Consider the following 111,319-nt stretch of genomic DNA (forward strand, 5'->3'; position numbering starts at 1 on the left):
CTTAACGTAAATCCAGCTTAAAAGCCGGGAGGTGGGGGGAGCTGGAACTCGGACCTTCCCAACATGTGGATTGCGGCAGCGAGGCAGCCCCGAGCCTAAACAAGGCTGGAGTTAGCATTCAGAGCACACAGCCCAGCAGAGTATGGGAAAGGGATAGAGCAGCCCAAAGAGCTGGCGCCACGAACTGACGAGCAGAGCGCAAGTGATAAAGATTTACTGCGAGAGAGGAGGAAACAGTCCGCTGGCCCGATTAGAGCTGTGAATACCGAGTTGTTCAGGGAGGATTTTGCAGCTGACTGATCACAGGCTGTCGGAGCAGGCCTCGGACAACAGCTGCAAGGCTTGCTGGGCTGCAGAAACAAAAGGCGCCTAGCACGGTGCAAAGAAAGAGTTGACAGGTTGTTGTTAGCAGTGGCAAATGTGTGAGGTATGTCACTGTGTGTGAGACGGGCCGGGCTGGGGCGGTGGGGAGGAAGGAGGGCAAGAAGCACAGGCAGCACTCGGAGAAAGAGGGGAGTCGCGGGGGAGGGAGCAGGGACACAGGCTTGGGCAAAGCGTTTTCCTAAAATCGGGCCGGTGTTTGTAAGGAGGACAATCGCAAGGTCTGTTTACTGCTGCCAAGATGAATTAGCCCATCGTCTCATTTATAGGACGAATCCGGTGGCACAGACTATAAGGTGCATGGCATTAAAGGGACTAATTAGACGATTCTGGCAAATCTGAATTAAGACCCTTTCTTTCTTTGAAAGCTGGAAAGCATTTCTCAGGACTCCAGTCAGATGGCTTAGGTTTTGTTGGGCCTTTTCTTTCTCTTCTGAGAAGGGATATCTTGTGCAATTCCCTAAATCACAAGGGTCTGCTCTAAATTCTGCTCTGAGCTTCAGGAACAGTTGTTAGGAAGCTGCTGGCATTTACATCATATCTAAAAAGGTCCAAACGAAAATCCCGGATTCTGCAGGAATTCAGCTCCCAGTCCAGGGACAAACTTTACAGCTGGTCCCTCCTGTTAAGAGACGGCTAAACCAGAAGCCCACATGAGAACATACCTGAGCTAAGAGCCTGCAGCTGAATTCTCATTCACACACACAAAACAAGTGAGGTTTTTCAAAAGCTGGCTTCTAATCTGACACCCACCCCCTTCAAATCCAGTGCCTGCAGCCAAGTGCTTTTCCCAAGCAACTCTGAGCTTTCTGGAGCCATGGTTCACTAAGCGTGTGAGTGCTGGGCAGGAATGTATCAATGAAACTCCAGAGATGATCAAAGACAGGAGCTGGAGAACAGGAGACCTTACTTTCAGCTCCCTCTTTGGCAAGTTTTAGGATTCAGTTCTTGCAGTCTGGCAACATTTTACTCCAATTGTGACCAAAACAAAGTGTTCCAAACACCTCTGAAGCAGTGGTGCATGCTGTTTGCACACAACCACTATATTACAGTGGTCACTATTAAAATGTTTTACAAGCAGTTAAGGTTACCATGGCATTCACAGCAAACTCATAGAAGGGAATACCATGAAAATCACAGAAACATCCAGCACTGCAAGCTGCAAATATCAGATGTTTCATAGTAATTAGTGACACTTTGTAAAGCATAGGTTTCTTGCATTTTAACGCACATATCTATCACCAACATATAGGGGACACTAAGAAAGTGCAGTGGCCTTTATAGTGTTCAATCAATTATACAAACAAACCTTATTTTGATTTTTCTCTTCTAAATGGTCTCTGGGACCCAGTTAGTCTAGTCCCAACAGGCAGTACTTGATACACTGTAAAGGGAATTCAGAACAAGAGGCATTTCAAGGCTTCTAACACAGCTCCATTCTCCCAATATATATATAAAAAACCAACCCAGTGTGCAGAATACTCCATCTAGGGGCAGAAATGTGATTCAAAATTTCCTTAGCCTTTGCTTTGACATGTGTTAACCTCATTCTACCAGGTCTGAGTGCATGAGGAATAATCAGACATTTCACAGAGGTTCCAAATAGCTCTTCCTCAGTATGAGTCCATAGATTTTTACTTTTTATTATTTTAAATACAGAGCTTCCAGCTTGAGTTTCCGCTTAACAGTGATGAAGAACACAGGCATCATTTTTATACACCTACTAGCAACTGGACTATACTTTAAACTACAAATATTATCATAGGGACAATTTATAATTCATCATCCCTATATGCTCGAAGTTTTCAGCTGAATAAGGGTGGCCAGCGAGCTCAACTAAAGAGAATAATGAAATGCCTGAAGGACTGCTTGTGCAACTATATTTTTGTATGCAATTGTGCTTCTACTGGAGTCAAAGCAAAGTCTGAATTTGACTGCAATGGGAGCAGAAATAATTAGTGGCAGAAGTATATTTCTGAATCACAAATCTCTATGTAGCTGGATAATTCAATATCATTTGTGATTAATGAAATTTGTTCACCAAATGTATTTGAGAGCAATGTATACAGTAGACAGAAACAACAATTCACAGGCTCTGAGGAAACCCTGAAAATATAAAATAATCCCCTTTAAGAACCTTTTTCTTTTTAGGGAAAAAATTAGTTGCAGAAGTATATCAAGTCTTGCCTTCCAATGATGTTTTCTTTATACAAATCGCTTTCAGCTGACAAGTGCTCACTGATTTCCCATAGTCAGCAATGGGTTACGGCTTGTCCATAATGTCACAGCTTTCCACTGCACTGTGTCTTGCTCTTTGTCTCTCTGGTACAGAGAGGCTGCTTCTGAGGCTGCTGTAACACTTTGGAAAGTAATCAAATTACTTCCTACATTTGCTCTCCTTAAACACCTCTGCTTGATCCCCTCCACTCTTCCTGTTCAGCCTCTCAGTCGCAAACTTCATACTTCATAAACGCAGAGGTTAGAATTTTCTAGACACCACTTTAATTTTTCAAATAGCAATCCAATTACTGAGCAAATTGGCACATGTGCCTGGTTACATAGTGACTTGGCACTGCCTCCACTCGCTGCTGGCAGTGATGAATGTGTTCCCCCTCAGCCCTCCTCGTCTATCTGCCCCAGCCTCCGAGCCAACACCAGTGACCACATAAGGAGAGTGCCTGGCAGCTGCAAGCCTGAGGTGCCAAGAGGCAGATTGTGTTCTGTAGCAGCAGGATCTGGGTCTCTGACTGGCTTCCTGGCTAGTCTTTTGTAAGACCTTTTCCATGGCCTCTAGGTTGGCTCTAATGAAGCCTGTAGAAATGCCTGCAGGGAGCTGGTATAGAAGTGAGTTAAGTCAAAGGTTTAATTTAGTTTCTAAAGTGAAGTGAATGTATATTGGCCTTCTCTTTCCACCCTGCAATTATATTCCTGCCACATTTATGTGAAAATACAGTATTCAGTCAACAATAGGAGTGCATTCCTGGGTATGTCTGCACCACACATTGGGGCAAAGATCCCCAAGCCAGTCTCAATTAACTTTGCTGCAGAACCAGGAGCAATATAGCCGTGTTTGGTCGCTGTGACACCCGAGCTAATTAACTATGTATGGCAGTAACAGAGCTTTACTGTTTCTGGCACCAAGGCTGCTGTCCCTGTGTGGTAAACTGCTACAGACATGCCAGCTCACTTGGAGGTAACCAGAGGGCTCCCCAGCCCAGTGCTGCTTTGCACTGCCCAGATACGTTTAGGAATACTCCAGGAACTGGCAGGAATTTGTTGGCCATCACGTGAGAGTGGCGAGGCTACAGATGTGGTTACAGTAAATGTGGACTGTTCCACTTCCATCCCAGTCACATTCTTTTATTACTTGCAACATGATGGTCACAGTGCATCTTTAAGTAATGTGCTGAGCATCTTGAGCAGCATCTGTCACATGTGCTGCTTTCTAAATATCTCACTTCCTCCTCCAGGGGCAAAAAGCTGGACAAAGACATTTTAAAGTATTTCTCACATTTTCTTTTTTCTTTTTTTTTTTTTTTCTTCCCCCCCAAGAAATTTGGGTCTTAGTTATAAGTGAACTTCTTTAGACTATTTAAAAAGCCCTGTCCAATTATTGAAATGAAGCAGATAAGAACTTTCCCAGCACAGGATAGCTTCTCCCCATCTGGCTTTTTTATGATCCCCAAGAAATTAACTTTCTTAAAATAAATGAGTGCAGGTTCCAAAGACCAGAGATGCACTATGATCCCTGTAATTCAAACAGGCTTTGGTGAAGGTAAAAACAAAACACAACTTGCCAGCTATTCCTCTTTTGGAATTCCACCTCAGGCATACCAAGAAGCTACTGGAGAGAATCAGAGTTATTTGTCCAGCAAATTTCTGATGCAGATGGTAGTCTGGAAAATATCTGAGTGGACTCTGAACTGCACAGACAAGAATATTTCACTAAGTTTGCTTGCTTGGACTTTACTGTATGAGTTGCACTTTATGGGTACAGTTGTTTGTTGCTGATAGAACTTTTCCTTTCCCTTTATATTTTTTCCCCTAAATCAAGTATTTTGACAGAGGTATTCAATGAGTGGTTGGATTATATTTAATTAAATCATCTGCATTTATAATTCAAGAGCCTTTACCAGTGTTCATCTGTGGGTAGATAAGAAGCTCAAGATCTTCTGTTGGCTTCCTAAACAAGCCATGTTGTAATTCCAAGAACCACCATAAGTATACAAGGACTTTCTCTTCAAACCTAATTAATTACCCCAGCTCTCAAGACTGACTTTTCACAAGGCATCAAACACAGTGATAAATTTTAACACATGCACCCCTTGAGCTATCCCTCTGTACAAACACCCACAACCGTGGATTTTAATTAACTGTATGATATCTGAGCATGACATTTCTTCTCTGTGTTCTCAGTCTTTGTCGCAGTTTTGCACGAGTTACTTGGAGTCACTTTAAACAAACACCACTAAATTCTGCACAGGCACCAGGCAAGGTGAAGTTGCACACATTGCTGGTAGGCTTCATACCATTTCTCAGGAGTCTGTACCTCTGCATTCCAGTGATGTCCGAGAGAAGGATAAAAGCTCCAGAGCTGTAGATGAAGTGCAACCCTATTGCCATCTTCAATACCTTCTATGGGAACTGGACACTGGACCCACACTGCTGGCCACAGGCCTGTAGGACACAAGGAAGAGTTAGTTATCCAGGAGGGCACACGAGCATGTGCCTCTCACCAGGCATGTGAATGCCCCGAACATGCCAAAGCTAGCAGCATTGCTGTAGCCAAGCTGTGCTGGAGCTAAGCATGCACTTAAGAGCTTTGCTGGAAGGCAGCCATTTACAGATGTACAATCAGTACAGAGACATGGAGGCAGAGACTTCCTTTAATGGGTCCCCTGAATTCTCTTCCTGAAGACACATACTTGGTTATTTCAATTAACATTTTTAGAAAACCAAATACTCTTCTTCTGATTACATCTCAGACACTGACATATGTATCATTTTCCCTGGAGTCCTTAATTTACCACACTTCTTAAAGATTCAGGGCCAGACAAAGAACTGAGAATCAAATACAGAAAATAGATGGATTCTGGTAAGACAGAACTCTCCTAGCCCCTGTTTGCCTCTTGCTTTATCCTTGATTTGTTTGAAGATGCTGGTGGGTGCTTGCCTGCATGTAATGACAACTATTAACAGCAGCTTGATGAATAAGAGAAGAGAAGAGAAAGTGGAAAAGAAAACAATGGGAAAGGCATTAAGGGCACTAAGTCATTCTTTCTGGGATGGGCATTAGGCATATGTTCACTACTCCAGTCTCAGGGCAATCAAAGCTGTCCTGTGCCACTGCCAAAAACTGTAACAGGTGCCAGAAGATTACAGCATTGGTTAAATCCACTCTTAAGGCACCCGCTCAGGGACTGATCCAAATCCCAGGAGCCAATGAACATCTTCCCCCAGATGTCAACTGTTTTCAAATAGTTCCCCTGTTATTTCCAGTGTGATGCTGGGGAGGGGCAGAGGGATAAATAAATTTGGCTGCCAGGAGGCAATCCTCTGATTTCACCACAGCCAGTCTGGACAGGTGCCAAAGTCATGTACAGCCACTCAAACACATTTGTAAGGTAATTAATATTTTATATTCACTACAATAAGAGAGCTTCATTCACACGGAACTATTAAGACAGTTTCTGGTTCCATTCTTCCCAGCACATTACAACAACAACTCCATGCCAGCAGCAGCCACATGGCCTAAAGGTGCCAAGCTGGCAAGGATACTCTCTCTCAGCATTTGGCATCTAAAGCCCTTGGCAAAGCCCTCAGCAGTTGTGCTTGGCTGCCTGTGGATCCGTCATGTGGTCAGGCTGCTGATAGCACGGGAGGTGCTGCGTCCTCTGGGCACCATTTCACTTTAACACCTGTCTGATTCGCAGGAATGCGCGCACATGCAGAGCAAGATCCCTGCACAAATCCTCCCGGACACCCACAGCACATGCTCCATTTGTTACTGGAAGGGGTCGTTTCCTCAGAACCACTGTGCTGCCTTTTTCTTTTTTCCCTCCCCTCTCTCCCCCTCCTCTTCCCCTTCACATATCTGCATACAGCCCTTAGAGGGTCCTACATCCTGCCGTGCATTCCACATGTGTTGGAGGTTTCCTCTGTGAACAAGGAATACAAAACATAGCCTTTTTGTATATAATGAAATCTCATATTTTACTGTGCTCATATAAAACCATTTCTTTGTGACTAAGACTCTTTTTATTTGTGACATTTTAATGATCTACAAATGTTTGGTATAGATGAAAGGAAATTATTATTTCCAGGTCACCTTGCAGTAATACTTTTTGATAGGCACCATAATTCCAATTAAATTGAGTAATAAGGGAGGGGGAAACTCTTCAAACATTTAAAGTGCCACTGAAGCAGAAATATTTTTAGGGGAAAACATAAAAACAAGCATACATCTTTTACCACAAGCTACAAAATATCAGAGGAGCATAGATAAGAAAATTCAAAGCCCTTTTTCCTCTGGGGACCATTCAAACAAACGCAGACCATAAGAATGCGACTCTGTGCCCCACCATTTTTATGTCACAGAATTGGGGCTGACTTGGGCACAAATTTATTGAAATACTCCCAAGTCTGATCCCTCAGATTACAAAAGAACAGCTACCACCCCAAGCCTGGCAGAGGCAGCTCCCTGGGAGAAACGCATTGAGATGTTGCAGAACACCTCCCCAAATCCCCGCCTGTCCCAAAGCACTGCCCCCACGAGCCTGCTCTGGTTCTTCTGGTACATTCTGACACCTTTGAGCACGGTTATCTTTGGGTCAGACACCCTGAAGCCTGTGAGATACACGCAAGCCTTGGGTTGCTAAGCTCACATCACAAAATAGCTGCTATCGCTCGCTCTGGAGGGAAGGCTCCCATCCCACCCCATCCAAACACCAGCCACGACTCCCGTGTTCCCCCTCAAGCCGTACCCTCTGCCTGTCACCTTGAACTGTGGTTTTTGGTTTGTATCAAGCTCAGGGCCCACAGACACCAGCCAAGGCCTCCCTGTTCTAGAACACAAACCCTGCTTGCTGCACGTAGTATGTATTTATCAGGACTCCTGTGTTTACCCACATGAGCTATGTGCTTTTTTAAATAAAGGGTTTTTTATTGTTTTGAGGGAACTGATTTTTGCTGGTTTGCTGGGCTTCTTTTACTTTTAACAGTTCTTCACTATTCAATCAGGAAAAAACTTATCTTCCCCCCTCCTCTGATGCACATGTTTTCTTCAGAATACTAGGGCAATATATAGGATGGACCCTGGGACCATGACAAATTTAATATCCAGCATCTTGGAGGCTTTCCTGGCTAGAAGTCAAACCTTTCTGGAATGGAGAAAAGCTTTTAATAAGGCATTTTCAGTAAGAAATTCACTATTTAACCCTGGGGAGGTAAGAAAATACTCCAACTTAAAATTATTATTCAGTTGCATATAGAAATGTTATTTTAGATCATTTTTAGGACTTGCTGTAATTGCGTTATTTTCCTTTTATTTTTTTATCTGTGACCTGGGCAGTGGATTTCATTGTGATTAAAGCACCTGGCTTTTTGAGCAAAGGAGACGAAAAATAAGTACCAAATAAACATATAAAACTCTCAAGCAACATTCCTGGAATAGCTCTTCTGTAAAGTGCATGGCATGTTCAGAACACATGATTTCCTAGTACAAAGATTTTATTGGCTTCACTGCTCAGTGTGGTCATCTCAGATTCATGCCAAATAAACCTTCCACACCATATTGACATTTTATTTTTCATTTCTGGCAACACCTACTCTTTCTAAAAAGCAAGTTCCAAACTCCTGCAGGAATTCCCAAGCTGAATGCATGTTTTATTATCTTCCCTTGAAAACGAAAACCTGGAAGACAGCGCTGCATGTTACTCTTAGCAACCGAAGTGGAGAGGAGTACGTATAGGATTTCAGAAGATGCAACAAAAGAACAAGAGCCAGGGAGGAGGATTGGCCTCCATCAGGTTCCTGGCACCTTGTTCTGGCAGCATCCCAGTGCCAGGTACCAGGAGCAGACTTGTTCTCACACGAGTGCCAGTCGGAGTGAGCCCTGGAATGAGTGCACCCTACAGCATGGCTTGTATACAAGTCACGTGGAAGACCAAGGAAAGGGAAAAATTTGATGTCAGAAAAGCCTCCAGTTTCAATTACATACATGTAAACCTACATGGACAGACCTTGCCAGGTGTTTCCTTCTCATAATACACTTCCCCTTGTTAATGTGACTAAATAAATAAAACTTACCCAAACCAAATCCTGACCATTTCCCCATTTTAAACTTAATGAACTTTCTCAGGTTTATGCACTTTTTCAGCATGCAATGGAAAGTCAAGAGCTTCTTCATGAGAACGTGCCTGACAGGGAAATTTATTTTTTTCGAACAGTTACTGTGCCATGACACAAGGGTAGAACACTGCTTTAAAGGGCTGCTGACTCTGGACAATTTATATGCTAATTTCAGAAATGATTCCTCCTACATTAAAAAAGGAGCTGAGGAATGTTCCAAAGGTCTAGACAGACCATGCCATTAACAGATTGGGTAAATCAACATTAATACTGCCCACAGCATATTACACCGTGTGAACTTTCTTCACTGCCCGCTCTTGACTAATTTTAGTTCCACGTGGTTCCTCAGCTGACTGGCCAAAATATAAACTACATCAGCTCCCTAAAGCCTCTCTGTGCCCATCTTGACCTTGGACTTGCCTTTAATATTAAACTTGAGGAAAAAATCCTGAATGGTCACACTTTTTATTCAGGGTACGTTTACAAAGGGTTAATAACGATTAATAGGTTATGAAAATGTTAAAGAGGTATGGACAACTACACACACTAAGAATAGCTGTTTGGCACCTAATACTAACTGACCAGCCATCTAGAACATACATTCTAGCCCAAACTCCATCAGTGTGAAGGCCAAGTCTGGCAAATAATTCAAATATCTTCAAGCCTATTTGAGCATTGACAAGTTCTCCACCATTCTGTGATTATTATTATTAAAGTACAATTCAAATCTGTCTCTGAAATTAGACTTTGAATGAGCAAGCTGTTTATTCAAACTAACAGACTAATTTTTGACTTTGACTAACAGAAAAACTTCCAGGTTTTATTTTACTTTCAACAATCTTTACACAATTTCTCATATGGCATATGTAATGCTAATAACATAAACTTGAAAAACCAAAATGCATTAAGCATCACTAGATGGATCATAAAGTACTAAGATCAATTGAATTTTTTAAATTCCTTCTGTTTTTGCTTAGCTTAATAGCCACACTGCTAAAACAAGGCACTGATGCAAAGCATGATGGCAAGTCCAAGTGCTTAGTTGTCACAGAAAAAAATGAATTAAATCCGACTTGGGATAGAATTTGGGGTTTTAAAATAAATCAGCATGCTAAATAATTTACAGCATTTTGTGTATTATCAGGACGTGATGAGTCCTTGCAGTGTCACTTATTGATAAACCTTAAAGCACTAAATACTGTGAGGTACTGTCACATGACAAAAATCTGATTCCTTTACAGCTGAAGAGCTACAGATAGGCTTTTCTTTTTTCCACCCTTACCTCCCTCCTTTTTTTTTTCCTTTTTACTAAACTGAGGATTTTACCAAATCTATGTGACTGACATAATCTCACAACTTTCTTAACAGACATTGCAACATTTTGGGGGCACAGAACTGAATATTAAGTCAGAAAAGCACTGAGCAGGCACCTCCTCTCACTGAATTCAATAGCTGAACTTCCACAGAGTGCCAAGGGATTGAATTAGGTCTGTTTATAGTGTGGGTGCCAGCAAACTCTTTGTGCTTCATCTCACACACACCCCTAACCAATCATTGCACTATGACTTAATTATTTAATAGAAGCCACCTCTTCATACCTCTTACAGCCAGGTATGAAGTGAAAAAACCTTCCAAAAATCAGTGCAAGCAGGACCCCAAGACCTGATACAGGTAATAAATACATCACACACAGCAAGAACATGCTTTGCTATACCTGAGACACCTCAGCCAAATGGCTCCTGATAATGATCAATGATGGCAAATTGGCAGCTGGGCTACTGGAAAAATTCCAAGCTTCACCTTCCAGCTACGGGAATGAAGAGGATATATGTGAATGTGATCTTTGGCAGGGAAAGGTACATTGTTTAATTGCTGTGGGAAAAATGCTTAATGCTCAAACATTTCCTTAAAATAAGAATGAAACATTAGAGGTAGCATTATTAATAATAATCAACTTTCCTGGGTAAATGAAAAAAATAAAACACAAAAACCTTCTCCAAACCCATCTCCAAGCTGCAAGACAGAAGAAAAGAAGTCTAGGTTTCACCCCTCGCTTTTTTTCTGAGCACTTCAGCAGAGATGCTACTGCAAAGCAAATAGGCCTTTGTGTGCTTTGGGTTTTAAAAATCAAGGCAGTTCTGAACTTTCCTGTTCTTTTTCCCCATCAATGAATGAGTGAGAAGGAGATTAATCAAAATTTTGGGGTTAGATGATAACATTTGATATACTGAAAACAAGAACTCTCATACACCTCAAATTAATTTCTGAATGATGAACCTCGTGCAGGAAATAGCTTGTGTATGAAAAGAGACACAAAATGCATACAGCTTCAAAAAGGATTTGGGGATCTCAGAATCCAGAGCTGTTGCTATGCTCCATGGAACAGAGAAAACCTGAACGGGCTTTATAACCTTTGCATCAAAACCTAGTGATAAGAATATTGCTAAATATTCCAACAGGTATTCTTCCTGAGAAACCACGAGTGAAGCTCATGCAGATATCTGCTCTTGAGTACACAAATGTATGTGTAAAACATCCCATGCTTCTCAATAGGAAGGAAATCATTCCTGAGTCAGGGCTCATCACTGTCCATCCAGTTTAGAGCCACCTTTCTCCCCTCCTTTCTTAGTTTTTTACCTTGGATTCCTTCCAACATCCTTTACCTCCTGTGAAGATTCAGCCAGATCCTTTTCTCCACCAATTCCCTTAGCTTCTCCCAGAAGACACCTTATCTCAACAGGGAAAACCACTGGAATTAATGTTGTTTTATTTTATCTTTACTTCTCTGTATGCCCCTCTCCTTATGCTGCCTCTTTAGGTTAAAGTTTCATTATGACAGAGATTATTTACTGTTCTGTGTACTCAGACAACACAGGCTGGATCTTAACCAGCCTTAAGGCACTCCCATAAGAAATTGAGAATAAAAAGAGAGTGCCTTTGCCTTAAGTAAATGCTGTCCAGAGTGATATTGTACTTATCTATCTTTGCAAAAGGAACCCCAGAAAGCACATAACAAACATGCCAAACATTATAGAACCTAAATCACCATTCTTTTGAAAAATATGTATTTTAAACAATTTCTATAGCATGAAATGGAATCAGGGCTCAGCAAGGTTTGCAGCCCATAACAGATTCAGATAGCACAGAGTGACAAACCCTGGTTTGTGGCAGGAACAGAATAGTTTGAGTACTTTAGCTGTGAATTCAAGCTAAATTAAATAGGTGATCAATCCATAAGCCCTCTGCTAGTGAATTGAGGGAAACAGACAAAATGATTGAAACACTATTTTATGGATAATACATGATCATTTCCTTTTATATAGGACCACATGAAATCCCAGAAGTCTGTGGTACACTGGAAAAGACAATAAACCCCTGATTTGTAACAATTTGCCTCAAAAATGCATTAATGTTTTGATGATTTCAGGTGCCCTCTTTCACAACAGCAGTACCTTCTTTCATCCTTGTTTACCCAAGAATTTGTGTAGGGTCTTTCCTAATTGCACATTCTGAAGCTTTCTAGCTAAAACCAGCTTTCATTAAAATGGACAAGTCATTGAGCCCAAACTTCACCCTTTTAAACATGAGAGGTTTGGATGCACTTTTGCCAAATCCACAGCAGATCCAAAGGAACCTTCAGAAATTCCTGCTACCATTACTAGTAGGAATGGCCTTTGGCTGCAGTCACTGAGGATGTAAGGGTTCTACAGTCAGTGCTGATCTTACAAATCCTCATGCTATTTTGTTAACATGATGGTTTTATGCCTCTTGGAGTTTTTCCCTAAGATACATCCTTTGGAACAGGTACACATGGAATTATCAGCCTGCAAACTGTCCTTCTCCACCCACTGGAAACAATCAAGTATCTTTGACACAGGGAAGCTGAATTGGGAGGAAAGGGTTATCCTCTGAAGTAACCCCTAGAGAAGATGAGGATGTCATTGCAAACTTGTGGGAAAAAGCAAATTTTCCCATTGTCAGCATGCAAAATAGGCACAGGACAATAGGCACCATGATTTTTCTGCAGTCAGGTTGGCAAATCCTTGAATGTGAAGAAAATGAAAGCCAAAGGCAGCATGTTCCAAAGAGCTATTAATTAACTAAGGGTTATAAAGCTGAGATTTAGAGAGCTGACCCCTCAGAGAGACAGAAGCAGCACAGAGTCTTGAAAAGAACATGAAACTTCAGTATTACAACAGGTATAATAGATTCTTCTAATAAAAGAAGTTTTTCCAATACCAGCCTCTTTCCTCAAGCAGTCTCTTTGTCTAAAAGAAACTAAGATAATTCTGCTATATGTACTACAAATGAAAAAATGAGAACATTCCCATTAGTCACCACCATCTTCCTCCACCATAATCCCAAAATGGCTTCTAATCAATTCCCTACAGATAAAAAGCTCAGATGTTGTTCCTACTGTCGTATTCTCACTGATGACTGCATTCCTTGGTTAGACATTAGTGGCAAAGTGGGGTATCCTAAGAGTTTGTACATTTGACCTACCACAATTCCTGTCATTTCCAGTCTACCACCTTAATGTTCTGCAAAAGGTACACAAAGCATGGAAGCAAATAATGAAACACTGCATAAGGGGACATTTCACCTGTGTATAGGCAAATAAAGATAATTCCAGAGCTATGTGGGTGAAACAAGTAACAAGGGGATTACTTAAACTATTAAGAGAAAAATACAGGAATGAAGTCAATTCACTGTAGTTAAATCACTGCAGATAGAACAAAGATGATTTAATGTAATAACCTCATGACATCCAGTCCAAACACAAGGAGCCTTCCTATGACTGAACAGGTTTCTTTTCTCACATTGATTCTTGCCTAATTTTCCAAGCTTTTCAAGACAAGGGACATCTGACATCTTAGTTACTAGAAGTTGAGACATCAGTTGAGAATCTCTTGCAGTAATTTGTACAAACAAAATAGCAATATAGTTTTAGAGACACCTTTCTTCAGAGAGTTCCAGTACTCACATGTGGTATAAAAATAGGCTTTATTAAGCTCTGGGAGACAAAAGCCTTTATTCCTTGAAGAGGCCATATGCCACCAGCAAACAAGGGTTTAGGGCTCCCAGGGAGCTGGGATCCAGAAAATGCTGCTCTTATTCATGCATCATAACTTTTGGAGAGATAGCAGCAAGCACTGAATCCTGAGCTCAGTGAGAGCCTCAAAACAGGGCAGCTCTTGTTCAGAGCTTGTTCTTGTTTCTGTGGACTATGGGCCTTGGGCTTGAACCAAACAGAAATCTGTGTAGTTCAGAAAAACCTCAGCATTACTAAGGCAAGATCTTCAGGCCAGACTATAATGATTGGTACCTGACATTCAGTGCTCAGTAGGAGCAGTGAACCACAGAGGTCCCTCCCTACTTCAGAAAAACAATTCCCAAAGCCAGCCTGTCCCTGATGCCTGAAGGAAGTCCATGGGGACAGTTTTAACTTTCTTATTCGCAGGTAAAGCAGCAAGAGAAAGATGTTAAATTCCTTCCAGTCACTGAGTTTCCACATTGGCAGGGACATTGCCCATAAAGTAGGAGATTGATGGCATTTCCATGGCGGTGACAGCAGAATGGGTAGTTGGAAGGTAAGAGATTTACTTACAGTAGCAGCCAAAAAAAGCCAGCAAACGAAGATGTAACTCCACATAAAGGAAACAGGCACGTTTGTTTGTATGCCTGCTGCACTTGTGTTCTCCTTAAGGCCATGACAGCTCCAGCTCCTTTGTGTGAGCTACACGGTGAAGTTTTAAAGGAAATCTCAAAACAAAGAAAACCAAATGCTCTCTCTTCACCAAAATGAACATACCCAAAACACACTTAGCTCCAGTTCCAAATATAGAACAGATTTTTGAAGTCTTTCAAGCACTGTCTACATTATCTAAAAAGGCCAAATACTCATGCTGTAGAATAAATATGGAGACATTAACTTCTTCCTAAAAGGATAACAAATACTGTCCTGCTTGTCATATTTTTACTACAGAAAACCATAAAGTTTTTATTAAAACTATCACTTTTTCTGGCTACATTCACAGACCCACTTGATTCTTTCCAGTAGAAAAATTAATTTAGAACTTTTACATGCTTTTATTTGCACCAGCACCAAGACGTATCTCTTGGGAACAAGGTTGGTCTGCCAGGGATATGGGATCTAATTTGGGAGCTAGTGGTTGCAGTCATCACATTAAAGCTCCTCACTATCACTGAGCAAACCTCACCTGCAGAGACATAGCTTTTATGTTTACATGCACATACATGTTTATATATAAATATATATTTTTACATATATACACAGACACATACACACATGCAAACGCATTTTTGGAGAGAAATCTCGTGTCTCGAACACAAAAGGCTGTCACACCATAAACACGATTCTGAGATCTCATCTGCAGTTACCTATATCACAAACAAGCAGAACTGCAGTTCTTTCTGGCTTTATTTTGCTGGGATGCCATGGCAAGTGGTAAATGCTCTGCTGCCACCCAATGACGTTTCCTGGGATTGTCCATTTCCCAAGACCTTTTTCTCCTACTCTACAACCAGGCTAAAAAAAAAAAAAAAAAATTAAATTAAAGGCAGCACTTAGAGGTGAAGCACTTTGCATACCTGCGGTGCCTTGGCCTCTGGGGAACACAGGACATCACCTGTATGCAAATGGCCCCAGTCCTTTTCATCATTCCGCCAACAGCGGCAAAACTTTATCTGAATTCCCAGTCACAAAACCATCATTGTGCTGTGGCAGTTAATTTTTACTGGTTTACAATGTACTTTCCTCTGCACAAGAGATAATGCCAGCTAAGCACAGCAAACCTTTCACACAGCTGTTATTATGCTTTATAGGCCATCAAAGTGTTGATTTCGCAGCACTGTGTCAGTGCCAGACACGCCGACTCCCCACACGGTTTTCACTGCTCAGTTCCTTTCTTCGCTCTCTTGACAAAGCACAATTTGTTTTAGTCCTTACTACTGCGTCTAAATTTAGTTTGCAATGCTGTATAAACACAAGTGGTAGCCCATCAGGTTTAACTGAAAAAGGGGAAATGCTGTAACGTGGGTCTTGAGGCTCACCCCACCTATAATTAAGTCCTCAAAAGCTTGAACATTTCAGTTTTCCTTGCAGTATAAATAGACATTTGTATAGTGCCAGTTTAAGGAAATCCGAGAAACTCACCAACTTATTTCTGTCAATACATATTTGCACACAAGAACAAGCTGCTCAGTACTAAAGAATCTGTCCAGAATTCTAGGGCAACAACATGTGCATCTGCTCAAATTTGTGTAATTTAACATTTGTCAGCCCAGATTATACAATGAATTACTTTAAAATGTGGTTTACATTTTTAGTTATCAGCTTGAGCTGGTATAAAAGACCCTGACTGCTCAGGGGTGAATGCTCAGTTGAGAGTTTATTGTCACAGAGGAACCACAATTACAGGTTTAAAGGAAGCCCAGCAGTGCTTGATTTATTTTCACCTATTTCATTACTATTCTTGTTTTGAAACACAAGATGTAGCAGGATGTTCCTCTCACCAGAACATACAGGTTGTAGAATAATACACTAAAAACCTGAAGGAAGAACTAGCTTCTTTCCCAATAACCATCTACAAGAAAATTTGATCACTGGATTAAAAGACAGAAGTTACTTCCAAGACATTCCGTCCACTGCTGCCCTCTGAGGTTCTCAAAGATTAGAGATTCTTCTGAAACTCATTAACTGTTAATGGTATTTAACTATGAGACAAAAAAACCCCTGGATTTGGCACTTTATAAGAATTGCCACTTTCATACCCTTAACATTTTCATACTCCAAGCACAGTGCATAAGTGTTACAGATACAAACATCTTGGTACAAACAAATGTGTATTACTGATAATTCACTGCCTCAAAACATACCTTTTTATGTTTTGCCATTAAAAACAAAACCTGATTGTATTCCAACCCCCTTGATTCAGGCCCCAGCACTTAACTATGCTGAGAATGTTCCATTAAGTGCATCCAGAAGTGCTGATCACACAGCCCAGCCTGAACAGTCAGTGTAAAATGGGGGCTTGAACTCCCTCTGCTGGCTAAAAACACAGCTAAAGAGTTTTAAAAAAACCCTCTCATGTCCAAAAAAAGAAAAAAAATAGTACATAAAAACTTCTTTAAAAAAATAAAATAAAGATAATCTTTATCTCTTCTTTAAAGATTTTCATCTTTTTACTTGTTGGCATCTCAAAGCGATTTTGCAGTACCTGAAAGGAGAACTCCTGACCTCTCCTGTTTGTTACTCCCATGAAACACTGGTCTGTATCTGGGAAGTTGTGCAGATGAGTCCTGTACAATTTCCTTCTTAAGCCCAGCCAACAGATCACAAAGAGGACAGTAACTGTGATGAAACACCAACCAGTCTGTACAAAAACAGATGAGAGAACTGCTGGGAAAAAATACTCCATCAGAATAGCAACTTAAGATGTATTTGACAAGGACCAAAATTACAACTTTAGGTCAAATTTACTGAGGAGAAAGGTCTACTAAAGGTAACAGAGTGGCAAATGAGGTGCAGTCCCCAATCCTAAGAGAATTTTCTGTGCTCCAAGTCATTTTGCCCGAGTTTCTTCCCTGGAAAGTGTTCCTTCTCTTCCTCTATCCCAAATTCCAGAGAGAGGATTTGTGCCCCAAGGAGCCTACAGAGCAGATTCTGTGCCTTCTGTGATAGGTCAGATAATCCAGTTTTTTATACTTATTCCAAAATTATTTTGCGAGCATTGTATCTGACCTACCACTACATTGCACGAGAGTATTCATTCCTACACAACAATTAAGCAGCCAAGAAGATATTGCACAGTCAGAAGGACTGTGACAGCAACCCTGTAAAATGACCTGAAGCATAAATGGCAAAGTTGCCTTTGCTGGTCAGAGAGCTCTGTCCCATTAAGCCTGCTGATAAGTCCAGCTTTGCAGGGACATAATTCAAATGGCAATGTTTTACACGTATTCTACTTAAGCCTGAACACCACCACAAGTGGGATTCAGACATGCACGGATGGGTCACAAACCTTTTAATCCAAATCATCATCTTCTCTGTGTGGGATTGGGATTTAATTCAGCTCTTCCTCATTTAATGAACTAGACGTGCTCCTCCCAAAATACCTGTTCATGAGTGTCTGGTGAAAAGCCAGGTAACACCTCTCTGCAGATCAGAAATGAGCCACATGAAAATTTGGTGCAAAACTGCATAAGAGGTACTTCAGACCTACCTTTCACAAGGTCCACCTATACAATGCATGTGAGCCTTAGAATATTTAAGCCTGAACCCAAACTCTTCTCATACCTCACCTTCCAATGTCTACACAATTAGGAAGTGGAGGATTCTGCTTTACAGATCTCTGGAGGACTGCATCAGAGTCACTCAGGAGATGAGAAGAGAACCAAGGGCTTTGGAAAACGTCAGAGGCAAAAGTTAATAGTCACTGTGGAGGGTCTCAAATAAGCAGATGTTTCAAACATGTGCCTAATTTTTAAGTGCTGAGTTTGATGGCAGTAGATATTACAGTGGGCACCAACCCAAGACAGAGCTAAGGAGGAAAGGCTAGTGGACAAAACAGGAAGAAAAGCAGAGCATGAAAAACATTTTTTCACATGTTCTCTTAGTCTGCGTAATCTACCCTAGAGAGGCCTCAGCAACCAAGTTAACTTCAGACCTCAATTACAACACATGGGCAACTTTATTGCCCAACAAAAATACATTAGACATTTATAATCTCATTTTATTAAATTTCCTACTCATGACATTTACTATTGGGTGTGTATGTGTCTGAGGTTAATACAAAAATCTATATTATATTTGTGTATTAACAAGATTAAAAGCTCACCTGCATGGCAGGTGTTGCTGTGGGCACATGCTTGGATTATGGATTAACCAACTCCTATCAAAAACTGGGGTCTATCACCAAATCTAAAGGAAGGGAAGGCAGGTGCTTTTCCTGCTGATCATCTAGCTGAGGGCTCAGATTGAATTACATCAGGAAAGAATAGCTTTGCTTCCTTCATGAAATCTGATTACAGAAAGAGAGAGACACCTCACACAAGGTGGTGAAGCTTAAAGGACAACCTGTTCCTCTATGGCCCCTTCTGCTGGCTACTTTGATCTAAATTTTATTGTCTGGGTATCTTAACACCTTCACCTTTGATTTCACAGGGAATTTCTTTGGAGGCATTTTGCTATAGCAATTGTCCAAGTCTTTTCAGAGAAACCACCAATTATCCAGGATGCTGGGAACTAAACACTTGTAGTTTTGGTGAAATATAAGATTACTCGCACTGGTATTAAACAGGTATGGGAAGACACATTAGAGACTCAAGTTTTACTTTCTAAGATCAGTACTTATTTTAAAAAGAAAAAAAAACCAGCATTGTCAGCAGCTCAGCACATCATGTGAGGAGCCAATTCATTCCTAAAGGCAAGGAGGCTAACATAATAACACAGTGCAGGCCAGACTGGCTTGCCAGCTCGCCTCAGAAGGATGCTCATTGTACAAGGACATTGTTACACCACCACCCAGTTTAATGCTATAGTGTTACATTTTTGCAGCAGACACAAAACAGCAGTTCCTTCCTGGGAGCTAACAAATCCAGTCTGCTTTTAGTCAGAATCTCACACAATAACCCTAATTTTAAGCATAAAAATCAAAGTCCCTTCTGGTCTTACCTAATGTGACAAGCTGTGTAACACAATCCTTACAATTCAATTCTAATTTCTGCATCCAGCCCACCGACCTGTGGTTGTATTAGAGGTCGTATTTCACATTACATAGACACACACACCTGCTACACGGCAGAACTCAGTCTTAAAAATGCACTCAATCTTCTATTTTGACATGAATCTCCATCCTCTCAAACACTGATGATCCTTTGCCAGTGACACTGTGCAGGGCAAGTGGCCTCCTGGGCAGTTTTCCAAATTCAGTATGATGGTGCAAGCACTCAACAGCTCTGAAAAGTCAGACTGCTCACTCACCTCCAAGAACAAAATACAAGAAGTACAAAGGAGCATGAGGCTAAAAGCATTTTTGAAGTGTGTTTCAGGTCCAACAGAAGGCTGGAGCTGTTGTTTAGGAAGGTCACCTTGTATTTTTCCTTTAGTTTTTACAGCTGAAGTAGTGACTTAATAACCAGAATCTATCAGTTTACTTACACTTACCAAACTTCCAGCACATGTGCCAGCCTCAGTTCATCCCTACTAAATATTTATAAATAAGATGGCAAATCAGCAACAGTCCTTCCTCCTCTTTTGACAAGACAGGAAATAAGTAAAGTTAGAAGTTTAGAGGTTCCAGGATTTTTTTTTAATTTTTAAACAAAATAAAAAAAGTTATATACAAGAAGAGGCAGCAACAAAATTATAAACCAATAGATGTGAAAATGTCAACATCATCTTCTAAACATGCAATTGAAGCTCACAGCTGGTGAAAAAAAAAAAAAAAAAAAAAAAAAAAAGAAGCCAGTATTGTGTGTTAGCAAAGGCAGTGAGCAGGGACTGCAGGTTTTATTCTTAACTCTCCCACGGATTTCAAGCTTGGCTGTGGGCAGATCACCAAATATCTCAGCTGATCATCTACAAAATAAGGATAGCAATATTTTCCTATCCCAGCAGGATGTTTTTAGAAGAGTGCTTGGGAGGCACTCACTGCAGTGATGGGGTCTATGAAAGTCTCTGCCCAGAACAAAGACAACACCTGCTCCACTGGTTAATGGGAAAAAGATGACTGAGACTGTTACAAGGGATTTCTAGCATTAAAGGACAAGCTGCAAATGCCTCTGGCTTCCATTTAAGAAATACAGCATCAGTGTTATACAATTTATACAATTACTCTGGAACAAAAAAAAAGTATAGGACTAGATAAGAAAATAACACAAATAAACTACATCAATGGATGGAATACCATATCAAAGGTGACATTTAGGTTTTCCCTTACAGTGGGTAGCTCATGACAAGATATCCTTTTGCTTCCTTTGGCAAACAACTGCATAGATGGTGGAGGTAAATGCACAGCACCGTTTTTCCTCCAGGATTGCAATAATTTTAGTTAACTAAGACACTTTTGAAAAGCATTTATTAGGCCTTGTGACTCCATTTTATACAGTGATGAAGTTCTTCTCATATTCTCTGTGGGAGATAATGACAGTTGCCTCTTCCAGTAGTTTGCTGGACATATCCCCATGTACTTAGTATTTGAAAAATGCCAGCTCAGCCTTGAGGGGTTTTGTTTTTTTCTGACCATCTTCATTCACTTTATGGTGGGAAAATTGTAGCTCTACAAATATAGAAGAGGTTTTGAGTTCATATGGAAACATGAACTTTGGGATTAAGGAAGTCTGATGATCTGGTGATTATTCCTGAATTAGCAACAGACTTCCCGTGACCTTAACTTCATCATTTAGATACTTCATGATCTATTTTATCTTTTAAAAAAGAGATTGTATGTCTGGAGGGTGCAGAAAAGAAATCAAGAAAGGTTTCAGATTCTACTCTGCCTTGGATCCAGGGAAACATCAGACCTATTTCAATTAACAAAACTAATTTTGTTAACCACTTTATCATTGCCTTTGGTAAGGTAAGGTTTTGTAAAATTAAGATTAATTACTACATCTTTGCTTTTTGAAGGGTTTTCTAATCGTTCCTAGGATTTATGCAGCATCAGTCCCCTGGTAATAACTTTTGAATTAATTCACCAAATTAAGTTTGAAAGAAGAGCTGAAGTGTGAGAGGTACGAGTGTCATGCATTTGGTGACATCTGGCAGCAGTCAGAGCAGAGTGCCCGAACTAAGTGTCCTCATCAAGGGAAAAATCAAGTTATCCGACCTACTTGGCTTGTCAGTGAGCCAACACAAACTGAGAGAAGGGCAACACATGCCCTCTTCTTGCCCAAAAAGCTAAGGGATTTAGAAATGAGATTAAAAGGAACCCAGCAGAGTGAACTGCTAGAGAACTACAGGGAGCTAGAGCAAGGTCAAGTATCAGCAACACAGCACACACAACTCAGGCTCATCTTCCTGTGTATAATGGGAAGCTGAAGGAGCATAATTTTGTTTTTGCTATCCCTACTTGTACAACACTTGCACACTGTAAACATTTGTAAGCCATTAGCTAGATCCAGCAGAACTGTGGAATGCTGTAACAACAAAAGCTAGGTTTGTTACAGCCACGGGAATTCTTTCCAGCAAAACCACAGAGGTAGGCGGGACAGGATCTCAGGGAGCAGCTGAGCCATCACCATGAGGGGCAGGTTCACAAACATGCAGACAAAGCCATAGCAGGTGACTGTCAAATCCCTCCTAAAACAGCTCTCGAGCAAAGGCGAGTCTGCTCCCTCCCAGACACAGTGCTCTGAGCTAAGGAGCAGCCTCAAATCCAAACTACAGCTGCTCTACAACCAGCACAGTGATGACACAGCTTACAGATTACAACAGCTCACCCCCTCAACCATTTACAAAACACTACAAAACAATATTGGAATATTGTTTTTAAAAGTATTTGTCTGTCTCTTGTTGAGCTGAACAAATTATTTACCCTGAAGTTCTTCTAAACTCACACCTTTCACGTCTTAAGACCTCTGTTATTGTCCTGCAATGAACACCTTCCCCCAACTATTTACTTTAAAATGCAGGGCCCAAAACCGACAGAGAAAGATACAAAGGGAAGCACTATTACAAATTACAGCAAAGCAATTCTTTTTTATCTCTTTCAGATGCTGTTAGCTCATTCAATTTGCAGTACGCTATCAGCCCCATAATATTTATCTTCTAATACTGATTCTAATACTTCTTCCCTGCCCTGTACTGATGAATTGTAACAGTACATATTTATCTCTTAAGTTTTACTTCACTCATTTTGGCTATTTCCCCCTGTTTATCAAAGTCATTTTGAAACAGTGTCATATAGAGTATACTGCTAAGAGATGGACTACAAAGCCAATTTTACCCCTCCACCCTTGAACCCCAAATTATTCCTACCTGGAATTCAGAAAACAAATGGCTCCGCATATTTATAAAGACTTCAGATTAAGTCAAACCCAGTTGATTTCTGGAAAACTCACAAGAGTTGTATACCCTTTTAATTAGACAAAAATCTAGTGAAAGAAAAAAAAAAACACCTACATGAACAATATAGACAAACACCTATTTTTATTTTGTTCTCAATAAAACCCCAAGACAGAGCACTGGAATGACTGGATCTGATGAAAGCACAATGTTAAACTGCAAGAGCTGTGGTAACACCCTGTACTAATCCCCTATTATACAGACAGGTGAAAAGATGAACCATCTAGCAAGGTAGAAACATGAGGTGAAGGTAACTTATCTATACCCTGCATCATTTTCCTATAGGCTCTCTTTTTTCTTCTAGCTTTACATGTCCTTTTTTTTTTTTTCTACACTTTAAGAAGTACTGCAGAGATGCAAAGCAATATCCCCCCAAATGTGTCAAGTTCATAGCTGAGTGTGCCTGTGAGGTTCAACACTGTAGTTCTGTATTTTTACTAAAAGAATCAAGAACACTTCATTTGAATCCTTCCTCTCCCTCCACTCCTAGATCTTCAAGCAGTAAAAATTCATAGCAAATCAGGAAGGAAAAAAAAAACAACTATGAGGAATCTCAAATCAACCTTAATTAAGTGATTAAGTCTTCCTTCAGAAGCTAGAAAAGTCTGATCCTGATTTAATAACACAAGGTGATCTCCTCTTTGCTTTGGCTTTCACATGCTGCACCCAGGCATCTGCAACAACCATTGACAGAGACATCACCTTGTTCCAAAATTGATTTTGTTCTGTCCTTAATAAAACCCCACCATCTTCTAAACCAGAACATACTACCAAAGAATATCATGGACTCTGCTAAATTACATGCAAAATCTGCCCCAGCTGGAATTCTATGAGAATGCCTTTCCACTGATCTCCTGGGGAAAAGAGAGATGAAGGAATACCTGGTTTGTAGAGATGGAAATGCAAATGAAAATCAACCTGCTCAAAACCATCAATGCCCGGTTCCAATGAGGTTCCACCTTAAAAACTGAGTGTGCCAAGTACCTACAGAGGATGCTACGTGTCTCTAGAATTGGAAAATAACAGAGCAGCATCCTTTAGGTCTGCTATTTTGAAAACAAGCACTTATATCCCACTTGCATGAAAGCTCCTCCATGGGCCTAGCCTTTAACTGGCAAAAACAATGGGAACAGATGTCCAGCACTGCAGAAATCAGTAGCAAGGGAAAGGCAAAAACAAACCACAAGAATCATTTCCACACCCCAATTATTTTCATGGTTTAAGAAGAAAAACTTTTTTTAATAATGCAAATCTCAAATTTTACCTAATGACATACATTCATTTTCATGGTTTATACAATTATTGCATAAGATTCGTGGTCATTTACATCTTCCAGTTCAAGTGACATAAGGTAGCACAATTTTGTACTAAATTCTAGTTACAATTTCAGTCAATTACACAAATGTGAAACAAGAACAAGAAAGACTATTCCCTTCAGAATGCCTTCTCCACATTTGTCGAGATGGAAAGATGGCATAATGGAGACAGTTGTGATGTTTATGGTAATCCCACACCAATTTGTGTTGCTTTGGTAGATTGTAGTGTAATGTAACGGGGGAAAAAAAAAAAATCAACCACAAAACCCCAAAGAATCTTAAGAGGCCAAAAAAAAAAAAAAATCAAACTTGTAGGCTGGTAAGAACTGGACACTTTCTTTTTGGCAAGGCAAAGCTGCTTTAAGTATTCAGAAGAGTGGAAAACAAAAAAAAAATTTTTTTTTTTTTTGCAGTAAAAAGGTAAAACAAGAATGTTTAACCACTGTGTAATAAATTCCAATACATTGGTGGCAGTGATTATACATCATGCTAGAAGGAACAGAAACCATCCTGAACAGAACAAACTCAAAACTAGAAAAACCGTGTGCTAATGCCTTTATTGGCTTGCCATGATAAGTGTTTTAAGTGCATGACTGAAAATACACATGATGATGCCACTGAAACCAGTGCAAGTGAGTTACTGGGTGGCTTAATGTGGAACAGAGACAAGAGACTGCACACAGACAAGGGCATGGCTTAAGAGGCAGGATCACAGAAACAAAGAGACTGCAGGAGTAGCTCAGAACTCACATTTGTTCTACACATATGAAAGCTACAACGTATTTTTCTCCACAGCACAAAGAAAATACAAGCAAAAAGGAAAAGAAAGACAAGAATCATTAAGTAATTTCTGAACAGTGAGATGACAAGGCAAAAATATGGTTTTGACCTCAAACGCACCATCATCCTGGGTATTCTGCTCTCATTCGTGCAGGACAGAGAGAAACAGCACATTATGAAGAAAGACAAGGAAAGTACAGAGGATGACTGCTTGGCACTTTAAAAAAATGTTTTTTAACTAAAAAAAGAAACAAGGGACTTATAAAGAGTAGCTAATTAGCTCCCCCAAGCCTTTGTTGATACAGAGATGACCACAATAATGTCTATTTTGGTGGTAAGTGTCTCAATGAGAAGGTAGTGCCCCAAAGGGCAGTTTCATTTCTACATATAAAAACAGTAGTTGTGGTAGATTCTATTCTTCACAGCAGTTTACCAGTTATGTGACATAGATTCAAGCAAAAACACCTTTTTAAGGAACACCAAGGGATAACAAAAAGCATGTGGACACAGCTTACTGTGAATCCTCCACTTTGGATTTGTTGAGAAACTTATTTACTCAAAAAGTTTTACCCAGGTGAAAATTAGTGGTACACAGCATGTGGTCATTAAACCATAAAAGAATGTGATCCTGCAATACTGGTTGAGCACCTTCAATTCCCACAGGCTCAAATTAATTTTTCAACTGTTAAGCACTTTAAGAGGGAAAGGGAAAAAAAGGTTGTATGGGATAATCAAAGTGGGTGACTACAGCAATGATGGTACAACAACCCAGCCAAAGACTGTTCCCCTTAGCTTTTTCATGGAATACAACACAGTGTGCAACAGGACTTGAATAAAAGTAAAAGGAAGAGGTTTAGTAAAGAGCAACATGAGAATATTGACTCTGAAAGAGAGCTCAGTTTTACCACATTGAAAACCACAAGTGCAATTGCTCCAGTCCAGGTTCCAACTCTTCTCAGTGACCTGAATGGCAGAACCAGCACAAACCCCCCGTGGAAAGCAAAGCAAAACAGAGGATGTGCAAAGCAGGCAGTCCCTGTTACTAAGCTGGAATTGATTGTGTTCCGACATGATTAATTCCCGAAAATTTGGTAAGATATGCTGGTGTCACATTACAATAAAAATAGTGTTTCAGCTCTCACTACAAGAAGATTAAGGATTGTGTTCTGGTCCTGCCTAATCCATTCATGAATTGCAGGGCACAGCCCTTGCCACACTTGCCTGCCAGAAAAGGCAGCTCCATTTTCTTGTGCTGAAAAAGTAGCAGGCTTAGTGGTTATAAAGTTCATGTTTTAAAGTGCATTGTCATTTTAAAGAGACTTTCCCTATTAAAAAAAAGTAAATAAAACCTTCTGATATCAACACCCTGTAAAAATAACAGCTTCAATACTCCTTCTAAAATTGCAACTTAAAATCAAGTTAGCAGGATTCAAATCTTTTTCAAAAAAAGATATGAACCCAAAATAAAAAAAACTTTCTGCAGAGAATTCCCAAGCAAAACCTCACATAGTGTCCTACAAGCCCCTCTCCTAACAGCATCTCACAGAAAATCCATTCAGTATCTTCCAGCTGACAACCTCAAGAAAACAGAGGTCTAAATAAATCAGTCCTTCCCACCAGTCACCTACATAACTGCAGGTGTGGGTGCTGGTGCAGTTTTTCCATCAACTCCTCCTCTGTAGGTTCTTCCAAAACATCTCTACAAAGAAAAAGCATGAGTTGTTAGGGGCAGCAAAGGGAGCTTCCCAGCATTTGTTTTTGCAATGCACACACTGAGATGTAACGTGTGCTTGTTTCAGGAATGAAACAAGGAATTAAAATTACAATAAGCTGATGCTCCCTAAAGATGCATCTAGTTGCAAGTGATCCATCCTCTACAGATGTGTCATGGAAACCAGCAGCTGTTTTCCCATAAGAAGCAGGGAAGCAATTTCCTGCACACAGTACAATACAACTGAAGGTCAGTAGATTTGTTTTCCTGAAAAAACTCCCAAATGAGAACATGCTCCCAATGCTACTATTGAGTATCCAACAAGCACCACAAGTTCCACTAATGCACGATCATCAAGTATTAACTCACCACCCACAATTTCATAATCAGCCAAGAACATGCATCACTTCCCTCATCTTCCCTTTTCTTCTTTCCCTTGTTTTTTCCTCCCTCAGCAGTTGTTCCCCTCACCCCCAGCACCTCTTCTCCTGTCCTACTATGAGCACAAAGCATATAAAGATTAGGCTACCAAGACAAGCATACTTAACTAAAGCACTTGCTGGATTTCTCCAAACTAACAAATGAAACACTTTACTTTAGAGGAAGGAAGCAAATCTTGCAGCCAGCATACTTTCTTTAAAACAGATAAAGAAAAAATAAATACATTGGTTATTAAGCCCAACTCACCTGAACATGAGTTCAACTGTCCGCTGGTATTCAATATCTGAAAGAGACTCTCGCTGGCAGCGACGGTCCCACTTGTGAATAAAGTTCTGAAACGTAAAAAGAACAGCAAAAAACATAAAGGCTTCTACTGATGGCACCAGAAAAGAAGTTTTATCTGGTTACTATGTTTGCAGGTAAGGTTTGGGAGATGGGCGAGTTCTGTTCTCACATGGTGAACACTGATTTATTTAGGCATGAGCTTCTATACTTGCTGCAAGTCACTGCTTCACTCAGGCCTTTGTTGAGCAAGAAATAACTTTCTCATCACAAACTGAAAGAACAGCAGAGCAGAAGACAGCCCTGCTGCCTTCAGCTCCTAGCAAGGACTGCCTCCCCAAGACAGCCGTGTGAACTACCCACAAGACTTCACCTGATTTGAATGTTTTCCTCTTTAAAAACCCAACAATATATCAACATACTGCAAGTCCAGGTTTTGTCATGTTCCCTTACCCATTCTGAGCAACTCTGACAAATGAATACCTAGGGAGTAGGCACACAGCTCAGGGGGAGGAATGGAGAAAAACAGTGAGATCCTGCTCTCTGCTATGGAATCCTGCATCTTGGCTCTGACAGCAACCTTTGGCCACAGCCATGCTGAAACAAGCAGGTAGAAGCTGTCCTAGACTGAAAGTTTGCCATTTTTCCTACCGTAGTAAATTATAATTCTCAGTACAGTCAGCAATGTCAAGAACATCTCCAAAAGAAACTTTCACCGGGTTTGAGATGGGGTAAAGTGCCCTCTACAGGCTCTCAGCTCCCTCCACTACCTATAGGAGAAGTCTACAATGGTGAACCTGGAGGACATGGTTATGATTAGCATTCCCTTTTCCAGAAGAAATTAGGATTTGCAGGAAACTATGCAATGAGTAACTAGCAGAACCATATGTTCTTCATGGCATTGCTCAGGCAACTGCACTCCCACAGTTTCTCTGAAAAACTCTAGAATATGATCTCTTGAAAATAAGTAATCAGTTCCACTCCTCTAGCGTGGCACTGAACAGTGGTGGTAATTCAAACTAGAGTGGGAAGCAACACAGGAGAACCAAATAAAGTAAAAATTTTAAATTTAAATTGCTCACTTAATTTGCTGGCAAATTAAAATGCAAAAAGCCTGCAGCTTGAATAACTAATGCTGCATTTAAATGGTAATGTACAAGACACAAGCAATTTTATAACATTTTAAATATTTCTCATCTTGTAATAAACAGAGTGATACATTGAAATTGTACATACCCAATGAGACACAACCAGTTTTGTAACAAAATTGCAAATAAAACATACATAGTTCTCTAGAAAAAGAAAACAATTCCTCAGCTCCTCGGGCATAGGACAGCAAGGAGAAAGGTAAAGTAAGCACACACACAAATCCAACATAAAGTTGCCTGGGTTCTTTTCATTTCCTGCAGAAATTAGAACCCATTTTCAGGATCTCACACGAAATAAAAACACTTCCTTACCTCCAGAAGTAAAGCTACAAAGAGATTAACCCAGATGACAGAGGAGATCAACCACCAGGCTACAAAATAGATCTTTGCCCACCTGTAGATCAGATGAACAGACAATGCATAAAGGAGGCAGTAAATAACATCAGCCTGAAAGTGAGCAGAGCACCATGAAATCACATTTTTTTCCTTGAAATATAATACTACTACTTTCTTAATGGAAAAACGGGCCTGGATCAAAAAACTTAAAATAAAAAATGTTTGCTTTCCATTAAGTTAGCCAAACAGACTAACTCTCCTGGGTTAACCAGCCAAGGGTCACTGGAACAGTTCAACCCAGGCACAATCCAGTTCATTCAAACATTCCTCATGAAGTCATTAAATACAAGTGAATGGCAAGTCCAAGGTTTCAAGTCTACAAAAAATTGTTCACCCACAGAGAAAATACAAAAGCATTAGGTTTATTTCCTATATACCTGAATTAGTCCAAAAGAAAGGTAAGGAGCACCCCTCTGAGCAGATGGCAGGAACTGTGCTGTGCATATACTTCTTGTTCAGGTACATTATAAGCTGGATTTATATGGGATTTCTTCACTATTATTACAGCTACTTACGGACTTGCATATCTTGAAAATGCATCCAAAAAGACTTGCCAGTTGTTCACCACCATCACATCCCAGAGGGTCACCACTGCTGCCTAAATAACAGGAGCAGAACAGCATTTAAGTGGCTGTACTGCAGATTTAAGCCTCAAAAAATGAGGAGGAAAGACAAGCAGAAAGGGGAAGAAGGAGGGATTTGATCCATAATCAGACTCACAGCAAAGTCATCAAAGTTGTTGGGCCAATATTCCAGCTGTTCATAGGTCCCACACTGCAGAGTGCCATTGTCATGTGTTGTGTTGGCAGCACTGCAAGAGATTACAGGCTGATGTGAACACAGCTCCCTGTGAACTCTGCTTTAGAATTCTTCTGAGCCCCTTCTAGAAAGTTAGAGTATCTCATATGGGCAGAAAACACAGGACACAGTTCAAAAAAAAGCATCTCTGATAAAGCAGGGTAAAATTCCAAGCTACAGATAAGCATTCCTGCAATTTCAGTGCAGCAACAAGAAACAGAAGGAGTAACAGATAATGGAGCCTTGGGATTTAACATTAAAAGTAGGGTGGCTCCAAGAATGAGAGGGAAAAAAAAAACCAAAACCAACCACAAACAGCTCAGAGGTAAAAAGTTGCAAATGCTTTTGAAAAACAGATTCTTTCTGAGTGGAGATGTTTAGAATCTTACCTGGTATTTCCCAAGGGAACAACAGCACCTTTAAATAGCATTATACCAGTTATAGCAAATGCATAGAAAACCACCTGGAAAGAGCACAACCAACTATTAGCTTTGAATATTTCTGTCACAAAATAAGAAAGCAAAATACAATTAACAAGGAATTTACATTAGTACCACAGTTAAGGTAATTGCATTAAGAACAATGCCTGAAGCTTCTAAAATGAAAATCCTTCTCAAATGTTTGCTCTTACTTTTTAATATTCTACCTAATTTTCAGTTGTTAAAATGTATTAAATCATTTTATCATCTGTTTTACTTCTCTGTGTCTCAGAATGGTGATATTTAACTATAACCATTGCAGAATAGCAAGTTAAAACCAAAGCTCAGTACAAGTATTTACAAAGAAAAACCTAAATATCTGAGGAGTTTTTTCCTAGTGTCAGCTTTTAGTAAGCCTACCTGAAAGACAAAACTGTATCAGTATTTTATATTCCATCAGCAACTTCTTTAAAAGATGTTAATTAATCTAAAGTTTTCAATAACATAAAGGATTTGAGAACTTCTGTCTTTTAATTGTTAGAAATATAAACTTCTTTTTAAAGAGACACCTTTCAGTCTTTAGCAGTTGCCTAGGTGATATTGCAATTTTTATCCTAAAAAGACTGTTCTAGAAATAATCTACAGCTTTATCTCCCTGAGAAGGAGCCATTTATCCCAGGAAAGTTTGAAGTAAGCTGAGTCTTCAAACAAAAACAAAAAGTCCTTTAAGTCCTTTTGTCCTTTTTTTTTTTTTTTTTTGTATTTTGCAACAAAACAAACCCAAGAATGGCAAGTCCGGAAGGAAAAGAAGAGAACTGTCCTGGCCTATGAACTTTGAACACCACTGGAGTAAGCTGAAGCTGACATTTCACAGCCTGCCAGAAGATGGGGTATCTGGCCTGGCAACGAAATTTAATTTTATTCTTTGAAAAAAGATATATTTAAAACACTCACTGCCTGAGAAATTAGCTGATCAGTTACATTATTTTATCAGCATGGGTGTTCCAGGCTAACATTAGGAAAGATACTTTTTATCAGCTGGCAATGGAGTCAGATTTCACTGCAGGAGAAACTCAGTGAGATCTTCCACGTAGCCTCAAGTAAAAGCAAATTAAATTAATGGAAGGGACAAACACTTGTCTCAGTGCCACAGACAAGAGGCAGACTTGTCTCAGAAGTGTGACTTGTACAGTACAATGAGGTTTTTACCACCTTAGATTTGCCCGAACCAATATCTTTATTTCAAAGTGCAACATAAGCCAATTGAAGGCCTATCCTCTACAGATAAAAGAAGAGATTATTAATGACAAAAATAGATATTCTGGTTAAATTGCATACTAGGTATATAGACTAGAACAACAAATCATTGATCTTTAACCATTCAAATTAAGGTACCCTACAAAAACCCATGAACAACAGCAAAACCAAATCTACCCAGTCACTTCTTTGCCCTAACAGGCAGACATGGTTGCAAAGCCAGAAACTCAAGAGTAGAGAGAATTTATGTAATGGACATCATACATTGTGATCCACCCTTTAATCATGTTTGTTGAGTGTATGATCTACACAGACACACCTAAAACAGGATGGCATAGGCTCTTAAAAAATCATGTCCAAACATGCCACCTCAAGACCTTCTCAGCCAAAAATAATTTTTAAATTGTTTTGCTATTTAATTTAATATAAGCAAACCAGGGTAAGGAAAACTGGTCTACTTTTAGCATAGATTAATTTTTATTTGAATCCACACTACCCAAGCTAAGGCAAACGCTCAAGAGAAGCTTTAATCAATCTTTTAAAGATTCTCTTGCTAAAGGAGGCACTGCTACTGTGTGCTGGCCATCAAAAAAAGCAGTTTATTGTGGCTTTCCAAGACATGCCCACCCAGAAGAACCGGCTGGTTAAGGTGGAATGTTACTGCTCCTGGTGATTGTTAACTTTGTTGGTGATATTTCCTAATTATAATTGTAACAAAGGAAATTACAATCTTGCATCATGACTTACCAGAAGGATTCCTGCAAAGGCTCTTAAGTTTTTCACCAGATCCAGCAGTGTAGTAACAACCAAAGCCATGAACTAAAACAGAGCAGAGTTTTGTATGAATGACACCCATCACACGTACAAATCCATATCACTTTTTTACTAAAAGGACAAAGAATCACATTAAGAGAATTTGCCTGCTCCCTCACTAGAGCTCAGGACACAGTGATTTTGTGAGGGGCTGTGCAAAAATCAGGACAGTTAGAGCTGAGCTATTCCACTCGTGCAAGATAATTGCAACCCACACATTATTCTGAAAGGCTCTAATAAAATCTGTAGCTTGACCAACAAAGAAATCCGAGTTGTTGGGGGAAAAGCAATCACCTTCATGTTGGGGATAATCCGCAGGAACCTGAACACAATTAACATGTTCACCAGCCGTACCATATCCCACAGGGACAACAAGCCCATGAACTCAGGCCTCCTGGGAAAGGCAGAAGAGAGGAACACATCAGAGGAACAGCCCATGACAGGAGGACACAGTTAAATCCACTGGGCTACAGGTAATTGTAAATACATTGATTTATTTAGCAAGAGTCTCAGCTACAGTAAACTAGTAACTGATGAAGGAAGGAATCCCTTTAGCCTGGGGTCTTAAATATGTACAGAGAGCTCTTTAAAATGCATGTTTGTGCCTTCTGCTGGGCAGGGGGCACCAAAGAGAGTCCTTTCAGAAAACAAAGTGAATCAAAAGCAGGACTGCTGGAGGGAGATACTTCAGGAACTTGCACAAAGATGGGCATTAATCCCTCAGGGTGTGCCTGGCTGAAGAAGGGTTTTGAAAACAGCACTAGGTTAAAGGACTGTCTCGTCAACCTTCTGCTTCATGTGTTAACCTTCCATGGGAGATAGGCACACACCTCAAACCCCAGCCCCAAATTTTATCTTTTACAGGAGCATCCTGAATGCTCCTTGGCTGGAAAGGAGGGCAGGTGGTGGGGATCTAAAGCTGCTAATTACAAAGGCCCTTGGTAACACTGATGCTAAATCATGATTTCTACCTCTAATACATTCATCTCCAATAATGAAAGAAATTATTTAAGGTAACACTGCACAAAAGGTATATTCTAGATAACAGAAACATCATTGTCCTGCCCTGAAGGTGGTTGTTGCTTGGTCTGGGGATGTGGCAGCAGCACCCATTAGGACTCAAGAGTGACTCATCTGGGTGGTAATCTGTTTGCAGTGACTGACAACAAAGGCCTAACGAGAATTACTGGTGCTCCAAGATGACAGAGCAAACAATTGCCTACATTTAAGAATCAAAGGGCAGAATCAAACCCAAACATAATGATAACATCAATAATTAACATCATTTCTCTGCAGCAATGACTCTTCTGGCAACCATCACTTCTGGGTGATAGGAATACAAGTAATATTCAAATATAAACCCTTCTAAAACCATAAAGTCTGACTTGTCTAACTCTCTTCAGAGTTTCCAGTGTAAATTAACCGAACTTCTTGATGGCAACATAACAAATATCCTGAAAAATCAGGGAGTGCCAGGGTCTTAAGTGTGAGCTTACATGAAGATGCAAAGTAACAGAATGTGTTATGAATCACCCCTGAAGATCCAGGAAAACTTCCAGAATTCCTTTGCTTTCCTCTCTTCTTGTGGGGACAGCTTTCAAATTTTAAGATGAAGCAATGATTTTTATGTTTTTTACAACAAAAAAAGAAATCAGGATAGTTATCCAAAAGCCGTTTGAACTTAAGAAAATCAAAATACAACTGCTTGCTATTACAATATAGACAAATAGTCTAAGTCTATGGGAATTTTCTTACTACATTTTATAGCATGAACAAAACCTCAGCCTTCAATCTACATACAGGGTTGAAGAAATTTTATCAGCTGTTTGGGAGTTCATATAATCGGATTTATGGACAATCTCACACTGAAACATATTAAGATGTGTATGCTGTACCAAATTCCCACTCCTGCACCCCTGGTAAGCACAGACCTGCCAAGATATTATTTTAAATGAGATTACAATTAAAACAAATGCATGCTTCTCAGAAGAGCTATACAGAACTCTAAAACACTAGGAAAAAATAAAATTTTTTTCACTTATCCATATTGCATGGCCTCTAACGACTACAAGGATTCAAAATTCTATCAAATTTGGTAAATTGAAGATTTGCCTGACAATCACAGCATCATGATATTTGTATATATGACTGTGTGTGTTCCCCTGACCCTGAGCAAAGGGCAGCAGGTCACAGAGGTTACTCACCAGCCAGGGTGAGGAAATCCATACACAGCAAAAGTTGCAATCTCCAGAATCTTCAGTTAGGAAAGGAAAACAAAAAACAAAATCAAAACTCTACTTTGTAATTCTGAGTTCCAGACGTTATGTAAGCTTCTTGAAAGGAAACACTTTCAAGAGCTCTAAGCCACTAATTCTTCTCCCTTTAAAGTCCTGAACTGTCATATTTGCCCAGTTATTCTCCAAACTAACCAAACGTACATAGAGCATACAATAGTGACTCATAAAAGGATATACAGTGTTTAACATTAACCTCATCGACTCATCTGCCACAGGGGCATCAGGCTTTGACCAAATAATTATTACAATAGTCTAACCTTTATTTTTAAATTTAAAGAGCAAAGTGGTTTTAAACTATGAAATAGAATGCCGCATGCAATTATTCCAAGAGCAAATTTTTTCCAAATAAAATTTAAAAGGTTTCTAATCAGGAAAAGCACCTTTCCCATGGATTTAAATATGCCTATCTTCAGAACCTAAGAGAACCATGTACCACCATGTAAACATCCCACAACACTGGCTCACATTGCTCAGCTCAGTAGATTAGTGTTGAAAATAAAGTAATCCCACCAGCTCTTTTAATTCCCTAACCTCTCTAGCCAACAAACCCAAAAATGTGTAAGCTAACAAAGCACTTACCAGTAAAATTACAGTCAGAAGTCCATCGAATCTATTGCTTGGGTAAGATAAGTATCTTTTCAAGCCCATTGCTAAGATTTTCAGCAACATTTCCAGCAGATAGTACAAGATGAAGAAGCAGTTGATAGCCTTCATCCCCACAAAAGAAAAGCAACCATTAGAATTCCTGACATCTCAGGGAACAGCAATAACTGCATGGAATATTGTTGCATCTTACCCCCAGGAAGAAATCATCTCTTTCAGACAGTTGCTTATCTGCATCCATCACCAAAACCACCTTTAAAAAAATATTTTATTAATCTATTCCTCTATTGCTACATTAAACAGATGTTTAGGCACAAGAACAGTATTTCATGCTTTGCATAGGCCTTTTCAAGTGGCTCAAAGTACATTTTTAAATTCAAGTGTTCCCTTGTAACATTTTGCATGACTAAAGCATGCCAAAAACCCAACTGCTAGAAAAGTAGCAATTTAAAGAAAAATGGAAAAACAAAAGCAGAAATTATATTTGTAGCAGAGAAAAACCAAAAAAACATCACAAAAAAAAAAAAAAAAAAGAAAGAAAACCACCACCCCACAACAAAAAAAACCCTTTACTTACACAAATAGAAATAATGTTTGCCAGGGCTACCACATTCCCCAAGTAGCCAAAGTAGGGATGGCCAAAGGCAAACTGCATTTTCTGCATAAAACGGGATTGGTACTCTGGACTGGGAGGGTGCTGAAAAGTACACAAAAGATTTGCTGAGACACAAAGCATAAGCATTTTAAAAATAATAAAATCATTTTAAAAACACACCCCATCTCAGATTTTGAAAACCCCAGACAGCTTCAAAGCAAAACTTCAGGGCCACAGGCTAATTTTGACATTTCATCTGGAAAATGTTTTCCAGCTGTGGCTATTAGCAGCAAGAAACCATTCCTGATTATGGCACAAAACATGGTAATGGCAGAGAAGACAGATAATCCAACCTCTCCCCAATGCCCCAAGCAGAAAAACTAAACACCAAGCTACTATTTGTATACATCACTGCCCCATTTCCCAACACTTAATTCAGAACATTTCCTAACCCTCAAATACTTTTGTGATTTGTTTTTTCTCTTTCTCCAAGAGGAGAAAACTGTTTTCTGCCCATCTTCACCTAAACACTGAGAGAATCCACATTTTGTTCTTCATTCAGAGATCGGAGAAAAAAGACTGAGCTATTTTGCCTGACCAACACACTTTAAAATGCTGACAGAATAAATAAAGATGCATTTTGTACGTTTAACACCACCTAGCAATCCCAAACTAATGCTTAAAAGCCCTCAGAGCAATTTTGTTTGTGGCCATAAAAGCAACTCACAAAAAGCTTAAAAACCAATGCCATGTGATCACACCTTGTGTTCACATGTTGCAAAGTCTGTTTATACACTTTGTACTAGAGTACTCTTACTTATTTTTGCAAAAGACCAGAAAACTTCTGATGCTTTATAAATGATGATCACATACATACTTGCTTAATGGCATCTTTGTCTAATTCTTCAAAGAGCTTCTGGAACTGGGCAGCTGACAGTTGGTCACAGGAGCACATTTTGAGTGACTTCACATGAAAGAGAAACATTCAGATTAACATGTGCAATAGGAACATCTGCAAAGTTTGCCAAAACCCCTCAGACTACCTTGGAAATCTAGGAATAAAGATGTAATTCAAGCTGTTTGAGTAAAGTTCAATATTGCTCTGCTTTAACACAACACAGCCAAGTGACTGGAGGACATGTCTGGCCTTTTCTATTTTCCCTCTCTGGGACCACATACTCTTTAAACTAACTTAAATTTTTAGTCCCATGTAGTAGTGCCACTATTCTGTTATGGTCCAAGGAATGCTGCAACAGAGGGCTGATCTCTGGACTTGCCAGTGAGGATTGATAATCACCAACGTTAAGACTAAGAAAATCCAGTTCTTACTCTCATGATGGCTTGCTTGCAGCGAGAATCCATCTCAGCTTTCTGCAGCACCTGTAGTAAGGCCCCAACACTCACACAGCACCTATTTAAAAGAAAACAGAATGGGCCCTGCTACAGATAACTTTATAGATGGCAAAATGAGCTGTTCCAAATGTGCTCCTGACTCTTTGTTTTGAAAAGCAATTAAAACTAGAAGTAGGAAAAAAGGAAACAGACTCCATAAGAGTCACAAACAGTGTGTTATGAACATACAGTTACAGAAAAAATAAATAAATGAGATGAGCAACAAACTGCCATTTTCAAGAACGGATCCCCAGTAAATACATTAAAACAAAACAAGACTACCAAAAATCTACTGGGTTTTTTTCTTTTTTTTTTTTTTTTTGCTAGATAATCTACTGTTTCAAGATCCTTCACTTACTGTTGTGCACTAGCAGGAGTCTCTTTCAGGGAAGACAGCACCTCAAATGCAGCCCGGATTCCCAGCCGCCTCCTGAAGAGGGAGGACTGAACTGATTTCTGAGCAGTAAAAACACCACAGAGGAAACAATTTACTCACACTTCAGGTACTACTATGTCCTATGGCCAGATAATATACTGATCCTTGGGCACACATCCCAGATTTGTGATTCGAGATCAGAACAGGAGACTGCCCTAGTCCACACTCCCTCCAAGAACTCCATGTACAAGAAGGAAGGAAGCAAGTAAGCAAACAACTCCCTGGACTTGAAGTAAACATCCAGGTTATGGCTTATTTTCAGTTCTGGAGTGCATAGGCATACGCCTCTTCCAGAGACACTGGCAAAGGCAAAGCTCAAGCATTTACAGAAATTCATGCTGGTGTGCAGACAGAAGAGTTAGAGAGCTTGTCCTACTCCAGCTTCTGCAAAAGAAAAAAGTGCAAATCCAGAGCTATGGTTTTTCCTGCTTTTTTTAATCACTTTCAAGCTCAGTTACTTTATTAGTCAGATTACGTCATGCAGTCATGTAAGAAAGAAGAGAATTAAGAAAGAAGGGATGAAACAGAGGAGGAAAGGATTACCAAAAAAAATCTTTTCTGCACCTATTCTGTTTATACATTCCTCTGCCACAGAGGGTAGGGAGGCCATTCCTTCTAAGTAATATTGCCTTGGGCTTATTATTCAACAAACTTCACCTTCTCTCTGGAACTCTACCAGAACAGCTATGGGCCAGTCTGGGTAAGGCCTGGTCTAATGGGAGGTGTCCCTGTCCATGGCAGGGGGGTTGGGACTGAATGATCTCTAAGGTCCCTTTTAACCCCTTAATATTCTATGATCTGCAACAACAGCTATTTAAACAGCACAGTAGATTTCCTTCACACAGACCAAGTTTAAGTTACTCAGCAACTTGTCCTTGTTCAGTCATATAACAGTTCTTTTTTTTCCTCCCTATAATAGTCAAAATTGCAGATTCACAGCATACTTGGAAATATGCTAGCAGGTCATTTTGTCACAGGAGGGGATCAAGCTGTAATAGCATCTAAAGGGAGAAGTATCTGCATCAAAGAACTTTTAGTACCTTAAAACTGTATCTGCAACCAGAGTGGGAGGCCTCCTTTAATACACAGATGAAATTTAATTCTTCAAAGGTTCAAAGTTATGGAAGACCACAGAATTTAGGAATGCTTTACTCACCAGAAGGTACCCTCGAAACTGGTTGTATATTATTGCTGTAAGCAAATTCATCAAAAACAAGTTGCCTATTGAAGAAAAAGAGGCAGTAAAATTTACTGAAAAATATCTGTTTCTCAAAGAATTCTCAATGTATGCAGTAAATCAGATGTAAAACTTAGAGAGAGTTAGTTTAATTGTGTTTGATTTCCAAAACGTTTTTAGTGTTTGAATACACTGCAATGATCCATTCCTCTGCAACATGTTACCAAAAAACTCCAAACCATAAGTACCTTCCATGAAAATGATCTCACAGACACTACACAATAACTGGAAGAATCACAAAAATGGACAAATTGATTATTAAGCTTCCCTAGAAAAAATAAAACACTGTAGATGGCATGCACAAGTGTCAAAGTTGAAGTGCATGACATTACTGAAGGCAAGAGGTAACTTACCTAACACAGTGAAGAGGATGAAGAAGATTGAATATGCTCGATTCTTAGAATAAGCAGGTATCATCACTGTATCAAATTTAACAAAAAAAACAGGAAATAATATTTTAATGCTTGAGATGCACAGTAGAGACCTCTATGAACTTCTGGCAATTGGTAAAAGCTCTCATACAGCTGGACTTTAGACTGGCATATATAATTACACCACAGAAAGACAATAATCAAGTTACTAAAGGCATGAAAAACTTTTGCACAACCTTCCTCTGGCTGTACTAAGAACCACCAACTGAAAGAAAGGTTAAAGTAGTCTGAACAGAGCAATCTTACTCTGTTGCTCCTCAAAAGGAGAGACAAGAGCTATTTCTGAAAGACTGCTCACCATCAGGATTATTTGCAGTAGTCAGCAGGACCAGCAGTGAAGTCAGGGACTCTGGCAAATTCCGGAAATACACCACCCACTCCTTATCCTGCTGGTTATCCTAGACAAAGATGTGTTCATTGTTAAGAGAAATACCAAGGAATCACTGCCTTACCAAGGTAGTGGAAAGGGAAAATTGTATTTTTTTTAAATTAACATCACTCAACAATCAATTTCTTATGCAAGTAATCAAATCTACCCCGTGGGAAAAGCAAAAGCCAAACATAAAAATTAAAAGACTGTGTCTGAATACAGAGCAATTACATCACTTATTAACAGCAGTTTAAAAAAAACACAAGGAAGAACACAAGGGAGCGCCACATGGAAGTTATGTCCAGTTAGCACCTCAGACCCAGGAAGAACAATCATGTCACAAACTGACAGTATAGGACTCAGAACCTTCATCAAAAGCACACTTGGGAGGCTGATCTTAGATCCTTCATTTTTTTTTCCTGAGGTCAAGAAGAGACAGATAAAAAAAAAGATGCAGAGTGCAAACAACACAAAGATGAGACAGGCAGCACAGGCCAAAGAGCTCTGGAATCTGCTGCAAAGACTGGAATATGTAATCCTAGAGGACATACACAAGACAATGCAAAAATGCAGAGTCATGGATTTCATTAATAAACCTACTTTTAGAACTTGCCTGCAATATTTTGCTGTGTTAGATAAAATTAGTTTGTATGGATGTCAGAGTAGCACACCAAAATAGAATGTCCACACTCTAATCTGTTATTTTTTACCTCAATGTACACAAAAGTGACTGGTTTAGGTACACAAGTTATAAATACACATCTGCTGGGAGATCTCATAGCTGAAATTAGATGTGACAAACAGAGATAATACAAGTTGCCAGAAGGCAACTAACAGTGGGAAAACAGACATCTGCTTCTAATTCCAAAGATTCTGTAACATGGGAATTCAGGGAATTTGCTGATTGTAAGGAAGACTAGAAGCTGGCTCAAGTACAAATTACAGTAGAAATGAAAGTGTAAAACTGAGATAAAGGATGGGATCAAAATTACTGGGAGAAGTAAGCAAGAAATTTTTGTGTTCATAGTAACATATTTATGGGAGGCCTTAAAAAGTAAGAATTTTAAAAACCCCACATAATATGAGTGTAAGATACAGGAAGTCTAGAAGAGAAGGCACATACATACCAAGATTACTGGGACACAAAAATTATTTTAACCACAAAATTTCAATTTTGCTTTTCAGAAGCAGGAAGAGAAAAATGAGAGGAAAACCCAAATGGATCAGAAACTAAAACATGGCCAGGGATACTAGCATTGAAAGGTGAGAAAACACAGAAGAAACTAAAGTTAGCAAGAAGCTAGATAGGGAAGACAAAAAAATGAGTAATAATATAAATGAAAAAGTGATAAGAGCTTTGGAGACAGAAAGCACAGAGCGTTTCAACAAAAGCAGAGAAAGTAACTCAAGGGATCAAACTGGGTAAATGTACAAGGAAGTCTCCCATATACGTGAATACTATGCACATGTTAGAGCTCTCCAAATGGACTTCAAACTCATCTCAGCACGTCTGACAACGTGACCTTTCTCAGGGAAAAAGAGTTTCACTAGTTTGACTATAAAACTAGACAAGAAGCAGTTGTGCAAGTCCAGAAAAAAGGCACCCAGATCTACCAAAGCAGCAATAGAATTGATTACCTTTGTTCGAGCAAAGAGCAGCATGGCAAACATGGTGAAGAGAGACAGATGAACAGCCAGTAGTAGAACAACACTGTTGGGAAGAAAATATTCTTTAATCAAAGTATTAATAGTAACTTCTTATTAGTCTTAATATCCTCTGCTGAAAATGCAAAATGATACCATATAAAGAAAACCAGGGGTGTTTTTATGAAGTTACATAGAGGTAACAGGAGGAGATGCGAGTTTTGATATAAAATAAAAATCACACTTGTGTGCTCAGTTCTTCCCTTACAAAAGCAGAATCAAAACCTCCCACTCGACTAGCATTAAAAAAAATACGTCACATACACAGTCATGTCAAAGTCTAGAGCTCCTGTACAGACTAAGGGGAATCAAAAAGTTACCACAACCTTCACCCTCTGTCACCTGATCTCACGGAGCACTTAGCTACCCAATCCAGAGGGAAGCTGCTCAGATGGCCCACAGCAGAGCACCAAGGCTAACAGCCTGCCTGCTAACAACCACCCTGTGAAAGGCTGGTTTCTGTGCTGTACCCACCTCGCCATTTCAGGCAATGTGCTGTTGATGCTTTTTAACGTTTTCTTCATCATAGAAGAATTCTGGAGGAGAAAGAACGGGCGAAGGATTCTTCTTATTCTCACACTCTGCAAAAAACAACGGACCAGACACTGAGCTCCTGCAAGACTGGCAGCACAAATACTTTGAATGCAAGTTTGTGAAAAAGCACTTGACACACACATAGACAAAGCCAACAGTGGAACAGAAAAAGAAGTGAGATCTGCTCTTCTGAGCTCGCAAAACACCAAAAAAAAAATTCCATACCTCATTAAAATGAGGAGAGATTGCTTTAAAAACACGCATTGACATTTCAATAGTCTCATCAGGCCATTAACTAGAAACAATCTAACTTTACTGCTCAGTAGACATAACAATATGGCAAGAGATGGCGTTTTTGCATTTTCTGCCAAGGTCCATCTCAGGAAAGGGATTATTAGAGAGCTACTTTCAATAAAAATAAATACATATTCTAAAAATAAGTGTTTAATTTACATTTTCAGACTGTATTATAACTAAAGGGCCTGCTTATTACTTAGCAACTTCTGTCTCTGACAAGACTTAAGCTGTAATTGCTTTCACAATTTCAACACTACAGCAAATAATCTTTTTGATTCTTGCAGTCAAGACATTTGCAAGCCCTTCAAGTTATTCCTGTCACTCATTTGCTACTTCAAGTGTTTCAGCATCCTGCAGTCTTCCATGGGCCACACTTAGCAGCAAAAAAACCAAAAAATTCACTTTCTTTATTTCTATTCTCATGTTCATCCATCCCAGCAGTTCAACTGCTCCTTCTGCCACTGCTCTGTGTTGGGAGGCTCCTGTTCAAACCTCTCCACTATCACACCTCAAGATTTTACATTTTAAGATCATGTCTCTCTCATTCACTTCCCAGCATTTTTATTGCATTAGTATTTTCTTAACAAGGACTGCAAGTGCACAACGAGTAATTTAATGGAAATCTGTGGCAGACAATACCAACTGGGAGAGTGCAGTATTATATCAGGGAGGGAAATTCTAGAACCATTTCCAAACCTGATGTTCCTCTCAGGACACAAGTGTTTTGAATACAGCACAGCTTCAGGTTAGAAAGCAGCTGTTAAACTACATAATTATCTTTTTCTTATACTTCACTACAGAGGCTTTGCCATGCAGTCAAGTTTAGCATATAATTCTCCAATTACATGACAAAACTGGTGCCAGGCAACAAGTTTTCCCTGCACTCTTCCACTGCTTACAGACTAAAGCAATGAGAGCTATTTAATTTTACCAATAAACACAAAATTTATTTTAAGAATCAAACAGAATTCTTTGCTAAGCTACATTACACCAAACTTTTTCTGTATTTCAGTGCATTATCCAGCTGTGAAAGGCCAAAGAAAAGCTGTTCTTACCTCTTTGCAGAAAAAACTCAGTGACACAATCCAATCAGCAAGGGAAACAATTAATGTCAGTATATACGCCATTAGCCATTTATTTTTCCAAAATTCTTTCCATCCAATTAAGTAACTCTGGACAAGATAAAAAAAAGAACAATTTTTAACTATTTTAATAAAAAAATCCAATACCCTAATAAGTCACCACCATTTTTTTCCAAGTATTTGCAGTTTTACATTAGTTCTCTTAAAAAGCTCTCCAAAATCCAAACAAAAATACATTATTGAGAGATTTTTTTTCTACAAGAACTAAATAAAGGTCAGTAAAAGGTGCACATATGAGAGGGGCACATAGGCCTCGTTTGAATACAAAAAATTTTCCACTTAATAAACCTAAAAGGATATTTTCCAGAAATAAGTGCTCCAACATGACAACTTTTATTTTGTGCAAATGAACTCACACATATTTATTATATTCCTTGATTTTATAGCCTAAGACAGCTAAGTCAAAACACTTGCACTCTTAGCAATATTTCACAAAATTAGGAAAATTAGGGTAAAAAAAGGGGATAAACGTCTTAATTTAGTAAATATACACTTGCTAATTTTTCCTGAAATGAGGCTTTAATAAAGCATTTCATCCCGCAAACTCAAGATTTGAAAACCAATTCCACCACACACCTACTGTTTGATTCGAGAGCAGAGGAAGGAGGTGCTCACCTTCACAGAGACATCAAGCACGAACACGAGGAAGCAGAGCAGCTCAAGGCTCTCGGTGAGGCCGCAGGGAGGATTCCAGGCGGGAAGGCGGTACCGCACATCCGACGTGACAGTGAGTGAGGAAGGCTCTTCAATGAAAGCCAAAGCCAAGATTACAGTAATGGTTAAGCTCAAAATCCTGTTTGGACAGAGATGAAATTAAAAACAAAAACCAACAAAACCATAAAAAAGCGAACAACAACAAAAAAAAACCATCCTAAAACAAACCCCAGAAAACAGCCACCAAGTGAGTCAAAATAATAACAAAATACTTACAGTAAAGCAATTTTCTTTGAAGTAAACCAGCTTTATGATACCATATTTCACTCAAATGGGTTAGACCATAAGGCAGCACTTTACTAGCATGTTGTTGCCTGCACTGGAGATGTAATTGCTGACCACCAAATAACCTGAGGTGGTGTCCTTTGGAAACTAACAGCAGCAAACAATCTTGCCGGTATCCAACATGTTTAGAAATAGACACTTTGAAAACTCTTAAGGCACAGTGCTGTAAATCATGCTAATTAGTCCACTCATGCAACAGTCCTGTGGCTGCTCCCAAGAGCCATCTATGTCATCACACTTCCATAAAATTTGCAGCTTTCCACTTCTGTAATGTTCACACGTTGTCAATCCCCTTGCATCCCACAGTAAGTTCTTATAAATACAAAACCACAATGATCTGATTATCCAACAAGCAAGAAAGATGAAGAGTAGGTTTTCAGAAAGACTAACTCCTAAACAAAAAAGCAATGAGAATAACCAAGTTCTTACCACTGGCAAGTCTTGGAATAGTACCATCGATAAAGCCACAGGGATTTGGAGTCCACGCGGTGATTTATAGATCGATACTGAAGGCAGGAAGCAAAAAGGCTAATTCAAACATTACATTCAGTCTGTCTCCAAGACAAAGATCAAGTGATCAAAGCAAATCAAATTAGAACATGTTATTAAAGTATCAGGTCACCCATGACCACAGAGGTACTCTACGTGTGTGAAAAGGGAAGGGTTCCAAAGAAGTTCTGCTATCTAAAGACCACACAGCTGCTCAGATAATTAAACTGCACACCAGTCATCTCAAGCAAGCACTGTCATAATTTCAAATAATAGCATTTGTAATAATTCAATACATAGTCAATAATTTGTGACTATTCTATGTTCTCCCCACCCACCACTTAATTCCCCTCTCCAACATTCATTCCCCTTATGGATTTTGTTTTGTCTTTCTCTTCCAACAGGCTATAAGATGCAAACAAATTAATTCTGAATAGAAGAGATCTCAACCTATGTCTTTGAATATAACATGCTTTCAGATCACAAAGTGCCTGTGATTCTTCAGGAATGCCCAAAATCCATCCCTCTTCTGTGACAGCTCCTGGGCTGTTCTTACTCTGCCTCCAATGAGTAGATGTTTCCAGAAAGGTGGCCACACCTTAAATACATCTGCCCCCAGAAATCTCCCAGCCAAAAGCCTTCTAGATGTAGCAAGAGAGCTTAAGAACTGCCTTTCAGCATTCCCAGTGCCTGGGAGAAAACAGATCTAGGAACCTGCAGTAATGGCCAGTAAAGGAGAGACAAAGAGGGAATCAAGGCATCCAAAGGCACCAAGTTCAGCTGAGGTCCAGCTTCACACTTGAGACCAGCCTTAAAGTCTTAAACTTTTGCCAGCTCTTAAGATGTGCAAGCAGTCAGATTGAGAAGCAAATTACAGGGTTTGCTCAAATAGTTTCTCTTAGCAGTCGGTTAGTCACTATCAAAACACCAACAATCAAACCAACCCAAACAAATAAACAAACAAAAATCTACCATGAAAACCACTCCACAAAACCTGTCTTCTGAAACCCTTAAAGAGATTACTTCATTGTGGGAAAAAATATATTTCTCCGAGGCAGGAGTTCACTGAGACTTGGATACTACAGGAATTTGGAATTTTGATTTTGTTTTGTGAATTGAGATGGTGGTTTACAAACGTTGCCTGAACACAGAAAATCTTAAAAAACTGGCAGAATGTGTGACAAACATCCAGCGTGGGAAGCATAACAGCTAACAAAATAATTTTTACTTACTTGTATTGCATCTTCAATAAATACTATGGCTTGGTTTATATAAAGGTCACTATCAGCTCCAGCACCTATGAAGCCAAAAATAATTAAGAATCACTTGCTGTATTTTGGATAAACAAACTTTGGATAAAACAGCTTATCAGTTAACAGAAGGTGCACAGTCACGGTTCCCATGACAAAGGGCACTGTACACACACAGAAAAAAGAGAGAGTTCCTGCCATATTTGCTCTGTCAGCAGCACTGTGCATTACATTAATTAAGTAATAATATTACCAAACATCTTGCATCTTTCTGTGTTTAGTTAAATGGTTCTTTTTAGGTTTAAGTAGCCAGATTACACTGGTAGTTAAGTATCACAAAACTACACAGAGACAAGTCCTAACAGGCAAAATAATGGAGATTCAAATTGTTCTTTGACAGAGCGTACAGTCAAGTGAAGCCAGAAAAATCAGGTACTACTATTATAGCAATTTTTATTTTTGTTTATTAAAGATACTGCGGTTTAGAGTGATCTTGTTCCTCTAAAACCAACAGGAATCTCCAGTCATATGAGACCTAAATTAACTGCCTTTTAAATCTGCTCTGAGAGTTACTATTACCATTCCAAAGAGATCAGAGCTCAAGCCACTATAAGGGGTGAAAGAACACAAATTGAAATAAAATACCACTAAATTAGTTACTATGCCACTTTTTAAAACCCATTATTAAGAAGTCTGTGTGAAGATAGACACATTAAAAATAAAGGGCAGCCACTTGTGTTTACTTGAAGTAAGACCCTTCAGGAACTAACCAGGCAATTAAGGGAAAAAAGAGAAATAAACGCAGGTAAGATCAAAATAACGAAGGGAGGAAAAAAAATATATAAAAAGAGATAAACTGAGGGGGACTCAAGATATGAAAAACACATGCTAGTGTAACCTTCCCACAGAGGGGAAGAGTCCCAAAGAGCATCTGAGCATTTCATACCATCTCCTCCGAGGAGACAGCAATCACAGCCCAGCATACACCAGGAAGGAGTCCATCCCAGCAGTAGCACAATGCCCTCCTCCAGACACCAAGCAATGCCAGAAACACCACTGATCAGAGTCACAGACAATTGCATGTTCCACATGACTCAGTAGCATCAATTTCCTACAAAGACTGCAAACGGTTTTTAAATGTCACCCCTTATCTGAGCATCAGCAGCAAGAGTTTTGTACTGATCCTGATATGAACCACGACGCAAGAAAGATCTGAGCATAAGCAGGAGACAAGCCAAGCTCATGCAGTAAAGATATTATTTTTTTCATGACATCTCACACTAGTGAGATAAAAATAAGAGTTGCTTAAAGGAACCATTAGCTAAAAGATTGCAAGGACAGTAAAAGCTTTAGGTACTTGAAGGGCACAGCAAGCCACTAATGTTGACGCCAAGGATTTTGGAAGGGCAGAATTTAAGTGACTGTTCATAGTATAAAAATAAAACAGGGAAATTAGCCAAAAACGTTTACTTTAGCAATTTCTCCATGCAGTCTACCATGGATAGCCAACTTATTCTGCAACTCTTAGTCACAGCAAGTGACACTTAGTCACAATCGATGATTAAAGCACTGCTCGGTTTGGGCACACAGGATCCATCCGAGACCCCGCTGCACTTCTGGCACTGCACAAAAGAGCAATAAAAAGTGAAGGTTCCCTTACGCGATGCGATACCCTGAAAAGAGAGAACCTGAGGTCTCCAAAGGATTCCGCCCGGGGGTTATCGAGAGGTCAGACCTACGACAGTCACCGGTTTCGAGAAAAACTTGTCAGCACTTTAGAGGAAAACCCTAAAATTACATAAGGAACGAAAGAAGCCTGGGGCTGCAGCGCAGTGCCACGCTCGCACCTGAGCCCAGCGCTAGCGGCTCCCTCCTCAGAGCCGTCCCCGCCGGAGCTGCCGGCAGCAGCCGGGGCAGGGCGGCCGAGCCCCGCCGAGCCCCTCGGCAGCCCGGGGGGCTTCCTGCCCCTCCCGCTCCTGCCGCTCCCGGGAGCGCCCCAGCTCTGCGGGAAAGGCTCCGGCTCCGGGCACCGCCCGCCCCGGGCACTCACCGTCCTCGGTGGCCGAGCGGGCACGGCCGCGCTGCCGCCACAGCCCCCGGCCCGCCCGCCAGCGCCGCGGCGGCAGCAGCGGCTCCGCCTCAGCGCCGGCCTCCATCGGCACCACCGAGAGGGCTCCCGCCGCTGGGCTGCGATGGGGCAGGACGGGCACGGAGGGAAGGGCACCGGGGGCGGGACGGCAGCGGGGCTCGGCCCGCCCCGGGCGGCTCCGCCCGCCGCATGTGACCGGGGCCGGCGTTCGCCCCCTGGGCGCCATTTCCCGGCCAGCTGGGGAGGGAAGCGGGCGGGATGTGAGGAGAGAGGCGGTGGTGTGGGGTGGGAAAGTGTCGGGTTTTCACCTAAACTCCCCGGTGGGGATCCCACACGTCTTTTATGGATTAAAAAAAATCTATCCCTGATGAGGAGTTGCGTCTTTTTTTGCCTCACGCCACATGCAGGCTCCTGGTTGGGTGCCTCAGGGCAGCTGCGGGCTCGCTTCCCGCATATTTCACAGTGCTAAATAATAATTTACATCCCTGGTCGCAGAAAGTACTTAATTTGTATTCACCTAGGCATTCAATAAGCAACTGTGGGCTTCATTCATGTTGCTTTTACTGTTAAAAGATGCTTCATTTGTGCGACTCGCCCGCTTTTCTCACGGTCCCCTTCACACGCCCTTCCCCTGGTCAGTTTCATAAAGGTGCGATTTCAAAAGAGGCGTCAGGACAAGGTGACAACTCTATTGTGCCACATGCTGGGATCTATAACAGCATCATGATAAACATGAGAGTGTGTCAATCCCTCATTTTAGTATTCCAACCTGGGAAGTAGAAGTAAACCCATCCTTTGCTCTTTAATTGAAATTTACACATAGTTTATCAAACTAGGTGCTCTTTACTTCAGTGAATATTTTACCCATTTACTAGTCAGGACTGTTATAAGGTGACTCTTAATTGTAGGAACTAGTTGAATTACAAAAATATCATGGACCAGGGAGCAATGTTTACTGTGGACAATGGTGTTGCCATAGACCAGGTCTCTTTCAGGAGCTGGTGGGATAACAACAGGCTCATCGTCATGATGTCACATCATGACTGTGATGTGTCACAAATTGAGCCAAATGGCAAAAAATTGATTGGTCTCTATGGGCCACCTTTATTTAACTCCGAAAAGGAATATGTATAATTTTATGTATGTTTGAGAAATAGCAATGGGGTAGCTTTTGCTTTCATCTGCACTACAGTTTAGTCAAAAATGAGTTTAACACTCACTTCCAAATAAGTCATGGTAAGATCCAGCTGAAGATAAAAAAGAAAACTCTTCAATGTTATCTTTACAATAATGGTTGTGCAGTGGATTGACTTGAGCTGCTCCATCACTCCCCTCCTCAGCTGGACATGGAAAGAAAATATGAATTAGTGGCAGGGAGAGGTCACTCACTGAATACCATCACAAACAAAACAGAATCGACATAGCAAAATTATTCGAATTTATTACCAATCATATCAAAATAGGATAATGAGAAATAAAGCAAATCCTAAAAACAACGCAGCCCTCCCTCCTTCCTGGGCTTAAATTTATTCTTGATTCTCTACCCCTCTCCCTCAGTTGTGTAGTGAGACAGAGCACAGGATTATGGTCAGTTCTCATTGTTTCTCCCACTGCTTCCTCCTCAGGGCAATGAGTCCTTCCCCTCCTTCAGCGTGGGGGTTTCCCTCCAACAGAGAACAGTCCTCCACCAGCTCTTCCAACACGAGTCCTTCCCACGGGCTGCAGTTCTTCAGGTGTTCCACACTCAGGGCTCCCCACAGTGCCACAAATCCTGCCAGGACACTGCTCCAGCATGGGCTTCCCACAGGTTCACAGCCTCCTTTGGGCATGTCCCTGCTCTGGTGTGTGCCCCTCCATGGGCTGCAGGTGGATCTGTGCATCCCTGTGCCCTCCGTGTGCTGCAGGGACACAGCTGCCTCACCAGGGGCTGCAGGGCAATCTCAGCTCCAGTGCCTGGAGCACCTCCTGCCCTCCTTCTGCCCTGACCTGGCTCTCTGCAGGGCTGTTCCCCTCACATATTCTCACCCTGCTCTTCTCTGGCTGCAATTTCTTCTGCACAATACCTTTTTCTCCTTGTTAAATCTGTCATCAGAGGCATTACTCCCATCACTGGTTGGCTTGGCCTTGGCCAGCAGCAGGTCCATCCTGGAGCCAGCTGGGATTGACTCTGCCAGACACAGAGGAAACTTCCAGGAGCTTCTCAAAGAAGCCACTTCTGTAGCCTTCTCCCACGAAAATCTGGCCATACAAACCCAATAGAAGTTGTCTCTAGTAAAAAGTGAACATCAACAGCTACACATTAGAATTATTTCCCATTCTCAGTAGATAACTGATAACCTTGGAGTTAAGTGTTGATAATAGCTGAACTAGAGGCATCAGATGGAACAGACACAGTGAAAATTTCTGGATAGTGAAAGGAAAATAGGAGTGACCTGGTACAATCTGTAGTCAGCATTGGAAGGCAAAAAATAAAATGCAATTTGTACACAGGCTGTAAATGCCATTGCTAAGAAAGATAAGTGTCTGAAATAGTCAGGCTAGCAACACTAACACTAACTGTAACAACACAGGAGACGTGTATTGTATTTTTGTGCCATTATTTTTTATTTGAATGAAAGCAAATGTCTCCTCTTTCCTCTTCTGTGATTGTCCAGAAGGAGAAACCAGTAACTTCCGGAAGAAACAAAGAAAGAAGAAGTCTTCAAACATACAACAAATTCTTGAACTTCTCTTCAGAATTCATCCACTCCCTCTGGCTGGAATGGGAAGTGGAAGTACCCAGCTAACTGTGAAGGAAGGCAAATCACAGCTGGGCTCTTCCATTTTTCCTACCAGCAGCACCCATTAAGGGTAAGTTAGTTATGCATTTTAATTAATACTGTGTAACAAACAATGAACAATGCAGCATCTTTAACTCCAAGTGAATCAATTCCTGAGTTGTGGAAAACAAATGTGGAGAATGTGCCCTTTTCAGCAGAGGTGTTGCACTAGCACACTGTAAGACTATTTTAACAGAATAAGTCACTGGACCTAAGTTCTCCTGGTGCAGTTAACAATGGTAACAATGTTGTTTGCCCAGAACTGCAGAAATGCATTTCTAGTTTTCCTTATTAGAAGTGCACCTTTCAAATCAAGGTTTAAGAAAGAAATGGGAACAGGCAAACATTAAATGAAAAGGCCTCAGGCAAAGGAACAAGCTCATCCTTTTTTATTGCTTCATAGCACTGAACAAATTTAAAAGATCGGTTGAAGTCATGAAGTTAAAAATTAAGTTTTTGCAAGTAGGTGGGATGTGGATAACACTCTAATTGAGCTCAGAAGATATTTGTTTTATACTTCGTTCTGCAATACTCAAACAAAACAAGAAGCTGAACTCTAAACTCAATCCCATCAGCATGAAGATTACCCATCTGCTTCAAGATAGACATGCTTCCAATACTTTGCTGAGTTAGACCTTATGGCCACTAAAAACACTGGACCAGTCTCCAAAGCCAGTGCCAGGTAAATAAAAAACATGTAGAATAAGAACTCAGTCAATTAGCATGACAAAATTGTAAATTTATTGCAAAGTAAGGTGAGATTTTCCCCCTCAACAGCACATGCCAGAACTGTTAAAATTTTACACATTCAGCTGAGTGTTACTCAAAAGTCATATCCAAATTATCAGAACCAAACAAAAGACTACCCTGGGTTTATGATTATTCAAATGTTTTAAATTAAAGGCAATTAACTCAAGAAGTTGAAGAAAATCCTTAATAAATGATCCCTTAGCCAAACTACAGTTTAAGTGTATTGAGAGTAAAACAGGGATTCAGTAAAAAAAATTGATTACAATGATCAGCTCAAGAACTGTTAAGCAGGTCATCACTGCTCATTATTACAGTATAATCCAGTTTTGAACATTCTGTTTGGCAAATTAATTACCACAGTTAAACAAGACAGGAAGTCAGTCCACATCTTCAACTACAGAAATTCCTTCCTTTTTTTCTAGCTTGGATACCTGCAAGTAAAAAGGAAACCAATTCAGTAGCAAAAATAAGCTTGTTCTTCCATGAGCATCTGCTACTGTGGTTGTAAAAGAGACACACAAAGATCAGGCTTTTATGAAGTGGAGAAATCTTTTGGTTTGACCAAGTGCAGCTAATCTTGTGGTGTGACACTGGAAAAAGCAGAAGACAGCCTGCAGATATCTCGTCCTTGCAGGCAGATGTGCCAGCTGTCTTCTGAGCTGCATCATAGTTCCTTCACATTATGCCAGCAATTAAAATCCCAGTGAACATTTTGGCACCTGGAAGTGCTCTGACCACAAATCCTTTACTTCAGACACAGCTCCAAGGCAGAAGCTACACACAGCACTGCCAGAGTTCCTGGGGTTGCTCTAAATCCCCTTAGCCAGGTAGAACTGAATGACATAAAGACTCCAAGAGCAAATCTGGCAATACCCAGCAAATGCTGTGCTCCCAAATTCCTTTTACCCCTGTTTCTTCTGCAGCAAATACAAAGGGAATTTTGCACTAAAAATGAGTGCATAACTAAACTGGCTTGACTACATTACAGACATCCAAAGCAGAAAAGTACAATTCCAACAGATTTCTCTATCATTAGCACTCCAAGTTGTTTCCATTCACAAATGAGCTCCAGCTGTAACATGACTCTCTTACAGGAAAACCTGGCATGACCTAACTAAAGGTCGGTTTTATGTCAAGTTAATGCCATATTTTCACAGTCCTGTTACTATGCCAGAAAAATCTTAGGTGTAGATTGAGAACCAGGAGCAGAATCATCAGGGAGACACTGCCTAGAGAGTGATTCTCTTCAGAATTACAATTGTGCTGAACACAATAGAGGAAACTCTTCCTCTATTCCTTTTCTTGAATAGGACAGATTTGACTCAAACCACTGTGAGTTATTATTTTCCAGTCTTGAAAAGAGCTGCAGGAGTTATCAGTTCAGGTTACTCTTTGATTTTATACACAATAAAATCTTCCTCAAACTCATCTCCCAGTTTCCAGGAATAATTTGCAATTGCCCCTACCTTTGCAGAACACAACTGCTATTACATACAGATCTAGTTAGAGAGTGTAACAAAATCCTGCATCATTAAAAGATCTTAATCACATTTACTGTAAGCATAAAATAATTACATTTTGGTCCAGACCCTACAAAAACATTTTTCCTGACTTCCACAGAGGCCAAAAGAACTTTTGTCCTGGACTTCAGTGGGAAAAAGTCCAATATGATGTAAAAAAATCCCCCACCATACATACTTTACAATAAAGTACTCCACATGGTAGCTTTTATCCCAGGTTTCAAGGTAGTAAAATACTATTACAACATGTCTGGCATTTCACAGATGAAGGAATTAATATTTTATTACATGTATAAACATATTCTTAAAAGCAACTGGGGTCTAAAATCTCTGGCAGAAAAAACTTCAAGGTGCTAAAATTCTTCACCCCAGCACTTCTGCCATAAAAGAGGCATTAAAATAAGTTTGAAGGGGTGGCTAAAAACTATAAAAAGTTAAGCATGGTTCCAATAATCGCCTGAGCACCTCCCTATCTTAGCTCTCAAACTGAGCACGGTACCATTACTGCTGCTGTGTTTGAACAAAAGTGTATTTGTGAGTCAACTAACTTGAGATTCAAAAAAGGAATTGTTGCAGAATCAGGTGGGAGAAGCACTCACAGAGAATTGCTGCCTTTTACATTGGCTTTCTCCACGCTGATGTAGGTCATGTCTTAATTCTGCAATGAAGCAGATCCCTTCAGACAGGTCCTGAACTGAAACCAAAACAGAAAAGCTTGTTTCTCCCATTAGCACAGAACTACACGAGTCTGGGTACACCTATTACTTTCTGTCCTCAGTTCATGTATTCTTTTATTTTTAATTTTTCTTGTTTTCATAGCTGTATGACAAAAAAGAACCTGAACAGCCTACACTAAAATCTGAGGATTTAGCCTCACAGTTATGTGCAAAGAACAATCACAGTTATTTCTGCAATAACTGCTACCCTAAATGTTAGTTGTCTTTTGCTGGAGATTCACTGGAACCAGGCTTGACCCACTTGGAATAATTTACATACAAAATCATTCCAGAAGCAGAGGGCATTTACCTGCTGGTCTATACACCTGAACTGCCAGGACCATGAGGTGTTGTAGAGGAAAGGCCTCAGGTCAAACCGGTTGTCATCTGGACTGTAGTTTTCAGCATGGTAGGAAGGAGTGAGGGTGGTCATTTTGTGCCTGTTGACCGAATACATCCTGAAGAAATGCTTAACCTTGGATGCCACCTGGTGTACAAAGAATGTAGCTTTTAATCAGATGAAGTTTCTTAGTATTTTAATAAAAAAAATTTAGAGGAGCACAGTATTTTGGAGACTGTTTTCAACCTTTACAGAGTCTAGCTATTCTTTCAAACCAAGAGCCGTTTTTTTTCTCAGAACACATAGCCAAAGGCTTCAAGAGTAGTTGGTCATCTGTATTTCAGAGAACAATTTTCCCCCTGAGGTATAGTTCTGAAGCAATTGTTTTCAAATTACCCAATTAACCATTGTTTTAACAATTTGAAGCACAAGACAACAAACTCCATTTAGGAGATGCAGACCAGCTTTTCCAGCATATTCTGCTGCAGCTGTAGAATAATCTCTAAACACAAAATAATGAAACTATTCCTTTCAGTTAAAAGGAACCTGACCTTTCTCCAAACATACTCTATTTTGGCAAAAGCATTAAAACTATTAGATTTTTATTTTCTTTTTGGAATATTACCTCTCTTGGAGTACAAATTTCCTTCCACATATTAATCAGCTTACAGAACATACTGTATGGTCCAGCCTTTGCAATTTTCCTTAATTTCCCATAGATTGAAAGCTCTGCATATGTCATCCCCATATCTGCCTGAAAACACACACACACACAGAAAGTCACTGAAAATCTTAATTATGCAAATTTTAACGAATACTTTCATGGAGCAATTAAAATAACCTAGCTAAATCAAAGAAATACCAAAATTAAATCGTCAATGTCAAAAAGACACAGTAATATTATGAACAGAAATAAAAAAACCCACTGGAATCTCTCTGAATTGGGAGATTGGAGGCCACAGAAGTAGTAATTTTATCAGTCCTCTCCTTTCCAAAGGGATAGCAACGAGAAGGGTGTGGGGAGAGGAAGGCTTTGCCACCAGTCATTTGCTTAGCAGTAAGGCCATGACTTTCTTTTGATATTAAAAAAAACTTAAAACAAAATATTTACAATATCCATCCTTCTAAGCGTCTAAAAATCTAAAATAATTTAATAATGTTAATTTGCTGGTTTGGAAACTATTGTCAACACAGATAGGGCAGGTGTGGGAAACTAATGCCTTGCTGGCAGCTTTAAGACTGTTTATAACATGCTTGTCAATAAGCATGGTTACATACAAGAGTAAAAAACAAACAGTCATGGGACAAGCCCCAGATTTTTTGGTAAGGCTTACCAGAGCATTTTAAAGGCACTGCCCATTATTACCTCATCAGTTTGAGCCACTTGTCCATCCACCAGGGGCTCCAACTCTGCAGTGGGTGGAGCTGACATGATACTGTAAAGGAGAGGGAAAAGGAAAAACATGGATTCTATGCAGTCTGGTGAGTGTTGGTTTGTTAAAACAGCACTTCATCCCAAAAATGAAGTGCCTGGTTCAGACAGTTCCTCCAGCGAAATTAACAAACACAGTCATTGAACCACTGCTCACCTCCTGAGGGCCGTGAGCTGGAAGTTTTCAAGGCAGTACTGAATGAAGTTCTTCAAATCAGTTTTGCTGATGCCACCAATGGGGTTGATATCAGCACTGGAACAGTCATACTTGGTCAAGTAACCACGGAGACTGAGCAAAACAGGAAATTTTATACAGCAACAGTTAATAATAATGTAACTACAGCATAATGTATAATCCTTGACACTATAGAGAATTTATATGTAGCATGAAGAAAGGGAGAAACAGACTGCAGATTAGTAACATATTTATACCATAAGGGCAAACATGTTTAACTGCAACACGGCTATCCTACAGCCCTGAAATTTCCACAAGATGATACTTTAAACAATAGTAAAGCACTCCAAAACTGCCCATGCTGAGGCAATATGTGCAAAACCATTAAAATACTGTGCTGACCAATTAAAACAATAAATCTCAAAACACCCACAACCAGCACACAGTACTCTCACAGCTTTATAGGTCACCACAGTCTTACAGGGATTGCTTTAATTGTTGAATACTCAGCTCTAATAACAGTACTCCAAATTTTAAAGTCTGTTTCTTCAGATCAAAGTTCACATGTTAATACCTTATGCAGTAATTGAAAATTCAACAAATTGGGAAGTTAGCCTAGTGAATGCACAGGTAAGATCTACTGAAAACAGCATTTTATGGGAAAGCTATAGCAATACTTTGTTTAACCTCTGAAAAATACACAATTTCCCATTCAGGCTGATTTAACTATTTTCATTAATTTCACTGTTACCAGTGTATTCTTAGGTTGTTACCTAGAGTGGGATTTGGTAGAGTTGCAAGGAAATGACAGTGACCTGTTCGACCTGGGTTTGGATTCCTAATTTCCACCAACCTTTCATCCACATTGGCTGATCCCAGCACCAGCAGTCCCCCTGACATCCCACGAGCCCATAGTGTCAGCTGAGCAAACAAGTAGGCAAGGACCATTCTTATTCTAGCCTGCAAAGCAAAATAAAAAGGAAAGCAAAATTTACATAGCAGAGTGATTTCTCTCCAGCCACTTTTATTAATCAATTGTCTAAACAAACTCATGAAGAACAAAATGCAGGCAAGGTAAGCATGACTGCAAGAAGGATGGTCTTGTGGAGAAATTGCTGAACACACTCAGGAAGTCCAGGATCACTATCTGCTACTGCCACAGACTGAGGAAGTTTCTCCTGGCCAACCACAAATTGGGGAGCAGTTGCCATTTACTTCCTCTAATAGCATTAACAAGGATCCATGATGGATGAAGTATGCAGATAAACCATCCCCTTCTACAGAGTAAATAAATCCCTCTAGTCTAATAGAAAACATCTGTAAAAAGTTCACTTTGCTTTTGTCCCCATTCTGAAACTCAGCTTTTCCTAAGGATGGCAGTAATGCCAAACCAACCTGGGATCCAGCCCCAGCTCCAGCCACAATTTTTGCTTGGTGTTAAGCAAATCCCCACACTCCTCTGTGACTTAAGCCTCTCCTGTTGCCACAAAGCTGATAAAGGATTCAATGTTTGCTTCCAGAGCAAACAGCTGGATTTCTCCAGTAACAGAGAGAGAAAGATCAAGTCCTCAAATTACCAAAAAACTACCAAACACTTGGATAACCAACACTCGGAACTACAGCGGAATTGCTGGTTACGTTGGAAAACCAAAAACATCAAACCAAAACCCACAGAACCAAAAGAGTGTGACCTGATTCAGCCTGCAGGACACACACCTGCACATTCTGGAGTGCCAGGCTCTCTCTGCTGCTCCCTCCATAGACAGAAAACCGGGGAGTTCGACCTGTCACCACACTGAAGATCCCCACAACAGCTTTCACAGCCGCATCAATGTTCAGGTTGATGTGGTAGCTGAGAAGAATTTAAGCACAAGTGACTCAACCAGCACAATCTGACTATATAAAATAGAAAAAAAAAACAAACAAAAAATCCACCCATCAAATGAGGTTTTAAAGCTGCTAAAATCTCAGATCTGGTATGAAGAAACTTAGGAAAGAATAACACTTTTCAGAGTCTGTTTCCAAAATTCCTTGTCTTTGCCAAATGTTTCTAAGTTTACCTCAATTTAATACTTAAGTAATAATATCTGTAGCATTCCTACTTAATGCTACTTAACCCACCTCCTATTCCTCTCTTATTTTTTCCCATTTTCGAGCTTGAATGTTTTAGATGTAAGTCTTTGCCAGAACATGATGTATTTTCCCAGCACTTCTGAGCTTGTACCTGCCTATTTGCTCAGCCAGCAGTTTAGCCCTGTTGCAGGTATCCTGGGAGGAGTTCTCACTAGCCATGTAGCACGTGGTGAAGACACGCTTGCAGAATTCCCGAGGATCCTCAGGGATGTAGGTCTCATCATTCACAATCCTGCGTGCATCAGCCAGCACATCTGCATCTGAGGACAGAGCAAAAGAAACAGAACAAGAGTGGAAATTATTGTGCTCCTCCATTTGCAGGATATGCAAATATCTTGTGCATCCCTTGTATTCCAATTAAGCTTTATAGTGCCCATGATAAATGACTACATCTAACTCCCAAAAGATTTTTCACCTATCAAATAAAAGAATTACCGATTTTGCTCCTGATTTTGAGCACAGAAATATTAAATCTTTTTTATCTACTGAAGAATTTTCATAGAAAACATGATCTAGTATGTAAAAAGATTTAGCTAAAAGCACAAAGTCTGCTTAAAGCCAGTTTAAGAACTTAAACCATTCCTAACCATGCTTTGTAGTGCTGGTTTTAATAGAAGGGGAAAATTTTCAGAATAAACTGAAGACTACATCATCCAACATTTGAACAATAGTCTAGACAGAAACTAGTCTGAGTTCCACATCCAATTCTTAAGTCCAGAATGAAAACTATTATGCCAATTCAAAGAATCTGAATCTGGAGACATTTTAGCTGGAATTTCTGAAGAGATGCAAAGGACTCCATCAGAACAACAGGAAAAGGGTCTACCATTAACAAGCTAATGCAGCTACTGCACCCAGCTAATATTAACTTGTCCATAATCATTAGTAAACACAGCTGGCCAGACACACAGATCTACTTACTGCCATTCTTGACTGCCAGGCAAACCTGGTGGCACATGGAATACACTATGCAAGCTGTAGCAGAGCTGTCAATTCCACCACTCAGAGGTAGGAGAAATCCTGCCTTGAAAACAGAGCAAGGAGGAGATTCCACATAGCAAAATTAGAAAAAAATACGTATTGTACCACTCAGAAACACACTCTTATTGAAGAATGAAAGGTGCATTGTTCAAGGCTGTTTATATTCTAGTGGGGAAAACCCAGTAGCAAATCCTCTGAAACTCTCATCAACTGGATAATCAAAGTCAGTGTAAAACCCTTTGGCTAGAAAAAATTCCAATTGTCTTCACCCTCTAGGAAGACAGAAAAGCTAATAAAAAAAGATTACATTTCTCATATATATTTTACTGTTACACTGAATGACTAGTTCATGTCACTCTGTGCACTCAAGAAAGCACAATTCCTAAGGGAAAGGTGCACAGAGCATATTGAAATCACACTTGGAATACAATTTTTAAGTCAGAACAAGCTACCTCAAAACTCACTTTGTACTTTGGACTAACATCAGTTTGTACCAGCACCACAGGATAAGAATTTGGATTGTGCCTGTGGCACAAAAGAAGCTGTACATGCCAAGGGAAAAGCAAACTGAGTTGTTCTTACCTGTTTGCTGCGCCTTAAATAGTCCCAGAGCCAACATGCAGGTCCAAGGCTGAAATTACAGAACATCATAATTCTAAGAAGGTTAGGGAATAACACCTAAGCAACTCAACATATTTACTGTGGCCTTCCAATGAGAGACTTCCTTTACTTAAACATAAGATGTTGTTTAGATTTATCTCTGAGTTTTGTTGGGTTTTTTTTAATCAAAATAATTTTCAAGCAACAAATTCAGTGTTTGATTACCTGATCTCCTCCTCGGGACTGTGGTGTCTCCACTGGATTGGCATACAAGTAGGAACAGCTACATCATCAGGACACGACAGAGCAAAGTCCACTTTTACCCTGGGATAAGGATTCACTTTACTTGCCTAAGCAATAGTACAGAAGAATTCAGAAGACATCAATTTTAATGTAGCATATACCTATAAAACATCAGCTCTTTAAGATACAGTGAAAATTAGGACATGCAAATACTTTTTATATTCAATAGCTATTCAAACTTGGCACATTTTACAACCACAGAGAGTCCTTACTGCCAAGTTACGAGATGAAATCTCTGCTCTGTAACTTCGAACATCCTCCAGGTCCAGAGTGGCAACCAGCACCTCCTATGGAAAGGCTTTCAACATTAGATCACTCTACACAAGCAGATAAACAATGCTTGGCAAAAGATTCAGCATCAGCTGTGACAAAGAAAAAGGCAAGAAACATTACTGGGGAAAGAGATGGATCTGGCACATACTGTGAGGAAACCTAGATGACAAATCTACTTTTTTCTGAAATCAAAGTGAAACCTTGTGTCTACAAAACTGGGTCATAATTAAAACACTGCAGTCTTTGCCCTTTCTTCTTTTATATATGGGAATCTCAATTCACAGGATCTCTCCTCCTGATGGTGATTGCATACAAAATGTTTTCACGAAGTTCTTTCACTGTGACCTTTCTTCCTTCCTCACAAAAGCAGGAGAGCTACTGTAGGTAATCTGACTAGGAAAACACTTGGATCTAGTTGAATAGAATAATTAAAATACATCCTTTCTAGTCTAGAGATGTTGACCTAGAGTCTCAAATGTCTGGGAAGTGTTGAGCATAAGTGTCCTAGCAGCTATGGGGTGAATACATTACCACATCATCGAGTGAGAACTGGGATCCTTGTGCAACTGTTTCTCCATTCATGGAAATCATGGCACAGCCATCATAATACAGACGATCACCATCACAGCCTTTCTGGTTTGCTAAAATATATATTCCACCATTCTGCCAGGGAAACAAACATGCAGGGAAGGGAAAAAAAATTTTAAAAAAAAAGCTGTTCAAAATATAGCACATGACAGGATGTTAAAAATCAAAATGTTATTTCTCTGTTCCTGCCCTTCTAACAGACTTCCTCTCCCTTTACATTGTGAATGATTTATGTCTGGGATTCTCTCTTGACAAGAGTCTCTACTATGAGCAAGAGTCATTCCCTCAATCCAAACAGAGAGCTGCACTTCTAAATTGAAATTATGAGTTCAAATTGAGATTGGGAAAAGCAGGAAGGTGATGACAGAAGCTGTGTTTGGATATCAGAGGAGAGAACAGATACTGTTAAATATAAGCAAAGCATGTTAAATTACAATGACAAAGCAGCTTTTTCACAGTGTAATGTACACTCATTGCTTTATTTTTGTCCTCATCACTGTTAGATAGGATTACAGACCAAATACTTAATGTCTTCTCATTTTTAAAACAAACAGAACTTTCCAAGTAGACAAGTGCACACCTTTGCTGTGGCAGAATTCACCAGATCCACCCGGGCGTGAGCCTTCCGCAGCACATGGTGACTCCCTGAAGAGTTGGTGAAAATTTCCACACCATCAAGTCCCATCTCAATGTGAGGACTGTCAAAGCAAAAGCCACCAAAAAAAAAAAAAAAATCACTACTATGCTGTGAAAAATGCAAATATAATTAAAACTCACTGACAAACAGAAACATCTGTGTCACTGTTGGTTTTCTGCATGCCTTAGCTCAAACAAGGATAGGGCTTTCAAAAATATCTGTTTCCTTGCATTGCCTAATTCTTCTGTCAAAGACCAGCAGTGGCTGCAGAGGTCAGGAGGGCTTTTGCTCATTCTGCTCTAAATGAAATGCCTTCTCTCTCTAGAAGGCCAGGTCTCAAGGAAAGAGATACTAACACAATCTTGGTCTGAAAGGGAAACATAGATATACACTGCAAAGTCAGTAGTCCCATTCTCCTCGTCTCTTAATAAATCCAAAAACAGAGCTACAAGGAGAAGAAGTCTACTGACTTTTTTTTTCTGATGTCATAAGGAAGAAATACTAAAAAAAAAAAAATCACATCTTCAGCACACCACACCTTCTGCAGTTACAAGGAAATTAATGTAACAGAGATTTGGAAAAATATCAGTAACATGAGCACTAGAGCTACCTATCATTTATTTCCTTAGGTGACTCTCTTAATTCTGCTTCTTTTTGGTATTTCTCCCCTATCTTCTTGTTTCAAGTTGATTTAGTTTAACAAATCAACATTTCTTTGCCATCCTGCACCTAGCCTAATGAGGTCCTTCCCATGATGTATTTATGGCTCCTAATTATATTTTATCTTACTGGCACTTTCTGAAAGATAAATTACATCGAAGAATAATAAGCAGATCTTTTTGAACATTAATTTCAGGCAGCTCCAGGGTATGTTTTAGTTTACTTTTTATTTTCTCTTCTCCTTTACCTATTTGGTGCCCAGAGTTCTTCACATATCTCTGCCCCTAGGCAGGTATCTTTGGTTGCTAGCACTGCATCCCCAAAAGGAACAGTTTCCTGAGGAAAAACAAGAACATTCTTATATATATGCAGTAGAATAAGCTATTCAATTCAAAAACTTAACTACAAATCTTAAGAAAATAGAAAAATTGAATGCTCGCTTATATGAAATTAGTGACACAATATCAATCACATTATACCTTCTTTCATTTTATTCCAATCTGAGTAAAAAAAAAAAGTAAAATTCTGAAGTGCAAATTTCTGGACTGACTGAAATTTTGTGTTTTAATTTCAGTAGTATTCAGATCCAATGCTTAGCTTAAGGACAGGAATTAAACAATCTACACAATATAGACTGTTGCTAGGAATCACACTCATGCTTTAGTGGGAACTAACAGAAATTTTAGATCCTTCTGAACTAAGAAGATTTAAATTCTTTTTAATTTAATTGTTTTAACCTGAAAACACACACTCAATTCTAGTCTCAAGCACAGATAAATTCAGTACCAAAATTGTGCAAAATATGGCAATGTTCTCTAAGTACAAATAACTGAGGCAGATTTAAAATTTACTTGGTTTGCTGCCACATACTAACATAAATAATGTCAAATTATGCTGTCATTTAATGTAACTTAGAACCACCAGAACCACCACTGAAACATACGAATCTACAACATGAGTGGCTGCAGAATTTTGGGGACTACAGTTTTTAATTGCTGAATCTGAAAGATTTAAAAAAAAAAAAAAAACAGCTTACCTGTCCAGTCACTTCCTGAATTATCCTGGGTAGAAAATATTCCTCCACATGCCTAAATCAAGATTATAGATTGTGAATACATCATTACATAAATCACAGCATAAAAGCTGGTTCTCTCCTCACCTTCTAACGTTGGTTAAAGAAACCATATTGAGGTTGTACAGTTCTCTGTGTGTTTAAAAAAACGAAAAAATACCTTCATATTCTTTGTGGAATTAATTAGAAATGCTAACATTTTAGGACAGCAACACCTGTGCTTCAGAAAGGCATGGTAAGCAATGCCTCATCCTGGCTAGAATGCAGACCTAACAAAGGACACACCATACCAGACAAATGCCAGATAGAAGTTTCTCTTTTTGTAGGGTTACTACACGAGCAACACAGAACACAACTGGGGCTCAAGGAGGGACCAGAAGAGCTTTACTGAGACCCTCAGGTTGGGAACTTTCCCTGATTACAAGATGAGTGCACAGCATCAGATATGGGAGTTCTGCAGCATCAGCAGGCAGGCAGCTTTCATTCTCTGCAGTTGTTGCAGTTCTGACAGAGCCCATCCTTTTCAGCGTTTGCCAGTTCAGTACTGGGATGCAGCAATCCAGCAGATAAACACAGCCCCTCCCAGGCCTGAGCTGGGTGTTCTTAGAAAGCACACACCAGGAAAATGACACTTTACACTGGCTGTAGGATCAAGCAGCCCCACTTTTTCTTCCAGCTCAGCAACTCAGAGTTTGAGTGCTCAACAAGCTTACTAATCAAGCTGCAACCACGTAGCTTGGCTGACCCTGTCTTGCTGCTCTCCCTGTAGCAGCTAATGAGGATTTGCTGTAGATATTTCAACCCTGTTCCTGTGGCTGCAAACAGCAAGTTGTGTTTTCTAACACAATTCTAACAGCTGCCAGCATACCTTGCTTTGCTCCATGGGGTGAACCATCTAAGTTCCCTGTAGTTTCCTGCATTTGCCAGTGATATTTTTGGTCTGATCAGAAGAATCTTCCTTAAATCATAAATCAAAACAGAAAAGCTGAGTTAACACATGATGTACAGCCAAACAAGGCTATATACGAACACTGATTAATATCAACTCCTTTTTTTCTTTTATAATGTAACATTTTTAAAGTTTCTGTTTGCAGACTCAAGGGGATTTTCCGAACTCTTTCAGAAAGCAGTGGGAATTTAGTTTCCACAAATCAGAAAAGAAAAAATAGATCATAAAAACCTTAGTTGTCTCTCTCAAAATTTAGCAAATAGGAAGATAAATGTAGCACTGAAGAATCTTGCTTGTAGGACAAACTGATGTCTGAAAAGATAATGTGTTACCTCACAAAACACATCAAGAACTACTTACTTATTTAAAAAGATCACTCGACAATTGTAGCGAACATTTCTGTGCAGAATAGGCCTGTGAAAATAAGAAGCAAAATTAGCAGCGACTACACTCACTAACTAAATGAAAATATAAAAAGCTACAGAATCTACTGCATAAAAACTATTCATAAGACCTCACTAAAAGGAATCAAGCAAAACAATATATCAAGTTTTAGTTTCTGATTTTTTAGTTAAAGTAGGTGTTCGAAAAAAATCGGACTTACTGACTGTGCTGTCAATCTCAGACATATCAGCTACTACCTGAGCCTTAGGAACATGAGCAGACCAGAAGATTCCCCATGGCTGGGCCAGGTTATTTAATCAAATGTGACCTCCTGTGTTACTGCCAATCCAGTTCAAAAACAAACTAGCTTTACACATTTATATCAATACTGGACATGGTAATTAAAAGGCAAAAAATAGTGCAGTTCCTAGGATATGTTTGAAAGTTTGGTGCAGAACCCTCGCTATCCAGAGCATGGCACAAGCAGCATTCCCTAAGGACTCAGCCCTTTATCACAGGTAAAAACCCCCAAACTTACATCCCCACATCACATATAATATCTTGAGTAGCAGGAGACTCCAAGAGCTTTTCCAGAACTTGAAACGAATGCAAGAGTGTGTCTGATTCATAATAGTGATCTGAGCAGCCGTAACCACTGCGTATAGAAACAAGGAGAAAATAAAAAATTCAGCCAGATCAAAACCAGTGCCAAAGAAGCAAAACTACTTCACACAGAGAACACTTCACCCACACATAATCTATACAGAAAATTAAGAAGCAGTGCTGTCAACACCATCCCTATTTACAGCATTTAAAACTCTGCGGTGTTTTGTATCACCCCATGCTGCTCCTTCCAAGGACAGCAGCCTGGGCCCAAGCAGAAATCAAAGCCCTATAGTTTCCCTGAAGGAAAACTCACTGAAACAGGTCAAAAATTATCGCTACCAGTCAGGTTTCCAAGACAAGAGACCCAATCCTGTGCTCACAACTACAGCGCTTCCCTTTGCGCCGACAGCCGCATGCTGTGAGCAGCGCTTCGGGCACTGCAGCACCACGGGGCCGATGCTCTTCCCGACTGCTCTTCCACAGTTCACTGGACTCGCACCAAACCCAGCGCCAGCAAAGCGCCCTCACCAGATTTCGAGCTCTGGCCCAAGGCGGTACCGGGCTCCCTTGCTCTTGGCGATGTCGATACCTGCAAGAGTGTTGGGAGCGCAGTGCGTGAATCAGGCACGGGCTGCGCTGCGCTGCCCGCGGGAGGAGGGAAGGAAAGAGGGAGCGGGAGAGGCGTCCTGACGGCCGGGGGCAGCCAGCCATCATCGGCACTCACTTCTGAAAATCCTCTCCAGGTTGCCCTCAAAGTCCAGTGCCCACTGGTTGAGAGCGCAGGTGGCCACGGTCACTGCCCGACCCATGGCTGCCCCGCCGCCTTCCCCGCTGCTTCCGGGGCGGCGCCGCGCCGGGGCTGCGGGTCCCTCCTCCGGTGCCTCCCCCGGTGCCTCCCCCGGTCCCTCCTCCGGTGCCTCCTCCGGTCCCTCCCCCGGTGCCTCCCCCGGTCCCTCCCCCGGTGCCTCCCCCGGTCCCTCCTCCGGTCCCTCCTGCCGGCCCCTCCTCCGGTCCCTCCTCCGGTGCCTCCTCCGGTCCCTCCTCCGGTCCCAGCAGCTGCACCTGCTCCGTCAGCGCTTCGAGCACGGGCTCCATCCGCACCCGATGTCCCCATATGCTGTGCCTCCTGCGGCGCCGTGTGGTGCTGCACGCCCTAAGCGCTTTCCGCAGTTTTATCTCCCCAGAGCTCTGAATAACGGGAATGCAGCCTTAGCCCGTTTCTTAGCCCTGCAACTTCTTTTAAGAGGTGTCCCTCAAACCAGGTTCGGAGTGTGAGTGCTGAAAGTAACTGGAACAGGGTGCGACGTTCTGCGTGTTGTTCTCATTTCAGCACCATCCCGGCAGCTCTCAGGGTGCTGACCCCAGGGAGGGTGACTTCTTCCAAGTCCTATTTCCTCTCGTATGTCCCTCATCACATATTTGACTGCCGTGAGCACACAGGATTCTAACTTCTTTCTGTACTAGAATCAGAATACTTTAGGTTGGAAAAGACCTGCAAGATCAGAGTCCAACCACTAATCCAGCAGTGTCGAGCCCACCATTAAATCATGTCCCCAAGCGCCACATATACATGGCTTTTACCTCCAGCAATGGTGACTCCACCACCGCCCGGGGCAGTCCGTTCCAATGCCTGCCAAAACCATTTCTATGAAGAAACTCTTAAATATCCGATCTAAGCGAGCCTTAACACAACTTGAGACCGTTTCCTCTTCTGTCGCTTGCCACTTGAGAGAAAAGCCTATAGCCTCCCTTCAGGGAGTTGTAGAGTATAAGAAGATCTCCTCCTTCAGCCTCCTTTTCTCCAGGCTGAGATCTCCCTTCCCCTCTTCCTCATCCGTCTCCTCCCAGATCCTGCCCCAGATCCATTCCCTGGACACACTCCAGCAACTCAATGTCTTGGATTAAGGTGCCCAAAACTGACCCCACCATTCGAGGTGTGGCCTCAGCGGAGCCCAGAACAGGGGCACGGGCACTGCCCTGCTCCTGCTGGCCACACTATTGCTGACACAGGCAGGATCCTGTTCTTCTTGGCCACCTGGGCACACCTGGGCTTGTGTTCAGCAGCTCTTGGCCAGCACCCCCACGTCTTTTTCTGCGGGGCCATCGGAAATTGCACAGAAAGGTCAGTGGAATGCGGAGAGTCTAATAATGACTTGTTATAAATGAGAGACAAAAGTCTCTATATTCAGCAAAATTTAGATTGTTTTATTTGATATAGAAAGAGCAAGAAGCAGCGCGCTGTGGAACATGAGGGCTCACTGTCCACTCTACGCTCCATCGAATTTTGGTTTGTAGCCTCTTCTTATACTGTGGTTTCTCGTTGTAATCAATAATTTTTGGGTTTGGGTTTGTTGGTTTTTTTGGGTTTTTTTGGTGTCATAATTTTGCCAGGTAAGCAGTGGTAGTCGAATAGACATCCTTACACAAATTCACAAAGCCTCCGGGCGATAATCAGTCACAGATAGCCATCTGGCCTTTGTTCCAGAGAAGTTCTGGAAGTCTGGTCCTTGAGATAAGCAGCATTGATCAGACAAAGGCAGGAAGGGCTATTGGGAAGTCTGATTTTGTAAGCTGGTAGCCGATACAACTTATTTGGAAAATATAATATAACATAATATAATGTAACATAATACAACATAATATAACATAACAAGGTGATTTTAAACATAATGATTTTATCATATAATTTCCTTTATCTAGTGTCCATGCTTCACTTCAGAGCTTAGTATTTTGGTTTATACAAATGCCAATGCTCTTGTGATTAATTTTATCAATTATGGCAGATTCAAGGCGGCCCAGTGTCGGCACGGGGGGTTGCTGTGACCCGGGTGCAGGTGTAAGCTATTTCCCTGGACAGCGGTTCCCGTTCCCGAGAACGCGCGGGTTTATCCAGCGACCCGCGCGCTCCCGGCGCGGCGCGGAGCAGGGGGCGGAGCCTGCCCCCCGCGCGCTCCTCGGCCCATGGGACGAGCGCGCGCCACCAATGGGGAGCCGCGGAGCGGGCGGGGCGCGGCGGGGATTGGCTGGGGCGGTGGGGCGGGGGCGGGGCCCGGAGGGTCGGTGCCGGCTGAGGGGCCGCTAGCGAGGCAGAGCAGGAGCGGCGGTGGCCGGGGCGGGCTCCGGGAACGGTGCGAAGGTGATCCCTGTCACTGACCCCCGCACGTAGGTGAGTGCGTTCCTTCCTTATCGTGTGTGGGATCTGCCCTTGAACGGAGCCAACCGTGTGGGCAAAGGGGGGCGATGAGCTGCCTTCCCCTCAGATCGCTTCTGAGAAGAAACCTGCGGGGGGCAGGACTAAAGGAAATGGCCTTAAAGCGAGGTAGAGATTGGGATTAGATGAGAGAAAATTTTTTTTTCGTTGTTGGTGTGGTAGGCGTTGGAACAGGTTGTCAGGAGGCGGTGGGTGCCGGGGCTATGGGCGGGCTCAGTCAGTGTCCAGGTAATGCAGGCACATCGAGCCGCCACCTCAGTCCATAGGTCACATTATAGGATGATGATCTTTAACACGAGAAGCGTTGAATGAGACTGAAAGAAAACTACAGTGCATGTTCCACAGAGAGAATTAAGTGTTGCCGAGTAAGTCATTCTCCGTTCCCGCTGATTTTTCATTTAGATAGGATTATGTCTTGTTTTCTATGGTGTCAATGACATATATGGACCAAGGACTCTGGGCAAAGTATCCAATTCACAAGGTCCGCTACTGATAATGTTACAGCAGTAGCAATTTCTCAAATTAAGAAAGCGAGTTAAGTTACAGAGATTTATGAGAATGTGGTGAAACATCTTTTTTTTTTCCTTTTACATCTACATGAAAGTAATAAGCTATATACTATCTATGCATTTTAAAAGAAATTTCCAGTTAGCAAGAAGTTTAATGGGTTACTTTGATAAGAGTGTTTTGATTATGTTTTGCTGGATGTAATTGGTAAAAACTTTTTGCTTCCTCTCCTCCACCCCCAAATGTTATGTGGTCTGAAGTCTATAAAACAGATTTTAGTAACTTTTATTTGTCATTCTCTTGTAGAGACGGAAGGCTTACTGAGAACTAGCTGGAGTAATAGGATTCATATTTTCTTTCCCATAGGGTATCATGGCAACCCATCTCTCAAAGGAGAAAAAACCTGCTGAAGGAAGAAAACACCAAAACATGCAAAATGATACTAAAGTATCTCAAGGCCAGTGGGGAAGAGCATGGTGAGAGAAGCCCAAGTAGTCCTTGTATTTCCAATTACTTCATTCTTACTCTCAGAGATGCTGTATTCCTTTTAAACTTCCTCTGTTAATAATGGATTTTTGTTCTGCCCTGCTCTGTAAAGCTTATGGGTAATCTGCTGTAACAACAGGTGTTGAAGAAGAGTTCTTCAAGTTTTTTAAGGAAGAGAATTGGCCAGATGGTTTGGGTTAAATCACACTCCTTGCAAAAAAGAAAAGCAAATCATAAAAATTGGTCAAATTTCTGGTTCCTTCAAGAAAAGAAATATTTGCTGAGATTTGGAAAACAGGCATCCTGGTATCTGTGGCACTCCCAGCTGACAAGTCCTGCTGTAGCAATATTTATGACTCATGTCCCAGTTCCCAAAGAGATGGGCAGGTATTAGCAGGGCACTGTACTGCAGCTGGGAACAGCAACAGTGGCACAGCAAGTTCAAGGTATCGCTGTCCAAGGTCTTGGAGGGAAGATTTTATTTAATCTCTTGCTCTGATCAACTAGTGTAGTTTTAGAGAAGCTTCTGGCATAGTGTGTTCTGTGCTGAGTTTTTTATGGCTGTTTGTCCCTCAGATATGTCCATGCCTTGAACACGTTTTCAGTTTTCATCCAGTTAAGTCTAGAAGGTCCACTGAAAAACTGTCTGATGTAACTTATCTATCTGAAACCTGGGGAAACAAAATGCTTTGTTTTGGATTACAGGGAGGTGGACTGGTTTTCCTTGGCAAGCATCCTTTTCCTGCTCATGTTTGCACCACTGATTGTGTATTACTTCATCATGTCCTGTGCCCAGTACCAGTGCTCTCTGACTGATCCACTCCTGGACTTGCTGACGGGGAATAAGCATCTGTCTGACATCTGGAACAGCACTCCCACACTGACCTATAGGGCTGCTGTCATCTATTCCCTGTGGGTCACTTTCCAGGTACATTATTGAGTTATAATCTGGATGCAGAGTCTGGTTTTCCCCACAGTGTTGGATGAATCCTTTTGCACAGAGGATGGTGGAATCTTGCACTGGCATTCACTCTTAGATGTTTCACAATTTCCAAGGTGTTTTGGAATCCAAATTACTTAGAAAATAAGCATGTAGGGAATATGCACAAATATTCTTTGTGTGACATATTCCTTAATGAGGTTTTTAAGAAAAGGTAGCTATGTAACAACGGTACCCATTTGTTTTAAATTAACACACAAGAAATAGATGAAAATGAAAGGACGAGGACCTGAATGTAGTTACCAACAGTCCTGCCTCCCCACCAAAAAAGAATGACAGCCTTACATAAAATATATCTTTAGAGCTGTAGAAAAGCTTAGATATATTACTAGTCTAAAATCACAACAGCTAAATATTTCCATATTGGCTTACCCAACACTTAGTAGAAACTTAAGAGAAATGTTACATTTGGGATACGTATGTAAAGGATAGTGTTTTGAGGGGTTTTGTCTTGTCTGTGTTTACTGTGAATACATTCTCTCACTTTTAGGTGGTTTTGTACTTGTTCATTCCTGATTTCTGCCATAAATTTCTCCCTGGATATGTGGGAGGTGTACAAGAAGGTGCTATCACCCCTGCTGGTAAGGTCTTTCTTTGGAATTATAGTATTTCTGCTTCTTAGAGTCTTTAATAACCCATGTGTAATCAGAGGAAACATGGACGTAAATGGTCTCACCTTCCTCACATGTTCAGTTCAAGCAAAACTAGAAAGCAATCTGGGTCATCTTTTAGAATAAGTTATAGCATTTCTATCTCTTATAATTAGTAAAACTGTTGATCTGGTAGGCACCACACCAGCAATGGAAAAGTACTGGTTGACAATTTTGGCACTTAAAATTGTCAGTGGACTATTGCTGGTATTTGACAAGATAGTTTTATCTGCTCAAGCTCCATTAACCCAAGAGACTTGGACAAAATGTGTGATGTGAACTGTTACTGGTGGCTTGTTACTGTAGTCAGTTTTGGGGAAAGTCTAAATTCACTTTTGTGAGAAGAAAAGCTCAGCCTAACAAAGTCTAGTGGGTACAGCAGAGTCTAATGGAGCTTTCAGAAAAGTGCCTCAAGGTATTTAAGTGGGATGATGAGGAGAGAGGTCATTTCATGAGGACTTGATTGAGCTTCTGTGTATTCTGTGCATCCCCATATTAACCAAAAGCTTTATTAATGCAGGGTCACTAACATCCATTTTTTCTTCATACTTAGGTGTTGTGAATAAATATGAAATCAATGGACTTCAGGCCTGGATCATTACCCATGTGCTTTGGTTTGCAAATGCTTCTTGCTTCCACTTGTTCTCACCTACCATCATTTTTGACAACTGGATTCCTCTCCTGTGGTGTGCCAATATCTTGGGATATGCAGTGTCCACGTTTGCAATGATTAAAGGCTACTTTTTCCCTACCAATGCCAAAGACTGGTATGTGAATTTTAGTAATGAGAGAATACTAGGTATCAGAGATAAAAATTGTTAAACAAAAGTCGGATGTATAAATTGAATGATGGAGTATATTTCAGTGGCACAGAGAGCTAGGCCAATGTATGGCAGTGGTTCTTAACTTCACCAGCACTATCCCATGTGTTTCATGCTGCACACCATGGGACTGGCAGCCTCATAGTCACAGATGCACCCATCCTAAAAATGGTTATACTTAGACTGTTCAGAAGTGTTACCAAGAGAAAACCTGGGCACCTCTGAAATTCTACCATTTATGTCTATTAATGTAATACTTCAGTCGTGTCAGTTTGTGTTACCTTGCACAACGTTACATGGTTTTATGATTTTTATTATCACTACATCAAATTAATCTCAATTGTGTAGTCAGAGTAGAAATTATTTCTATTTGTATTTAACTCTGTCCATTTCTAATTTTTTTTTTTTTGCATTTTACAGCAAATTCACTGGAAACTTCTTTTATGACTACATGATGGGGATTGAATTTAACCCTCGAATAGGGAAGTGGTTTGATTTCAAGCTGTTCTTCAATGGGCGCCCTGGGATTGTGGCCTGGACTCTAATCAACCTTTCCTTTGCTGCCAAACAACAGGAGCTGTATGGTCAAGTGACAAACTCCATGATCCTTGTCAATGTCCTCCAGGTAAATTCCGAGGAGGAAATGAAGAAACCAGTTTGAAAATAATCTAGTATGAAAGTAGGAAAAAATCTCCTTCCATGGAAATCAAACTGAGGCATTTTTTCCTGGCCTGAAACAAGCTCATTCACTGATGGGTCTTTGGATTTATTCCCTGATCTGTGTAAATGGAAGCCTGCTCCTTAGAAGCTCTATCCCTCCTCTTTGTAACCCTGTGACTCTAAGCTGAAGAGAGATCAGGGTGGTCAGTTGTGAGTTCACTTCCCAAGTGTTTATCCCTGAGTTGTACACTTGCCTTAGTCATCCTACTAGTGCTTTATCTGTCTAGAGAGATAGATATTGTGTATCCAGATAGGTTGTATTTATGTGAGAGTTCTTCTTAACCATGTTCAGAAATGTCTGGTTTTTAAGTGCTAACATGAAAACACCAATGAATTTAAGAATACATCACAAGGCAGCACAGACATTAAGCTGATGCTGTTAAGCAGGGTAACTGGTGACAGTGCTATGTTATTAATGTAAAATTATTCTGTTGCAGGGTATTTATGTTCTGGACTTCTTTTGGAATGAAGCCTGGTACTTGAAAACCATTGATATCTGCCATGATCATTTTGGATGGTATTTGGGCTGGGGAGACTGTGTTTGGTTGCCTTACCTCTATACATTGCAGGTAAAAAAGTGTACACTGTGTTTTTGGGCTATCAGGGATGAAACTCTCCAGAAACTTTCTTTCTAGCTGTTTAATTTGTACCTTAAACGTTTCTATATTGTTAGACTGTTGAGAAATTATTGCAAAGTTCTTTGTAACAATTCTCTTGTAGGAAAGCTTCCTGTCCGTGCATGGATTTGACATCTTTTCCTCTCCTGCCCTTCTTTTGTGCCTCTTTCTGCCACTGTTGATTGTGTCTGCATACTTTTCTAAATCCTTTCAGATTCCTTTCTTTTTTCACTCCTGCTTGTTGAGGATCTTTTGGTTGGTGTGGTTTGTTGGGTTTTGTTCCTTGGGTTTTTCCTTCTGTCTGGTTTGCATCCTTGCAACTTCTCCCTTCTTGTTTCACAAAGAAGTGCAGTTTTGGAGAGAGAAAGAGAGAAGGAAACTCTAGGATGCAGAGTTTTCTGAAAGTTTTGTGCAGTTTTACTATTGCAGTACTTTTTTCTATGTGTTCTTCTGGTTTGTTGTGGGTCACTGTGATCAAGGAATTTGTGTGGTGTGCTAAGCCCTCTGTTGGAAGTCAATGGCTGATTGTTTTTGTGCTCCCCAGGGTCTGTATTTGGTTTACCATCCCGTCCAGCTGTGCACAGCTCATGCCATAGGGGTCTTGATGTTGGGCTTGCTGGGTTATTACATCTTCAGAATGACCAACCACCAGAAGGACCTCTTCCGTCGCACCAGTGGCAACTGCAGGATCTGGGGGAAGAAGCCTCAGTACATCGAGTGCTCCTACACGTCCGTGGATGGCACCAAGTACCACAGCAAGCTGATGACCTCCGGATTTTGGGGCTGGGCACGTCACTTCAACTACACAGGAGACCTGATGGGTTCGCTGGCCTATTGCCTGGCTTGTGGCTTTGAGCACCTCCTGCCTTACTTCTACATCATTTACATGACCATTCTGCTCACCCACCGCTGCCTGAGGGACGAGCACCGTTGTGGCAGCAAGTATGGGAAGGACTGGAAGCGCTACACTGCTGCAGTGCCCTACCGGCTCCTACCCGGGGTGTTTTAAGGCTAACACAGGAGGCAGGGGAAAGGAAAAAGAAGAAACATGCAGGCATGCCGTGCTAAGGGTAACTCAAGTATGGCACTGAACTGGCACATTTTTTTAGAAGACTCTTTTAATTGGAATACCCCTCTGAATCTCCCCATTTCCAAATTAACTTGGAGTTTAAGAAAAGATGCATGTATTTAGACACCTGAGAAATCCCAAAGCTGGAAGGTGGCCTTACCCTTGATAGTAGCAGGGTTCTGGAAGCAGTTTGCAGTGCTTCAGGAGAGAAGATAAAGAGTTCTGTCATCTCTTTAGGAAAGAAGTTTTCTGATGCAGTTGCTTATGACCATCAGAACCTACACTTGGGAAAAAGTGCAAAGGAGGCTTGATTGTTGGTTGCTTGTCAAGAAATGAACAGTGAAAATACTGAACTGGAGAAGCTGGTCTGAAATAACTGTTATAATCTAAAACAAAAGTGAAAACTGTTACAAATTAGTGCAATTTTCAGCACCTGACAATAGGGAACATGACCAACTGAGTTTTTATTTTGCTACTGAAACCAGACTTTGTGAAGCTACTGAGCTATGGTTGGGCTGGAATGGAGTTAATTTTTTTCATAGTAGCTGTTATGGGCATAGTTATGGATTTGAACTGAGACAGTGCTGATAACACAGGGATGTTTTCACTACTGCTGAGCAGTGTTTACACAGCATCAAGGCCTTTTCTGCATCCTCACCCCACATGCCAGGGAGTGGGCTGGGTGAGCACAAGGAGTTGGGAGGGGTCATGGGCAGGACAGCTGACCCCAATTGACCTAAGGAATATCCCAGGCCATGTGGCATCATGCTCAGCTCATAAAGCTGGAGGAAGAAGGAAGTGGGGGATGTCAGGAGTGATAGTATTTGCCGTTCTAAGTCACCATTACATGTGGTGGAGACCTGCTTTCATGGAGATGGCTGAACATCTGCCTGCAGGTGGCAAGTGAGGAGTAGATCCCTTATTTTGCTTTGTTTGTGTGCAGTTTTTTCCTTTACCTATTAAACTGTGTTTATCTCAAGCCGTGAGTTTTCTCCCTTTCCTGATTACCTTCCCCATCCCACTGTGGGGGAGTGAGCAAGCAGCTGTGTGGGGCTGAGTTGCCAGCTGGGGTTAAACCATGACAGTCCTTTTTGGTGCCTGACATGGAGCTCAAAGGGTTTGAGTTAACAGCATCTTTGGCTGGAATATGCTGGGTTGGATTTATAGTGTTGGTGCTGTTGGGTTATCAGGTTCCTGTGCTTGCCATGGGGCTTGTTAGGGGCTTGATTTTGAATTTGCTGCTGGCTGTAGTGCTCCTCCTCTCCCTGTGCTGTGCCTGGGGACACTTGGATGACAGCCATGGTGACACACTCGGGCTGGCAGGTGGCCAGGGCATCGCTGCTGTTTCTGTGCTGCTGGAACTCCAGTGTGAGCTCCAGTTGAGGGAACTGTGACCTGTGGATGAGTCCACATGGGAACAGGACACCTCAGACATCAGTGGCTGGGAGTAAGGCCATGGCAGAGCAGGAACCTCTCAGAGCATCAGTGCCTGTGGTCGTGTCTGTGCCCAAGAAGGAATTGTGGCCCAAGGATAAACCTGAAGCCCCTGTGGCTGTGGATAGGGCCATGCTCAGCAGGTGCCCCATGGAACATCAGTGTTTGTGCATGGGGTTGTGCTGGAGCACCCCAGAGCCATGGCCATGGATAAACCCCTGGCAAAGCAGTTACAGCCTTGGAGGTGCTGCAGCTGTGGGGAAGGCCACATCCACTTCTTCAGTGTGGGTGGAAAACTTCCTTCCCTATAATTTGTATAAAATCATGTTTGTAAAAATTTAAAGTTTTAAATTCTTAGATTCAGGACAAATAAAATACTGCTATTTTTCCTTCAGCTATTTCTTGTTACATGGTTATCTTTCAGAGTGACTGAAGGATACAAAAGGAGCTCTTTAAAATGTTTATTTTCAAGAGCTCCTTGGAATTCTCTTTTCCAAGGTGAACCAAATAAAAAGAATAGGGGTCATTGTATGAACTGTGCAGCTTGTAACAAGTTTGGTAGTTATGTTCAAGTTAAAAGTCTTTTTAAATTATTGCATATAAATATACTGTTGGTTTTTAAAGTAAGTAGGAAAGAAAGTATAAATTAATGTTTTGTAGAAGCAGCTGAATGCACTGATCTTCATGGCAGGTTTGGATGAGTTGTGGTGGTGATTGTGTGTTTTGGTTTTGTTGCAGTCATCCTGGAGAGGATGGTCTGGGCAGGAGAAAAAGGCTCTCTGCAAACCTAGAAAACAAGTGTATCTTGGAGCTGGGCTTTGTTTCAGAGATGGATCTACACACATCATTTTCTTATGTAGCCTTGGAAATTGCTCTGCCCCTTTGCTGTTAATGCCAAGGTTATTTAAATATTGCAACATAATCCGGACTCTTAAATCATGGTAGCCTTGCACAGCACAGTGTGGTCCCTTTTTTGTTCCCTGAGAAATCTTGGATGTTTTGTGGAAAAAATTGCCCCTTCAACACCTATTAAAAAAACACTTTAATCTATTCTGTAAACTTCATCCTGCTCCAAGCAGTGTCCCACTAATGTCACCCTTGAAAACTGCAATGTGAAGGACTATCAGCTTGCTCATATCCATGCCTGGGTCACTTTGTTGTATGCATGGCAAAGCTGTTAAATTTGTTTCTTCCCCAAAACAACAACAACAAATTTGGATTTTGAGGGGTATGTATTGGATTAACTTTTGTCTTAGTATTTCCTATTTATTGATATTCTGTGGTCAATATCATCTATCAAGCTTGAAGATCACCTATCCAATCTCTGTAGTATGCTGTGAATTTCAAATACAGAAGTGTCAATATTTGCAAAATGGTACTTATTTAGCTTGGGTTAAATAAAACATAATGGGAAAACACAGCAAAATCTTCCAGTAACTACTTGGAGCAGTAACCAAGTAGTTTGGTTGGATTGTTGTAGGAAGAAAAGTTACAAATGCTCACTTGAAGAGGACACAAGAGGCTGAGCAACTTCCACGTTGCTTTAGATCTACCTAAGGAACAAAATACATCCCAGTGTTGTAGAGTATAACTTCTATGGATTGTCAGTGTTCAATTTACAGATGGAATGGAGTGGGGAGAGGGGAACTTGCAATACCTGTGGGAGAGGAGGATACCTTCACATATGGAAAACCTCTGGCATTTCTGAGATCAGGGCTCCACCTTTGCAGCATAAGGGTGATCATGATGGAATGGGATTGCTCAGCTCCAGTTTTGCTCTGACAATGGAAATGACAGCAGGAGAATGTGCAGTTGCCTTGCAGTGGCAACCAAACTATTTTCTGTTCTTAATTAATTACCAGTCTAAGGTTCTGATCATGTGGTAACCTAGAGCTACACTGCCTAAATTGGTTCCCTTCAATAATGCAGTCTTCACTCGAGGTTAAAGTGATGTGCAGTTGAAGATAAAACTGTAATAGCATATTTTTTATACCTTCTTTTGTACAGGATGAAAAAGTCTAAATGTGTGTGTAAGAGCAAAAGCTTACTTTATTTTTAGATGACAAATACAGATCTACTTTATGGCTACCGGACATGTAATGAAACTGGGTTTTTTGATGATGCTATCCAAACATTTTGTAACATATTTTCCCTAAAAAATGTAAAAAAATTTTGCAGTCCAAGGTAATGTAAAATACATGTTTTATCATCCAGAGTATAAATCAAAACAACAAAAAAATATCTAATAAGTGTATTTTGCAACAGCTACATCTCTATGAAGTAGTATGGAATGATTGGAGAATCATTACAATAATAAATCATAGGAAAAGTCTTCTGAGAATGTGAAAACAGGAAACAGATGAGTTCAGAAGTAAAAATATAAAACAGAAAAAATGCCTATTTTTTTACAAAAATAAAAAATAGCGAATATGTGTGATTACATCTTGTAGCTAGAGGAAATTAAGAATTGTAATGTATATTTTAAAATTCTAGTCTAGACAAAGATGGTGAATAATCTAGGTTATGGACTAATAAGAGTTGCAAGAGTTACAAGGCACAGTCATAATAAAGATTTTGGGAAAGAGCTCAAACAAACTTTTTGTTGACTGTAAAAGAGTTAAAGAAGAGTTGATGTATTCAAAGCTGGCAGAAGAGCCAAGTTATAAAACTTTCTTGTTTAAGCAGGATATAGAAAAGGCCAACAGTAAGGAACTCCCAGAAGCCAGAGGACAACAGCGATTGTCCTGGAGCTGCCAGTTCCCACCCCATGGCTCCCAGGATGATGTGGTGGTGCCACACAGGATGGTGTGTTGCTGGACAAGATCCTGCAGCAGCAAAGTCAGACCTTCCCATCTCCAGGGAATTGTCTGGCAGCAGCAGTGCATGAGCAGGAAGATCTCCACAGTTTGGTTACTTGTGGCAAGAGTGTCTGTGAGAGCTGCCAGAGTGCAGATGGAAGAAGCCCTTTGGACAGGACTGCCTTTTCCCTCAGAGCCATGGGTATCAGCAGCACCTGCTCTTCCCCAGGGACGCAGCTGGCAGGAAAATCCAGAAAGAAAAAGTGGAGGCCAAGGCCACTGCAGAAAGTGTTTCCTGCAGCCAGGCACACAGCAGCCAGTTCCCAGTCCATGGCTCCGAGAATGATGAGGCAGTGCTACAGGAGAAGACCCTTGATGTGGTGCTGGATACAGATCCTCCAGGACCAAAGGCAGATCTTCCCTTCTCCAGGGCGCTCTCAGGCATCAGCAGTGGAGAAGAAGAATGAGAATGGATTCCCAACTTTGGATATTCCTGGCAGGAGACTTTAACCTACCTGGAGCCTCAGTGGGAGCCACCACACTGGAGAGGGAGGAAACTCTTTGGACAGGTGTGCCTGCTCCTTCAGAGCCGTGAGTATCAGCAAACCTGCTGATCCCCGAGAATGCAGATTGCTAGGAAATGCCTGGAAGTAAAAAGGGGCGCCTAGCCCTTTTCAAGAAGATGTTCCTAGAGGAAAGTGTCCCAGCAGCAAGCATCTTGGAGCCACGAGTTATCAGCCCGTGGCTCCCACAATGCTGTGACTGTTCCAGTGGGGAACACCCTGTGCTTGGCAGCAGAGATGATCCACATGAAACCAAGGAGGTTCCTCCATCTCCAAGAAGCTCTGCGGAGATTGCCTCCAACTACCAGGAATTTGTTTAAGGAGGGGGGTCAGATCTTAGGAGTACTAGTGTTAAATAAATCGGGATTTTCCCAGAGAACTCTCTGAGTGTTTCCACTGTTCTGGGTTTGACTGAGATTCTTTTCTTCCCAGAAACTGGCATAGTGCTGGGTTTGGATGCAGGATGGGAATGCTATGGATCACAGGTGGAGAGTTTGTTGCTACTAAGCAGGGCTTGCCCTCCTCAAGAATTCTGTAGGATCCTAGAAGCCACTCCATGTCCCATGCTCTGCCATCAAGGAGGTGACAAAGAGCCTGGAGGGAGCATGTCCAGGACAGCCAACCTGGAATGCACAGAGGGATATTGCAGACCATAGGATGTCCTGCTGAGTCTAACAACTGAGGAAGCTGGTCAGGAGAGGCTGATCCCTGGTGGGATTGACTGGGCATCAGGCAGAGGGTGCTGAACACTTCTTGGGCATTGCTTCTCAGTCCTGGGCTTTGGTCCTCTGCTCATTTCTCTCCTTCTTCCTCCTTGTTTGGAGGGAGTGTGTTGAGCTTTCCCTGGCCATCGTTAGTGGTTCCAGGCCCCCAGGAGCTCTTGTGTCATCCTTTTCCCCACCAATATCCCTCTGTCTCCTCCTTCCCGACATTTGCTGTGGTCACTTCATCCTCCCTGTCCGTGCAGCTCCTTCCTCTGCAGCGGGGGCCTCTTCAAGCTCTTTCCCTGCCCCAGTGCAGGAGGCTGAGCCCACCAGAGTGTGTCCAACTATCCTGGAGTCCCTTTCGGCATCTGCACATCCCTGCACAGCTCCTTCGGATGCTCCGTCCCCTGGGGAAGTGTCCTTGTCTATAACAATATCTGCAATAAAACCATAGAGATGATTTAAAAAATGGATATTTTAATGAAAGCATTGTCCTTATAGTTCTCATAGAGACTCAAAAAACCCCCAGTTTTCTTTCAGATACTTGGGGTTTTGATTTTTTTCAGGAAATTATATTAAATATATACACAATAAAAAATGAGCCTAGGGCAAAGCATTAATTTAGAATACAGTGGTTGTTCTACAGTAACTTCTCCTGTGAGCAGTCATCCAAACCTCTGACTCTGGCGAAAGACTGACAGTCCAGAAGAAAGCACTGATTTTTCCAATCATCACTTGGAAATGATGGGAGACTTCACAAGTGAAGAAGTTTTCCCAGAATAATTATTTCAGGTTATGTTTTCTCCAGACAAGCAGTGCTTTGCTCTCTGGATCACAGAAAACGCTACCACAGCTGTAAATACTGACAGATTTGCAGTTAGTGATTGCAAGCAGCATTACCTGATGGCCCAGTGCAGGGGCGTAGAATTCAAATCTCCACCGAGCTGATCCACTATCGCACCTTTGGAAATGTAATATCTGTGTAATAACAACACAATGAGGTCAGGAACAGACATAATAAAATAGCAAAACATTATACTAAAGGTAACATAAGTAAAGGAATAAATGACACATCACAATAAAAAATTCACTAGGGAAGCAAATAGACAAAAGTTTATTAAGGGATAAAAGAGACAATAACAGCGCTGCATGCATGGCTGCAGCAAGAGGCACACGGTTAACCATAACAACTCTTCTTTTTCCATTGCATTGGTCAAATACCTATTCATAAGGAGTATACATATTCACACATTTCTTTGAATTTGTTTACATATTCTTGGAATTCTTTAGCTTGGTTCGACCCGACCCATCTTTTTGTAGTACGTGAAGAAATCATGAATATCACTTCGTCACAAAGGCCTCCTGTTCCATGGTTTCAGCAGAGACAGCTATTGATATTTGAAGGCTTAAAGACCAGGGGCCCTCTTCATATCCATTCCTTAAATGTAACCTGACCATACAGACAGTTTTAGCTATTTCCATTAGTACTTTAAATCAACATTAGCTGTTTCACAAATATGAGTTATTCTCGTATTTAGAGTTAAATACAAAAGAATACCCCAAAAACATTAGTTATTGTTTCAAAACTACAGTTACTTATGAAAAAGTAAACCTTATAATGCACAAGACATAACATCAATTTTAATACTTTTTGAAAGCCAAAACTATAATATATGTTTATCACACTATTCACAAACTGTCATCCATAAATTACGTTCTAAGGGCGTTGGCCACAAAAGCTGACAAATAATATTGTATCAAAAGCAGTTTAAAGTGATTACAAACTGAACTACACAAAAATCATTGTGACTAATAATAATTTTAAAAGCCAATACATAACAGCCAAAGCCAACAACTTAGTTAACAACTTAACAGTTATAGTTATTTATAACAGGCTTCTTCCCCTTCACCCAGGCAACCACATAGAAAAAACTCTTTCCTTTTCACACAAGTTCCCCCGGGTCGTGGACAAGGACTCTTTTCTGCTGGCGAATTTTTTGGGGATTGTTTCTCAGCAGCTGGAAGTGATCCCTTAGTGAAGGCTCTGCAGAACAAGTCTGATGAGGAGAGGCTGAGGGAGCTGGGGGAGCTCAGCCTGCAGAAAAGGAGGCTCAGCGAGGACCTTCTGACTCTCCGCAATTCCCTGAAAGGAGCAGTGCCACCCTCTTGCTGGCATGGTTGCCACAGGAGTTCAAGGCCATTTGGGACTGTTTCCACCCCAAGCTGAGACCCAATGTCCCCTCATAACCACCAGCAGGGTGAGGGAGGAGCCACCGTTTAGGGCAAGCCCTAAGGGGCAACTGGTCGCCCCTCGAAGACATGGGGATGCAGGAAAATTAATCCACAAACACCAGAGGTTTCTGTCCAAAAAGGAGACAGAGGAGTCCTTTTTGCTTTATTCGAATAAAGGGAGAGGCCATGGGACATTCCCCTGGGAACTCTCAAATATTTGGAGGACGCAGCCTCCTTTTTATCCTATTTCGCGGCCGCATTTCCCTCTCTATTTCCCCATTGCCTGAGGTACTTGAGAGGCACAGACTTCCCGGAACGCCTGATACCAGAAATTCCCCACTAATGTACAACCCTCCCTTATAATTTTTAATTCTTATAGAAATCATAGTTTTCCCCCAGTTGCTTCTTTCATCTTTCGATACCCAATTTCGTTTAACAGCAGCCCTACAATTTGTTTGTAAAGGCAAATATCTTTTTCCATTCATCAATTAGTGGAAGCCATCCCATTGTTTCTTTTATCTCTCAGTGATAGCCTTATCTACAAGCAGATCCACAGCTCATTTATAAAGACAAATTCTACATTCCTCTCAGTATGTATGTAGTTATTTTATTTTTATTTTTCGGGTCCTGCGTGGGACGTGGGAACTGGCTGCTGTGGGGGCTCCGGTAAGGTGTCAGAAACGCCCGCCCCACACCCAAGGGTGCCAGAAGATCTGCTCCAGCTCTGGCCTGTCCGCGGGGTGCTTGGACAAACACCAGCGGATCAGATGTTCGCATTCTGGGGAGAGAAGGCAGAAAGCGCCGGTCACTTGCAGAAGGCTCCTGCCCAGCTGCCCCCGGCGCCCGCAGGAGCCGACCCACCCTGCCCCGTGCGGGAGAGCGGCACGGCGGGACACGGCCACCGCCTTCAGCCACGCGTGCCGCACGGAGCCCGTGGGCACGGGCCGCCTCCCGCGGCCGGCCCTTGAGGGCACAGCGACGGCCCGGCCGGCTGCGCCAGGGCCGCGCCGGGCTGCGCGCCGCCATCTGCCAAAGCCTGCCTTCTTCAGGCCGGATACCAACCTCGGGAGAGCTGGAGCTCGAAGAAGAGCCGCGCCGACACGATTTCGCGGTCGTTCCAGAATGGGAGGGTCCCGCACACCATTTCGTAAAGCAGCACACCCAGGGACCAGACGGTGGCTGAACGGCCCTGGTAGCAGCCGAGGCCGATCCACTCGGGTGGGCTGTACGCGCGTGTTCCTAGGGGAGAGAAGCGGCGCTGTCCAGGCGCAGGCCGCTGCCTTCCCGAGCCTGGCGCCGGCCTCCTGGCCCAGGCCCGGCAGGGAATGGGGCCGTGCGGTGCCTGGCACTGGCAGCAGGGCCTGGGCTGTGAGCTCACCGGCAAACCGTGTGTAGGCCCGCTCCTGGAGAAAGGTGCCGCAACCGAAGTCAATGAGCTTCAGCTCATAGCGCTCCGGGTCCACGAGGAGGTTCGCCGGCTTGATGTCACGGTGCAGGACGCCGCAGGCGGTGCAGTGCCACACGGCCTCCAGCACCTGGTAGAAGAGCCAGCGCGCCACCTCCTCGCTGAGGAACCCCTGCTCCCGCAGGAACTGCAGGAGATCCTGCGATGGCTCGGGACGCTCCATCACCAGCAGGAAGCTGTCAGGCAGCTCAAACCAGTCGAGCAGCTGGATGATGGAGCGGCAGCCAGAGCCCACCTTCTCCATTAACACGATTTCCATGGGAACACGGGTGCCGTCGGGCTGTGGGGAGGAGACAATGCCTGCAGCAGGCCTGATGCTGTCCTGTGGCTGCGCTGTCCCCTGGCTGGGATGCCCCAGTGCCCGCCCCGAGCAGCCTCCCTGGTGCTTGTGCTTCCAGCCAAGCCCCAGAGGATGCTTGGCCTTGCCCGGCCCCAGCACCGGTCTCTGGTATCCCCAGGCCCGCGATGCCCCGGCTCGCGTGCTGAGCCCGCCCCCGCCCCGCCCTGTCCCTCTGGCCCCGCTCACGCACCAGCTCGTCCCACTGCAGGATGCTCTCCCGGGCCACGCGTTTGATGGCCACCTGCAAGCCATCGAGAGAGGGGGGAATGAGCTCAAGCCCTGCCCCTCCCCACCCCTGCTTATGCTCTCACGCCCGGCCTTCGCGGCCACTCACCGGACTCCCGTCCGACAGGCGGATGCCCGCGAAAACGGTGCCGAAACCGCCGCGCCCCAGCTGTGGGCCCAGCTGGTACAGCTCCTGCAGCTGCTTCTTTTGCCCTGCGGCCAAGAGCGAGCCATCAGCCTCGAGCCCAGGGCCCCCTGTCCAAATGTCCGCCAGTCAGGCGGGCCGGGCCAGCGCGGGCCACGCTGCTCTCACCTGCTTCCTGCTGCGCGCCGGCCTGCGGCCACCGCGGGGCAACCGTTGGGCTGGCGAGCGGCACAGCCGGGGCAGGGCAGGGCACGGAGGTGGCTGCAGGAGCCGCGGTGCAGCGGGGCAGGGCGGCACCGTCCTTGTCCCCGGCGTCACGGGCTGCACTATGATGTTGACAACAGCCGGGGCTACCGCCCGAGACGTCACAGAGGGGAGACCCAGGAGCAGCTGCAAAGCAGACAGGGCTTTTTGAAACTTCTAAAGCCCTTGACGTCACAGCCACTGGAAGTAGCCGGTTACTAGGGTGTCCTCGGGGGCCCTGGCCCGGCCTGGGGATGCCCCTCAAGAGCCCCGGGGAAACCTCAGACAGCCCCTAGGCACATCTCACCTGCTTTTAGAGAGGCCTTCGTGGTGGTTGAGGTCTCTCTTGGGCCAGCTTCCTGGAGATGGAGCAACCCCCTTGGTGTCTCGAGGGTCGTCTCCACCTCCAGGCTCGGGCTGTTTCCGGCTGGCACAACCGGCACAGCGTCCTGGCAGCTGTGGGCCTGCAGCTGCTGGCTCCGGGACGCTGGCTGCTCCGTCAGCTGCTCCTGTGCAGGCTCCCCTGCTTCGGGCTGGGCTCCCACTGGGACTTCTGGGCTGGCCCTGGCCACGTCATCGGTCAGGGTTGCGCCCAGGTTCTTGACGCCCAGGGAGCTGGGAGACCTGTCCACGGGCCCTGCACCGTCCACACGCAGACAGGTCTCACTGTGCCTCTGCAAGGGATGGAGGCTGTCAGAGGCTGCAGAGGCTCCTGCCAGGATGGAGGCTCTCTGACAGCCTGAGGTCCCTGCAAGGATGGCGGGTGTACTCTGGGGTGCCGTCCTTACAGGGGTTGAGGCTCTCCCAGGCCTCTCCGGGGGATGGAGGCTTCCTGACGAGCCGGACGAGCCACAGCGAGGCAGGTGGCCTCGCTTCACCAGCTCCTCCAGCTCTTTCCACAGGGCCTGCCACATCCCTCCGTAGAGCGGCGCACGTGTCCCCTTGCCATCCCAGAGCAGCAGCATCAGGTCCTGCAGCTCGTGGGCCACGGCCACCAAGGGGCCGCAGCTGCAGGGGCTGCCCAGGGGGCTCACGGGAGCACGTGGCCGCTTGCGAGCGGTCGCCCGAGGCCTGGAGGACCCGAGAGCCACAAGGACTCCTGGGTGCCTCCGTGAGCCTCTGGGCCGGACCGCGGGGCGCTTGCTCCTCTTCCGTGTCCTTGCCTGCCGCCACCGTGGTTGCCAGTGGCCAACGGCCCAACAGACAGCCACAGTGGCCAGCAGCAGGACAAGTGCAGCCATCAGTCCGTCGCCGTCACCCATGGCTTCGGCACGTCCCATCGCGACTGCACTGGCAGCTGCGGCTGCTGGCCCCTCTTATATAGCGCCAGCGCGGTGATGTCACAGTGCTGTGGCCAGCACAACACAGCCCTGCCTCACGCCAGCTCTCAGCCCCTTTGTGCCGTCACAGCCCCACCCGCCGCAGGGATCCGCAGAGCGGCTCATGGCTGAAGATGCACGTGGCCAAAGAAAGCCTGGAAGTAAGAAGCCTGGAAGTAAGAACGGGAGCTCAGCCCGTTGCAATGAATCGTTCCCTGGAGCCCGTGGCACGTGAGGAGGAGTGCTGGTGCCAGCAGTGTCAAGCCCACGGCTCCCAGGATGCGGCAGCGTTCCCAACTGGAAACACCCACCACTCCGTGCTCAAGCAGATCCTCCAGAGACACAGGGAGTTGAAGTTCCTCTGTCTCTGGGGAGCTCTCCTGAACTGGCTGTCGAGGGCAGGAAGAGGATTTTGTTAGCAGCTCACTGACTTCTGCAGTGCCTCTGCTCTAAATAAATCAGGATGTGCCAAAGAGTGCTCGTGGTGCTCCCGGTGCTCTGGTTTTGACTGCCATACGGTTTCTTTCTTCCCAGTAGCTGGCACGTGTTGCGTTTGCATGGGAATGCTGTGGATCAAACACAGCGGGTGGTTTGCTTTCTGCTGAGCAGGGCTTGCCATCTTCAAGGACTTTGCAGGGTCCCTTGGTACGATGCAATGTTTTCCACTGGGAAGGCGATGCCTAGGAGAGGCTGCCGGGAGCAGAGGCTGGACAGTGTTAAGGGAGTCAAGGAGGTGTTTATTAAAAGGCCTTTGAAGGTTACACCTTGGGCACTGCAGGAGCCCGGCCGTGGCTCTACCCAGGATGGACACAAGATGACGAGCAGTCACAGGTTTTCACACTTTTCTAAGTTTAGGTCCATTTCCATTCTTGGGGTTTACTGTCCAATGACAGCTTCAGGTTATGAAGTTCCTTCCTCCCAGATCGCTTTCTTCAGTTCCCCGTTGCTTACACTTTGGGGCCTGAAGCTGCAACGGTGTCCTTGGTTCTCAGGCTGGAAAAGGATTGTTTTGTCTGACTAAACTGTGAAGAGAACTACATATGAATTTCAGAGTTACATACGAAGGCAGTAGAGAATTTGAAAAATACAAAAGCTAACACTTAAGGCATCAAAAGGAGGGATGAGTGTTGGCGACAGAGGCAAAGAACGCATGAAACAAAGGCAAAGAATGCCTTTGAAACACCTGTACCGTGTCTCTGTCCTTGCTTGTGAAGTGACCGTCCACATCCTGGAAGGGGGCGATGTTATTTCTACAGTGTTTTTTCCCATTAACGTGTTTGAAAAAACTCTTTTTATTGTGCCCCCCTCTTTTTATTTCAGGCCGCCTGCATCTCCAGTTGAACTTTCACCACACCAGATTTCTCCCTACAGTGACAAGAAGCATCTGTGTATTCTTCTCCTGACCTGGATTCCACAGGGCACACAGCTTCCTTTTCCATCCCAGAGAAGATGCCTGTTCAGGCAAGGCAGCCTGGTGCCTCGCCTGCTCGGCCTCTGACATCTGGGAATCGCCGGCTCCTGCTCCCATAGGAGGTGATGTTTCAAAAGTCACCAGCCCTGATGGACGCCAGCACCTTCCAATACATTTTCCCTGGGGCCCTTGCAGCCTGAAGTCAGCTCTCCTCGTGGCCCAGGCTGAGGTTTTGCTGGCCCTGTTCCTCTTGTCAGAGGTGTGACCCTCTCTGCATTGGCTGTGGCCGTGGCCAGGACGGGCCCCAATGCCCACTTGGCTCAGGGCCCGGGGGGCTCAGCCGGCGGCTCGGCTCTAGGGGCCCTGAGCTGGTGAGTCCTGGGCTGAGGGGAGCTCCCCCCTTACTGCGAGGAGGCTCCCTGGGGAGGAAGAAGGCTCTGCCACGAGCCACGAGGCCTGGCCTGCATTTGCGTGCTGCCGATTTGAGGGAAAGAAAGAGGGGAAGAGTTCATCAGGGCTCGAGGTGAAATGACGTTTTGGTGCTTCTGGTTCTTCTTCCAGCTTGGGAAGCAGAGCAACATCTTTGCCCCTGCCACCCGCTGGCCCTTGGAATGCACACAGAGCCCTCCCTTGTTTCACTTCAGGAGACGCCCAAGTGGGCGCCTGGGCTTGAAAGGACAGCTGTTGCTTCAGTGTTGCACTTCTTGGCTTGTTAAAGGCCCTCCTAGCTGTGCTCCAGCCTGTGCTGGAAGACACAAAGTTACCATGCTGAAGGAAAGGCGTGGAAAGCTTGAAGAAGGCTTAAGGGAGCACCTGAGGAATTACCCTTTTCCAAAGAGGTTTCTTTAGCCGAAGCTGCTGACAAGGATCAGACTTGACATCCACGCAATGGGTTTATTTGTTTGTAGTTATTTTATTTTTATTTTTCGGGTCCTGCGTGGGACGTGGGAACTGGCTGCTGTGGGGGCTCCGGTAAGGTGTCAGAAACGCCCGCCCCACACCCAAGGGTGCCAGAAGATCTGCTCCAGCTCTGGCCTGTCCGCGGGGTGCTTGGACAAACACCAGCGGATCAGATGTTCGCATTCTGGGGAGAGAAGGCAGAAAGCGCCGGTCACTTGCAGAAGGCTCCTGCCCAGCTGCCCCCGGCGCCCGCAGGAGCCGACCCACCCTGCCCCGTGCGGGAGAGCGGCACGGCGGGACACGGCCACCGCCTTCAGCCACGCGTGCCGCACGGAGCCCGTGGGCACGGGCCGCCTCCCGCGGCCGGCCCTTGAGGGCACAGCGACGGCCCGCCCAGCTGCGCCAGGGCCGCGCCGGGCTGCGCGCCGCCATCTGCCAAAGCCTGCCTTCTTCAGGCCGGATACCAACCTCGAGAGAGCTGGAGCTCGAAGAAGAGCCGCGCCGACACGATTTCGCGGTCGTTCCAGAATGGGAGGGTCCCGCACACCATTTCGTACAAAAGCACACCCAGGGACCAGACGGTGGCTGAACGGCCCTGGTAGCAGCCGAGGCCGATCCACTCGGGTGGGCTGTACGCGCGTGTTCCTAGGGGAGAGAAGCGGCGCTGTCCAGGCGCAGGCCGCTGCCTTCCCGAGCCTGGCGCCGGCCTCCTGGCCCAGGCCCGGCAGGGAATGGGGCCGTGCGGTGCCTGGCACTGGCAGCAGGGCCCGGGCTGTGAGCTCACCGGCAAACCGTGTGTAGGCCCGCTCCTGGAGAAAGGTGCCGCAACCGAAGTCAATGAGCTTCAGCTCATAGCGCTCCGGGTCCACGAGGAGGTTCGCCGGCTTGATGTCACGGTGCAGGACGCCGCAGGCGGTGCAGTGCCACACGGCCTCCAGCACCTGGTAGAAGAGCCAGCGCGCCACCTCCTCGCTGAGGAACCCCTGCTCCCGCAGGAACTGCAGGAGATCCTGCGATGGCTCGGGACGCTCCATCACCAGCAGGAAGCTGTCAGGCAGCTCAAACCAGTCGAGCAGCTGGATGATGGAGCGGCAGCCAGAGCCCACCTTCTCCATTAACACGATTTCCATGGGAACACGGGTGCCGTCGGGCTGTGGGGAGGAGACAATGCCTGCAGCAGGCCTGATGCTGTCCTGTGGCTGCGCTGTCCCCTGGCTGGGATGCCCCAGTGCCCGCCCCGAGCAGCCTCCCTGGTGCTTGTGCTTCCAGCCAAGCCCCAGAGGATGCTTGGCCTTGCCCGGCCCCAGCACCGGTCCCTGGTATCCCCAGGCCCGCGATGCCCCGGCTCGCGTGCTGAGCCCGCCCCCGCCCCGCCCTGTCCCTCTGGCCCCGCTCACGCACCAGCTCGTCCCACTGCAGGATGCTCTCCCGGGCCACGCGTTTGATGGCCACCTGCAAGCCATCGAGAGAGGGGGGATGAGCTCAAGCCCTGCCCCTCCCCACCCCTGCTTATGCTCTCACGCCCGGCCTTCGCGGCCACTCACCGGACTCCCGTCCGACAGGCGGATGCCCGCGAAAACGGTGCCGAAACCGCCGCGCCCCAGCTGTGGGCCCAGCTGGTACAGCTCCTGCAGCTGCTTCTTTTGCCCTGCGGCCAAGAGCGAGCCATCAGCCTCGAGCCCAGGGCCCCCTGTCCAAATGTCCGCCAGTCAGGCGGGCCGGGCCAGCGCGGGCCACGCTGCTCTCACCTGCTTCCTGCTGCGCGCCGGCCTGCGGCCACCGCGGGGCAACCGTTGGGCTGGCGAGCGGCACAGCCGGGGCAGGGCAGGGCACGGAGGTGGCTGCAGGAGCCGCGGTGCAGCGGGGCAGGGCGGCACCGTCCTTGTCCCCGGCGTCACGGGCTGCACTATGATGTTGACAACAGCCGGGGCTACCGCCCGAGACGTCACAGAGGGGAGACCCAGGAGCAGCTGCAAAGCAGACAGGGCTTTTTGAAACTTCTAAAGCCCTTGACGTCACAGCCACTGGAAGTAGCCGGTTACTAGGGTGTCCTCGGGGGCCCTGGCCCGGCCTGGGGATGCCCCTCAAGAGCCCCGGGGAAACCTCAGACAGCCCCTAGGCACATCTCACCTGCTTTTAGAGAGGCCTTCGTGGTGGTTGAGGTCTCTCTTGGGCCAGCTTCCTGGAGATGGAGCAACCCCCTTGGTGTCTCGAGGGTCGTCTCCACCTCCAGGCTCGGGCTGTTTCCGGCTGGCACAACCGGCACAGCGTCCTGGCAGCTGTGGGCCTGCAGCTGCTGGCTCCGGGACGCTGGCTGCTCCGTCAGCTGCTCCTGTGCAGGCTCCCCTGCTTCGGGCTGGGCTCCCACTGGGACTTCTGGGCTGGCCCTGGCCACGTCATCGGTCAGGGTTGCGCCCAGGTTCTTGACGCCCAGGGAGCTGGGAGACCTGTCCACGGGCCCTGCACCGTCCACACGCAGACAGGTCTCACTGTGCCTCTGCAAGGGATGGAGGCTGTCAGAGGCTGCAGAGGCTCCTGCCAGGATGGAGGCTCTCTGACAGCCTGAGGTCCCTGCAAGGATGGCGGGTGTACTCTGGGGTGCCGTCCTTACAGGGGTTGAGGCTCTCCCAGGCCTCTCCGGGGGATGGAGGCTTCCTGACGAGCCGGACGAGCCACAGCGAGGCAGGTGGCCTCGCTTCACCAGCTCCTCCAGCTCTTTCCACAGGGCCTGCCACATCCCTCCGTAGAGCGGCGCACGTGTCCCCTTGCCATCCCAGAGCAGCAGCATCAGGTCCTGCAGCTCGTGGGCCACGGCCACCAAGGGGCCGCAGCTGCAGGGGCTGCCCAGGGGGCTCACGGGAGCACGTGGCCGCTTGCGAGCGGTCGCCCGAGGCCTGGAGGACCCGAGAGCCACAAGGACTCCTGGGTGCCTCCGTGAGCCTCTGGGCCGGACCGCGGGGCGCTTGCTCCTCTTCCGTGTCCTTGCCTGCCGCCACCGTGGTTGCCAGTGGCCAACGGCCCAACAGACAGCCACAGTGGCCAGCAGCAGGACAAGTGCAGCCATCAGTCCGTCGCCGTCACCCATGGCTTCGGCACGTCCCATCGCGACTGCACTGGCAGCTGCGGCTGCTGGCCCCTCTTATATAGCGCCAGCGCGGTGATGTCACAGTGCTGTGGCCAGCACAACACAGCCCTGCCTCACGCCAGCTCTCAGCCCCTTTGTGCCGTCACAGCCCCACCCGCCGCAGGGATCCGCAGAGCGGCTCATGGCTGAAGATGCACGTGGCCAAAGAAAGCCTGGAAGTAAGAAGCCTGGAAGTAAGAACGGGAGCTCAGCCCGTTGCAATGAATCGTTCCCTGGAGCCCGTGGCACGTGAGGAGGAGTGCTGGTGCCAGCAGTGTCAAGCCCACGGCTCCCAGGATGCGGCAGCGTTCCCAACTGGAAACACCCACCACTCCGTGCTCAAGCAGATCCTCCAGAGACACAGGGAGTTGAAGTTCCTCTGTCTCTGGGGAGCTCTCCTGAACTGGCTGTCGAGGGCAGGAAGAGGATTTTGTTAGCAGCTCACTGACTTCTGCAGTGCCTCTGCTCTAAATAAATCAGGATGTGCCAAAGAGTGCTCGTGGTGCTCCCGGTGCTCTGGTTTTGACTGCCATACGGTTTCTTTCTTCCCAGTAGCTGGCACGTGTTGCGTTTGCATGGGAATGCTGTGGATCAAACACAGCGGGTGGTTTGCTTTCTGCTGAGCAGGGCTTGCCATCTTCAAGGACTTTGCAGGGTCCCTTGGTACGATGCAATGTTTTCCACTGGGAAGGCGATGCCTAGGAGAGGCTGCCGGGAGCAGAGGCTGGACAGTGTTAAGGGAGTCAAGGAGGTGTTTATTAAAAGGCCTTTGAAGGTTACACCTTGGGCACTGCAGGAGCCCGGCCGTGGCTCTACCCAGGATGGACACAAGATGACGAGCAGTCACAGGTTTTCACACTTTTCTAAGTTTAGGTCCATTTCCATTCTTGGGGTTTACTGTCCAATGACAGCTTCAGGTTATGAAGTTCCTTCCTCCCAGATCGCTTTCTTCAGTTCCCCGTTGCTTACACTTTGGGGCCTGAAGCTGCAACGGTGTCCTTGGTTCTCAGGCTGGAAAAGGATTGTTTTGTCTGACTAAACTGTGAAGAGAACTACATATGAATTTCAGAGTTACATACGAAGGCAGTAGAGAATTTGAAAAATACAAAAGCTAACACTTAAGGCATCAAAAGGAGGGATGAGTGTTGGCGACAGAGGCAAAGAACGCATGAAACAAAGGCAAAGAATGCCTTTGAAACACCTGTACCGTGTCTCTGTCCTTGCTTGTGAAGTGACCGTCCACATCCTGGAAGGGGGCGATGTTATTTCTACAGTGTTTTTTCCCATTAACGTGTTTGAAAAAACTCTTTTTATTGTGCCCCCCTCTTTTTATTTCAGGCCGCCTGCATCTCCAGTTGAACTTTCACCACACCAGATTTCTCCCTACAGTGACAAGAAGCATCTGTGTATTCTTCTCCTGACCTGGATTCCACAGGGCACACAGCTTCCTTTTCCATCCCAGAGAAGATGCCTGTTCAGGCAAGGCAGCCTGGTGCCTCGCCTGCTCGGCCTCTGACATCTGGGAATCGCCGGCTCCTGCTCCCATAGGAGGTGATGTTTCAAAAGTCACCAGCCCTGATGGACGCCAGCACCTTCCAATACATTTTCCCTGGGGCCCTTGCAGCCTGAAGTCAGCTCTCCTCGTGGCCCAGGCTGAGGTTTTGCTGGCCCTGTTCCTCTTGTCAGAGGTGTGACCCTCTCTGCATTGGCTGTGGCCGTGGCCAGGACGGGCCCCAATGCCCACTTGGCTCAGGGCCCGGGGGGCTCAGCCGGCGGCTCGGCTCTAGGGGCCCTGAGCTGGTGAGTCCTGGGCTGAGGGGAGCTCCCCCCTTACTGCGAGGAGGCTCCCTGGGGAGGAAGAAGGCTCTGCCACGAGCCACGAGGCCTGGCCTGCATTTGCGTGCTGCCGATTTGAGGGAAAGAAAGAGGGGAAGAGTTCATCAGGGCTCGAGGTGAAATGACGTTTTGGTGCTTCTGGTTCTTCTTCCAGCTTGGGAAGCAGAGCAACATCTTTGCCCCTGCCACCCGCTGGCCCTTGGAATGCACACAGAGCCCTCCCTTGTTTCACTTCAGGAGACGCCCAAGTGGGCGCCTGGGCTTGAAAGGACAGCTGTTGCTTCAGTGTTGCACTTCTTGGCTTGTTAAAGGCCCTCCTAGCTGTGCTCCAGCCTGTGCTGGAAGACACAAAGTTACCATGCTGAAGGAAAGGCGTGGAAAGCTTGAAGAAGGCTTAAGGGAGCACCTGAGGAATTACCCTTTTCCAAAGAGGTTTCTTTAGCCGAAGCTGCTGACAAGGATCAGACTTGACATCCACGCAATGGGTTTATTTGTTTGTAGTTATTTTATTTTTATTTTTCGGGTCCTGCGTGGGACGTGGGAACTGGCTGCTGTGGGGGCTCCGGTAAGGTGTCAGAAACGCCCGCCCCACACCCAAGGGTGCCAGAAGATCTGCTCCAGCTCTGGCCTGTCCGCGGGGTGCTTGGACAAACACCAGCGGATCAGATGTTCGCATTCTGGGGAGAGAAGGCAGAAAGCGCCGGTCACTTGCAGAAGGCTCCTGCCCAGCTGCCCCCGGCGCCCGCAGGAGCCGACCCACCCTGCCCCGTGCGGGAGAGCGGCACGGCGGGACACGGCCACCGCCTTCAGCCACGCGTGCCGCACGGAGCCCGTGGGCACGGGCCGCCTCCCGCGGCCGGCCCTTGAGGGCACAGCGACGGCCCGCCCAGCTGCGCCAGGGCCGCGCCGGGCTGCGCGCCGCCATCTGCCAAAGCCTGCCTTCTTCAGGCCGGATACCAACCTCGAGAGAGCTGGAGCTCGAAGAAGAGCCGCGCCGACACGATTTCGCGGTCGTTCCAGAATGGGAGGGTCCCGCACACCATTTCGTACAAAAGCACACCCAGGGACCAGACGGTGGCTGAACGGCCCTGGTAGCAGCCGAGGCCGATCCACTCGGGTGGGCTGTACGCGCGTGTTCCTAGGGGAGACAAAGAGGCGCTGTCCAGGCGCAGGCCGCTGCCTTCCCGAGCCTGGCGCCGGCCTCCTGGCCCAGGCCCGGCAGGGAATGGGGCCGTGCGGTGCCTGGCACTGGCAGCAGGGCCCGGGCTGTGAGCTCACCGGCAAACCGTGTGTAGGCCCGCTCCTGGAGAAAGGTGCCGCAACCGAAGTCAATGAGCTTCAGCTCATAGCGCTCCGGGTCCACGAGGAGGTTCGCCGGCTTGATGTCACGGTGCAGGACGCCGCAGGCGGTGCAGTGCCACACGGCCTCCAGCACCTGGTAGAAGAGCCAGCGCGCCACCTCCTCGCTGAGGAACCCCTGCTCCCGCAGGAACTGCAGGAGATCCTGCGATGGCTCGGGACGCTCCATCACCAGCAGGAAGCTGTCAGGCAGCTCAAACCAGTCGAGCAGCTGGATGATGGAGCGGCAGCCAGAGCCCACCTTCTCCATTAACACGATTTCCATGGGAACACGGGTGCCGTCGGGCTGTGGGGAGGAGACAATGCCTGCAGCAGGCCTGATGCTGTCCTGTGGCTGCGCTGTCCCCTGGCTGGGATGCCCCAGTGCCCGCCCCGAGCAGCCTCCCTGGTGCTTGTGCTTCCAGCCAAGCCCCAGAGGATGCTTGGCCTTGCCCGGCCCCAGCACCGGTCCCTGGTATCCCCAGGCCCGCGATGCCCCGGCTCGCGTGCTGAGCCCGCCCCCGCCCCGCCCTGTCCCTCTGGCCCCGCTCACGCACCAGCTCGTCCCACTGCAGGATGCTCTCCCGGGCCACGCGTTTGATGGCCACCTGCAAGCCATCGAGAGAGGGGGGATGAGCTCAAGCCCTGCCCCTCCCCACCCCTGCTTATGCTCTCACGCCCGGCCTTCGCGGCCACTCACCGGACTCCCGTCCGACAGGCGGATGCCCGCGAAAACGGTGCCGAAACCGCCGCGCCCCAGCTGTGGGCCCAGCTGGTACAGCTCCTGCAGCTGCTTCTTTTGCCCTGCGGCCAAGAGCGAGCCATCAGCCTCGAGCCCAGGGCCCCCTGTCCAAATGTCCGCCAGTCAGGCGGGCCGGGCCAGCGCGGGCCACGCTGCTCTCACCTGCTTCCTGCTGCGCGCCGGCCTGCGGCCACCGCGGGGCAACCGTTGGGCTGGCGAGCGGCACAGCCGGGGCAGGGCAGGGCACGGAGGTGGCTGCAGGAGCCGCGGTGCAGCGGGGCAGGGCGGCACCGTCCTTGTCCCCGGCGTCACGGGCTGCACTATGATGTTGACAACAGCCGGGGCTACCGCCCGAGACGTCACAGAGGGGAGACCCAGGAGCAGCTGCAAAGCAGACAGGGCTTTTTGAAACTTCTAAAGCCCTTGACGTCACAGCCACTGGAAGTAGCCGGTTACTAGGGTGTCCTCGGGGGCCCTGGCCCGGCCTGGGGATGCCCCTCAAGAGCCCCGGGGAAACCTCAGACAGCCCCTAGGCACATCTCACCTGCTTTTAGAGAGGCCTTCGTGGTGGTTGAGGTCTCTCTTGGGCCAGCTTCCTGGAGATGGAGCAACCCCCTTGGTGTCTCGAGGGTCGTCTCCACCTCCAGGCTCGGGCTGTTTCCGGCTGGCACAACCGGCACAGCGTCCTGGCAGCTGTGGGCCTGCAGCTGCTGGCTCCGGGACGCTGGCTGCTCCGTCAGCTGCTCCTGTGCAGGCTCCCCTGCTTCGGGCTGGGCTCCCACTGGGACTTCTGGGCTGGCCCTGGCCACGTCATCGGTCAGGGTTGCGCCCAGGTTCTTGACGCCCAGGGAGCTGGGAGACCTGTCCACGGGCCCTGCACCGTCCACACGCAGACAGGTCTCACTGTGCCTCTGCAAGGAATGGAGGCTGTCAGAGGCTGCAGAGGCTCCTGCCAGGATGGAGGCTCTCTGACAGCCTGAGGTCCCTGCAAGGATGGCGGGTGTACTCTGGGGTGCCGTCCTTACAGGGGTTGAGGCTCTCCCAGGCCTCTCCGGGGGATGGAGGCTTCCTGACGAGCCGGACGAGCCACAGTGAGGCAGGTGGCCTCGCTTCACCAGCTCCTCCAGCTCTTTCCACAGGGCCTGCCACATCCCTCCGTAGAGCGGCGCACGTGTCCCCTTGCCATCCCAGAGCAGCAGCATCAGGTCCTGCAGCTCGTGGGCCACGGCCACCAAGGGGCCGCAGCTGCAGGGGCTGCCCAGGGGGCTCACGGGAGCACGTGGCCGCTTGCGAGCGGTCGCCCGAGGCCTGGAGGACCCGAGAGCCACAAGGACTCCTGGGTGCCTCCGTGAGCCTCTGGGCCGGACCGCGGGGCGCTTGCTCCTCTTCCGTGTCCTTGCCTGCCGCCACCGTGGTTGCCAGTGGCCAACGGCCCAACAGACAGCCACAGTGGCCAGCAGCAGGACAAGTGCAGCCATCAGTCCGTCGCCGTCACCCATGGCTTCGGCACGTCCCATCGCGACTGCACTGGCAGCTGCGGCTGCTGGCCCCTCTTATATAGCGCCAGCGCGGTGATGTCACAGTGCTGTGGCCAGCACAACACAGCCCTGCCTCACGCCAGCTCTCAGCCCCTTTGTGCCGTCACAGCCCCACCCGCCGCAGGGATCCGCAGAGCGGCTCATGGCTGAAGATGCACGTGGCCAAAGAAAGCCTGGAAGTAAGAAGCCTGGAAGTAAGAACGGGAGCTCAGCCCGTTGCAATGAATCGTTCCCTGGAGCCCGTGGCACGTGAGGAGGAGTGCTGGTGCCAGCAGTGTCAAGCCCACGGCTCCCAGGATGCGGCAGCGTTCCCAACTGGAAACACCCACCACTCCGTGCTCAAGCAGATCCTCCAGAGACACAGGGAGTTGAAGTTCCTCTGTCTCTGGGGAGCTCTCCTGAACTGGCTGTCGAGGGCAGGAAGAGGATTTTGTTAGCAGCTCACTGACTTCTGCAGTGCCTCTGCTCTAAATAAATCAGGATGTGCCAAAGAGTGCTCGTGGTGCTCCCGGTGCTCTGGTTTTGACTGCCATACGGTTTCTTTCTTCCCAGTAGCTGGCACGTGTTGCGTTTGCATGGGAATGCTGTGGATCAAACACAGCGGGTGGTTTGCTTTCTGCTGAGCAGGGCTTGCCATCTTCAAGGACTTTGCAGGGTCCCTTGGTACGATGCAATGTTTTCCACTGGGAAGGCGATGCCTAGGAGAGGCTGCCGGGAGCAGAGGCTGGACAGTGTTAAGGGAGTCAAGGAGGTGTTTATTAAAAGGCCTTTGAAGGTTACACCTTGGGCACTGCAGGAGCCCGGCCGTGGCTCTACCCAGGATGGACACAAGATGACGAGCAGTCACAGGTTTTCACACTTTTCTAAGTTTAGGTCCATTTCCATTCTTGGGGTTTACTGTCCAATGACAGCTTCAGGTTATGAAGTTCCTTCCTCCCAGATCGCTTTCTTCAGTTCCCCATTGCTTACACTTTGGGGCCTGAAGCTGCAACGGTGTCCTTGGTTCTCAGGCTGGAAAAGGATTGTTTTGTCTGACTAAACTGTGAAGAGAACTACATATGAATTTCAGAGTTACATACGAAGGCAGTAGAGAATTTGAAAAATACAAAAGCTAACACTTAAGGCATCAAAAGGAGGGATGAGTGTTGGCGACAGAGGCAAAGAACGCATGAAACAAAGGCAAAGAATGCCTTTGAAACACCTGTACCGTGTCTCTGTCCTTGCTTGTGAAGTGACCGTCCACATCCTGGAAGGGGGCGATGTTATTTCTACAGTGTTTTTTCCCATTAACGTGTTTGAAAAAACTCTTTTTATTGTGCCCCCCTCTTTTTATTTCAGGCCGCCTGCATCTCCAGTTGAACTTTCACCACACCAGATTTCTCCCTACAGTGACAAGAAGCATCTGTGTATTCTTCTCCTGACCTGGATTCCACAGGGCACACAGCTTCCTTTTCCATCCCAGAGAAGATGCCTGTTCAGGCAAGGCAGCCTGGTGCCTCGCCTGCTCGGCCTCTGACATCTGGGAATCGCCGGCTCCTGCTCCCATAGGAGGTGATGTTTCAAAAGTCACCAGCCCTGATGGACGCCAGCACCTTCCAATACATTTTCCCTGGGGCCCTTGCAGCCTGAAGTCAGCTCTCCTCGTGGCCCAGGCTGAGGTTTTGCTGGCCCTGTTCCTCTTGTCAGAGGTGTGACCCTCTCTGCATTGGCTGTGGCCGTGGCCAGGACGGGCCCCAATGCCCACTTGGCTCAGGGCCCGGGGGGCTCAGCCGGCGGCTCGGCTCTAGGGGCCCTGAGCTGGTGAGTCCTGGGCTGAGGGGAGCTCCCCCCTTATTGCGAGGAGGCTCCCTGGGGAGGAAGAAGGCTCTGCTTCGAACCACGAGGTCCTAGCCAGCGGATTGCAGTCCCGGACGTGTTTGTAGCAGATGCTGTCTGCATGGAGCTGTTGGAAGGATTGTGCGTTGGGCTCTGCTCAGAGATGGTGTTCCCCTGTCCCATCAGGTAGAATACCGCTCGCACACAGCTGGAGTCATGTTTCGAGTCACCAGGAACGGTATGTCCCTTAGTAGTGCTCACAGCCCCCACACATAGGTTGGTTTGTTCATGCGTGCTGCCGCAAAGGAACAGACCTAATCACCTTAAATAGAGGGTCAACACCTAGGGCAAAGAAAGTGTATGGTGGAATGTGTGGGATGAGTGTGAGAGGGCCACCTCTATCCCTCCTCTCCTCCCCCAGGAAGCTGGGTACTTCCTGGTACTGATCTAGGAGGATATTCTGGAGTATCCTTGCCTGGGATAGGTAGGATTCTGGAGGCCAAGGAGGCCAAGAGGGATCAATGTCCAGCTCTGTGTCTTAGGACACCCTCTGCTCTGTTCCCCACAGCCCCACGTTTCAGGAAGGTGCCACAGGACCCTCCTTAGCATTGATGGATTCTTCCAAGAAATTGCTGTGGAGCTTGTTTTTATTTCTATCCTCTTTCTGACCTCCTGTAAACATGGCATGGAGTTGTAAGGGGTGGGGCAGTGGGGAGAACACTCAGCTGGGGAGCTCTTGAGAGCTTTTGTGTCTCTGGCACTTTGCTTTTCTCCTCTCCCTTTCGTGGAGGTGTTGACTGGGATGGAGCATCTTTCCTGGGGGGTCACGGTGCCCTGGATCCCTGCCCTGAATGGGGGCGGAAAAATTGGGCATCTTTGCCCTGCCCCACGCAGCCAGGGTGTCCCACAGAGCTCCTTCAAAGACCTGCTCTTGGCCACCAGGGGGTTAATTAGTGTGGCATGAAGGAGGGCGGAACCAGGGTCGTTAAGTATGGAGGCCGTCTCAGCTGTGGGCATGACCAGGGCTGAGGGCGTGGCCACGTTCTCAGCGGTGCTGTGGGGGCGCGATCAGGGGCGGGGCCAGCACTGAGGGGGAAAAGGGCGGGAAACGGCTCGGCTGTGCTGAGGGGAAACCTCGGGGAGGAGCGGAAACAGGGATATTGGTGGGGAAAAGGGAAACAAAAGAACTCTTGGGAGCCTGAAACCACTAACGATGGCCAGGGAAAGCTCACACTCCCCCCGCGTATCCATATGCCTTACAGGGAGAAGCCCTGGCTAAAATCTAGAAAAAACTGTGCTGTAGATGCAAGGAATCAGAAGCAGGATCTGTGTGGAGAGTGTCCCTGACGGGAGGCACAGGAATGGAACTGAGCGAGGCTGGGGCAAGGAGGGTCACACCGAGCAGAGAAGGGGGACCCTCTGTCCATGCCAAGGCCCAGGGCAGCCCTACCCTAGGAAGTGTGCAGGGAGTGGATCCTTGAGCTGCTGCACATTTGCACTGCCCTAGCTCAGCCGGGAACCTCCTCATTGCCCAGGGGGAGCTGGTGGCAGTGTGGAGTGGGAGAGGGAAAGACGCGGAACACAACTTTCTGTCCTACACCTCCATGGACTCTGATGCCATGTTCTCAGGCTGCACCAAATGGCTACCATGTTGGGAACAGAGTCAAACACCTCCATCAACATCCTGATTTACTGCTTCAGAAAAAGAGAGATACCAAACATTAATTCCAAGGGGATAATCGAATTTTTCCCTGGCACCTGGAGACGTATTATCTGAATCCAGTTACGAGTTTCCTTCAGGTCCCCTCTTCTGGGACCATTTAAACAAGAGGTGGGGTTAAACCGTTCCCCGCTTCTTAATTCTAAATGCTCCCATTCCAAGAGAGGCTCTTTTGGTTAACAGAGTTTATTTGATGCAAAGCTTTAAGGATAAGAGGTCCAACAGTCCTCAATTACAATTAAAGTTCAACATCCACATAAAATTCCAATTCATTTTTCCCTGTCTGGAAGGCCTAGGGCAGGAGCCTCAGTTCATCTGCTTTTTAACACTTGAAAATTCTGCCAGGCTCTTATCTGGCAAGGATAGCAGTGTTATAACAGGTGGCTTCAAGAGACCTGTCTTTAACAGGAACTCAATAAGAAGCTGTAACGCCTTCCTTCCCACCTATGAAATAGGGTATTGCTTTCTGTACACTACTTGTCCTGGTGGCTTCAAAGTGCTTTGGAGAGATTCCATATCTAATTTATCACATTTCCATGGGACTGCCCACACTACTGGGTTTCCCTCAGCATAGGTCTTCTCAGACGTTGAACAAAAAGTTACAATGGTAGTAGCTTCCTCATCAGCTTTCACAATAATAACTACATTACACTTTTAGCCATTGAATCCCTTACCAGTAAATTGCAATCACAATTAGGAACAGAAATACATGCATTTCAAACCTATCCCACACATTTACCAATAGAGGTAGTGGGAGTATTTTCCCTGGACTGTGTTGATAGAAGCGGAAGGCAAGAATGTGCTCCATCCCGAGGTCATGGCTCTGGGGAAAAGAAGGTCAGTCAGGACACATGGAGGGATGCCATCTGGCAGCACCTTGCCCATCCAGGGCATCCCGAGACCCTTCGTGTGTAACTCTGAAATTCATATGTAGTTCTCTTCACAGTTTAGTCAGACAAAACAATCCTTTTCCAGCCTGAGAACCAAGGACACCGTTGCAGCTTCAGGCCCCAAAGTGTAAGCAACGGGGAACTGAAGAAAGCAATCTGGGAGGAAGGAACTTCATAACCTGAAGCTGTCATTGGACAATGAACCCCAAGAATGGAAATGGACCTAAACTTAGAAAAGTGTGAAAACCTGTGACTGCTCGTCATCTTGTGTCCATCCTGGGTAGAGCCACGGCCGGGTTCTTGCAGTGCCCAAGGTGTAACCTTCAAAGGCCTTTTAATAAACACCTCCTTGACTCCCTTAACACTGTCCAGCCTCTGCTCCCGGCAGCCTCTCCTAGGCATCGCCTTCCCAGTGGAAAACATTGCATCGTACCAAGGGACCCTGCAAAGTCCTTGAAGATGGCAAGCCCTGCTCAGCAGAAAGCAAACCACCCGCTGTGTTTGATCCACAGCATTCCCATGCAAACGCAACACGTGCCAGCTACTGGGAAGAAAGAAACCGTATGGCAGTCAAAACCAGAGCACTGGGAGCACCACGAGCACTCTTTGGCACATCCTGATTTATTTAGAGCAGAGGCACTGCAGAAGTCAGTGAGCTGCTAACAAAATCCTCTTCCTGCCCTCGACAGCCAGTTCAGGAGAGCTCCCCAGAGACAGAGGAACTTCAACTCCCTGTGTCTCTGGAGGATCTGCTTGAGCACGGAGTGGTGGGTGTTTCCAGTTGGGAATGCTGCAGCATCCTGGGAGCCGTGGGCTTGACACTGCTGGCACTAGCACTCCTCCTCACGTGCCACGGGCTCCAGGGAACGATTCATTGCAACGGGCTGAGCTCCCGTTCTTACTTCCAGGCTTCTTACTTCCAGGCTTTCTTTGGCCACGTGCATCTTCAGCCATGAGCCACTCTGCGGATCCCCGCGGCGGGTGGGGCTGTGACGGCACAAAGGGGCTGAGAGCTGGCGTGAGGCAGGGCTGTGTTGTGCTGGCCACAGCACTGTGACATCGCCGCGCTGGCGCTATATAAGAGGGGCCAGCAGCCGCAGCTGCCAGTGCAGTCGCGATGGGACGTGCCGAAGCCATGGGTGACGGCGACGGACTGATGGCTGCACTTGTCCTGCTGCTGGCCACTGTGGCTGTCTGTTGGGCCGTTGGCCACTGGCAACCATGGTGGCGGCAGACAAGGAAAACAAAGAAGAGCAAGCGCCCCGCGGTCCGGCCCAGAGGCTCACGGAGGCACCCAGGAGTCCTTGTGGCTCTCGGGTCCTCCAGGCCTCGGGCGACCGCTCGCAAGCGGCCACGTGCTCCCGTGAGCCCCCTGGGCAGCCCCTGCAGCTGCGGCCCCTTGGTGGCCGTGGCCCACGAGCTGCAGGACCTGATGCTGCTGCTCTGGGATGGCAAGGGGACACGTGCGCCGCTCTATGGAGGGATGTGGCAGGCCCTGTGGAAAGAGCTGGAGGAGCTGGTGAAGCGAGGCCACCTGCCTCGCTGTGGCTCGTCCGGCTCGTCAGGAAGCCTCCATCCCCCGGAGAGGCCTGGGAGAGCCTCAACGCTTGTAAGGACGGCACCCCAGCATACACCCACCATCCTTGCAGGGACCTCAGGCTGTCAGAGAGCCTCCATCCTGGCAGGAGCCTCTGCAGCCTCTGACAGCCTCCATTCCTTGCAGAGGCACAGTGAGACCTGTCTGCGTGTGGACGGTGCAGGGCCCGTGGACAGGTCTCCCAGCTCCCTGGGCGTCAAGAACCTGGGCGCAACCCTGACCGATGACGTGGCCAGGGCCAGCCCAGAAGTCCCAGTGGGAGCCCAGCCCGAAGCAGGGGAGCCTGCACAGGAGCAGCTGACGGAGCAGCCAGCGTCCCGGAGCCAGCAGCTGCAGGCCCACAGCTGCCAGGACGCTGTGCCGGTTGTGCCAGCCGGAAACAGCCCGAGCCTGGAGGTGGAGACGACCCTCGAGACACCAAGGGGGTTGCTCCATCTCCAGGAAGCTGGCCCAAGAGAGACCTCAACCACCACGAAGGCCTCTCTAAAAGCAGGTGAGATGTGCCTAGGGGCTGTCTGAGGTTTCCCCGGGGCTCTTGAGGGGCATCCCCAGGCCGGGCCAGGGCCCCCGAGGACACCCTAGTAACCGGCTACTTCCAGTGGCTGTGACGTCAAGGGCTTTAGAAGTTTCAAAAAGCCCTGTCTGCTTTGCAGCTGCTCCTGGGACTCCCCTCTGTGACGTCTCGGGCTGTAGCCCCGGCTGTTGTCAACATCATAGTGCAGCCCGTGACGCCGGGGACAAGGACGGTGCCGCCCTGCCCCGCTGCACCGCGGCTCCTGCAGCCACCTCCGTGCCCTGCCCTGCCCCGGCTGTGCCGCTCGCCAGCCCAACGGTTGCCCCGCGGTGGCCGCAGGCCGGCGCGCAGCAGGAAGCAGGTGAGAGCAGCGTGGCCCGCGCTGGCCCGGCCCGCCTGACTGGCGGACATTTGGACAGGGGGCCCTGGGCTCGAGGCTGATGGCTCGCTCTTGGCCGCAGGGCAAAAGAAGCAGCTGCAGGAGCTGTACCAGCTGGGCCCACAGCTGGGGCGCGGCGGTTTCGGCACCGTTTTCGCGGGCATCCGCCTGTCGGACGGGAGTCCGGTGAGTGGCCGCGAAGGCCGGGCGTGAGAGCATAAGCAGGGGTGGGGAGGGGCAGGGCTTGAGCTCATTCCCCCCTCTCTCGATGGCTTGCAGGTGGCCATCAAACGCGTGGCCCGGGAGAGCATCCTGCAGTGGGACGAGCTGGTGCGTGAGCGGGGCCAGAGGGACAGGGCGGGGCGGGGGCGGGCTCAGCACGCGAGCCAGGGCATCGCGGGCCTGGGGATACCAGAGACCGGTGCTGGGGCCGGGCAAGGCCAAGCATCCTCTGGGGCTTGGCTGGAAGCACAAGCACCAGGGAGGCTGCACGGGGCGGGCACTGGGGCATCCCGGCCATGGGACAGCGCAGCCACAGGACAGCATCAGGCCTGCTGCAGGCATTGTCTCCTCCCCACAGCCCGACGGCACCCGTGTTCCCATGGAAATCGTGTTAATGGAGAAGGTGGGCTCTGGCTGCCGCTCCATCATCCAGCTGCTCGACTGGTTTGAGCTGCCTGACAGCTTCCTGCTGGTGATGGAGCGTCCCGAGCCATCGCAGGATCTCCTGCAGTTCCTGCGGGAGCAGGGGTTCCTCAGCGAGGAGGTGGCGCGCTGGCTCTTCTACCAGGTGCTGGAGGCCGTGTGGCACTGCACCGCCTGCGGCGTCCTGCACCGTGACATCAAGCCGGCGAACCTCCTCGTGGACCCGGAGCGCTATGAGCTGAAGCTCATTGACTTCGGTTGCGGCACCTTTCTCCAGGAGCGGGCCTACACACGGTTTGCCGGTGAGCTCACAGCCCGGGCCCTGCTGCCAGTGCCAGGCACCGCACGGCCCCATTCCCTGCCGGGCCTGGGCCAGGAGGCCGGCGCCAGGCTCGGGAAGGCAGCGGCCTGCGCCTGGACAGCGCCGCTTCTCTCCCCTAGGAACACGCGCGTACAGCCCACCCGAGTGGATCGGCCTCGGCTGCTACCAGGGCCGTTCAGCCACCGTCTGGTCCCTGGGTGTGCTTTTGTACGAAATGGTGTGCGGGACCCTCCCATTCTGGAACGACCGCGAAATCGTGTCGGCGCGGCTCTTCTTCGAGCTCCAGCTCTCCCGAGGTTGGTATCCGGCCTGAAGAAGGCAGGCTTTGGCAGATGGCGGCGCGCAGCCCGGCGCGGCCCTGGCGCAGCTGGGCGGGCCGTCGCTGTGCCCTCAAGGGCCGGCCGCGGGAGGCGGCCCGTGCCCACGGGCTCCGTGCGGCACGCGTGGCTGAAGGCGGTGGCCGTGTCCCGCCGTGCCGCTCTCCCGCACGGGGCAGGGTGGGTCGGCTCCTGCGGGCGCCGGGGGCAGCTGGGCAGGAGCCTTCTGCAAGTGACCGGCGCTTTCTGCCTTCTCTCCCCAGAATGCGAACATCTGATCCGCTGGTGTTTGTCCAAGCACCCCGCGGACAGGCCAGAGCTGGAGCAGATCTTCTGGCACCCCTGGGTGTGGGGCGGGCATTTCTGACCCCTTGCCGGAGCCCCCGCAGCAGCCAGTTCCCACGTCCCACGCAGGACCCGAAAAATAAAAATAAAATAACTACAAACAAATAAACCCATTGCGTGGGTGTCAAGTCTGATCCTTGTCAGCAGCTTCGGCTAAAGAAACCTCTTTGGAAAAGGGTAATTCCTCAGGTGCTCCCTTAAGCCTTCTTCAAGCTCTCCAGGCCTTTCCTTCAGCATGGTAACTTTGTGTCTTCCAGCACAGGCTGGAGCACAGCTAGGAGGGCCTTTAACAAGCCAAGAAATGCAACACTGAAGCAACAGCTGTCCTTTCAAAGCCCAGGCGCCCACTTGGGCGTCTCCTGAAGTGAAACAAGGGAGGGCTCTGTGTGCATTCCAAGGGCCAGCGGGTGGCAGGGGCAAAGATGTTGCTCTGCTTCCCAGGCTGGAAGAAGAACCAGTAGCACCAAAACGTCATTTCACCTCGAGCCCTGATGAACTCTTCCCCTCTTTCTTTCCCTCAAATCGGCAGCACACAAATGCAGGCCAGGCCTCGTGGCTCGTGGCAGAGCCTTCTTCCTCCCCAGGGAGCCTCCTCGCAGTAAGGGGGGAGCTCCCCTCAGCCCAGGACTCACCAGCTCAGGGCCCCTAGAGCCGAGCCGCCGGCTGAGCCCCCCGGGCCCTGAGCCAAGTGGGCATTGGGGCCCGTCCTGGCCACGGCCACAGCCAATGCAGCGAGGGTCACACCTCTGACAAGAGGAACAGGGCCAGCAAAACCTCAGCCCGGGCCATGAGGAGAGCTGACTTCAGGCTGCAAGGGCCCCAGGGAAAATGTATTGGAAGGTGCTGGCGTCCATCAGGGCTGGTGACTTTTGAAACATCACCTCCTACGGGCGCAGGAGCCGGCGATTCCCAGATGTCAGAGGCCGAGCAGGCGAGGCACCAGGCTGCCTTGCCTGAACAGGCATCTTCTCTGGGATGGAAAAGGAAGCTGTGTGCCCTGTGGAATCCAGGTCAGGAGAAGAATACACAGATGCTTCTTGTCACTGTAGGGAGAAATCTGGTGTGGTGAAAGTTCAACTGGAGATGCAGGCGGCCTGAAATAAAAAGAGGGGGGCACAATAAAAAGAGTTTTTTCAAACACGTTAATGGGAAAAAACACTGTAGAAATAACATCGCCCCCTTCCAGGATGTGGACGGTCACTTCACAAGCAAGGACAGAGACACGGTACAGGTGTTTCAAAGGCATTCTTTGCCTTTGTTTCATGCGTTCTTTGCCTCTGTCGCCAACACTCATCCCTCCTTTTGATGCCTTAAGTGTTAGCTTTTGTATTTTTCAAATTCTCTACTGCCTTCGTGTGTAACTCTGAAATTCATATGTAGTTCTCTTCACAGTTTAGTCAGACAAAACAATCCTTTTCCAGCCTGAGAACCAAGGACACCGTTGCAGCTTCAGGCCCCAAAGTGTAAGCAACGGGGAACTGAAGAAAGCAATCTGGGAGGAAGGAACTTCATAACCTGAAGCTGTCATTGGACAATGAACCCCAAGAATGGAAATGGACCTAAACTTAGAAAAGTGTGAAAACCTGTGACTGCTCGTCATCTTGTGTCCATCCTGGGTAGAGCCACGGCCGGGCTCCTGCACTGCCCAAGGTGTAACCTTCAAAGGCCTTTTAATAAACACCTCCTTGACTCCCTTAACACTGTCCAGCCTCTGCTCCCGGCAGCCTCTCCTAGGCATCGCCTTCCCAGTGGAAAACATTGCATCGTACCAAGGGACCCTGCAAAGTCCTTGAAGATGGCAAGCCCTGCTCAGCAGAAAGCAAACCACCCGCTGTGTTTGATCCACAGCATTCCCATGCAAACGCAACACGTGCCAGCTACTGGGAAGAAAGAAACCGTATGGCAGTCAAAACCAGAGCACCGGGAGCACCACGAGCACTCTTTGGCACATCCTGATTTATTTAGAGCAGAGGCACTGCAGAAGTCAGTGAGCTGCTAACAAAATCCTCTTCCTGCCCTCGACAGCCAGTTCAGGAGAGCTCCCCAGAGACAGAGGAACTTCAACTCCCTGTGTCTCTGGAGGATCTGCTTGAGCACGGAGTGGTGGGTGTTTCCAGTTGGGAACGCTGCCGCATCCTGGGAGCCGTGGGCTTGACACTGCTGGCACCAGCACTCCTCCTCACGTGCCACGGGCTCCAGGGAACGATTCATTGCAACGGGCTGAGCTCCCGTTCTTACTTCCAGGCTTCTTACTTCCAGGCTTTCTTTGGCCACGTGCATCTTCAGCCATGAGCCGCTCTGCGGATCCCTGCGGCGGGTGGGGCTGTGACGGCACAAAGGGGCTGAGAGCTGGCGTGAGGCAGGGCTGTGTTGTGCTGGCCACAGCACTGTGACATCACCGCGCTGGCGCTATATAAGAGGGGCCAGCAGCCGCAGCTGCCAGTGCAGTCGCGATGGGACGTGCCGAAGCCATGGGTGACGGCGACGGACTGATGGCTGCACTTGTCCTGCTGCTGGCCACTGTGGCTGTCTGTTGGGCCGTTGGCCACTGGCAACCACGGTGGCGGCAGGCAAGGACACGGAAGAGGAGCAAGCGCCCCGCGGTCCGGCCCAGAGGCTCACGGAGGCACCCAGGAGTCCTTGTGGCTCTCGGGTCCTCCAGGCCTCGGGCGACCGCTCGCAAGCGGCCACGTGCTCCCGTGAGCCCCCTGGGCAGCCCCTGCAGCTGCGGCCCCTTGGTGGCCGTGGCCCACGAGCTGCAGGACCTGATGCTGCTGCTCTGGGATGGCAAGGGGACACGTGCGCCGCTCTACGGAGGGATGTGGCAGGCCCTGTGGAAAGAGCTGGAGGAGCTGGTGAAGCGAGGCCACCTGCCTCGCTGTGGCTCGTCCGGCTCGTCAGGAAGCCTCCATCCCCCGGAGAGGCCTGGGAGAGCCTCAACGCTTGTAAGGACGGCACCCCAGCATACACCCACCATCCTTGCAGGGACCTCAGGCTGTCAGAGAGCCTCCATCCTGGCAGGAGCCTCTGCAGCCTCTGACAGCCTCCATCCTTTGCAGAGGCACAGTGAGACCTGTCTGCGTGTGGACGGTGCAGGGCCCGTGGACAGGTCTCCCAGCTCCCTGGGCGTCAAGAACCTGGGCGCAACCCTGACCGATGACGTGGCCAGGGCCAGCCCAGAAGTCCCAGTGGGAGCCCAGCCCGAAGCAGGGGAGCCTGCACAGGAGCAGCTGACGGAGCAGCCAGCGTCCCGGAGCCAGCAGCTGCAGGCCCACAGCTGCCAGGACGCTGTGCCGGTTGTGCCAGCCGGAAACAGCCCGAGCCTGGAGGTGGAGACGACCCTCGAGACACCAAGGGGGTTGCTCCATCTCCAGGAAGCTGGCCCAAGAGAGACCTCAACCACCACGAAGGCCTCTCTAAAAGCAGGTGAGATGTGCCTAGGGGCTGTCTGAGGTTTCCCCGGGGCTCCTGAGGGGCATCCCCAGGCCGGGCCAGGGCCCCCGAGGACACCCTAGTAACCGGCTACTTCCAGTGGCTGTGACGTCAAGGGCTTTAGAAGTTTCAAAAAGCCCTGTCTGCTTTGCAGCTGCTCCTGGGACTCCCCTCTGTGACGTCTCGGGCTGTAGCCCCGGCTGTCGTCAACATCACAGTGCAGCCCGTGACGCCGGGGACAAGGACGGTGCCGCCCTGCCCCGCTGCACCGCGGCTCCTGCAGCCACCTCCGTGCCCTGCCCTGCCCCGGCTGTGCCGCTCGCCAGCCCAACGGTTGCCCCGCGGTGGCCGCAGGCCGGCGCGCAGCAGGAAGCAGGTGAGAGCAGCGTGGCCCGCGCTGGCCCGGCCCGCCTGACTGGCGGACATTTGGACAGGGGGCCCTGGGCTCGAGGCTGATGGCTCGCTCTTGGCCGCAGGGCAAAAGAAGCAGCTGCAGGAGCTGTACCAGCTGGGCCCACAGCTGGGGCGCGGCGGTTTCGGCACCGTTTTCGCGGGCATCCGCCTGTCGGACGGGAGTCCGGTGAGTGGCCGCGAAAGCCGGGCGTGAGAGCATAAGCAGGGGTGGGGAGGGGCAGGGCTTGAGCTCATTCCCCCCTCTCTCGATGGCTTGCAGGTGGCCATCAAACGCGTGGCCCGGGAGAGCATCCTGCAGTGGGACGAGCTGGTGCGTGAGCGGGGCCAGAGGGACAGGGCGGGGCGGGGGCGGGCTCAGCACGCGAGCCAGGGCATCGCGGGCCTGGGGATACCAGAGACCGGTGCTGGGGCCGGGCAAGGCCAAGCATCCTCTGGGGCTTGGCTGGAAGCACAAGCACCAGGGAGGCTGCACGGGGCGGGCACTGGGGCATCCCGGCCATGGGACAGCGCAGCCACAGGACAGCATCAGGCCTGCTGCAGGCATTGTCTCCTCCCCACAGCCCGACGGCACCCGTGTTCCCATGGAAATCGTGTTAATGGAGAAGGTGGGCTCTGGCTGCCGCTCCATCATCCAGCTGCTCGACTGGTTTGAGCTGCCTGACAGCTTCCTGCTGGTGATGGAGCGTCCCGAGCCATCGCAGGATCTCCTGCAGTTCCTGCGGGAGCAGGGGTTCCTCAGCGAGGAGGTGGCGCGCTGGCTTTTCTACCAGGTGCTGGAGGCCGTGTGGCACTGCACCGCCTGCGGCGTCCTGCACCGTGACATCAAGCCGGAGAACCTCCTCGTGGACCCGGAGCGCTATGAGCTGAAGCTCATTGACTTCGGTTGCGGCACCTTTCTCCAGGAGCGGGCCTACACACGGTTTGCCGGTGAGCTCACAGCCCGGGCCCTGCTGCCAGTGCCAGGCACCGCACGGCCCCATTCCCTGCCGGGCCTGGGCCAGGAGGCCGGCGCCAGGCTCGGGAAGGCAGCGGCCTGCGCCTGGACAGCGCCGCTTCTCTCCCCTAGGAACACGCACGTACAGCCCACCCGAGTGGATCGGCCTCGGCTGCTACCAGGGCCGTTCAGCCACCGTCTGGTCCCTGGGTGTGCTTTTGTACGAAATGGTGTGCGGGACCCTCCCATTCTGGAACGACCGCGAAATCGTGTCGGCGCGGCTCTTCTTCGAGCTCCAGCTCTCTCGAGGTTGGTATCCGGCCTGAAGAAGGCAGGCTTTGGCAGATGGCGGCGCGCAGCCCGGCGCGGCCCTGGCGCAGCTGGGCGGGCCGTCGCTGTGCCCTCAAGGGCCGGCCGCGGGAGGCGGCCCGTGCCCACGGGCTCCGTGCGGCACGCGTGGCTGAAGGCGGTGGCCGTGTCCCGCCGTGCCGCTCTCCCGCACGGGGCAGGGTGGGTCGGCTCCTGCGGGCGCCGGGGGCAGCTGGGCAGGAGCCTTCTGCAAGTGACCGGCGCTTTCTGCCTTCTCTCCCCAGAATGCGAACATCTGATCCGCTGGTGTTTGTCCAAGCACCCCGCGGACAGGCCAGAGCTGGAGCAGATCTTCTGGCACCCCTGGGTGTGGGGCGGGCATTTCTGACACCTTGCCGGAGCCCCCGCAGCAGCCAGTTCCCACGTCCCACGCAGGACCCGAAAAATAAAAATAAAATAAGTACATACAAACTGAGAGGAATGTAGAATTTGTCTTTATAAATGAGCTGTGGATCTGCTTGTAGATAAGGCTAGCACTGAGAGATAAAAGAAACAATGGGATGGATTCCACTAATTGATGAATGGAAGAAGATATTTGCCTTTACAAACAAATTGTAGGGCTGCTGTTAAATGAAATTGGGTATCTAAAGATGAAAGAAGCAACTGGGGGAAAACTATGATTTCTGTAAGAATTAAAAATTATAAGGGAGGGTTGTACATTAGAGGGGAATTTCTGGTATCAGGCGTTCCGGGAAGTCTGTGCCTCTTAAGTACCTCAGGCAATGGGGAAATAGAGAGGGAAATGCGGCCGCGAAATAGGATAAAAAGGAGGCTGCGTCCTCCAAATATTTGAGAGTTCCCAGGGGAATGTCCCATGGCCTCTCCCTTTATTCGAATAAAGCAAAAAGGACTCCTCTGTCTCCTTTTTGGACAGAAACCTCTGGTGTTTGTGGATTAATTTTCCTGCATCCCCATGTCTTCGAGGGGCGACCAGTTGCCCCTTAGGGCTTGCCCTAAACGGTGGCTCCTCCCTCACCCTGCTGGTGGTTATGAGGGGACATTGGGTCTCAGCTTGGGGTGGAAACAGTCCCAAATGGCCTTGAACTCCTGTGGCAACCATGCCAGCAAGAGGGTGGCACTGCTCCTTTCAGGGAATTGCGGAGAGTCAGAAGGTCCTCGCTGAGCCTCCTTTTCTGCAGGCTGAGCTCCCCCAGCTCCCTCAGCCTCTCCTCATCAGACTTGTTCTGCAGAGCCCTCACTAAGGG

General features: G+C 46.1%; 3 protein-coding genes across 5 annotated transcripts; 1 reads left to right on the forward strand and 2 right to left on the reverse strand.

Moving 5' to 3' along the window:
* Positions 1-1,587: 1,587 nt before the first annotated feature.
* TPCN2 (two pore segment channel 2) lies at positions 1,588-48,112 on the reverse strand. 3 transcript variants are annotated; one of them, XR_015807439.1, is made up of 26 exons: positions 48,007-48,112; positions 45,939-46,003; positions 44,647-44,723; positions 43,834-44,011; positions 43,132-43,248; positions 41,720-41,826; positions 41,180-41,252; positions 39,470-39,569; positions 39,094-39,159; positions 38,660-38,724; positions 37,426-37,523; positions 37,005-37,086; positions 36,553-36,639; positions 35,658-35,777; positions 35,274-35,333; positions 35,057-35,185; positions 34,385-34,434; positions 32,475-32,574; positions 32,115-32,186; positions 30,081-30,154; positions 29,614-29,704; positions 29,409-29,491; positions 28,810-28,891; positions 27,314-27,399; positions 4,931-5,058; positions 1,588-1,765 (listed from the first exon to the last, which is right to left on the reverse strand). XR_015807439.1 is itself a non-coding variant. In XM_088175267.1 (25 exons), the coding sequence occupies exons 1-25, from the start codon at positions 48,110-48,112 to the stop codon at positions 5,007-5,009; spliced, it is 2,220 nt and encodes a 739-aa protein (XP_088031393.1). In that variant the 3' UTR covers positions 1,838-5,006. The 3 variants fall into 3 exon arrangements, 2 of the variants coding, with proteins under 2 accessions (XP_088031393.1, XP_014734186.2); XM_088175267.1 differs by lacking the exon at positions 1,588-1,765 and having other exon boundaries at positions 1,838-5,058; XM_014878700.2 differs by lacking the exons at positions 1,588-1,765; positions 4,931-5,058 and adding an exon at positions 24,026-26,614.
* A 3,124-nt stretch (positions 48,113-51,236) lies between these two features.
* Positions 51,237-65,853, reverse strand: NADSYN1 (NAD synthetase 1). The gene is made up of 21 exons (XM_014878890.2): positions 65,708-65,853; positions 65,512-65,572; positions 64,916-65,032; positions 64,354-64,407; positions 63,913-64,002; positions 63,009-63,060; positions 62,220-62,308; positions 61,256-61,373; positions 60,619-60,750; positions 60,027-60,101; positions 59,737-59,861; positions 59,494-59,542; positions 58,852-58,954; positions 58,022-58,190; positions 57,514-57,649; positions 56,651-56,757; positions 55,780-55,911; positions 55,557-55,626; positions 54,816-54,944; positions 54,161-54,337; positions 51,237-52,045 (listed from the first exon to the last, which is right to left on the reverse strand). Exons 1-21 carry the CDS (start codon positions 65,790-65,792, stop codon positions 51,992-51,994), a joined length of 2,124 nt encoding a protein of 707 aa, XP_014734376.1. The 5' UTR covers positions 65,793-65,853; the 3' UTR covers positions 51,237-51,991.
* Positions 65,854-68,008: 2,155 nt separating this feature from the next.
* DHCR7 (7-dehydrocholesterol reductase) lies at positions 68,009-75,043 on the forward strand. Its single transcript, XM_088175388.1, has 8 exons — positions 68,009-68,149; positions 69,068-69,177; positions 69,893-70,115; positions 70,678-70,768; positions 71,391-71,604; positions 72,079-72,283; positions 72,816-72,947; positions 73,540-75,043. Exons 2-8 carry the CDS (start codon positions 69,074-69,076, stop codon positions 74,002-74,004), a joined length of 1,434 nt encoding a protein of 477 aa, XP_088031514.1. The 5' UTR covers positions 68,009-68,149; positions 69,068-69,073; the 3' UTR covers positions 74,005-75,043.
* Positions 75,044-111,319: the final 36,276 nt, after the last annotated feature.

This window comes from Sturnus vulgaris, chromosome 18, assembly GCF_052056855.1.
Source record: "Sturnus vulgaris isolate bStuVul1 chromosome 18, bStuVul1.hap1, whole genome shotgun sequence".
In the NCBI taxonomy this organism is placed as follows: domain Eukaryota; kingdom Metazoa; phylum Chordata; class Aves; order Passeriformes; family Sturnidae; genus Sturnus; species Sturnus vulgaris.

Bases quoted from the DNA above. Each gene is read 5' to 3' on its own strand.
- TPCN2 (XM_014878700.2), bottom strand. From the start codon at position 48,112: ATGGAGGCCGGCGCTGAGGCGGAGCCGCTGCTGCCGCCGCGGCGCTGG. The intron at 41,253-41,719 runs GTGGGTACAGCA...TCTTCCCAACAG, and splicing joins ACATTGCCTGAAATGGCGAG to TGTTGTTCTACTACTGGCTG. The intron at 39,570-41,179 runs GTAATCAATTCT...ATCTTTGTCTAG, and splicing joins TGCTCTTTGCTCGAACAAAG to GATAACCAGCAGGATAAGGA.
- NADSYN1 (XM_014878890.2), bottom strand. From the start codon at position 65,792: ATGGGTCGGGCAGTGACCGTGGCCACCTGCGCTCTCAACCAGTGGGCA. The intron at 64,408-64,915 runs GTAAGTTTGGGG...TTATTTTCACAG, and splicing joins ATTATATGTGATGTGGGGAT to GCCTATTCTGCACAGAAATG. The intron at 64,003-64,353 runs GTAAGTAGTTCT...TTATGATTTAAG, and splicing joins CGAGTGATCTTTTTAAATAA to GAAGATTCTTCTGATCAGAC.
- DHCR7 (XM_088175388.1), top strand. From the start codon at position 69,074: ATGGCAACCCATCTCTCAAAGGAGAAAAAACCTGCTGAAGGAAGAAAA. The intron at 70,769-71,390 runs GTAAGGTCTTTC...CTTCATACTTAG, and splicing joins AGGTGCTATCACCCCTGCTG to GTGTTGTGAATAAATATGAA. The intron at 71,605-72,078 runs GTATGTGAATTT...TGCATTTTACAG, and splicing joins CCTACCAATGCCAAAGACTG to CAAATTCACTGGAAACTTCT.